The sequence below is a fragment of the Pelophylax lessonae genome, assembly GCF_965119305.1.
Source record: "Pelophylax lessonae genome assembly, chromosome: 2".
NCBI classification, from domain to species: Eukaryota; Metazoa; Chordata; class Amphibia; order Anura; family Ranidae; genus Pelophylax; species Pelophylax lessonae.
The window spans coordinates 556,887,805-557,031,983 of record NC_138769.1 but is presented as its reverse complement, the minus strand read 5'-3'; the positions used below and the strand labels follow the sequence as shown (position 1 = coordinate 557,031,983).

Below are 144,179 nucleotides of genomic sequence, written 5' to 3'. Positions count from 1 at the left end.
TCCGAGGGTGGGTTCCTGCACACACAAACGCCAGGGACACAATTGTCCAGCAGGGGCACAGTTCTGGAGGATGAGGAGGATGAGGAGGAGGAGCTGGAGGAGGAGATGGAACCATGTTCACAGCAGGGTGGCACCCAGGCCAGCTCAGGGCCATCACTGGTGCGTGGCTGGGGGGATACAGAGGACACGGACGATACACCTCCCACAGAGGACAGCCTTTCGTTGCCTCTGGGCAGCCTGGCACACATGAGCGATTACATGCTGCAGTGTTTGTATACCAATGCCAGAAGCCTGGCCAACAAGATGGGAGAGCTGGAGCTGCTGATGTTTGAGGAGGACTTAGATTTTGTGGGGATAACTGAGACTTGGTTTGACAGCTCTCATGACTGGATGGCGACCATTCAGGGGTATTACCTTTATCGCAGAGATAGAGAGGGTAAAAAAGGGGGAGGGGTATGTCTGTATATTAAGAACAGTATACAGGTAAATATGAGGGATGATATTAATAATGGAGCTATGGATGAGGCAGAATCCCTATGGGTAGAGCTTCAAAGGGAAGGCACGGCGGGGAAGGTAATATTGGGCGTATGCTATAGGCCCCCCAACCAGAGGGAGGAGGGTGAGGCGGACCTCCTTTTACAGATAGGATTGGCAGCAAGGATGGGCAATGTCATTATAATGGGGGACTTTAATTATCCAGATATAGACTGGGCAGAAGGAACCGCGCACTCAGCCAAGGCTAGGCAGTTCCTAAATGTTTTGCAGGACAATTTCATGGGTCAGATGGTGAATGCACCGACAAGAAACAATGCGGTACTTGACCTACTGATCACCAACAATACAGACCTGCTCACGGATATAGAAATACGGGACAACTTAGGAAACAGTGACCATAGGTCAATACGTTTCAGTATTAATTACAGTAATAGGAAGCTGAGGGGTAATATAAGGACCCTGAATTTCAAAAGAGCCAATTTCCCTAAACTGCGCTTGCAGCTAGGAAATATCAATTGGGATAGAACCCTGGGAACAAAGAACACGGAGGAAAAATGGGAGTGCTTCAAGAGCATACTAAACAGGGGGATTGGCCAGTGCATTCCAAAGGGAAATAAATTTAAAAGAGCAAAAATAAACCCTGGGTGGCTAAACTCCAACATAAAAATGTATATTAGAGCTAAAGAAAAGGCCTTCAAAAAATACAAGACTGAGGGGTCATTGGCAGCATTTAAGCATTACAAAGAGTGTAATAAGAAATGTAAAGATGAAATCAGGGCGGCTAAAATAGTACACGAGAGACATATAGCGGAGGAGAGTAAAAAGAACCCCAAGAAGTTCTTTAAGTATATAAACAGTAAGAAAGCGAGGCCAGAACACATTGGCCCCATAAAAGATGATAAAGGAAATATGGCCACTGAGGACAGAGAAAAGGCAGAAGTGTTAAATCATTTCTTCTCTTCGGTCTTCACAAAAGAATCGGGGGGCTACACGAACCCAGCTTGTAAGGCCGAACTAAATAATACACCTCAGGAAGTGCCGCCATGGTTAACAGAAGATAGACTTAGAGCTAAACTAGAGAAACTTAACATAAATAAATCCCCGGGACCGGATGGCTTGCACCCGAGGGTTCTTAATGAGCTCAGCCAGGTGATTGCCAGACCATTAGACCATTATTCTTGATCTTTAAGGATAGTTTACAGATGGGTATGGTGCCAGCTGATTGGAAAAAAGCCAACGTGGTACCAATATTTAAGAAGGGGCCGAGATATATCCCGGGTAACTATAGGCCGGTCAGCCTAACATCGGTAGTCTGCAAAATTTTGGAGGGGATGTTAAGGGACCACATACAAGACTTTAGTAATGAAAACGGTATTATAAGTAGTAATCAGCATGGATTCATGAAAAATCGTTCGTGCCAAACCAATCTATTAACCTTATACGATGAAGTGAGCTGCCACCTAGATAAAAGTAAGCCTGTGGATGTGGTGTATCTGGACTTTGCAAAGCCTTTGACACCGTTCCCCACAAACGATTACTGTACAAACTAAGGAAGGTAGGTATGGATCAGAAGGTGAGTACCTGGATAGAGAACTGGCTCCAGGGGAGAGTACAGAGGGTGGTGATTAATGGGGAGTACTCGGATTGGGCGGGTGTGGAAAGTGGGGTCCCCCAGGGTTCTGTCCTGGGACCAATCCTGTTTAATTTGTTCATAAATGATCTAGAGGAGGGGATATCGAGTACAATCTCAGTATTTGCAGATGATACTAAACTAGGCATGCCAATATCTTCTATGCAGGATGTGGAAACCTTGCAAGCAGACCTGAACAAAATAACGGGGTGGGCAACTACATGGCAGATGAGGTTTAATGTTGATAAATGTAAAGTAATGCACTTGGGGGCCAGAAACCAGAAAGCAAGCTACTCACTAGGGGGGGAACCTCTGAGTGAGTCTAGGATGGAAAAGGACTTAGGGGTACTGGTAGACAACAAGCTTGGCAGTGGCATGCAATGCCAAGCCGCCGCAAGCAAAGCCAACAGAATACTGGGATGTATAAAAAAGGGGATTCACTCCAGAAATAAAGAGATTATTCTCCCACTCTACAAGACTCTGGTCCGGCCACATCTGGAGTATGCTGTCCAGTTCTGGGCACCGGTCCTCAGGAAGGATGTGCTGGAACTGGAGAAAGTCCAGAGAAGGGCAACAAAAATAATTAGGGGAATGGAGGACATCAGCTATGAGGAAAGACTACAAGCACTGAACCTTTTCTCTCTGGAGAAAAGACGATTGAGGGGGGATATGATATCAATGTACAAATACTGTACTGGTGACCCGAGCATAAGGAACAAACTATTCAGAGAAAGGAGATACAATAAGACACGTGGCCACTCACTAAAACTAGAGGAAAGGCGGTTTAACCTTAAAGTGCGTAAGGGGTTCTTCACTGTAAGAACGGTAAGGATGTGGAATTCTCTTCCACAAGCAGTCGTATCAGCAGGGAGCATTGATAGTTTAAAAAAACTATTAGATGGACACCTTAAAGACCACAACATACAGGGGTATACAATGTACGGTTAAAAGCAAACACACACACGCATCATGGGTTGAACTGGATGGACTGATGTCTTTTTTCAACCTCACTAACTATGTAACTATGTAACTGCGAGTACAAGCGCACGCTGGTAGACGCGATGCTGCTGGCATTCCCACCTGACAGCGGGGCCACAGTGGAAGCACAAGGCAGAGGAGGAGGAGGAGGAGGAAGAGGTCGCCAACGCAACCAGGGCACCGCCAGCACCTCAGAAGGCAGGGTTAGCATGGCCGAAATGTGGAAAAGCTTTGTCAGCATGCCACAACAAACAGCAGCACCAGCAGCTCATATGGAACGTCTTAGCAGGAGGCAGCATTTCACCAACATGGTGGAGCAGTATGTGTGCACACGCCTAGACCAGGGCCGGACTGGCCTAGCGGGATACCGGGAAATTCCCCGGTGGGCCGCCGGCCCTGGGGCCGCTTTAACATTGTGGCCGCTTTAAGACGCGGCCGCTATTGGATCCACGCCGCGGCCGCACTGTGATGGCCGCTGCAGCCCTGTTGAAGTCTCTCCTACGTCAGCCGATATGAGCGGCATGACGTCAGATCTAGCGGGAGCGGCTGCGCGAGTGCGCGGCGCCCGGCGGCGCCATTTTTAAATATATTTTCAGCCCTCTCCGTGATGGTGCGGGCCGGCCGGCCGAGCAGTCTCCTTCAATCTCCCGGTGTGCACAGATCCGCCCTGTCGGACGGTGCTGACTGCTGGAGATCCTCAGGAGGAAGATCGGACTGTGTGCAGCAGCTGAGGAGCCCGGCTCTGTCTCCTTCAATGCCAACCCTCCGTGACTGTGAGTCCCCCCCTCCCGGCGGTCGTAACAGATCCGCCCTGTTGGTGGTGACTGCTGGGGATCCGCTCGAAGATCGGAATGTGTGTGCAGCAGCTGAGGAGCCCGGCCGGCTCTATATAAAGACACTGCGTGACTCACCAGATCCCCCAAACACTTCTATCTTCATAGCCATGAATTATTGATCCCAGTGATGTCTGACAATTGCACACATCAAAAATATATTCATAGAACAAAAACAGCCTGAGGTAAGTGCACTGGTGGTCTCACGCGGGGGGAGGGGGGACACGCTTACGCTGGTCACTCTCCATTGAAAGGGGGCACGCTGGTCTCTGCATAGAAAGGGGGCACGCTGGTCTCTGCATAGAAAGGGGGCACGCAGGTCTCTGTGCATAGAAAGGGGGCACGCTGGTCTCTGTGCATAGAAAGGGGGCACGCTGGTCTCTGTGCATAAAAAGGGGGCACGCTGGTCTCTGTGCATAAAAAGGGGGCACGCTGGTCTCTGTGCATAGAAAGGGGGCACGCTGGTCTCTGTGCATAGAAAGGGGGCACGCTGGTCTCTGTGCATAGAAAGGGGGCACGCTGGTCACTGTGCATAGAAAGGGGGCACGCTGGTCTCTGTGCATAGAAAGGGGGCACGCAGGTCTCTGTGCATTGAAAGGGGGAACGCTGGTCACTGTGCATAGAAAGGGGGCACGCTGGTCTCTGTGCATAGAAAGGGGGCATGCTGGTCTCTGTGCATAGAAAGGGGGCACGCTGGTCTCTGTGCATAGAAAGGGGGCACGCAGGTCTCTGTGCATTGAAAGGGGGCACACTGGTCTCCGTGCATAGAAAGGGGGCACGCTGGTCTCCGTGCATAGAAAGGGAACACGCTGGTCTCCGTGCATAGAAACCATGCCCGCACAGCGCCTGACATCTGTACCATGCCCGCACAGCGCCTGACATCTGTACCATGCCCACACAGCGCCTGACATCTGTACCATGCCCGCACAGCGCCCGACATCTCCTGTACCATGCCCGCACAGCGCCCGACATCTCCTGTACCATGGCCGCACCTTTACCACTTTTAACCAGAATTTGCTCATATACATATGAAGCATTACATGCTTTCATATCTATCTTATCTATGTATAATACACTTTTCAAATTTGCTTTAAAATGCATGATTTTCCCTATTATGAACAGGAAAATAATGGCGTTATGCTGTTGGGTCGGTATAATAATGCTATGGGGCTGGTATGAAATTATTTCCAGGGCTGAATATTATTCCCAGTCCGGCCCTGGCCTAGACGTACTGAATGAGGGGTCTGCCCCCTTCAACTTCTGGGTCTCCAAGTTGGGCACATGGCCTGAGCTTGCCCTTTACGCCTTGGAGGTGCTGGCGTGCCCTGCAGCCAGTGTATTATCTGAACGGGTATTTAGCACGGCTGGGGGCGTTATCACAGACAAGCGCAGCCGCCTGTCCAGAGACAATGTGGACAAGCTCACGTTCATTAAAATAAACCAGGCATGGATCCCACGGGACTTTTCCATACCTTGTGCAGAATAGCGATGGATACCGACCTTACCCAGCCATTATTCTATTTTTGATCTTTCTCACTCTTTTGGGGTGTACCCTCATTTAAAATTTCTGAAAAGAAGCAGTGTTGGCTACCTCATCCTCCTCAGGGCCAGATTAACGTAGGAGCTATTGGAGCTGCAGCTCCAGGCCCCTACCTTTATATAGGCCCCGGGTTGGCCATATTTACTGTTACCGCTCTTCAGTCACTTGTAAACACAGAAGTCTGGCTTCTATGCTCGTTTCCCCAGGCAGCTCCCTCAGAACCTCCCCACACAGCACGAAGCCCGGACAAGGAGGGACAGTTGCCGATGCATGGATGTGTTTATGGGCTTCAGAGACAGCATCCCATGTTGAATTAGGCATGCATGGCTGCACCCTTCCTCCTCTGGGTGCATGCCAAGGCACGGCCCTTAAGGCCCTTCAAAATCCTCAGCACCAAGCCCATGATGCTCTTAATCCGGCCCTGGTCCTCCTCCACCGCCGCTTCCACCTACACCGCCCATAGGTGTGCGCAGCCTATTGCATTAGGGTGTGCACCCCAAAGTTTAAATACACATGCATGTGTTTGCCTACATGTACATGGCCCCGATACATTACTCTCCCTGCTGGCAAAGAAAATAGAGCAGAGCAGGTCCGAGGGAGATCTTTCCCATCTCCTCACTGGCAAACAGAGCGATAATGCTAATGTGCCCTAGGTGATTAGGGTGTGCCCAGGTACACCCGGCACACCCTGTGCGCACGCCTATGACACCGCCACATCCACCACCACCTCAACCTCCCTCCTACTCCATATGGGCCTCGTCCTTCACAGATGAAGAACATTGTTTTATTCTTCTGTTTTTTTTTGTTGTTGTTTTAAGTTATTTCCTTATCCACATTTGTTTGCAGAGCACTTCCCATGCTCTTAAATACGTTTTGCTGCCATTTGCAGCACTCTAGCCCTTTCCTTTGGTGTTTTAGAGCCATTTTAGTGCCTGAAAGTTCGGGTCCCCATTGACTTCAATGGGGTTCGGTGTCCGGGAAAAGTTCGGCAAAAGTCCGGGACACGGACGCGTTTCGTCACTTCTGGTGACGTCTTCAGAGTTTAGCTATAAACTCTGAAGACGTCACCGGAAGTGATGAAACGCGTCAGTTTGGACCGCATAACGTCATCACGCTACCCTAGTTGGAACGCAAGCCGGAAGTTAGCCGTTATTCCGTGAGGAGGACGTGCGGCCCGCACCGCTGACCACCAGGGATACTGTGCTACACGATTTTACTTGTTTTGAACCCGATGGATGGGTAATAAAACCTTATTGAGTCTTTATCGCGCTATTGGAGACTTTCTTCTTCCCTTTTATTATTCTTGAGTACTACATTCTGGGGTCCAGAGGAGCCATTATTAGCCCGCAGGACCGTGTAAAGGGGAGAGTCACTTAGCCCAGAGGGCAAACAAAGCCTGAAAGGTCTTAGTGTCATATGGCACATAAGACCCACGTTTTCTGGTAAGTGACCCATTTTATTCAATTTTGGAACAAGCAATCGATACTGTGAAAATCAAGACAGAGCACTTGCACTTTTTGTGGATACCACTTATTGAGGGCATTAATTGCCTGAGCATAATCACCTTTTATTGATGGACTTTTTATATATAATCATTTTTCCCTTTACAGATTGTTGATTTTTGATGATATTTATTAGAGTCACAGTCACTCATTTATATGATCCACTGTCACGTTTTATGAATTTTAATACAATTATATCCAATTTCATGCTATTTAAATACGTTTTTAACAATCAAGTGATATTTATGAAGACACATTGGCACTTTACAAGCACAGGTTAGATTTTATTGGTAATTTTAATTCGTAAGATTTTAGTTGTTTAATCAACTAGCAAGCGCTGTATTTTGGCCTTTATAAAGACCATTCCCATTACTTGTTCTTTTACAGGGATTTCTTTGTTTTTTTTTTTTTTGTGAAGCAACACTAGTCACTTTATAGAGGAATTCCAGGTATGGATATTTTATAGACAATTAGATTGTTCCAGCCCGAAGAAATGTGACTAAACACATACCATACTTGGGCAATGTCCATGGAAGCTAGAAATCACTAAAGCAAACATCGCTACTCCAGTAATCTCCATTTGTTTCCGGATCCTGTGTTGAATAACGCAATGTCACTGCTCCGCCTCTCCACCTCGTCCAATCAGAGAACACTTTGCATTCATTTGGAACTTGAAACGTATTTTCTGAATTTCACCTGTGTGGAATAGGTGACCTCCTGGGTTCACAATGCAGCAGGCTGGCCACTCAGCACAGGACGCAGAAACAAATGAACTGGAGTAGCGGTATTTACTTCAGACATTTCCAGCTTTTAGGGACATCGGCCAAGTACGGTATATGAATAATTACATTGGTCCAAGCTAGACCAATGTAACTATAAATAAAATATACATACCTAGAATTCTTCTTTAAGGGGAAAAAGGGTCAAAGCTTTTGCAGGAGGGTCAAACCCATTTTCAGTTGACAGTGGGCCTAAAGTCCGCTGTCGGCTGACGTCACACAGGTGGTCCAGGAGACATCCTGACTTTAAGGCCAGGATCCACCCAGATGCTTGACCCACAGCTGAGTCAGCCTTTTAGCGTGTCACTGAGAGCCTGAGCCAGCTGCTCCTGCTCCCTCCATAGCTCTCTGCTTGCTAAAAACCAAGAACTGAGCAATCAGCATGTAAGGGGTAGGTGGGTGACACTTTCTCCATTTTCCCCTTCTCATTGAGCGCCAAGTGCGGGTCACATAGGAGGCTTACCCAGGGGTGGGATCTTCTGGGCTATGCTAGGCACTTTGGATAAGGTCATTGCCTTACACATGGGGTACCTTTGCTTGAACAGAAAACTGAACTTTATTCAACTCTCTTGATGTTAGTATACACCACCATGGTCACTGTTGAATTTAGAAGGATCATGCAAAGCCAATGCCCTCTCCACCTGTCCAGCATATCTCCACTACCTTTTTCTCAGTAATGGAATGGGGTCCTGCTGTGCACCTAGCGTGGACTCCATGCTTGCACTCTCTTAACTCTTCCTGTTTCGTACCTGTGTACAGGATGAAGGCCTCTGCGGTGCTGGTTTGCTCCCGTTGCTATGGGAGATGGACCTGTTCACGAAGAGAGTGCTAACAACTCCTCCTGCAAGAGGCTATCTCATCTGCCACTTGTACATGCTAACAACAGGCTGCTTGAGAAACCTTCATCACCCTTGGTAATCATTTGTGTCTTCACACTGTATTAACTCTTGCACAGCTGTCTTCATACCCCAATGTGTTTAACTGACCCATGCTGTAGACTATGTGTGTCGGTTACTTGCATTACACCTCTCAGGTAACTTCAGACCAGGCAAGAACAGCGTTTCAAAAACTTTACTGCATTCCAGATAGCAACAGTAACAGTCTTTTCCTAACAACCCTAGTTTCTAACTCAGGCTTGTGGCTGCCCCAACATACCTGCACAGGATAGAGTCCAATATGGCAGAATTCCAGCATTGGTGTCTTCAGGTGTTTTGTAGCTTTCGGTGGTCTCATACTCTGTGGAGGCTCTTTATCCATAGGTGATCCAGTTTCAGCAGAAGACTGTGTGTATGAATTCAAAGGCAACATATCTTACACTATGCGTCCCCAGATCAGACCCCTGTCTTATTTTTATACAGCACAGGACTAGTAGTCAGACCTAAGAAGGCCTGCCAAGAAAGAACCGGGAAAACACGTTAACACCAACCATCCCAGCTAGGTTAGCATAAAACTCAACAAGTGACATTTGATCTCTCAGATCTCAATGAGGAGGTGGCAGGGGACACATGCAGCATCAGATTGATGCTGCACCCACCTAGGTGAGTATTTATGTTTTTTTTTTTTCTTTTTAAATACTCCACACTTTTCTTTTAAAACCTTCAAGCCTCATCAACACTGAGGCACCATTTACATATATCATTAACATATACTGTCTTAGGGCAGCCAATTTAAAATGAATGGATTGCCAATGCACCAAAAATGGCGCATGTACCATTTGTGGCAGCCCGCCACAATGCACATCCATTCACAAGGTGTATTGGTAAATGAATGGCACGACACCACATATGCATTACTGCAACACATTATGGGCTCTGAATGTTATCACTATCCTTTGTATTTCTTTAAAAAGAAAAATGACATGTGACTATGTTTTCTGCTCTTGGTTTTCAGTGAATGAACAGGTAACAATAACATGATTAGCTGTAGCTATTTTCCAGCAATTTCAAATTAAAGCCTTTTTTTAATTGTGCTTTGCTGAAACCTCACTGGCCTCCTTGTAAACAGAGCCTTCTCTTATTCATTTCACACCAGGGGGAATTTTACCCACCTGCAGACACAGAGCGAGTGGGCCTAGCAACCTGAAATGTTTATAGCTAACAACAATACATGGAATGCCGGAAAAGAGGAAACGGACGACTGTTTGAGTTTAATGCAAACAAAGAGAAACGGCATTTGTATCTTGGCGTCATACGTGTAAAGAGATGTCTGGCTGCTTAGCTTCAACTAATGAAGTGTACTGTACAAGCAAAATTAGGTATAATTTGCTTCTATTGAATGACTATCATTATACAGGATTTATACAGCGTCAGTAGTTTGCGCAGCACTTTACAGAATAATGGGAGACAATACAGTTATAATACAATTCAATACAGGAGGATTAGGGAAGCTGCGCAACTCATCTCACATCACGGTCCCTGTATCCCGGGATGACTAACTCCTGCGCACAGGGCCCCTGATAGGGGGGGGACCACCAGTCTTCCTGTAGGGGGCCCGAGCACACAGGGGGGCCCCAACAGCATTGGGAATCGGTGTGGTCGGGCGGAGGGGCAATTACAGAAGGAAGCCCTGTGCAGCTCTCTGCAGCAGCTGAAAGCCAGTTTCTCCCCCTCCTGGCAGCTTTCAGCTGCTGCAGGGAGAGGCACAAACACAGGGCATCATTTCTGTAATTGCTTCTCTGACAACAATCCCCCCTCCCTGTTCTGCCTGCTCCTGATTCCCTTCCCCCTCCCTGTCCTGCCTGCTCCTGATTCCCTCCCCTCTCTCCGTCCTGCCTGCTCCTGATTCCTTCCCACTTCCCTGTCCTGCCTGCTACTGATTCCCTCCCCCCTCCCTGTCCTGCCTGCTCCTGATTCCCTCCCCCCTCCCTGTCCTGCCTGCTCCACATTCCCTCCCCCTCCCTGTCCTGCCTGCTCCTGATTCCCTCCCCTCTCCCTGTCCTGCCCGCTCCTGATTCCCTCCCACTTCCCTGTCCTGCCTGCTACTGATTCCCTCCTCCCCTCGCTGTCCTGCCTGCTTCTGATTCCCTCCCCCCTTTCTGTCCCGGCTGCTCCTGATTCCCTCCCCCCTCCCTTTCCTGCCTGCTCCCGATTCCCTCCCTTCTCCCTGTCCTGCCTGCTCCTGATTCCCTCCCTGTCCTGCCTGCTCCTGATTCCCTCCCCTCTCCCTGTCCTGCCCGCTCCTGATTCCCTCCCACTTCCCTGTACTGCCTGCTACTGATTCCCTCCTCCCCTCCCTGTCCTGCCTGCTTCTGATTCCCTCCCCCCTTCCTGTCCTGCCTGCTCCTGATTCCCTCCCACTTCCCTGTCCTGCCTGCTCCTGATTCCCTCCCACTTCCCTGTCCTGCCTGCTCCTGATTCCCTCCCCCCTCCCTGTCCTGCCTGCTTCTGATTTCCTCCCCCCTTCCTGTCCTGCCTGCTCCTGATTCCCTCCCACTTCCCTGTCCTGCCTGCTCCTGATTCCCTCCCACTTCCCTGTCCTGCCTGCTCCTGATTCCCTCCCCCCTCCCTGTCCTGCCTGCTTCTGATTTCCTCCCCCCTTCCTGTCCTGCCTTCTCCTGATTCCCTTCCACTTCCCTGTCCTGCCTGCTCCTGATTCCCTCCTCCCTCCCTGTCCTGCCTGCTCCTGATTCCCACTTCCCTGTCCTGCCTGCTCCTGATTTCACTATGCGGCCCGACCCCCCCCCCCCCCCCCCCCGCAGCGCTGCAGGCTTCCCTGTCCTGTAAACAAATAAATTGTAAAAAAATTAGTAACAATTAAACATTGTAATAAAAGAATTGTAAAATAAAATAATTGTAGACATTTTTAACTTTTAAAAAATGTAAAAATGTAAAAAACAATTCAAAAGGGCTAATTCACACAGGTTCTCTGTTATATTTGTATTCGCTAATAATGATTTTAGTGAAATATTGTCTTGAAATATTTGGGGGGCCCTGCCAGGTAGGCTGTATGGGGCCCAGTGATTTCTAACAGCAGCCCTGCCTGTGCATGCAGGAGACATAATGGAGATGCCCGAAAACTGGCACCCAGGGAGAAGATGCTGGCATCAGTGAGGGACCTGGACCGTTGTAAAGAAGGTAAGTATAATGCTTTAAGTTCTGCTTTAAGGCCTCTTTCACATGGGTGGGTACCCTTTCTGCTGGAATGACAGGGTGGATAGCTGCAGCTTGGGACTGATGTCTGAGCCTGGACGCATCTCATTCTTGCCGCAGGAATCCAGCAGCTGCAGCAACCTGATCGTGTGAAAGAGGCATAAAGCACAAAGTTGAAGGCCTCATTCACACAGACACGAGTCTTGCATTTAGATGTTCCAAAAGACGGGAGATGCGATTTGAGAGGTACAAAAAAAAATTTTTCTTCACTTTTTTCTGCGTTTAGATGTTCTTGCTTTTAAGCAGGTTCAGCTGCTCTTAGGCGTGTTTGGATGCGTTTACATGAGTCCAAATGCATTTAGCTTCATTTGGATTGTCTGATTGGATCCTGGATGCACAGAATTCAATTTTCTCTAAATGCAGATAAACCGATTGTCCCTAAACGCAGGTAAACACACAGTGTGAGTGACACCTTTTCAAAAATAATTTATGCATTTATATGCATTTATACACATTGGCATATAAACACAGGTTTGACAATGCCAGTGTGAATGATGCCTAAAGATTCTTTACTGTATGTAACCCCTATGATTACTTGTGCATGATTCAATCTACAGGGCTAGATTTCTTATTCCAACCCTATAGGTCAGATGTCCCATTTGTATCACACATCATAGCCACACAAAGCATGCTAAAGCGGAGAGGCTGATAGAGACAATTTTCCTACTCTGCACAAATACACCTTGAAACTCTGATTAGATGAGTAGAGTAATCTTTCTTGTTACTCTGCTGGGTGTTCTGTTCTAAGTGGGTGAGCTCTAAGTGCCGGTTCACACATATGTGATGCGGGAGCCCTGCAAATCCACTGCGGGTTCCTGCATCGCATTCGATTCGCAGGCAGTTCACACTGCCGTATGCAAATCGCTGGGGGTGTCAATACAAAGTTAACGACACCCCCAGATCAGTTCACATATTGCAGTGCGAACTGTCATTAGGGACATGAATAGGATCGCATAGGTGTGAACACCATGCGATCCGATTCTGGTGTGGACCAAAAAAAGGGTCCTGTGCGACTTTGGTCCAAATGCGATGCAAATTCAGCCATACAATCTGTATGGCTGAATTCGCAACGCACAGATATTGCATGTTATTTGCATAGCAGTGCAGTGCGAATCACATGTGATGTCTGACCGCATATGTGTGAACCGGCACTTACTACACAGTACACTATTCTGCCAACAAAATAAGCATAGCTGTTCAGAAAAGGCAACAATGAGGACCCAACCAGATTGTACTAACAAGACTCACATTTTTTTTATAACAGAAATGAGTTACTGACTGTAAAATGAAAATGATATGTAGGTTGCTGTATGCCACCTCTGGAAGCCCTGCCACCCTAGGCCATGGCATTTGTTTACTATGCAGAAATCTGGCCGAGGACACCTAACTGTGTTTTATTGCAGGGAATTCAGTACAGAAATATGGGAGCAGATTTGTTTTTGAAGGTGCATGGTCTAGTACTGTCATCCATATTCTTTTGCTGCGAGTCAGCAGAGCTCTCATATTATGCATCTGCTTTGTTGGCCATATTATGCATCTGCACCTTGTCATCCATATTCATCATTTACTACTTTAACCATTTCAGTTCTGGAAGATTTACCTGCCTTCATGACCAGGCCATTTTTTGTGATACGGCACTGCGTTAGTTTAACTGACAATTGCGTGGTCGTACGACGCTATACCCAAAAATTTATGTCTTTTTTTTCCCACAAATAGAGCTTTCTTTTGCTGGTATTTTATCACCTCTGCGGTTTTTATTTTTTGAGCTATAAACAAAAAACTACTCATCATTTTGAAAAAAAAAAAAAAACTATATTTTTTTACTTTCTGCTATAAAACATATCCAATAAAAAATAAAAAATGTAAAAAATGTAATTTCTTCATCAATTTAGGCAAATATGTATTCTGCTACATATTTATGGTAAAAAAAAACCCCCAATAAGCATATATTGATTGGTTTTGCAAAGGTTATAGCGTGTACAAACTATGGGATAGGTATATGGAATTTTTATTTATTTATTTTTACTAGTAATGGCAGCGATCAGCGATTTTTAGTGGGACTGTGACATTGCAGTGGACAAATCTGACACTGGGTGACACTTGTTGTGGACCAGTGACACATTAATCAGTGCTAAAAAAATTGCACTGTCAGTGTACTAATGATACTGGCAGAGAAGGGGTTAACATCAGGGGCGATCAAAGGGTTAAACGTGTTCCCTAGGAGTGCTTGCTAACTGTGGGGGGGGGGGGCTTTGACTGGGGGAAGAGAGAGATCTGTGTTTCTGCTTAGCAGGAAACACAGGATCTCCATCTTCCCCTCTGACAGAATGGCGATCTGTCTTGCTTACATAGGCAGCAGGGCCAGATTAACATAGGAGCTATTGGAGCTGCAGCTCCAGGCCCCTACCTTAATATAGGCCCCGGGTTGGCCATATTCACTGTTACCGCTCTTCTGTCACTTGTAAACACAGAAGTCTAGCTTCTATGCTCGCTTCCCCAGGCAGCTCCCTCAGAACCTCCCCACACAGCACGAAGGCCGGACAAGGAGGGACAGTTGCCGATGCATGGATGTGTTTATGGGCTTCAGAGACAGCATCCAATGTTGAATTAGGCATGCATGGCTGCACCCTTCCTCCTCTGGGTGCATGCCAAGCCACGGCCCTTAAGGCCCTTCAAAATCCTCAGCACCAAGCCCATGATGCTCTTAATCCGGCCCTGATAGGCAGACTGCCATTCTGCCTCTCTTGGGAATGATCACTGGCTTCCAGCTACTGGCAAACATCGGGTCCGCCAGACCTGCTGATTGGCTCCCGTTGTATCCAATCCCGCTATGTACGGTGGCGCGTATGCGCGCCCCAGACCCGGAAATGGAAATTACTTACAGGTACATGATTTCACGCTGAAGGGCCGCCTTGCCACAGTATATGTACGTGGGGCGGTCTGGAAGCTGTTAAAGAGTCACTAAGCCAGAATAAGCATGCAGCCAGATAAATACTATATGGATCCCTGAATTCCATGCTTGGTTTAGATTTACTAAGTAGTGAAGCAAGATTAAAGTGGAAGTAAACTCTCCTATCATTTCCAAGGAAGCTGCCATCTTGGCCTCTATTTAAATTTCAACTGCCATGGTGCTGCACATGTGAATGGCTATGACACCAGCAGTTAGATGGTTTGACAGTTTGGTTGGGAGCCCAATGTGACAGTTACATTTCCAGAACGTGATGGGAATGTAACTGTTTTTTGAAACTGTTAAAACAATGGGTTTACTTATGCTTTAAGTTTTTTATACAAAATTGAGACATGACCCTGTATATTGTGGTACCACATCCAATTTATACAAATGAAAAGAAAGAAAATAAAACCCTATAGGTATTAGGACTTTAAAGTCAGCCACTGTTAATCCCAAAAGGAAATAATCAGTAAACATACAAAAAATTTTTTTACACCATGATAGAAATGTTAATTAAAACCATAGCATAAATGATATGCATGAAGGTGCTATACAGCATACTCCTATGGCAAGAGAACCCATAAGTTGCCAGATGTGTGCCAGGGTCTGGTGTGTGTGAATCACAGAAACAAACGACCTCCCATGTCCGGGCCAATGTGGATTTTAGTATGTAGGTACCAATGGATCGCTACACGTTTTGCTATGCAGCTTCTTCAGGAGATCCTATTGGAGCTAGGAGACATAGCACAATTATCATAAAGTTTGTGGTAGATAAAATTATTCTTCACAACAACAATATGTTATACTTCATTATTCAATATTTAACAAATGTACCATTGAGAAATATATAAATAATTCCAAGTTTAACTGAGTACTGATATATATCTGCTCCAGGCTCAAAGGGAGGACACAAGGCACCAAAACCAGAACAAGATGGGGGAAAGAGAAAGGGGGGAGGGCACCCGCAGGAACACATCAAGGGGGCAGACACACAAGGTTCAGAAGCCATATTAAAGGAGATGCACCCAGGGGACATATGGATCTAACCATGGCAAATAGTATATATATACAGTGGGTACGGAAAGTATTCAGACCCCCTTAAATTTTTCACTCTTTGTTATATTGCAGCCATTTGCTAAAATCATTTAGGTTCATTCTTCTTCCTCATGAATGTACACATAGCACCCCATACTGACAGAAAAACACAGAATTGTTGACATTGTTGCAGATTTATTAAAAAAGAAAAACTGAAATATCACATGGTCCTAAGTATTCAGACCCTTTGCTGTGACACTCATATATTTAACTCAGGTGCTTTCCATTTCTTCTGATCATCCTTGAGATGGTTCTACACCTTCATTTGAGTCCAGCTGTGTTTGATTATACTGATTGGACTTGATTAGGAAAGCCACACACCTGTCTATATAAGACCTTCCAGATCACAATGCATGTCAGAGCAAATGAGAATCATGAGGTAAAAGGAACTGCCTGAAGAGCTCAGAGACAGAATTGTGGCAAGGCACAGATCTGGCCAAGGTTACAAAAAGATTTCTGCTGCACTTAAGGTTCCTAAGAGCACAGTGGCCTCCATAATCCTCAAATGGAAGACGTTTGGGACGACCAGAACCCTTCCTAGAGCTGGCCTTCCGGCCAAACTGAGCTATCGGGGGAGAAGAGCCTTGGTGAGAGAGGTAAAGAAGAACCCAAAGATCACTGTGGCTGAGCTCCAGAGATGCAGTCAGGAGATGGGAGAAAGTTGTAGAAAGTCAACCATTACTGCAGCCCTCCACCAGTCGGGGCTTTATGGCAGAGTGGCCCGACGGAAGCCTCTCCTCAGTGTAAGACACATGAAAGCCCGCATGGAGTTTGCTAAAAAACACCCGAAGGACTCCAAGATGGTGAGAAATAAGATTCTCTGGTCTGATGAGACCAAAATAGAACTTTTTGGCCTTAATTCTAAGCGGTATGTGTGGAGAAAACCAGGCACTGCTCATCACCTGTCCAATACAGTCCCAACAGTGAAGCATGGTGGTGGCAGCATCATGCTGTGGGGGTGTTTTTCAGCTGCAGGGACAGGACGACTGGTTGCAATCGAGGGAAAGATGAATGCGGCCAAGTACAGGGATATCCTGGACAAAAACCTTCTCCAGAGTGCTCTGGACCTCAGACTGGGCCGAAGGTTTACCTTCCAACAAACAATGACCCTAAGCACACAGCTAAAATAATGAAGGAGTGGCTTCACAACAACTCCGTGACTGTTCTTGAATGGCCCAGCCAGAGCCCTGACTTAAACCCAATTGAGCATCTCTGGAGAGACCTAAAAATGGCTGTCCACCAACGTTTACCATCCAACCTGACAGAACTGGAGAGGATCTGCAAGAAGGAATGATAGAGGATCCCCAAATCCAGGTGTGAAAGACTTGTTGCATCTGGGACTTTGGATGATAACCATGAGGCACCTAATGTCTTCTCAATTTTGGTATATAGGATAATGATGACAACAGGATTGTTCCTGTATTAGAAATGTCCACTTATATGAGGGTTTCCTTAATCACTTGCCGACCGCCGCACGGCTATTTACTGCGGCGGTCAGCCCCTCACAGGCAAAGCGATGTAGTACTACGTCGCTAGCCTGTGAGGGTCTAGGGAGCGAGCGCAGCCGGAGGCGCGCTCGCGCTCCCGCGCGGTCATGGACCCCCCCACGCGGACCCCCCCACGCCGGTCACTCGCGATCGTCGGGTGGAGAGGGAGAAAGGCAGGCGGCTAATGTAAACAAGCCGCCTGTCATTCTCCCCTGTGTAGGAATAGTGATCATACGGTTCTACTATGTAGGACCGTTGATCACTGTTCCTACACCTCAAGCCACAGCCAATCACAGTTAGAATCACGCCCCTAGGGACACAAATAACCCCTCCCTCTCAAAAAAGTTAACCCCTTCACTGCCAGTGTAATTTTACAGTAACAGTGCATATTTATAGCACTGATTACTGTAGTAATGTCACTGGTAACCCCAAAAGTGTCAAAAATGTCAGTCAAGGGTCCGATCTGTCCGCCGCAATGTTGCAGTACCGCAAAAAAAAATCGCAGATCGCCGCCATTACGCGTTAAAAAAAAAACAACAAAAATGACAAAAATCTTTCCCTTTGTTAGTAAACGCAATAACTTTTGCGCAAACCAATCAAAATACGCTTTTTGCGATTTTTTTTTACCAAACATATGTAGCATAAAACAAATTGGCTGAAAATGTTAAAAAATTCAGATTTTTACATTTTTTTGGGGGGGAATTTCATATAAAAAAATTTGAAAAATATTGTTATTTTTGCAAAATTTACGCTTTTTTTGTTTATAGCGCATGATCAAAAAATCGCACAGGTGATCAAATACCACCAAAAGAAAGCTCTGTTTGTGGGAAAAAAAGGACGTCAAATTTGTTTAGGTACAGCGTCGCACGACCGCGCAATTGTCGGTTAAAGTCACACAGTGCTGAATCGTAAAATAGGCCCTGGTCAGGAAGGGGGTAAAATCTTCCGGGGCTTAAGTGGTTAAAAGTCTAGAAGATTAGAAGATCTGCTTTAAGTTGCTTTCACAGTGCCCCTGCTGGGCTTTGGCTGCAGTGCAGGTGCAGTGCAGTGTACCCGCAGTTTTTGTGTGGTTTATCTGTGCTTTTCCAAAGACTTCAATTATATCTTGTGATTTCTGTGCGCTTTCAGAAAACAAACCAAAACCGCAGGAGGTAACAGAAGTCTATGGGAAAGCACAGCTAGCCCGCACAGAGGGGAGGTACACACGCAGCAGGTCAATGTGAAGCCACCCTAAAGATGAGATCTCCAAAGTTTGGGCCTTTACAATCAAGTCAGCAATGGCTTCGCCCATATTTATTATTATCTCCAAACAACAGGAACAGGTCAATAAAATGTTAGAGTTCAGGATGTCAAAATCTAGCAGGGTGACCTCTGCCGATCTGATTGAACTCCTTAGATGTGGATCTCATAACCCTAGTGGGTCAGATTGAATGGTTCATTTTGAAATTGCAGCTCTGCCTGCGCCTTTCTACTAGAAAGCAACAAACAGTCTACATCTCTGCTGCTGAGTCAGTAACTGGAATGAGATAATTGTATGAGCCAGGTCACCAGAGTACTTGGATATACTCCAACCTATTGAGCAAATTGTTGCTTAGCAACACTGGCAAATGTTTCTCCTTCCTCGTCTAATTACACTGCAAGATGCTGAAAGAGGGATGGAGCATGTTTTATTCATGCCATGTACAGATGAAGCTCCTTTCTGCACAATGGCTTCTTTTAAGCCTGCAGTAAACCCTCATCCATACAGTATTCATTCCCATTCCCCTGTATGGAGATCATTTTCGTACAGGTCTAGTAGGTGCAGGGCCTCCATGGTGGGTTCTTGTTGCATCAGCGTCTTTATAAAATTTTCAAAATGTTGTTGTTTTACAATGTTATTAAAGCTGAACTATGGGCACATTTGAAAGAAAAAAACACCAGCTTATGTGGTTGCGTGTACATTTAACAATAATCAAAATCAAAGTAGTTAGTAAGTCCCTGAATTTGAACTGGCGCCAGATTTCTGTATTGCAGCACTCTGACTGGGAAAGGGAGGGCAGCAATTGGAGCCGATCAGGTAGGAACAAGGAGAAAGGCAACAGGTGAAATTTTTCTGCTCCTTCCCTTTCCAGTCATAGGCTCGGAACAGGGAGCTGACCTAACTGGTTTAAAGCTGAACTCCAGAAAAAAAGAAAAAATGTCCCCTTGCAGTGGAACTGCCACCGAACTACAGGGGTAAAATTCTTGTTTAGGTCTAGAGGACTGCAAAAAGCAGTTTTACTTACCTGATCCTCTGCTCTTATAGGCTCCCTTCAGGCTGTAAGACCTGTCCCCACAGCCTCTTTTCACCTATGCTCAGGCGGTCACAAGCCCTCTGACGTCATCAAGACAAATGCAGACCCCATAGCCCTGCATTGGACATGAGGATGCTGAGGAAAAGAGAGCCCACCTATTAAGGACATTGCCATCATAGACTTTTACCTGTAAAGGTACACCTAGGCAGCTAAGAAATACTCAGGGAGTTGAGAGTTGATGGACTGTACTGTTGCCACTTCTAAGTAAAGTTTCATTAAACAGTTTCTAAACCTAGTCTGAAGTCATTCAAAGGGGTGCATGGTGGTACATGGTGTATCTGAAAAACATGACCTGTAAAGCACACATGGGGTATAGGAGGAAGGCCATTCAAAAAAGCTTAACTGAGCAGGAGAGTGGGAGCATGAGCGTAGTTGGCATGGGTAACCATAAACTGATCGGAAGTGCATAGCAGCCAGACAGTGAGGAGTGATACTAGACTCGGGTGACGGGTCCTCCAGTAGCGAGGGGGTCAGTAATCTGGCTCCTTCCATAGCGATCTGCTTCCCCAAAAGTAACTAGGACCAAACCCACAGTACGGAGATCCCATGTACCTAGCTGAGGAGGTAACTAGGGGCATGCATGAGGTCCCGCTATGGCGGGACCCCATTCTGTCACTGGGAGTGAGGTGGCAGAGGTATGCTGAACTGGTGAAGAGGGCACAGGCTCAGCAGTGTCCCTCCTAAATGCAACATTCATCGAGTGAGGGTGTGTAGTGCCATGGGATTGAACACTTCACAGAAGAACTCTGTATGTTACACAACTGCACACAGTGTACAGCTTATCTCTAAGCTGGGGTTCAATAATACTGACTTTTACATGACTGCACCTCAGGGCCGGACTGGCCTACCGGGATACCGGGAAAAATCCCGGTAGGCTGCCTGCCTTGGGTCCGCTGTGGGCGGTTGCAGCAGCGCCCATGACCGATCCTGGGCTGGCTCAAGCATCGTACACAAGGAGAGGGATGAGGTCAGCTCTAGAGCTTCTCATTGCACCCGGTGATTATTATTGCATCGCGTTCCCAGCCAATGAGGAGCGGACGGGCAGAGCTTGGCACGAGGGAGTGTTGGAAACAGTCAGGGATTGGCGGAGAGGCTTTCGGGGAAGGGATAAAGGGACGCGAGGCAGAATAGAGGCGAGCTGTTAGCAGTGTGAGGAGGCTCAGTGTTGTGCATATACATGCCGTCATATACATAGCAGTGTACAGAGCTCAGTGGCTGCTCCTGGCCTGGCAAGGAGAGGAAGAGGGAGAAGAGGACTTTGACGCCCCTTCCCTCTGTCACAGATCACGGCGCACCCGCTGTGCTGTGTACCCGGCCACCACTGTAAGAAAGTCCCGCCTCCTGTGATAGGCGGAACACTGATCCAATGCTGTGAAAATGAATCAGTGTGACGTGTATCATAGGAGTCGGTCTAGGAGGCGGGCTTTGTTACAGTGGCACTGCAGCCCGGGCAATTCAAATCCAAGCTCCCTGACCCTGCAAGAAATTGCTGATGTGTGTGATCCAGGCACTGGTAGGCTGCATTTGGTGGGCACAAATTTGGCTGCATTTGGATTTGGTGGGCACAGATTTGGCTGCATTTGGTGGGCACAGATTAGGCTGCATTTGGTGGGCACAGGTTAGGCTGCATTTGGTGGGCACGGATTAGGCTGCATTTGGTGGGCACAGGTTAGGCTGCATTTGGTGGGCACGGATTTGGCTGCATTTGGTGGGCACGGATTTGGCTGCATTTGGTGGGCACAGATTAGGCTGCATTTGGTGGGCACAGATTAGGCTGCATTTGGTGGGCACAGATTAGGCTGCATTTGGTGAACACGGATTAGGCTGCATTTGGTGAACACGGATTAGGCTGCATTTGGTGGGCACTGATTAGGCTGCATTTGATGGGCACTGGTGAGGCTGCATTGATCTCTTGTATCATGTCTGCAGTCTCTGACCATCTCTTGTATCATGTCTGCTGCCTCTAACCATCTCTTGTATCATGTCTGCAGTCTCTGACCATCTCTTGTATCATGTCTGCTGCCTCTGACCATCTCTTGTATCATGTCTGCAGTCTCTGATCATCTCTTGTATCATGTCTGCAGTCTCTGATCATCTCTTGTATCATGTCTGCTGCCTCTGACCATCTCTTGTATCATGTCCGCTGCCTCTGACCATCTCTTGTATCATGTCTGCTGCCTCTGACCATCTCTTGTATCATGTCTGCTGACTCTGACCATCTCTTGTATCATGTCTGCAGTCTCTGATCATCTCTTGTATCATGTCTCCTGCCGCTGACCATCTCTTGTATCATGTCTGCTGCCTCTGACCATCTCTTGTATCATGTCTGCTGCCTCTGACCATCTCTTGTATCATGTCTGCTGCCTCTGACCATCTCTTGTATCATGTCTGCTGCCTCTGACCATCTCTTGTATCATGTCTGCAGTCTCTGATCATCTCTTGTATCATGTCTGCTGCCTCTGACCATCTCTTGTATCATGTCCGCTGCCTCTGACCATCTCTTCTATCATGTCTGCTGCCTCTGACCATCTCTTGTATCATGTCTGCTGACTCTGACCATCTCTTGTATCATGTCTGCAGTCTCTGATCATCTCTTGTATCATGTCTCCTGCCGCTGACCATCTCTTGTATCATGTCTGCTGCCTCTGACCATCTCTTGTATCATGTCTGCTGCCTCTGACCATCTCTTGTCTTGTATCATGTCTGCAGTCTCTGATCATCTCTTGTATCATGTCTCCTGCCGCTGACCATCTCTTGTATCATGTCTGCTGCCTCTGACCATCTCTTGTATCATGTTCTCAGTCTCTAACCATCTTTTGTATCATGTCTGCAGTCTCTGATCATCTCTTGTATCATGTCTCCTGCCGCTGACCATCTCTTGTATCATGTCTGCTGCCTCTGACCATCTCATGTATCATGTTCTCAGTCTCTAACCATCTTTTGTATCATGTCTGCAGCCTCTGACTATCTCTTGTCTTTTATAATGTCTGCAGTCTCTGATGGGGGGAGTCTGGAGAGGAGTCAAGAGTTGGGAGTACCGCTGGGATGGGGGTCATAGGAGAAGTCAGAGGTATGTGGACTGTGGAGAGGAGACTATAGGATAAAACCAGAGTGGCCCTCTCTTCCTCAGTATCTTCTAAAATAGTGGAAGTCAATTTTAAACTCCTGTCAAGATGGCACTATACCCCAGCAAAGTTACATGCAATGTTTTCTACAAGATCGGCTCTGTGCTGGAGGAATTGTGGTCAAGTGGCTACACATGCGCATATTTGGTGGACGTGCCCGGCCATTCAAACGTACTGGGATAAAATATTGTTAACTATAAATAAGATAACCGGTTTAGATCTGACACGGGATCCCTGGAGAATTCTCTTTCACTGCGCTATGGAACCTCTGAAAGTATATAAAAGCTCTATAATACCACATCTCTTGAACGCAGCAAAAGCAGTTATCCCAGTAAAATGGGGGGAAGTGGAACCACCCACTTTGAGAGAGTGGTGTATTAAGGTCGACTCCATAGCACTCATGGAGGACCTGACGTATATTTATAAAGGGCAGATAAATAAGAGAAATGAGATTTGGGAAGCCTGGAAAAAAATTAAGATAGACAGTAATTGGATTGAAGGTGATGGGTAAATATTATAGCTGGATGAGCATGCAATACGCTAAGGAGTAAAAGATCAAACTGAAAGATGTTTAGTAAAACTTTTCTCTTTTTAATAACGCCCCGCCAGGAGGTCCCCCCTCCCCCCCCCCCATTTTTTATTTTATTTATTATTATAATTTAGGTATGTCGGATGTGTTAAATGTAGGTTATGTATAGTATGTAATGGTTGTGAAAAGTGTGTACTATTTGAAAAACAACAAAAAGATGTTAAACAAAAAAAAGGATAAAACCAGAGCCACCAAGCTGGAGCCGACTGTCTGAGCCCTGCATGGTGCACCTGAGAAGAGGTCAGGGACAGCGCCAACAGGCCAGTCTGAGGAGGGGGCGGTCAGTGATGTAAGGGGGGAGTGAATACAATAATGTAAGAGGGCATTGATATAAAGGCTCCACTTATATCAATACTCCCCCCCCCCCCCCCAACACACACACACACATTTCCCCTTGATTGCTCCACTTTCACCACTTTTAACCGGAATTTTCTCATATATATATATATATATATATATATATATATATATATATATATATATATATAATGAAGCCCAATGTGCTTTCATATCTGTCTTATCTATATATAATACACTCTCCAAATGTGCTTTAAAATGCATGGTTTTCCCTTTTATGAACTAGAAAATAATGACGTTATGCTGTTGGGGTGGTATGATAATTCAATGGGGCTGGTATTAAATTATTTCCAGGACTGAATTTTATTTCCAGTCCGGCCCTGCTGCACCCCGCCTGGTCCTGTGCATTGATAAGCGCATACACAAGAAGAGAGGTACCCCTACATGCAGGGTGAGGAGGCCCCACCAACACGTAGGTGAGTGGAGAACAGCTGCCAAGGGAGCAGAGGCTTTGCAAAGTAAAACTACTTGAGAGAAAAAGGGGGATTAAATGAGGTGTGTGTGTGTGGTAACCAGCCAGCCCTTAGTTTGCTATACTTACCCACCAGTCTACTGACAAACCAAATAAACCTGTCTAACATAATAGGTTAAAAACAGGGGTTTAGTTAACACACATTTGCAAACGCATGTATAAGCTGCAGGCCACTCCAAGGCACCCTGTGTATTCTGCAGTCCTAAACACTACCTAACACTACTCAAACTGAGTGTCTACTGAGTGTCTCCAAACATGGGAGTACATGATTGCTAATGGATGGATGGGAAACAGGTGAGCTGGAGGTGGCCCAATCCTCCCCCAACCTGCTCCCAGCCATGACTGGTATTGAAAAACGAATGGCTATGTGGAAGCCATAGGGTGCAAAAATAAAAAAGAATTTCCATGCTGTCAGGGATGGAAACGCTTGCTTTACAGGCTGGTGTTTCGTCTAAAGTCCCAATTTGCCTTTACCATCTATATTACTGGGATGGGGGTGTGCGTTTTTCCAGCTGGTCATTTTTTAGTTTGCACCCTATGGCTTCCACATAGCCATTCGTTTTTCAATACCAGTCATGGCTGGGAGCAGGTTGGGGGAGGATTGGGCCACCTCCAGCTCACCTGTTTCCCATCCATCCATTAGCAATCATGTACTCCCATGTTTGGAGACACTCAGTAGACACTCAGTTTGAGTAGTGTTAGGTAGTGTTTAGGACTGCAGAATACACAGGGTGCCTTGGAGTGGCCTGCAGCTTACACATGCATTTGCAAATGTGTGTTAACTAAACCCCTGTTTTTAACCTATTATGTTAGACAGGTTTATTTGGTTTGTCAGCAGACTGGTGGGTAAGTATAGCAAACTAAGGGCTGGCTGGTTACCACACACACACACCTCATTTAATCCCCCTTTTTCTCTTCAGTTCTGTTATATACAGGGATGGAGACGCTGTGCAGTGCTCGCCGGTGTCTCTTGTGAAGTCCCAAAACTGCCCAAAAATTTTCCAAGTAAAACTACTTTTCCCTCCTCCCTAGACATAAATGAGCATTTAACCCCATTGCAAGGGAGCGTTTTTGATCCCCCCCGGAGACTGGTTTTAAAGGAGTTGTAAAGTCAGGAAGGTTTTTTATCTTAATGCATTCTATGCATAAGATAAAAAGCCTTCTGTGTGTAGCAGCCCCCCCCCCCCAGCACCCCTAATACTTACCTGTGCCCCCTCTCTATCCAGCAATGTCCCCGAGTCCCTCGGCCATCCTGGGACTCTCCCTCATCATTGGCTGAGATACGGCCGTGGCGCCATCAGGAGAGAGGGGGCGTAGCCAGATGGCAGCTCAGTGTCTGAATGGACAGACAGAGCTGCAGCTCGGCTCAGGTGCCCCCCATAGCAAACTGCTTGCTGTGGGGGCACTCAATAGGAGGAAGGGACCAGGAGCAGCAACAAGGGACCCCAGAAAAGGAGGATCTGGGCTGTTCTTTGCAAAACCAACTAAATAGAGGAGGTAAGTATAACATGTTTGTTATTTTGATTTTTTTTAAAACTAGACTTTACAATTACTTTAAGTGCAATAGAAGAAAGGCAGGTCACCAGGCTGGCTGTATAATCTGACATGGCTGTGTAAAGCTCTGGAGTGGATGTACAGAAATACAAATACTTTGGCAGGTAAAAAAAGCTCCCATATTTGTATTTGAACTGAGCATTTACTTATTTGCTTGGAGTTTAACTTTAGGAATACTTTACTCGATACATTATATATTCATATGTTATTTACTGTTTTACAAGACTGGAGTGGAGCAGCTACCCTTTGCAACCAAAGAAGGTTGAACTTTCAAAGAAACATGGAATGTGGTTACCATAGAAATTGTGTTCCTTATCTTCTTTGGTCCAACTTCTATTAGTTAACCTGAGAATGTGCAGGTGTCTACTAAAATAGTAGAGGTAATCTTATATAGATGTTTATTGGAGGTCAGCTGTAGGAGCAAATTGTTGTTTTCCTAAAGAAGAAGTACAGCCAAAGCTCATTTGGCTGTATTTCTCCTGTGGATCACAGTAGTGCAGTTTGTTTTGCACTCCTGTGAACTGTTTTCAGCAAACATCAGGCTGAAACGCTGTCGGCTGACATCACAGAGCCGGTCCAGGCTCGGAAAAGATTGCGACCATATGGCCTGGATCGCCATCTGAAGAGCAGCTTAGAGCCTGAGCTGGCCGCTCCCGCCCCCTCTAAGGCTAGCGCTCCAGTGAGCGTGGGGGGGCAGAGCAGAGAGCCAGTGACTGACCATAATCAGCGCTCTGCTCAGGGAACTCTAAGAACCAAGCGATCGGCAGTGTTTGATCTTAGAGGCGGCAGGGGACAGATGCAGCATTGGACAGATGCTGCATCCAGCTGGGTAAGTATGATTTAAAAAAAAAAAAACCCATACTTCTCTTTTAAACTGTATAGGCCAAACTGGTCAAGAATCATCCTTTTTTTAGGTGGTAACAACATAGGACTAATGAAAAAATAAGAGAAAAAGGAGGGGGCGATAAAGGGACTTTTTAGAGGGGTACTGTCATGAGACCAATAGACAGACACCCAATATAAAAGAATAACTTTTATTAGATTTAACAACATATATTTAAAAGTATACTGTATTTCTGATAACACAGACAACAGTATTAAAGCGGAGTTCCGGGCACAAAAACAATATTTTTTTTTTTGTGCCCCTCCGCTAGTTCGACAGTACCTGAAAAGGAATTGGATAGTTATTTTTTTTTTTTTTGTTTACTCACCTTGTAATTGAAGATCGTAAATACTCACCTCAGAGTACTTCCTCCCTCAGCGCCGCGGCTCACCCCGTCACTTCCTGTCTCGCGATGATTCCTGGGAGCTGAACGTCATCGCTCCCAGGAATCAATGCGACGGCACCGGCCCCGCTCGTCACTGCCCAGAAGCTGTGGAGGAATGCGGCGCCACACCGGAAGTGACAAGTGGGGCCCGTGCAGGCGCATTCTGGGACAGGAAGACGCGGAAGAAGACACAGAAGAGGACCGCGCCGGCTTCACCTGCCCACAAGAGAGATGGAAACGCTGTGGAAGAAATTTTATAAGTAAGTATTTCTTCTAAAAGGTAAGTGCGAACCGGGACAGATCAGAGGCTAGCCATTGTGGAATGTGCTAGCCCTGACTGTCCCGGGGGTATGTCTATTAAAAAATGACTTCTGTGCCCGGAACTCCGCTTTAACATCCATAAAAATTATAGGAGAAAGAAACAAGGAGTAGCAAAGACACATACAAGGCAAAATCGTTTTCTACATGAAGGGATGCTGGGAGCAACCTCCACACGGCCTATGCTGGCCAGAAAGCGTAAGCAACTGGTAGGTTTACATGTAGTGAACGTGGAGGCCCATGAACTTGCCCAACATGTTTCGCGGAACACCGCTTCTTCAGGGGCAGTTGGAAGGGTAATATGAACCTCACAAATGCTACTAAAAGGTAAAAGAGAAAAAAAGTATATATCAAAATACAAAAATACAATACAATAATCAATAACCATAGATGCATACAGCATACATAATTAATAATTTAAAATGTGAAGGTCACGAGAAAAGGCATGGGCCAAGACCAAAAAGAACCCACTTGTGTATATGTCACTCCCAGATCAAAGGATGGACCAGGGATCATAAGGTAAGGATATTCCCCCGGGGCGAGCACGGGAGCAAATCTCAACATACAGGCCAAATGGATATATATGGATATTCGGAAATAAAAAATCCCGTTGTGTTGGGTCTATATAGATGAAACAATATAATCAACAAACGTATAAAGTATATATGTAAAAATATAAAGGTATAGGTAATACATTGATTTCTCTGTCCATATGAATATTAAAATAAAAATATTTTCAGCGGTTAAGTGTCTTACCCACAAAAATATCCAGTCTGTCCAAAGACAGGGCAGGCGGGTGGCAGATAGTATATCCTTTGCTGAATGGATTATCACAGGAAAAAAACGGATAAAATCAGGTAGTCCTAAGATATGTATATAGATGTAGAAAAATTATGTTTAGAATATTTTAGAGGATATCTATAGGAAAATTTTATGGGGAATGGGACATGTTGAAGGGAGCATATACAAATATATATGCTGGTGTAGTGTGTAACATCATGCCTATCAGTGCATACACATGTCTTTGACGTGATATAACTAAATATATATAGAGTGGTTGTGTGAAGCGTAAGAACATCTTTATAGGGAACAGGGAGGGTAAAAATAAAATAAAAAATTGGGAATAGTATGTGACATAACGATATATGTGAATGTAAATGAAAATAAGGTGCCATATCTGCGGATGCACACATGCAAGCATACCATCATAATAATGGGTGCGGACATGAGGGTTAAGCATCCATAAATATATAGATGGTACCCATACTCTAATTTTTCCACATATTTATCCCCTTTCTTTGAGCCTGTCTCTCATTAAAACATAGGACTAATGTTTAACATTATAGAGAAAATGTAGACCCTGAGCATCAAGATGGCCTATAGACAGACAGATGTAACCTCTGCTAAAAAAAAAAAAAAAAAACATCATTGCTTCCATTTTAAGTGGCACATAACATGAACAGTTATTTACCTTTTCTAATTAAAAAAAAATATTTTATTATTATTATTTAACCATCCCCAAGCTTGGCAAAAATCAAATCATTTGTGAATTTGTGAGAAGAAAAGTTATACCGTACTTCTATTATAAGAACCAAGGAAAGATCAGGGGCCATGAATTTATTGTACATCTGACCACTGTCGAGATTCCACTGAGTGAAGACTTTTGTATAATTGGGCTGGTTGGCTCAGTGGCCTTCCATCGAGCACTCAGGACTCTTATTGGTCTATTGCTTTTCTATGCACACAAGGCTATCATCTTAAAATGGAAGTCAAGGGAGGCTCCTACTCCTACGCTGCAATTCTGGAAAACACTTGGTAATCATTTTGTACCTCCTTTATATTATTAATATTATTATACAGGATTTATATAGCGCCAACAGTTTACGCAGCGCTTTACAATAAAAGGGGGACAGCACAATTTACAATACAGTTCAATACAAAAGGAATAGGCCCTGCTCATGGAGCTTACAATCTAAAGGGAGGGGGAGGTGGTACAAAAGGTAGTGGCTGCGGGGGATGATCTGGTAGAAGGGACTCACGTACAGATCTTAGGTGGAGGTGGTGTAGGCTTCCCTGAATAAGTGTGTTTCCAAGGATCGCCTGAAGGCTGACAGGGTAGGAGCTGACCGGACATACTGGCACAGGGAGTTCCAGAGGTTGGGAGAGGCTCTTGAGAAGTCCTGGAGGCGAGCGTGGGAGGAGGTAACAAGGGAGTTAGAGAGTAGGAGTTCCTGGGAGTAACAGAGAGGACGATTTGGGCGATATCGGCAGATTAGGTTGGTGATGTAGCTGGGGGTGATCTTGTGCATGGCCTTGTATATTGTAGTTAGTGTTCTGAATTTTATACGATGGGATAGGGGAAGCCAGTGAAGAGATTGGCAGAGAGGGTAAGCAGTCATGGATCAGTTAGTAAGGTTTATTAATCTGGCAGCAGCATTCATGAAAAAAGCAACCTATATTTCCTGAGGGTAGTGACAATGTAACAAGGTGTGGCACCTATGGCTTGATTCCCCCTCCACAGCCACGTAATCATTTTTGACTTCCCTAAAATTCCAAGGGCGATTACTCTTTCCTATTGCCCAGATACGTGGTTGTCTGTGATGATACTAGTTACCACCAGGGTGGATGCATAAAACACATCCTTTCTAGTATGGAATCATATTGGAACATGGTTATTAGAGACGGCATTGAAGTTTTTGCTTTTTTGTATTTATTATGGTTCTTTGCTGCTTACGCCTTCATTTAGCGCTGAATGGAGTTTAGTTTAGCAAGTTCTTGTATTGTTCTGTTTCTGTCGAGCCGAGGAATGCCCAGAGGCTCTATTTAAATTATATTGCTTACCTTTCATAAGGAATAAAAAGGATTTTCAAAGAAAAGATCAGGGGCCAGTTTGCAGTTCTGCCTTTAGAATGAAGGTATCAGAAGATTTCCCTTTCTTTTCAATAGGATACAACCTACTGTATTTTCTGGCGTATAAGACTACTTTTGAACCTCAAAAAAATCCCCAAAAATGGGGGGTCGTCTTATACGCCGAGTATAATATCTCCAAGGTAACCTAAGGATAAGTATTACCGGTAGATGTAATCTCTCAAGACGCTGGCTGTGTGGGAATCCTGTACCGGTATACCGTATGTACCGTAGCTTCGGCTACATACAGTATACCGCGCTGAGCCAATCAGGGAGAGCGATGTATTCTATTATTGAATGCAAAGCCTGCTCGGATTGGTGGAGTTACATCAGCCCGCCTCTCTGACTCTGCCAATCCGAGCAGGCTTTGCATTCAATAATAGAATACATCGCTCACTGTGATTGGCTCTGCGCGGTATACTGTATGTAGCCGAAGCTACGGTACATGCGGTATACCGGTACAGGATTCCCACACAGCCAGCGTCTTGAGATTACATCTACTGGTAATACTTATACTTAGGGTACCTTGGAGATATTATGAGAGATTACATGTATTACAGTACTAGGTTACATTGGAGATCTATGAGAAATCTGATGTTTTTCAATGGTGTTGCCTTGCTTCGGAAGGGGGGTAGTCTTATACGGCGAGTATAGCCCAAAACCTATGTTTTAACTTGAAAATTAGGGGGGCGTCTTATACGCCCAGTCGTCTTATACGCCAGAAAATACGGTACCAAAAAAATCAGCATGGGAATTTCAGAGCAGACGATTTTAGTCACAGGTTTATGTAGATAAGTACTACTTAATTTTATTAATTAATTTATTTATTTATTTATTTTAGTGTATGATCCTTAAAGTGGACTTAAGCTGCTGCAGGTCCCTGGAGCACTTATCATAATGTGCAATTAAGCACCACATACATGAGCATTATGGCAGACGTACCTCTTCCATGATGAATGGTCTGCACTACTAGCTGCCACTCTGTCACTGCCTCTTCCCATGTTATCCAACAGTTCTTCTGAACTGGTATCATCTTTATTTAGCCATTGACAAGCTACTAATGATGTAACTGGAGTTACATTGTCCCAGCACTTTGCATGTGTTGCAGGTAGTTTACTATTAAAGGGATTGTAAAGTCTCAAGGTTTTTCACCTTAACGCATTCTAAGCATTAGGGTGAAAAATCTTATCCGTTGCAGCTGCCCCAGAGCCCCCCTTTTTCTTACCTGAGCCCATCCGTTCCAGTGATGTGCACAAGCCCAGGGGCTCCAGCCGCTGTCTCTGTCCTCATTGGATATATTGATAGCAGCAAGAGCCATTGGCTCCCACTTCTGTCAATCAAATCCAGTGACACAGGAGTGGGGGGCAGGGGTGGGGCCAAGTCCCGCTGTCTGTGTCAATGGATGCAACAGTGGGACTTGGGAACACGCCTGCATGGGTGCCCCCATGGAAAGCGGCTCTCCGTGAGGGCACCCGAAAAAAGGGAGGAGGTTTTGGAGCTGCTCTGTGCAAAACGCTTGCACAGAGCAGGTAAGTATAACATGTTTGTTATTTTAATTTTAAAAAAATCTGAACGTTTACAACCTCTTCAAAAAAATGCTAGCATGTGAGTGGGTGCAGCGTGGTGTGGCGGCAATAATACACACTCAGTCCAGATGCAATTGAAAGAACTTTTTATTTATTTATTTATTTATTTCAGGTACTTATATATAGCGCTGTCAATTTACGCAGCGCTTTACATATACATTGTAACAACATTCACATCAGTCCCTGCCCTCAAGGAGCTTACAATCTAAGGTATTGTACTGAAGTAAAAGTAAAACAGTTCACAACAAACTTGGCTGGAAGAAGCCCAACCAGGATGACAGCAGCATGCAGCAGAGTAGGTTTCAGCTGAGCTGACGGTATCTATCTTTAGGAGCAGAATGCAGCCTGGATGGTCCAAGCCCAAGTAGGTAGGTTTCCAAGAAGAGTGATAGATCCCAAGGCTTTCCCTACTCGTCTGGAAAAACATCCCTGCTGCTAATACTGACCTTGATAGATGGGTAATCTGTCCCTATACTATCCACACGCTAAATGCATGCCAAACCCAAGAGCCAGGGTCTTTAATAAAGCCTGCCTGACCCAAGATGGCCACGGGAGTCACATGGGCTGTCAGCATCCAGCCGTATCGCTGCCCCAGTGACCCAGGAAAACATAGAGGAACCATGTTTCTCCTGACTTTCTCTTCCTCTGTACTCCTGATTCAGTTTAGCGCCACCTGCAGTGGAGAAAATAGACTGCAGCTGCCTACAAGCATACAGGGTGAAGTCTAATGGCAGAAGTGATTTACCAAATACTAGCCAACAAAATACTCACCTGTTAGCAATATTTTTGTCGGCATACTATGGATGCTGCCTTTGCTGAGGCAGCAGATTGGAAATTACTTGAAGTGTGACCATTGTTAAACTGTCAGCTTCCTGACCTCAACTCCCATCTTCTGAGAATGCAGTGTGGTCAGACAGCTAAATGCAGCAACTGCCCTGAACACTCCAGCTAAGCCCTCGTTCACATTGAATGCGGCTTTGAAAATCGCACAATTTCAAAGTCGCATGTCAGTGTGGCTTTAGGTGCAACTTGGAAGACATCATGCACAGATATCTATGCAAGTCGCACCTGAAATCGGCAAAAGTAGTGCAGGAACTTCTTTTTCAAATTGATGCAGTACTGCAAAGTCAGCGTTGCACCAGGCTGAACAGTGCCATTGCTGACAATAGGGTGTGACTTGTCATGCAATTTGACCTGTCAAATTGCATGAGAAGTCGCTCCGGTGTGAACGGGGCCTAAAGAGACAGGCTTAGACAAAATGAGTAAAACTTAACCACTTTACAACCGGAGGATTTTGCTGTCTTACGTCCAGACCACTTTTTGTGCTTCGGCACTGTGCGACTTTAACTGACAATTGTGCGGTCATGCAATGTGGTACCCAAACAAAATTTACGTCCTTTTTTTCCCACAAACAGAGCTTTCTTTTGGTGGTATTTGATCACCTCTGCGCTTTTTATTTTTTGCGATATTAATAAAAAAAGAGCGAAAATTTTGCAAAAAAAATGAAATTTTCAACTTTGTCTTTTAAAAAATATCCAATATACTCAATTTATGTCATATTTTTTGGCCAAAATATATTTAGCTACATGTCTTTGACAAAAAAAAATTCAATGAGCGTATTTTTATTGGTTTGCGCAAAAGTTATAGCGTCTACAAACTATGGTGTAAATACTGAAATTTTACGCAGCTTTAATTTCTGACTGCCTATCTCAATTCATGAAGTGCTAAAATGGCAGGGCAGTACAAGACCCCCCCAAATTACCACTTTTTGGAAAGTAGACATCCTAAGGAATGTTCTGAGATGCATGTTGAGCTCATTGAATATTTAATTTTTTTGTCACAGGTGTTTGAAAAATGAATAAAAAAAAAAAATTTTTTTTTTTTAACACAAAGTTGTCACTAAAAGATAAATTTCTCACACATGCCATGGGTATATGTGTAATTACACCCCAAAATATATTCTGCTGCTTCTCCTGAGTACAGGGATACCACATATGTGAGACTTTTTGGGAGCCTAGCTGTGTACGGGACCCCGAAAATCAATCTCCATCTTTAGGTTTTCTAATGGCGTAAATTGCTGATTTTACTCCTCACTACCCATCACAGTTTCGGAGGCCCTGAAATTTCAAGATAGCACAAAACCCCCCAAATGACCCCATTTTGCAAAGTAGACACCCCAAGCTATTTGCTGAGAGGCATGGTGAGTCCATGGAATATTTTATATTTTGCCACAAGTTTTGGGAAAATTACAATTTTTTTTTTTTTTTTTTTTTAACACAAAGTTGTCACTAAAAGATAAATTTCTCACACATGACATGGGTATATGTGGAATGACACCCCAAAATACATTCTGCCGCTTCTCCTCAGTATGGGGATACCCCATGTGTGAGACTTTTTGGGAGCCTAGCTGTGTACGGGACCCCGAAAATGAATCTCCATCTTTAGGTTTTCTAATGGCGTAAATTGTTGATTTCACTCCTGACTACCCATCACAGTTTCGGAGGCCCTGAAATTTCAACATAGCACAAAACCCCCCCAAATGACCCCATTTTGCAAAGTAGACACCCCAAGCTATTTGCTGAGAGGCATGGTGAGTCCATGGAATATTTTATATTTTGCCACAAGTTCCGGGAAATATATTATTATTATTTTTTTTTTTTGTTTTTTTACACAAAGTTGTCACTAAATGATATATTGCTCACACATGCCATGGGTATATGTGAAATGACACCCCAAAATACATTCTGCTGCTTCTCCTGAGTACAGGGATACCACATGTGTGAGACTTTTTTGCAGTCTAGCCGAGTACAGGTCCTCGAAAGCCAACCCCCACTTTCAGGCTTTCCAAGGGCGTAAATTGTTGATTTCACTCCTGACTACCTATCACAGTTTCGGAGGCCATGAAATGCCAAGACAGCACAACCCCCCTCCAAATGACCCCTTTTCGGAAAGTAGACACCCTAAGCTATTTGCAGAGAGGCATGTTGGGTGTTTTGCAGATCTCACTTTTTGTCACAAAGTTTTGGAATTTGAAAAAAGAGGAAAAAAAATGCATTTTCCTGTTTTTTCTTCATTTTCCAAAAAAAATGAGAGATGCAAAATACTCACCATGCCTCTCAGCAAATAGATTAGAGTGTCTACTTTGCAAAATGAGGTCATTTTGGGGGGTTTTGTGCCATCTTGGCGTTTCATGGCCTTCAAAAGTGTGATAGGTAGTAAGGAGTGAGATCAACAATTTACGCCCTTAGAAAGCCTGAAGGTGGGGAGTGGTTTTCCGGGTCCTGTACGCGGCTAGACTGCAAAAAAGTCTCACACATGGGGTATCCTTGTACTCAGGAGAAGCAGCAGAATGTATTTTGGGGTGTCATTTCACATATACCCATGGCATGTGTGAGCATTATATCATTTACTGACAACTTTGTGTAAAAAAAAAAAAAAAAAAATAATAATTTTCCTGAAACTTGTGGCAAAATATAAAATATTCCATGGACTCATCATGCCTCTCATCTAATAGCTTGGAGTGTCTACTTTGCAAAATGGGGTCATTTGGGGGGGTTTTGTGCCATTTTGGCATTTCATGGCCTTCAAAAGTGTGATAGGTAGTAAGGAGTGAGATCAACAATTTACGCCCTTAGAAAGCCTGAAGGTGGGGAGTGGTTTTCCGGGTCCTGTACGCGGCTAGACTGCAAAAAAGTCTCACACATGGGGTATCCTTGTACTCAGGAGAAGCAGCAGAATGTATTTTGGGGTGTCATTTCACATATACCCATGGCTTGTGTGAGCATTATATCATTTACTGACAACTTTGTGTAAAAAAAAAAAAAAAAAAAAAAATAATAATTTTCCTGAAACTTGTGGCAAAATATAACATATTCCATGGACTCATCATGCCTCTCATCTAATAGCTTGGAGTGTCTACTTTGCAAAATGGGGTCATTTGGGGGGGTTTTGTGCCATTTTGGCATTTCATGGCCTTCAAAAGTGTGATAGGTAGTAAGGAGTGAGATCAACAATTTACGCCCTTAGAAAGCCAGAAGGTGCGGATTGGTTTTCCGGGTCCTGTATGCGGCTAGACTGACAAAAAGTCTCACACATGGGGTATCCCTGTACTCCGGAGAAGCAGCAGAATGTATTTTGGGGTGTCATTTCACATATACCCATGGCATGCGTGAGCAATATATTATTTAGTGACAACTTTGTGTAAAAAAAAAAAAAAAAAAAAACAAATTGTCATTTTCCTGAAACTTAGGGCAAAATATAAAATACTCCATGGACTCAATATGCCTCTCAGCAAATAGCTTTGGGTGTCTACTTTCCAAAAAGGGGTAATTTGGGGGGTGTTTGAACAGTCCTGGCATTTTATGCTCAATTTTAGCAACACATCACCCACTCTTCTAACCACTTGAAAACCAAGCCTTTTCTGTGAGTTTTTGTTTACATGAAAAAATATTTTTTTTTCACAAGAAAATTACTTTGAACCCCCAAACATTATATATTTTTTTAAAGCAGAGGCCCTACAGAACAAAATGGTGGATGTTGCAATTTTTTTTGTTACATGGTATTTGCGCACACATTTTCCAAACGCAATTTTTGCGTAAAAAAACACTTTTTTTATTTTTAATGCAGAAATACACTATATAATTCCAAATTGTTTGGTAAAATTTAAAAGATGATCTTATGCCGAGTTCATAGACACCTAACATGACATGCTTTAAAAATTGCGCACGCCCGTGCCGCGGCAACAAACTACGTACGGTTTTAAAAGCCTTTAAAAGTCTTTACAGGTTACCACTTTGGACTTACAGAGGAGGTCTACCACAACAATTACTGCCCTCGACCTGGCGTTCACGGCGATACCTCACATGCATGCTGAAATTGCGGTTTACATATGACACTAGACCAACGCTTGTGCGCGCATTTGCGCGCAAGCACGGGGGGACAGGGGGGCTTGATTTTTTTTTTTGTTTTTTTTTTTTTTTAATTTGCTTTCTTATGTTATTTTGACACCTTTTCTTTCATTTTTTTTTCTTTAATCATTTTTATTGTTATCACGGTGAATTTAAATTTCCTCTATGATAGCAATCTGTAGTGACAGGTACTCTTTTTAAAAAAAATTGGGGTCTTTTATACTCTAGATCTTTCCTCTGACCTTAACGCATCTGACCATACCAAAATTGGTGTGATAAAATACTTTCCCAATTTCCCAATGGCGCTGTTTATTTCTGGCGAAACAGAAGTTATGAAATGCTCGTAGCCTCCGGCATCTTAGGCCATAGAGATGATTGGAGCCATTCTCATCTCCAATCAGCTCTATGGTTAGATAATTGAACCACCGGCTGCACTCTCGGGTTAACCGGTGGGACAGGAGAGCCCGAGAAAAACCGTGGAAGGCAGCGGAAGGCGGCAGGAGGGGGGGGGGGAGTCCCCTCCCACTGCATGTAAAAGCAGTCTAGCGGCCAATTATCCGCTAGGATTGCTTTTACATGTAAGCCGACCGCTTGCTGTAAAAAACGATACCAAGATGATGCCTAAATCTGCAGGCATCATCCTGGTATAACCACTCAAAGTCCAGCAACGTACCAGTACATTGCTGGTCTTTGTTTGGCATATAGGTTTTTTTTTTTTCATGCAGCCTGTGGGCTGAACGAAAAAAAAGAGAACCTATCAGAAATCAGCACAGGAATAATGCGTAGTATTACTCATCATTAACCGCCCAAACAACCACCCACTGAATTTAATGATGGGTATACACGACACTATCCACGTATACCAAAATAGGATTTTAACTGCAGTGCTGAAATCAGAAAATCACCACAGCTGCTATCAGCAAAGGTATCCATATATGCTGAGCGCAAACGCTGTTTGTGTCAGAATATATAAAATCAATGCATGGTAGCCGACGAGTACCTGCAAGAGAAACAGGTCACAAAAGAATGAAAAAACAAACAAAGTACATTAAAAAAAAGTACATTAGGAAGAGTAGGACATATAAAATGACTGACACAACAAAAGTTTTTGGATTCTCATCATTAACCGCCCAAACAACCACCCACTGAATTTAATGATGGGTATACACGGCGCTATCCACGTATACCAAAATAGGATTTTAACTGCAGTGCTGAAATCAGAAAATCACCACAGCTGCTATCAGCAAAGGTATCCATGTATGCTGAGCGCAAACACTGTTTGTGTCAGAATATATGAAATCAATGCGTGGTAGCCGACGAGTACCTGCAAGAGAAACAGGTCACAAAAGAATGAAAAACAAACAAAGTACATTAAAAGTACATAGGAAGTGTAGAAGAACATAAAAAATGACTGAGACGACAACTATTTTTGGCTTTTATGTATTTTTTTTTTTTTCTTCAAACGTCGAGTTCCAGGTTCCAGGTTCGGGTCTCTCAAAATGACGATAGCCATCGAACATCTTTTGAGACCCTGTGTAAATGTGCCCTAAACTGTGCCGTGCTGTACCCTATGCTAATAATCCACTAGTGTGTGGTAGCGACGGAAACAGTCACCGTGGCAAAGACCAGGTCGGTCAGGACAGTCGGGACAATAATTCCGGGTGTCACGCCTAAATCCGCGCTTGCTGCAGACACGGCATCTTTTTTGGGGGTATCGTTTGGTATCGGTACTCGGGAGGTATTGCGGAAAATGCCTCTCATGCAGCCGCCTCACTGCATCTGGTTGGGGAAGTTGGGCAGGAGCACCAGCTGAATACACAAGGGCTCTGATTATCTCTTCTTGGAATTGAAAGAAGGATAATGTTCCAGCAGAAGCTTTGTATAAGACAAAAGCGTTGTAAACAGCCAATTGAAATAGGTATACAGACACTTTTTTGTACCAGCGTCTGGCCTTACGGGCAATTAAGTACGGTCCCATCATCTGGTCGTTGAAGTCCACCCCTCCCATTTTACGGTTATAGTCGTGGACACAGAGGGGTTTCTCAACAACACCGGTGACCGTAGTAATTTGGACTGCCGTGTCTGGGTGAATGGAGGACAGCACGTAAACGTTTCGTTTGTCCCTCCACTTCACTGCAAGCAATTCCTCGCACCTCAAGCAGGCTCTCTCCCCCGAGCTCAGTGGGGCATTCACTAGCCGCTGGGGGAAGCCCCGGCGATTAGATCGCACGGTGCCACAAGCGCCAATTTGCAATTGATAGAGGTGTCTAAAAAGTGGCACGCTTGAATAGAAATTGTCCACGTACAAGTGGTACCCCTTTCCGAATAAGGGTGACACCAAGTCCCAAACTATCTTGCCGCTGCTCCCTATGTAGCCTGGGCAGTCGGGGGGCTCCACAGTGCTATCTTTTCCCTCATAGACACGGAAATTAACTGTATAGCCTGTGGCCCTGTCACAAAGCTTATACAACTTGACCCCGTATCTGGCACGCTTGCTGGGGAGGTACTGTTTGATAGCAAGGCGACCAGTAAACTTAATCAGGGACTCGTCAACGCAGACATCTTGTTGGGGGGTAAACAAGGCTGCGAACCGCTGATTGAAGTGGTCTATGAGGGGCCGAATTTTGTGGAGCCGATCATATTCAGGGTCTCCCCGAGGACGACAGAGTTCATTGTCGTTGAAATGCATGAACCGAAATATTTGTTGGTATCGAGCCCTGGACATAGCAGCAGAGAACACGTACATTTGATGAATTGGGTCAGTGGACCAATATAACCGCAATTCATTCTTTCTTGTAATGCCCGTGTTGAAGGAAAGGCCCAGAAAGGTTTTAAACTCCTGAATCGTAATAGGATTCCAGGCGAATGGTCTGGCAAGGGGTGAATTTGGGTTGGCGGCGATGAATTGTTGAGTGTACAAATTTGATTGGTCCACAATAGATCTGAAAAGATCTTCAGTGAAAAACAGCTCAAAAAAGTTTATGGGATTAAAACCAGCTGTTTCCACTTGGATTCCGGGTTGGGCGGTGAATGGGGGAAGTACTGGCGCTGTGGAATCTGTGGGCTGCCAATTAGGATATGCCAGCGCTTCAGGGAGGACACTATGGGCTCTACGGGCCTGTCTTCGGATACGCGGTGGCTGCGGGCCACTACTCGTGCTAGCCACCGCACCAGCTTCAACTGCACTCAGGTGACTCGCCACGTCACCAGGTGATACTGCAGTGCTGGTTGAAGGTCCAGGGTGTACTAGGCCGCTCGTGCTTGCCAGTTCACGAGAAGTGTGAGCGGCACTAGTACTGGCACTCTGCTGCATACCAGAAACCTCCAGTTCTTGCAAGTCAACAACTCCAGAATGGGGTCGGGTACGCCTGACCCTAGCAGGGACCCCTCTGTCGGAGCTATCTGTCAGGGAGCCGCTGCTGTCATCTGGTTCGTATATTGACCCTGATTCTGACAGTGAGGCTTCCCCATCGCTCTCACTTGACATGGCCATTATACTGTATATAGCATCATCACTGAGCGAACGTTTTGTCATTTTGGTAGCTAAATTTACTCGTACAGTGATGCGACTACTAGGTAATAAAAGCACCTGGTTGTCGAGGACTATTTGGTCGCTACAAAGAAAAACTGCTAGTGCTAACAGAGATCAGGCCTGACTCTGCTAACGCAGCGGTTTTGTGTGATTTGTGTTTTTTGGAAGTGTCAGTAATCTATTGATTACTACACTTGCCTGGGTAAGGTGGGCTGGGCAGGGGGGCTAAACGCAGGTGCTAGCAGGAATCAGTGCTGATTGTGCAAACACTGCGTTTGGGGAACACTAAATTATGAGGACGCTAGTATAGTTCTGATCAGATCAGATATTGATCTGTTCAAACACTATACTAGTAACGGTGGTGTGTGTGTGTTAGTGTACTTGACTCTAACTGACGCTAAGTAACGGTGGTGTAGTGGGACCCTGACGCTAACTAGCTAGCCTAAGTTGTGTCACCCGTGACGCTAATACAGTGATCGGTAATCACTGTATATAGTGAACACTGTGACAGGGAAGTGAAGGGGTTAAACTGGGGGAGATCAAGGGGTTAAACCTTTATAGAGGATAGATGGCGGGTGGCCTAAACCTATTCGGGCCTAGCGCAAGCGCAAATTAGGGTCACCAGTGACACTAAATACAGTGATCAGTAGTTATCTGATATACTGTATATATTAGTGCACTGATTTATATGGAGTGAAGGGGTTAACTGGGGAAGATCAAGCGGTTAAAAGTTTATTAGGGAATAGGTGGCGGGTGCCCTAACCCTATATGGGCTTAGCGCAAGCGCAAATTAGGGTCACTAGTGACACTAAATACAGTGATCAGTATTTACCTATATACTGTATTTAGTGCACAGAGTAATAGGTAGTGAAGGGGTTAACTGGGGCTGATCAAGGGGTAAAAACTTTATTAGGGGATAGGTGGCGGGTACCCTAACCCTATTTGGGCCTAACGCAGGCGCAAACTACGCTCACAAGTGACACTTATACAGTGATCAGTAAAATATCTGTATACCACTGTATATAGTGTTCACTGTGAGGGGTTTTGGGGGTGATCAGGGGGTGATCAGAGGTGATGAAGGGGTTAAATGTACCTATGTGAGGTGTGTCAGTGTGCTGCTTGGTGGAACTCACGTTTTTGGTGTGTCTCTGTCTCTCTCCTGGAACCGAAAGGACTCCAGGAAGGACAGTGACATCACTTCCCCTGTCTGTGTTTACATTACACAGACAGGGGACAGATTGCCATTGGTGGGGACCGATCTACAGACACTGACCAAAAATCATTGGTCAGTATCTGATGACTGATCGGTTCCCTACCGAATGACATCGGGATCGGGACCCGCGGCGCGCGGGAGCGCGCTCTGGAGCCGTGATCGCGCATCACGTTAATACTACGTGGCTGAGCGGTATCGTGCCGCTCTGCCGCAGTAGTATTACCGTGAGCGGTATTAAAGTGGTTAATAAGGTACACAGTACTTAGATTACTGAAAATTCAATCACTTTTCTCTCGCTTCCTCTTTTATCCGTTTTAAAAGGACAATCTTTTGTTAAAGGCTAAGTTCACCTTTTCCAGAAAATAGCCCATTCTGGCAATAATCGCATGCTAAAAATCTGACATGCTGGTTGTACCCAAATCAATGGATGGATGGACTTTGGTGCAATCAGCCTGCCCATAGATGGTTCGAAGTTTGGCCTGGTCCCTGCTGAACCAGCTGAGATTAAAATTTAAAATGGCTCCCTTTAGCTGTGCTCTCTCCGGTTCCAGTTTACTGTCAATGGAGGGCTGCCAAGCATTAACTGCACAGTCACAGCTCCTGTCAATTGAGAAAAGGAACGTTTGGGGGGTTTGACTAATTTGCAAACAGTGACAAGATTCTCTTGTGTATGGCAAGCTGAAAATAATCTGCACCTGGTGCCCACCGCTCTGCTTGCCAGTTCCATGCCAACTCTTACTAACTGAAACAATAAGGGGAATGAGGAATGTCTCAGTTGAGGTTTTTATTCGATTTTACTCCACGTACATTACAGTTTAAACTGTCAATTTTGTATGCAGTTACTAAAGGTCATTCCGTGCCATCTGTCCCGGTAACACTATCTTGGGAGCATTCCTCTTGCAATAATACTCCAAGTTGCTTTAGACATCATCAAGAGACATGATGCAAGAAATTCGGAAGATTATTTCACATAACGCAGCCAACAATATGGAATTTACTGGAATTTATAGAAGATTGTACTGGAGGCTATACCTCCATGGTAACTAATGTAATATTTAGTGTCTGAAAATAAACTGGAATACTTGAAAGTAGAGCTGCACCATTAATAGTTAAAAAATCGCAATCTCGATTCACCTCCCCTCACGATCTTAAAACAGCATGTCCTTCATTCTTACAGAGCTGTTCTCTGATCACTCACAGCTGTCAAAAAATAAATAAAATAAAAGAGCCTCCCACATGTTTATCAACATTGTTAAAGCTGCTAGATAACTACAAACACAATGTTTTACAATGTATCATTTCGTTCTTTTAGATCAAAGGAATGAACTTCTGTCTGTAAGAGCCGGTCCACACTGCCACGACTTGTCAGGCGACTTGTCTCTCACATATAACCATATGCACTGTATTACGGTTATTAGCAGGTCTAGCTGTATATACATGTGAGTCCTATTAGCAACCTAGGACAGGTTTTAGCTGGCAAGCTACAAAATGTGAGCCTAAATTGTGCTTACTAAAGCCCCGTACACACGTACCGATCGTCGGCCGAACGATCGGCCGTCTTTTGTCCAGGGCTGTCGTGTCTGTTGAAAACTGCAAAAGACTGCACACGAATTTTGTCGGCCAACAACAGCCGACTGCAGAAGTGATGTCATGTGATGGTTAACTTTCCTTGTCTTTTTTCTTTTCTGAGCATGCCCAGTCTTGCAAATCTGCTGTCTTTCGGCCGAAATCTGTACTGACTGGCGAACAATCGGCCGTTCTGGTGTTGGCCTACAAAAATTTTAATGCCTGCACGACAGATTCTGTTCGGCCGAAAATGCGCTGTCGGCTGTCGGAAGCTTCATACTAACAAGCCTACAATCGGCCGATCGGTCGGCGGCCGAATATTTGCAGCCGACAATCGCTACGTGTGTACGGGGCTAAACTGTGGTGGGGGAAGGCTCTGTGACGTGCACACAGAGATTGGGGTTTCAGCTTAGCTGAGACACACAATCTCAGTGTGCCTGTCTGAAAGGAGAGCCGTCTGCTTTGTTTACATAGGCAGGCGGATCCCCTGTAAGTTTCTCTGAAGATCGCGGGAGGCCGGCGGCGATTGCTGTGTCTAATCACAGCATGAGCGTGGCTCCGGCGGCACGCGCGTGCACCGTGGAGACCACATGCACATGATTATGTAGATCTACGTGATTATGCGCAGCCGAATCGCCCTGCCGCAGTAAATCTGCATGTCAGCAACTGGTTAAAAACGAAGCCTTTTTCTGACACTTGTCACTTACAAGAAAAAATCCGTATTTTTTGCAAGATAATGACTTAGAACCCCCAAGCATTTTATATATATATTTTTTTTTTTTTTAGCAGAGACCGTAGAGAATAAATTGGCGACCGTTGCAATCTTTTATGTCACACTGTATTTGCGCAGAAGTCATTCAAACACAGTTTTTTGGGAAAAAATACACTTTAAATAATTAAAAAAAACTAAACAGTAAAGTTAGCCCAATTTTTTTGTATAATGTAAAAGATGATGTTAAGCACAGAATCGTGATCTTTCTACTAAGCAAAAAAAATCATGATTTTAATTTTATCCAGAATTGTGCAGCTCTACTTGAAAGAGATAGAGTTGAGCTGAAGGGCTGCATCGTGGCAGGGACTGATTCTCACTACAAAGTCTACATCCAGCGGCACACAAAGAGTATGCACAGGGTGTGTCATCCTACTGCTACTCAAGAGGCAATATATAAAAAAAAATTGGATCTAATAATGGCAATCTGGTCCCTAATTATATGAATAGAACTTCCATAAAACACCCTCTCACCCAATTACACTACCTTGTTTGTGACATACAGTATATAAAACAGAATTATCATCCTAAACAGCAGTACCAACGTTTATCTTTCCCTTGATATTACCAGCCATACACATGCCAGTCCAACTGTCAGTGCTAAATACTAGGGTGACTGTAATCTGACCACACTCAGGAGTAGGGATCGTAGGGATCATAGCCCAGATCATATACGACCATATAAGACCTGGATTACAGTCTAGTTAACTGGCCAAACATGAGCATTTGTGATTGCTCATTTCAGAATAATCACACTACCATTACATGTAAATCATTCATAATAAAGTGTTCCCCACACACTGGCAGACTGCTGTAGGGATTAAACTTCAGATGAAACTCATATACTGTATACAGGAGCTACTTTACATGGTATTTTCTGTTCATCCAGTCCTGAGATTTGCACAGCACTGCCACACAGCCACTGCTGTATTTAGGCCTAGGCCGACAAGGCCTAGGGCGGCCACCCCCCTGCATGAAAACCCCACCGACCTGCTGCTAAAACCTGAAAGAAAAAAAAATGGCAGCGGCCGGCCCGACATGCGCACAGCGCATGTCCCGCCACCGCTCAGGAAAGCTCGTACATGTTCGGCTATTCCCGGGCAGGCGGCGTATGCGCAGTGACGTAATGGCACCGGGCGGCGCCGTTTTTAAATGTAAGGCGCCTCAAGGTAAGTGAGACTCCTCCGCAGCAGATGCAGATGCTGCGGGCAAGGTACAGGAGAATCTCTATGCCCGCAGCACTGCATCTCCTAAACTATGCTGCCCACAGCCCTGCATCTCCTGTATTATGCTGCCCAGTGCCCACAGCCCTGCATCTCCTGTACCATGCTGCCCATAGCCCAGCATCTCCTGTACCATGCCCGCAGCACTGCATCTCCTGTACCATGCTGCCCACAGCCCTGCATCTCCTGTACCATGCCTGTACCATGCCCGCAGCCCCGCATCTCCATGTCTGCAGCCCCTGCACTATGCCCGCAACCCCTGCATCTCCTGTACCATGTCCGCAGCCCCTGCACCATGCCTGCATCTCCTGTACCATGTCTGCAGCCCCTACACCAGGGATCCTCAAACTACGGCCCTCCAGCTGTTGCAAAACTACACATCCCATGAGGCATTGTAAAACTCTGACATTCATAGACATGACTAGGCATGATGGGAATTGTAGTTCCTGAACAACTGGAGGGCCATAGTTTGAAGAACCCTGCCCTACACTATGCCCGCAACCCCTGCCTCTCCTGTACCATGTCCGCAGCCCCTGCACTATGCCTGCATCTCCTGTACCATGCTCCTGCACCATGTCCACAGCCCCTGCACCATTTCCGCAACCCCTGCACTATGCCTGCATCTCCTGTACCATGCTCCTGCACCATGTCCACAGCCCCTGCACCATGTCCGCAACCCCTGCATCTCCTATACCATGTCTGCAGCCCCTGCACTATGCCCGCTACCCCTGCATCTCCTGTACCATGCCCGCAGCCCCTGCACCATGCCCGCAGCCCTGGAAGATTTTCCCCCTTAATGACCAGGCCATTTTTTGCGATTCAGGACTGCATTACTTTAAAGGACAATTGCACGGTCGTGCGAGACTGTACACTAAAAAAATGAATGTCCTTTCTTTCCCACAAATTGAACTTTCCTTTTTTGTGGTATTTGATCACCTGTGCGATTTTTATTTATTGTATTAATAATTTAAATTTAAATTTAATACATTTTTTTATTTTAAAAACAAAAAAAGAGCAACAATTCGGAAAAAAAAAAAAATATATTGTTTTTCACATTCTGCTATATAACATTCCCCCATAAAAATTTAAAAATCTAATTTTGTCATCCTTTTAGACCAATTTGTATTCTGCTACATATTTTTGGTAAAAAAAATCCCAATAAGTGTATATTGATTGGTTTGCGCAAACGTTATTGTGTCTACAAACTATGGGAAAGATTTATGTCGATTTTTAGTGGGACTGCGACATTGCGGCAGACAGATCGGACACCTAACTGACATTTTTGACACTTTTGGGGGGACCAGTGACTTTACTACAGTAATCGGTGCTACAAATATGCCCTGTTACTGTAATAATGACACTGGGAGGGAAGGGGTTAACCCGGGGGTGATCAATGGGTTAAGTGTGAGCCTAGGGGGTGTTTTCTAACTGTATGGGGGAGGGGCTTGTTAAATGACCATAGAGACCTGTGTTCCTATATAGAAGGATCACAGGCGCTCTGTGTTAATTTCAGAGAGAACAACGGTCAGCTGTGTTTACAACAGCAGGCCGTCGTTCTCTCTCAGCGGGGAGCGATCGCGGGTGCCCGGTGGCAATTGCGGCTGCTGGCCCCGTGGATTGGCATCCCCGCTGCCAGAGATGTATAGTAACTAAGTAGAACTACTTCACTACTGTACTTAAGTACCGAAAGGCGGTGTCTGTACTTTCCTGGAGTAGAATTTTTTTCTCCTACTTCCACTTTTACTTCAGTACATTTTTTCGATGATTTCAATACTTCTACTCCAATATTTTTTTTTTGTGCTGCATAGTTACTCGTTACAATTATAAAAATTACCACTGCCAGAACAGTAGATGGCAGGTTTCATGAAGCTCAAAACATCTGTATTATCAGCGTATACAAAAATAAAATCTACTGTATGTATAAATAAAAGCTGCATTTGAAATAATAAAAACAATATGATGTTCAAACTTTTGACTTCTTTCTTTAATAACTACATAACACAGTACTTGTACTTTTATTTTTAATACTTGAGTCGCAATTTTTTTTTCAAAACTACTGGTACTTTTACTTTCAGTACTTGAGTAGCAAAATTTTTAAAAAAACTACTTGCAATACTTAAGTACATAAAATGTTGAATACTTTAGTACTTCTACTCAAGTCACTTTTTGATCGAGCACTTCCACTTCTACTCAAGTCACTTTTTGATCGAGCACTTGTACTTTTACTCAAGTATGGGTTTTGAGTACTTTATACAACTCTGCTGCCTAGTAGGGGCCCCCAGGAGCGCTCCCACGAGCCAACGTACCCATACAAAACAACAAAATATACAAGTAGGCACTTTTTTCCCACTTTTAATGTACAGAGAGGAAGAGGTGGAGCCTAAAGAGGAAGGGGTGTGGTTTACAGATGGCAGGGTGGGTCTGAAACAGGAAGGGGTGTGGCCTTGACAGGAAGGGGTGGGTCGTAGGTAAACTAGGGAGTGCACGAGTTTAGTCCGGCCTAGTCAGCACAAAACCAAAATACACCACTGCACATAGCCTTGTCTGTCGGGTCAGGAGACTGATTATTCTCTTTTGCAATTAAGTAACACTTAGGCCGGGTTCACACTGATGCGGCCGTGGGTTCGTGCCTGGGATCCGGTGCGTCCCTGTTCAGCGTTTTAGGTGCGAATCCGGTCCAAATTTTTGCCTGTATTTGCACCTGAAACTCTGTATTTGCATCTGCCAAAGACGCACAGGTCGCTTTTCCAGTGTGCTCTGCGGTCGCCCCGGAGGTGTTTGAACCGGCTCCATTAATAGGAATTGAATGCGAGGGAACCCTCATAAGTGTGAACCTGGACTCCCAGGTCTATTCCCTTCCCCATCCTGTGACTGGATAGTGAAAAGAGAAGCAGCAGACTAATATCCCATCTTTTTGTCACTCTGTTGGCACATTTGGACTGCCCAAAAACTGGTAGCAAACAAGTAAATTTGCACTGTATACATGGAATTGGGTCAGTGATTGCAGCGCTGCTAATAAATACTAGAATAAATATACAGTGCTCTTTAAAACTAATCTGTGTTGCTCGAATAAATTGATAAATAAATAAAGTGCTAATAAGGTCTGAACCCTGTGCAAATAAGCAATAAAGGCTGTGCAAATAAGCAATATAACTGTGCCGATATTACAATGTAAAACTCATAAGTAAAACTCATAAGTAAATTATACTTATAATTTTACTTATGAGTTTTACTTATGAGTTTTACATTGTAATATCTGCACAGTTATATTGCTTATTTGCACAGCCTTTATTGCTTATTTGCACAGGGTTCAGACCTTATTAGCACTTTATTTATTTATCAATTTATTCGCGCAACACAGATTAGTTTTAAAGAGCACTGTATATTTATTCTAGTATTTATTAGCAGCGCTGCAATCACTGACCCACATCCACAAAAGCACTTGCACTTTTTTCTTGCAGCAGGCAGCTAATTGCACAATATATATATTTTTTTGACTTACACACTCCTACAGCGCGAGGTCCACAGTCTTATCATTATACATGGAATTGTTATCACAAACATTTCCATACGTACGGCATTAAATACACTGCATATGCAGGACTATGGATGCAGATTTTTTCCTAATTTGAATATTTTCCTATTTTTTTCCTAATTTGAATGCAGTTCCAGATTACAGAGCTGTGCACAGCCGTCTGAATGGGCCTATAGCATATCATAAAGCTTTGTTCAGATCATTAAATAAGTATTCATTACAGATCTGAATGCAGCACATGCTGTAACGTGATCCTTAGACCCTCCTCACATGAAGGGTCCGATCAGGTCTTCCTGTCAATTTTTCAGGCGAACCTGATCGGGCGGTCCATTCACCCCTATGGACTGGCAAATGTAAACAGACGTGTGTCCATTTACACCCGCCTACCTCCAGTCTGATCCAGTCCACTAAAAAAAAAAAAAAAACAGGCGAGTAAGAGTAACAAAACTTTCGGTCAAGAACTCGCCAATACTAAGTACCTATACTCTGGCATTCATACAAAAAAATTTCAAAGAGTAGCATGCGATTTGAACAGGAATGCGGTACAATTCCCGTCAGAATCGCATGCGATTTCCCCCACTTCTCCTTTGTGTGTGTGTGTATAGAAAGGGAAAAGCGCCATCTAGTGGGCAGATAAAAACATTTTTAGAACAGTACTTATCTGGCCACAGCTTGGGGGCGGACCTCCTCTACATCTCCTCCAGCCATGTGAACACCTCCAGTGACCGTGTACCAGGGCTGCTGTTAGAAATCACGGGGCCCCATACAGCCTGACAGGAAATGCCCTCCCCCGGGCTGAAAGTGACGGAGGACATACAGTTATCAGTCCTTTTCTCTACAGCTGCATAAATGAATGAATGAATAGGAAGCGCTCTGAGGCTTCCTGCTCATTCACAAACTGAAGCATAGTAAACACAGTTTACTATGCTTCAGGGATGAATGGGCTCAAGAGTGATTGGTACCGATCGCTCCCTGTGTGCCCAGAGCAGCTGCCGACGGGAGAAGAGGGAAGCTGCCAGCACTGCAGGGGAAAGGGGCACACAGGGGGGCCTGGACAGCAGATGTAAGGGGCACATGTGCTAGAAACAATCCGCTTGCAGTGCAGCTGTAGTGAGGGAGAGGAGGAGAAGCTGGCAGCACTGCAGTGGGAGACAGAAGGCATAGGCGGCTCTCTAATTAGGCAAATTAGGCGGTCGCCTAAGGCCTCGCATCTACAGGGGCCTCGCGGCCAGTGGTGGAGCGACAACATTTAGAAGGGCGCAGTCAGGGAAATCTCCCAAGTAAAAGATTTTTTTTTATATCCTCGGATATAAAAGTTGCAGCAGTGTGCTGCAATCCCTTCACTGCGGCTGCCAGGTGTCTGTTGTCCACTGACACTTACCCCACCTTCTCTGCCTGGGGATTGGCCGTCTGATCATGTAATCCTAAGATGTGGAGGAATCGGTGGACGTGTACCTGCATCAGTAGGAAGTGACTGCCCGGTCAGCTCACTCTGCTATCATGGGTTGATGTTCTGTGAGGAGAGCTCTGCCCTGGCCCGGGAACATACAGGTAATCTGGCCCCGACTTGTCACTCTGCATGCTGGTCATAGATTTGTGGTGTCTACTACGCAAAGGGGGTGAGTAGCCCCAGGGAAGTTAGAAGAGTCTTAGAATGGTTGGTGGAGGAGGAGGAGAAGAAGGCCCTGGGTAGCTGGGGGGAGGAGAGGGTGGCGGGGGGAGTAGGAGAAGGTCCATTGGTGGCTAGGGGAAAAGGAGAGGGTCCCTGGGTGGCTAGGGGAAAAGAAGAGGGCCCCTGGGTGGCTAGAGGAAAAGAAGAGGACCCCTGGGTGGCTAGGGGAGGAGAGGGCCCCATGGTGGCTAGGGGAAAAGGAGAGGGTCCATTGGTGGCTAGGGGAAAAGGAGAGGGCCACTGGGTGGTTGAGGGAGAAAGAGAGGGCCCCTGGGTGGCTGGGGGAGAAGGAGAGGCCCCCTTGGTGGCTAGGGAAAAATGAGAGGGCCCCTAGGTGGCTGTGGAAGAAGGAGAGGGCCCCTGGGTGGCTGGGGGAGAAGGAGAGGGCTCCTGAGTGGCTGGGGGAGAAGGAGAGGGCCCCTTGGTGGCTAGGGGAAAAGAAGAGGGCCCCTGGGTGGCTGAGGGAGAAGGAGAGGGCCCCTGGGTGGCTGAGGGAAAAGGAGAGGACCCCTGAGTGGCTGAGGGAGAAGTAGAGGGCCCCTGGGTGGCTGGGGGAGAAGGAGAGGGCCCCTGGGTGGCTGGGGTAGAAGAAGAGGGCCCCTGGGTGGCTGGAGGAAAAGAAGTAAAGGGCCCCTGGGTGGCTGGAAGAGAAGGAGGGAGCCCCTGGGTGGCTGGGAGAGAAGGAGAGTGCCCCTGGGTGGCTGGGGGAGAAGGATAGGGCCCCTGTGTGGCTGGGGGAGAAGGAGAAGGACCCCTGAGTGGCTGAGGGATAAGTAGAGGGCCCCTGGGTGGCTGGGGGAGAAGGAGAGGGCCCCTGGGTGGCTGGGGTAGAAGGAGAGGAACCCTGGGTGGCTGGAGGAGGAGAAGGAGAGGGACCCTGGGTGGCTGGAGGAGGAGAAGGAGAGGGCCCCTTGGTGGCTGGAGGAGAAGGAGAGGGCCCCTGAGTGGCTGGAGGAAAAGGAGAGGGCCCCTGAGTGGCTGGAGGAGAAGGAGAGGGCCCCTGAGTGGCTGGAGGAGAAGGAGAGGGCCCCTGCGTGGCTGGAGGAAAAGGAGAGGGGGCCCTGGGTGGCTGGGGAAGAAGGAGAGGGCCCCTGGGTGGCTGGGGGAGAAGGAGAGGGCCCCTGGGTGACTGGGGGAGGAGGAGAGGCCCCCTGTGACACCAGAGTCAGTTGCCAGGGAAGAAAGTAGAGCTGAGCCAGTCCTGTATATCTGACATCAAAGCCAAACATGGTGGAGCTGGAGCCCTTTGCCCTACACAATGACAGCACCCCGAGATGGAAGGGGAGGGGTAGCGGGCTGTGACATTATATAGCATATGGACTCTGTACATTATTGGTAGTTTTGGTTGGAGTTGTACTTTAGATGTTTAACTCTGTTGTTTTTCTCCCCAGCTGTGAGGGACTGAGGAATGACAGCCCACTATGCTGGGACTTCTTATAGTGCCCTAGAATGTGGAGGACTGAGGAATCCTCAGTCCCTCGCAGAGGGCACTACAAGTTCCAAAATAGCAGGCTGCCATGCCTTAGTCCCCACAGAGGGCACCACAAGTCTTAGCATAGCAGGCAGTAGTTCCTCAGTCCCCTACAAAGAGCAGTACAAGTCCAAGCAGGCTTCCATTCCTCAGGGAGGAATGGCAGTGCACTATACTGGAATTTACAGTGCCCTCTGTGGGGACACAGGTATGGCAGCCTTCTGCAGTGGGACTTGTCGTGTCCTAGACTGTGGTGGACTGAGGAAGGGAAGTGTAAGGGGGTCTCTGGAAACTCTGATGCAAGGGGGAGCTTTGATGACCACAGAGTTCCCTTTTACACCAGAGTCCCCAGCTTTCCCCCTCAAATCAGGGTTCCCAGAACTCTCCTTACATCAGAGTCTCCAGCATTCCCCCTTAAATTGGAGTTCCCAGAACTCCCCTTACTTCAGAATCCCCAACATTCCTCCTAAATCAGGGTTCCCAGAACTCCTCTCACATCAGAGTCTTCAGAGTTCCCTCTTATAGTGTAAGGGGGGAACTCTGGAGACTCTGATGTAAAGGGGGCTCTGTGAAATTTGACTTAAGAGGGGGACTCTAATGTAAAGAGGAATTCTGTGGACTCTGATGTAAGGAGGAGATGCTGGGGGTAATCTGATTTAAAGAAGAAATCTTATGTAAGGGGGGACACTGAACTCTGATGTAAGGAGGGACTCAGGGAATCATGACCTATAGGGAAATGCTAGGGACTGTGATGTAAGAGCAGACATATATATATACATACATACATACCCAATGTTAAGTGACCTTTGATTAAAGAAGAATTGGTTAGAGAAAATTCTAGAAACTGTGAATTCATAGTACAAAGGTTAAGGCTCTTGATATATGCAATTTATACAGTTAATTTTTATTGCTTGAATTATTTTTCCCATTATGGGCGTGAGTGGGGCCTCATGTCCAAATTTTGCCTTAGGCCTCACAAAGCCTAGAGCCGCCTCTGACAGAAGGGGATTGGTGTCTGCAACCAGCCATACAGTACAGCCGTCCCTCCTACTCAACAGGTGCCTGGGCCCCCCTTTTGAACTGATGGGGCCCGGGCCCAGTATAGGAGGGCTGGCTGTACTGCCCTATCAGCAGCCCTTCCGTGTACTGTGAATGCTAACATTTTTTAAACTGCCCACTAGATGGCGCTTTAATCCTTTTTTATACACGCACAGGAGATGTGGGGGAAATCACATGCGGTTCGAACAGGAATCGCATCACATTCCTGATTAAATCGCATGCGATTCTTTGCAGTGCGATTTGTGTCCATTCATTTTGTATTGCCGCAAATCGCACTACAAAGTATCGGTTTTGATATTGGGAGCATTTGGGCAAAAACAGATACTCTCACAAATGCTTGGCATCGGCATTGATACCGGTATCGGTACATCCCCAGTCTAGGCGGATCAGTTCGGAGGGTAGTCAGGTGTAAACAGACAGGCAGAGTCCATTTACTCCCAGCTGCCCATCCACTATGCAGGAACTGAGTGGACACGAATGTGTCATCTGCCCGCTCTGCTCAGCGGACAGATCCCCTCCTGGTCTCAATGGATTCCACACCGTGTGAAAGGGACTTTAGTCAGTAATGGGAAAGATCAGCTGCAGGGTGGCCACAGGCAATACTGTTGACTTGTTCTTTGCTCTGCCTCTCCCCCCCCCCTTTTTTTTTTTTTTTTTGAGCAAAGCTTCAAGTGTTCATTTCCTCTTTAAAATAAAAAGAACTAACATTATTTTGAACTCAGCAAATCCGTTAATTGCTATTATACTTATGTGTGAACAGTTTCCTGATTTGAAAATTAAAAAGAAAACAAAATATAGCTGACATGGAATAGAATGGAATGACCAAAGCATTATTTTCCAATCATGTTAATAAACATTTTTATTCTAATATGAGATATGCAAACTGTTATTGTGTCACACATTTAATAACATACAATTGAATGTCCCGCGCTCGGACCGCGCAGCCGCAGACGTGGCGGCCAGGGAGCGGAGCAGTGCGCCCCGACTGGCCCATTCTGTGACAATAGCGGATGAGAATTCGCTATTGTCACACGGATCCTCCTCCTGGCCAATCAGGGAGCGGGTCCTCCTGCTTCCTGATTGGCCGAAAGGCAAACACCGTGCCATTAGACGAGGAGGAGGCGCCGCGGGAGGACTGAAGACTCGGAGACGCGGGGAGCCGGGGACTGAAGAGAAGCTGCGAGAGAGGTAAGTGCGGGGGGATCGCTGGCACTCTGCAATCATTGAGGGCAATGTGTGGCTGGCACTCTGCAATCATTGGGCATTGGGGGGCAATGCTGTGGCTGGCACTCTGCAATCATTAGGGGCGATGCTGTGGCTGGCACTCTGCAATCATTGGGGGCAATGTTGTTGCTGGCACTCTGCAATCATTGGGCATTGGGGGCAATGCTGTGGCTGGCATTCTGCAATCATTAGGGGCAATGCTGTGGCTGGCACTCTGCAATCATTGGGGGCAATGCTGTGGCTGGCACTCTGCAATCATTGGGGGCAATGTGTGGCTGGCACTCTGCAATCATTGGGCATTGGGGGCAATGTTGTGGCTGGCACTCTGCAACCATTAGGGGCAATGCTGTGGCTGGCACTCTGCAATCATTAGGGGCAATGCTGTGGCTGGCACTCTGCAATCATTAGGGGCAATGCTGTGGCTGGCACTCTGCAATCATTGGGGGCAATGCTGTGGCTGGCACTCTGCAATCATTAGGGGCAATGCTGTGGCTGGCACTCTGCAATCATTGGGGGCAATGCTGTGGCTGGCACTCTGCAATCATTGGGGGCAATGCTGTGGCTGGCACTCTGCAATCATTGGGGGCAATGCTGTGGCTGGCACTCTGCAATCATTAGGGGCAATGCTGTGGCTGGCACTCTGCAATCATTGGGGGCAATGCTGTGGCTGGCACTCTGCAATCATTGGGGGCAATGCTGTGGCTGGCACTCTGCAATCATTGGGGGCAATGCTGTGGCTGGCACTCTGCAATCATTGGGGGCAATGCTGTGGCTGGCACTCTGCAATCATAAGGGGCAATGCTGTGGCTGGCACTCTGCAATCATTAGGGGCAATGCTGTGGCTGGCACTCTGCAATCATTGAGGGTAATGTGTGGCTGGCACTCTGCAATCATTGGGCATTGGGGGCAATGCTGTGGCTGGCACTCTGCAATCATTGGGGGCAATGCTGTGGCTGGCACTCTGCAATCATTGGGGGCAATGCTGTGGCTGGCACTCTGCAATCATTGGGCATTGGGGGCAATGCTGTGGCTGGCACTCTGCAATCATTGGGGGCAATGCTGTGGCTGGCACTCTGCAATCATTAGGGGCAATGCTGTGGCTGGCACTCTGCAATCATTGGGGGCAATGCTGTGGCTGGCACTCTGCAATCATTGGGGGCAATGCTGTGGCTGGCACTCTGCAATCATTGGGGGCAATGCTGTGGCTGGCACTCTGCAATCATTGGGGGCAATGCTGTGGCTGGCACTCTGCAATCATTAGGGGCAATGCTGTGGCTGGCACTCTGCAATCATTAGGGGCAATGCTGTGGCTGGCATCTGCAATCATTGGGGGCAATGCTGTGGCTGGCACTCTGCAATAATTGGGCATTGGGGGCATTGGGGGCAATGTTGGGGCTGGCACTCTGCAATCATTAGGGGCAATGCTGTGGCTGGCACTCTGCAATCATTAGGGGCAATGCTATGGCACTCTGCAATGATTGGGGGCAATGCTGTGGCACTCTGCAATGATTGGGGGCAATGCTGTGGCTGGCACCCTGCAATGATTGGGGGCAATGCTGTGGGACTCTGCAATGATTGGGGGCAATGCTGTGGCACCCTGCAATGATTGGGGGCAATGCTGTGGTCACTGTGCATTGAAAGGGGGCACGCTGGTCTCTCTGCATTGAAAGGGGGCACGCTGGTCACTGTGCATTTAAAGGGGGCACGCTGGTCATTCTGCTGGGAAAGTCGGAACTGGTTACTAAAATTTTTGAATCCCACCACTGGAAGTAAGGGAAGTATATTTTCTTCTAAACAAGGTTAGTAAAAAAGAAAAAAAATTGTGATTATCCATTTGTTTTTCAGGTGACCCGGAGCAAGAAGATAGAGGTAAGTGTAATTTTAGGGTGGACCTCCGCTTTAACCACTTCAATACTGGGCACTTTTTCCCTTTTCCTGCCCAGGCCAATTTTCAACTTTGAATGACAATTGCGCAGTCATGCAACACTGTACCCATATGAAATTTCATCATTTTTTTTTTTTTTTTTACACAAATAGAGGTGGTATTTACTGCTGGGTTTTTATTTTTTGTTAAATAAACCAAAAAAGACTGAAATTTTTGGGGGAAAAAAACAAAACATAACATTTTGCAAATAAATAATTGTTCTTCATAAATTTAGGCCAAACTGTATTCTGCTACATTTCTTTGGAGAAAATAACCCAAACTACTGTTAATTATTTAGTCTGTAGGAAAGGTATAGAGTCCACAAACTATGATATATATATACAGTATCTCACAAAAGTGAGCACACCCCTCACATTTTTGTAAATATTTTATTCTATCTTTTTATGTGACAACACTGAAGAAATGACACTTTGCTACAATGTAAAGTAGTGAGTGTACAGCTTGTATAACAGTGTCAATTTGTTGTTATAATAATAAAAATAACTCAACACACAGCCATTAATGTCTAAACTGCTGGCACAAAAAGTGAGTACACCCCTAAATGAACATGTCCAAATTGGGCCCAATTAGACATTTTCCCTCCCTGGTGTGACTCATATTACAAGGTCTCACGTATGATTGGGGCGAAGGTGTGTTCAATTTGGTGTTATCGCTCTCATACTGGTAACTGGAAGTTCAAGATGGCACCTCATGGCAAACAACTCTCTGAGGATCTGAAAAAAAGAATTGTTGCTTTACATAAAGATGGCCTAGGCTATAAGAAGTTTGCCAAAACCCTGAAACTGGGCTGCAGCACAGTGGCCAAGAACATACAGCAGTATAACAGGATAGGTCCCACTCAGAACAGGCCTCGCCATGGTCGACCAAAGAAGTTGATTGAAGGCGCTCAGCGTCATATTCAGAAGTTGTCTTTGGGAAATTGACATATGAGTGCTATCCAGAAAATGCTGCAGAGGTTGAAGAGGTGGGGGGGTCAGCCTGTCAGTGCTCAGACCATACGCCACACACTGCATCAAATTGGTCTGCATGGCTGTCATCCCAGAAGGAAGCCTCTTCTAAAGATGATGCACAAGAAAGCCCGCAAACAGTTTGCTGAAGACAAGCAGACTAAGGACATGGATTACTGGAACCATGTCCTGTGGTCTGATGAGACCAAGATAAACTTATTTGGTTCACATGGTGTCAAACGTGTGTGGTGGCAACCAGGTGAGGAGTACAAAGACAAGTGTGTCTTGCCTACAGTCAAGCATAGTGGTGAGAGTATCATGGTCTTGAGCAGCATGAGTGCTGCCAGTTCATTGAGGGAACCATGAATGCTAACATGTCCTGTGACATCCTGAAGCAGAGCATGATCCCTTCCCTTCGGAGACTAGGCCGCAGGGCAGTGTTTCAACATGATAACGACCCCAAACACACCTCCAAGACAACCACTGCCTTGCTAAAGAAGCTGAGGGTAAAGGTGATGGACTGGCCAAGCATGTCTCCAGACCTAAACCCTATTGAGCATCTGTGGGGCATCCTCAAACGGAAGGTGGAGGAGCGCAAGGTCTCTAACATCCACCAGCTCTGTGATGTCATCATGGAGGAGTGGAAGAGGACTCCAGTGGCAACCTTGGAAGCTCTGGTGAACTCCATGCCCAAGAGGGTTAAGGCAGTGCTGGAAAATAATGGTGGCCACACAAAATATTGACATTTTGGGCCCACTTTGGACATTTCCACTTAGGGGTGTACTCACTTGTTGCCAGCGGTTTAGACACTAATGGCTGTGTGTTGAGTTATTTTGAGGGGACAGCACATTTACACTGTTATACAAGCTGTACACTCACTACTTTACATTGTAGCAAAGTGTCATTTCTTCAGTGTTGCCACATGAAAAGATATAACAAAATATTTACAAAAATGTGAGGGGTGTACTCACTTTTGTGAGATACTGTATCCAGGGCTGTCTTTAACACAGGGCAAAAGGGGCAGCTGCCCCGGGTCTAGTCATTGTTGTGGGGCCCAAAGCAGCTGCCCCTTGAGCCCCCAAATAGTTGATAAGTGGATTCAAGAGGGCCCAAGAAAATTTTTGCCCAGGGTCCAATCAAGAATAAAGACAGCCCTGACTGTATCTGAAAATCGATCAATCCTGATGCATTGACACCCTATCTCATTTCTTGAGGTCCGAAAACACCAAGACAGTACAAATACCCCCCAAATGCTGTGACTGGCCCAAGCTGTACACTCACTACTTTACATTGTAGCAAAGTGTCATTTCTTCAGTGTTGCCACATGAAAAGATATAACAAAATATTTACAAAAATGTGAGGGGTGTACTCACTTTTGTGAGATACTGTATCCAGGGCTGTCTTTAACACAGGGCAAAAGGGGCAGCTGCCCCGGGTCTAGTCATTGTTGTGGGGCCCAAAGCAGCTGCCCCTTGAGCCCCCAAATAGTTGATAAGTGGATTCAAGAGGGCCCAAGAAAATTTTTGCCCAGGGTCCAATCAAGAATAAAGACAGCCCTGACTGTATCTGAAAATCGATCAATCCTGATGCATTGACACCCTATCTCATTTCTTGAGGTCCGAAAACACCAAGACAGTACAAATACCCCCCAAATGTTCCCTTTTTAGAAGGTAGACAGTTCAAGGTATTGAGTAAGAGTGTATGTACAGTATAGTGAGTTTTTTGAAGTTGTAATTTCTTGTCCCGATTTTTTTTTAAATACTGTCACCAGTTCAGTACAGCATCATCATATAACTGGTGTGGCGGTGATCAGGGACACCGAGTGGTGACAGTATGTAAAAAAGATGCTTTTACATTTTTTACAGTTTTTTTACTTTTTTATTACATTTTTTTCTTTCTTTTTATGATTTTTTTAACACACTGTGACCCATGCAATACAGTGTTACCATAGAACATTGTACTACTATTGGGTAAGTGATCAGGATTTATTTTATTTTTTTTACACATTATGATTGCTTATACCAGTGATTTTCACTGTTTTCACTGTTATAAGCAACAATTTTTACTAAATGATATTGATTCATTCACTATTGCAGTTAGCTGTGAATGGCACAACTAATCACATGGTAAAGATGGGCTGTGACTGGCCCTTTCTGTACCATGAGATCACTGTGACCAATCACAGAGATCAACACAATAGTACACAATGGATTAGCATGAATGAAAACCATCTATTGTGTACAATTGTCAATTATCATGTAATCTGCTGTGACCTGGTCACAGCGATCACATGGTATCAACAGCGGCTGGTACACTGATTGGTCACAGCGGGTAACAGATCATGCTGGGAGCGCGCGGGAGGCGTGTTCCAGGAGGACATCTTATGACGTCCACCCGGAACGGTAAATGTCTCACCTGGCCGTCATTTGTCTATAGGCCTGGCAGGAACTAGTTATCTCCTTTACAGTTAAGGAAGCTGCCATCCTCTGTTTGATCTGCAGTTGCCATAGGGCTTCACTTGTGATCAGGTATGACATCAGCCATTTTAAGGCTTGACCCAAGCAAATGTGACAGCTAGCATTCACAACATGCCTTGACTGTAAGGACTCGTTCACACCATATGTGCATGAAAACTGATGGGAAAACTGCGCAGATTTTACATGCAGAGACATGACTTTACATCGGTTTCACATCAGTTTACATACATTTTCATGCACATTTCTGAACATTTTTATACATGATGACATCAGTTTACATGCACATTTCAGTGAGTTTTAGGTAGCTCCATTGCCCCAGGGGTCACTATTATGGCAAGTGCGCAGATGCACCAACAGGTTTTTCCCAACCTTTGGGTCCTGGCAGAATCCATTAGCATATTTGCACATGCACAGTGGAATTTCCCCACACACGTGTAGCACGACCCCTGTAGGGGCTGCTGAGTATAGATCTATCCTGGGTCTCCCTCTGATTATCCTGTTGCCAGATACCTGGTATTTTCACATGCTGCCAGGTGCACACACATACACACTTTTGCTTGGTGTCTTCAATGACCAGTCTGGGGGATTTGTTTTTTTGGTGTTATATTTGGAGAACTTGGATAGGAGAAGAGATTAGTGGTATACTCCTAATTCAACTATGTACAGGTGAGGAAATGAATAAAAGATCTTCTGCTGAACCATACAGCACTTGCATGGGAAGAAAAAGTCCTTGGGTTAGCAGCAGAATCCATAAACTCTGTGTCTTCAGGACACTATTAAGTATCCCCTTTAGCTTACACCCAGCTCACTGACTTTGTAGCACCAAGAGGGGGATTTTAACAGCAACAGGATCCCTGTGGTAAGTCTGTACTTACAAGGCCCTTACTCGGCCGCCGGAGCTTGCGTGACCGACGCCGAACATCTCTCTAGTGACACACGCTATCATTGCCATAACAGCAGGCACGGCGAAGTGCCCTGTCCATGTGAGTAAACTTTCATTTACCTCAATAAAGCCTGTTTGTTGAAACAGAGAGCACTATATTTTTCCTTTATATATTTTGCATCGCATGTCCCGTGTCCTGAGACCTCCGGAGGTGAGAGGCTGGAGTGTCAGCCCAGGAGTCAGATATCCTCAGTATAAGCCTTTGCTGGTCCGTTTGGGTCCTATTTGGAGGTGAGAGGCCAATCTATCAGGTGGAGGGATTTCACAGATTGGTGTTTACTTTTCACAAGATTGCATCTCTGATTTGGACACTTGGACACTAATGAAGGCCTCTTGATCCCTTTAGGGAAAGAGAGCCTTGATTGCTGGGGGCATGGCCAGGGGGCTTGGATTAAGCAAACTGGTTTGGACAATGGATTGGATGGAGTCTGAGTATGGGGTTGGGCCTGAGCTCAGATAAATATATTCCCCAAAGGAATTCTGGGTCTTTTAGAAGAACGTGGCTGAAGAGCTGCCCACCCCCCGCCCCAATTTTCAGGTGGTATGTCACAGCTGTATTGGCGGTTTTGACCTTGCCAGCAGTTACAGTTATGGCAATGGGTTATGCCCTGGTTTGTAATTTGGGGGGTACGCTGTCTGTCCCTGCACTGATGGTAACGACAGACCCCTTCCTCCCCCCCCCTTTTTCACCCCGTTTTGTATTTAAGTTGTTGATGACTAAGAGTGCTCGCAGTACAACTGTGACTGGCACTGGTCTAAAAGTTTACTTGTTTGGAATTGGAAAATAAATAAAGCTGTGGCCTTGCCCTTTCCAACTCAATCGTTGTATGAGTGGTTTTTGAAAAAAAGAGGTTTAAGGATTGTAAGTCAGCCAGCCCCCAGTCTGATGTACTCACCCTCCAGTCTGTCACCAACCAAATAAAACCTGTCTCTTGGTACAAAGAACAGGGGTTTAGTTGACACACATTTGCAAACGCATGTGAAAGCTGCAGAGTCACTTCACGGCACCCTGTTATATCTGCAGTCCTACACTCTTAATTTAGTGTCCTCACACTGGAGGCACATGGCCGCTAATGGGTGGATGGGGAACAGGTGAGAGGGAGACAGCCCAACCTCCCCCAACCCATCCCCATACACGACTGGCTGTTGTCTCAAAGACTCAAATAATTAGGTTATAACCATGGTGCAAACTGGAAAAGACCAGCTGAAAAGCATTACACCTCCATCCCCTTGGTGGATGCAGTATATAGATAGGAAGGGATTTTCCAGTTTGCACCATGGTTATAACCTAATTATTTGAGTCTTTGAGACAACAGCCAGTCGTGTATGGGGATGGGTTGGGGGAGGTTGGGCTGTCTCCCTCTCACCTGTCCCCCATCCACCCATTAGCGGCCATGTGCCTCCAGTGTGAGGACACTAAATTAAGAGTGTAGGACTGCAGATATAACAGGGTGCCGTGAAGTGGCTCTGCAGCTTTCACATGCGTTTGCAAATGTGTGTCAACTAAACCCCTGTTCTTTGTACCAAGAGACAGGTTTTATTTGGTTGGTGACAGACTGGAGGGTGAGTACATCAGACTGGGGGCTGGCTGACTTTCATGCACCTCTTACAATCCTTAAACCTCTTTTTTTCTTGATATAGGGATGGAGACGCCGGGCAACACCAGCTTGGGTCTCATCTAAAGTCCCACCTAGTCCAATATGTATGAGTGTTTTTTATGGGGAGGGGGCAAGCGGAATTGGTTTTCAAGCTAACATGGTTACTGACCTATGCACCTCAGTAATCATGCACAATTTATTGGATTTTGAGCACAATCACAGTATTGATGGACTTTAGTTATTGATTATATTATCATCATTTGAGTTTATTTGTGCACGTCTGGCGCAGCACGTTTTTGTATTTATATTTATCGATATTGCCAATATTTCAGGGAAAGTGTTTGTACCAGAGTGATGCCTGCAGCTAGAGCATCACGCCGGTACCGTCGTCCATAGCTGACGGTTGGCTGTCTTGTAATGACAACCGATGTGGCTGAGAAGCCGCTCGGCTGTCATTCCAAGAAGCGGCAGGATGTCTCCCCCCTCCCGCCGCAGCTCGCCCGGGTCTCCCATCCCACCGAGAGACCCGGGAATCCTACCTTCACCGCCACCGTCTGACCCGGGTCTCCATTTCTTTTAATGCAGCGCTGCCGCGTACCCAGAAGTGATGTCATCACTTCTGAATGACATCACTTCCGGGTACTGGCGGCGCTGAATTAAAAAAACATACAGCATTCAAAACAGCCAAACTTGGCATTTTGAATGCTTAAGTGCAGAGGAGAGGTTTGGGGTCTTTTATACCCCCAGATCCCTCCACCACAGTACCTGTAGACATTAAAAAAAAAAAAAAAAAACAACATTTTTTTTAATGTTCGAAAATATCGGTAGAAATCGGCCGATACCGATACCCGTTGACCAAAATATCGGTATCGGCGGTAAAAAAACAATATCGGTCGATCACTACTACAGACACCCCTTACCTGCATAGGCAATTATTTGGTAAAGGTGAATTAACCCTTTAACCCTATGAACCAAAAGTGGTGTGAATAGGCCCACAGCATATAATACTGCAGTGATCAGATCTCTATAAATGACAGATCTGAACACAACTTACAGTGCCTTGCGAAAGTATTCGGCCCCCTTGAACTTTGCGACCTTTTGCCACATTTCAGGCTTCAAACATAAAGATATAAAACTGTGATTTTTTGTGAAGAATCAACAACAAGTGGGACACAATCATGAAGTGGATCTAAATTTATTGGATATTTCAAACTTTGTTAACAAATAAAAAACGGAAAAATTGGGCGTGCAAAATTATTCAGCCCCTTTACTTTCAGTGCAGCAAACTCTCTCCAGAAGTTCAGTGAGGATCTCTGAATGATCCAATCATAGGTGTGCGCAGCCTATTGCATTAGGGTGTGCACCCCAAAGCTCAAACATATGTGTGTGTGTTTGTGTATATACAGTATATATATATATATATATATATATACAAACCGACACACACTGTTATGAATAAATGTGAACAAACATTTAATAATTTATAAAAACATGGACGGTGACAGTAGGGCAGTGGTCCCTGGACAATAGGGAGAATCTGCGCTGCACTGGGTGATTAGGGTGTGCCCAGGCCCACCTGGCACACCCCCTGCGCACGCCTATGTGGACTTGTATCGTTTTACATCTGCCTACCTCCAGGTCTGATCCAGTCCTCTAAGGCCCTTTTCAGGACACTTGACCTATCCAGTCCAACTGTCCGTTTTTCAGGCAGACCCGATCAGGTCACCTATTGTCCTCTATGGGGCGGCGGATGTCAAACATATGCCGATGCGCTCAGACACATTGCAATGCGTTCAGACACATGGCGATACGTTCACCATCCTTCCTGCGGGTCAGATCGGATGTCCGTTTCCATCCGACCGACCCATAGAAGAGAGCAGGCTCTGTCCTTGTGCACTCTGCATAGTGGAGCAAAGCAAACACAGACCTGTCATCCACCTGCCACAGCAGGGATCAGCCAAGAGATTGCCCACTGAGCAGGCGGATTCCACTCGGACGGATCCGCTCCATGTCAAAGGGGCCTTATCGACATATGTCTGTTATCAGCAGATTTTGTTGGATCGGAAGCCCGGCGGGTGTCAGTGAACACATGCCCGCTGACATCCGCCGCCCCATAGAGGACAATAGGTGGCCTAATCGGATCCGCCTGAAAAACAGGAAGGCGGATCCGATCGGTACCGCTGGTGTGAAAGGAGCCTAAAAAAAGTAAAAACAGAAGGAGATCTGTCCTCCTCCATCAAGGTGGATCCGATTGGGGGGTAGTCAGGTGTAAACAGACAGCGGAGTCCATTTACACCCGGTGACCTATAGAGTAGAGCAGGCTCTGTCCTTGTCCACTCTGCAGAAACTGAGCTGACATGGATATGTTATGTGTCCGGTCTGCTCTGATCAGCAGGGGATCTGAGAGCTGATCCCTTGTTGGAGGGAATAGAATCACTCCCATGTGAAAGGGGCCTAACAGAAATTTGGAAGTAATGGCCCTTACATTGGTTTGACAGGGTTCCTGGAAATAAAAAACTGGTATTGGTCACCTTATTTCAGAGGATTTCAGACAATGCATCCCTAAAAATGACATCTAGATTAGACGGCAAGGGGTCCTTAACACATGCGGCCAGGGGAAAGTAAAACAAGGGGGTTGAGCTGTGGTTTTTCCACCCCTCCACCGCATGTCTGAACAATAAAGATGCCACCACTCACAGTCATACACAAGCACAGCAGCTGCAGCAAAACTTAAACAGCATGCTGCTTTCGGCAGGCATTGCCACTGCTGAACATGACTAATGCAGTTCAATAGAGCCGCCCTGCAACTGCAGTCACACAGTAGTGCAGCATTTAAAGGGCTTGTTCACATAGGCAGTAGTTACTAACGTTCCTTTGAACAGTAATCTACACTCAGATGACTTTTCAGAGGTGTTTGACAGGTGGTGAGGAGGCAATATGTAATTTCTTCACTGCCTGATATAATCCAATAATTTCCATACTACTGATCAACTTATTGTACTCCTGTGTGCAGTTAGTAGCCATAGCATAATTGCCCATATACACTGCACAGTGTGGTTGCAGGTTAAGGGGCAGTTGCAGGGTGACCCCTCAGAACTGCATTAGTTGTGTTCAGCAGCGGCGCTGCCCTCCAGAAGCAATATGTTGTTTAACCACCTCCTGCCCAAAGACGTCATATGAGGTCCTGGACTTTGAGTGGGGATATCTGAATAATCTTTTGCAGCCAGTGATTCCCTTCACCAAAAGAACAATCATAGCGGCAATTCAGCCGCTTAATTGTTTTTACAGGCGGCTGGAGAGGACATTTCCCCCCTCCCGCCGTCCTCCAGTGCTCCTACTGGCTCGCCTGTGCGTTTGGCGAGCCAGAGAAGGAATCCACCAGCGGCGGAAGTTCACCATATAAAATACCGAAGACCAGATGGCAGACAGCAGTCTCTATGACTCTCGGAGGCCCAGGGGCGACGTTATGACATCATGCCCAGCCTGGCAGTTGTAAATACTGCCATGACCTGGACTGGAAATGCTGAGATCGTTTTATTTTTTTATCTCAGTCTTTCCAGCCTAGAGGAGAGATGTGGGGACTCATAGACCCCACATCTCTCCATAAAGAGGACCTGTCATGCCCTATTCTTATTACAAGGGATGTTTACATTCCTTGTAATAAGAAAAGTGATAAAAATGTAAAAGGAAAGTGTAAAAATGAAAAATAAAAATAAAAGAAGTGAACACATACGTTTGTCATGCCCACATATGTAAACATTGTTCAAACCACACATGTGAGGTATCGTCACGAACGATAGAGAGGTAACCTTTAAAAATTTTTAAAGCGTCGCCTATGGAGATTTTTAAGTACGTTTGGGTCCATTCCGCGAGTGTGCCCAATTTTAAAGCGTGACATGTTAGGTATCTATTTACTCGGCGTAACATCATTTTTCACATTATACAAAAAAAATTGGGCTAACTTTAGTGTTTTGTTTTTTTTTTTATTCATGAAACCATTTTTTCCCCACAAAAAAAACGCATTAGAAAAATTGCTGCGCAAATACTGTGTTACATAAAAATCTGCAACAACCGCCATTTTATTCCCAAGGATCTCTGCTAAAAAAGATATATAATGTTAGGGGTTTCTAAGTAATTTTCTAGCAAACAAATTATGATTTCTAAATGTAGGAGAGGAGTGCCAAAATAGGGCCGGTATGGAAGTGGAAATCTCTAAATGACACAATCATAGGAGTGTGCAGCCTATAGCATTAGGGTATGAACCCCAAAGTTCAAATACACGTGTATGCAGTACACACACACACATACAGTATATTCACATATGCATGTATTTATACATGTACATACACATACAGTATATAAATATATATATATACTGTATGTATATATATATATATATATATATATACAGTATATACACACACCAGCACTTTTCATGGAAAAGCCAGTCTTATTTACCACATTGCTGCTGCCTCCCATCTCCTGGCATGTTGGGACTTGTAGTGCCCCAGCAGCTCACAGACACATGAGGTGGTCATACAGAAGAGGAGGAGGCTAGGAGGTAATGACAAGTAGTGAGGTTTATCAGAGATCAGTGCCCATCAGTGCAGCCTCATTAGTTTCCATCAGTGGCCATCAATGCAAAATATCAGTGCCCATCAGGATAGCATATCAGTGCGGCCTCGTGCCCATCAGTGCAGCATATCAGTTGCCCATCAGTGCCGCCTCGTGCCAATCAGTGCAGCACATCAGTGGCCCATCAGTGCAGCACATTGGTTGCCCATCAGTGCAACATATCAGTGCCCATCAGTGCAGCTTATCAGTGCTGCCTTATCAGTGCAGCTTATCAGTGCCACCTCATCAGTGCAGCCTTATCGGTGCCCATTAGTACAGCCTTATGTCACTGGATTAGTAAGGATTACTCCTTTCTTTTGGGATATTTGGATTTGTGTTTGCTGCCACTGATTGTAATCATAGGATTATTTCACTTATTTGTATAATGAATAGGACGTCCAGAGTCATTATACAAATAAGTGAAACAATCAGTGGCAGCAAACACAAGTCCAAATATCTTATAAGATAGGAGTAATCTTACTAATCCAGTGACCTAGTGCGATAGTACATATGAGGTGAGCAGGTCCAAAATATTATTGCTATCATATACAATTAAATGTCTTAATTGTATATGATGCAATTCAGTATGCTCACTCAAGGACAAGGATGTTTAAAGAAATGAAATTATATTATTGACATGATGCCTGCCATACCTGGGGCGGAGGAGGGTAGGCGGAGCATTAGGCTGCAGTGCCAAACTTTTTAGCATTGGCGGCTGTTGGGCCAGTTGTAATAAGTGTGGTCGACGGCCTGCAGTCTGTCCAAATGTCCTTACACGCCAGTATTATCATACCGGCAGGAAGCAGGGTGACAGACTGATTTGCCTCCTGGACCCTGCCTCTGGCCCAATTTGCCCCATAAGACTGGCACTATACTAAAAGTGTAGTGCAAGCCGGCGGGGACCCTTTTCGTGTGGGAGCTGGGAGGAGGCTATTTTTTTTTTCGTGCGGGTTGTAGCTTTTTTGCTGCCCCCTGCAAAGTGCTGCCCTAGGCCTGGGCCTTGTTGGCCTAGGCCAAGATACAGCACTGCATAACGTTTTGCATTGTTGCCAAAAAGTTTGATTTTGGTTTCATCTGACCAGAGCACCTTCTTCCACATGTTTGGTGTGTCTCCCAGGTGGCTTGTGGCAAACTTTAAACAACACTTTTTATGGATATCTTTAAGAAATGGCTTTCTTCTTGCCACTCTTCCATAAAGGCCAGATTTGTGCAGTATACGACTGATTATTGTGCTATGGACAGAGTCTCCCACCTCAGCTGTAGATCTCTGCAGTTCAACCAGAGTGATCATGGGCCTCTTGGCTGCATCTCTGATCAGTCTTCTCCCTGTATGAGCTGAAAGTTTAGAGGGACGGCCAGGTCTTCGTAGATTTGCAGTGGTCTGATACTCCTCCCATTTCAATATTATCGCTTGCACAGTGCTCCTTGGGATGTTTAACCACTTAAGCCCCGGAAGATTTTACCCCCTTCCTGACCAGGGCCTATTTTGCGATTCGGCACTGCGTGACTTTAACGGACAATTGCACGGTCGTGCGAATTTGACGTCCTTTTTTCCCCACAAACAGAGCTTTCTTTTGGTGGTATTTGATCACCTGTGTGATTTTTTGATCATGTGCTATAAACAAAAAAAGAGCGTAAATTTTGCAAAAATAACAATATTTTTCAAATTTTTTTTATATGAAATTTGTTTTATGCTACCTATGTTGGGTAAAAAAAATCTCAAAAAGCGTATTTTGATTGTTTTGCGCAAAAGTTATTGCGTTTACTAACTAAGGGAAAGATTTTTGTAATTTTTGTTGTTTTTTTTATGTTATGGCGGCGATCTGCGATTTTTTTTGCAGGACTGGGACATTGCGGCGGACAGATCGGACCCTTGACTGACATTTTTGACACTTTTGGGGGTACCAGTGACATTACTACAGTAATCAGTGCTATACATATGCACTGTTACTGTAAAAATGACACTGGCAGGGAAGGGGTTAACTTTATTTGAGAGGGAGGGGTTAAGTGTGTCCCTAGGGGCGTGCTTCTAACTATGATTGGATGTGGCTACTGGTGTAAGAACAGAGATCAACGGTCCTACATAGCAGAACGTGTGATCTCCATTCTTACACAGAGGAGAATGACAGGCGGCTGTGTCTACATTAGCCGCCTGCCTTTCTCCCGCTCTAACGGACGATCGTGAGTGCCCGTTGGACATCGGGTCCGCCGGGCACACGCGCGGGGGGGTCCGTGAGCGAGCGGGAGCGTGCCTCCAGCAGCGCGCGCTCGCTCCCTAGAGCCTCACAGGCTAGCGACGTAGACCTATGTCGCTAGCCTGTGAGGGGCTGACTGCCGATGTAATCGGCGTTAGGCAGTCGGCAAGTGGTTAAAAGCTTGGGAAATCTTTTTGTATCCAAATCCGGCTATAAACTTCTCCACAACAGTATCTCGGACCTGCCTGGTGTGTTCCTTGTTCTTCATGATGCTCTCTGCGCTTTAAACGGACCTCTGAGACTATCACAGTGCAGGTGCATTTATACGGAGACTTGCTTACACACAGGTGGATTCTATTTATCATCATTAGTCATTTAGGTCAACATTGGATCCATAGGTGTGTGCAGGGGGTGTGCCAGGTGTGCCTGGGCACACCCTAATCACCCAGTGCGGCGCAGATTCTCCCTATTGTCCAGGGCCCACTGCCCTACTGTCACCGTCCATGTTTTTATAAATTATTAAATGTTTGTTCACATTTATTCATAACAGTGTGTGTGTGTCGGTTTGTATATATATATATATATACTGTATATACACAAACACACACACATATGTTTGAGCTTTGGGGTGCACACCCTAATGCAATAGGCTGCGCACACCTATGCAAGTCCATATACATCCACCTGTTCATAGGGGTGATTGGACCTTCTGATCAGGACCTTACACAGTAGGCTCATCTGTCAGAACAGGGAGCATTCTTTTCTGAAAAGTGACAGTTATTTTCAGCTGAGACCAATGATGCTTAATAATGACAGTCACCTATCTATGTGTAAGCTAGTGATGGACTCATGGCAGGAAATGTACCTGTGATGTCTGATCTATACATACATGTATATTATATGGTGGATGGATTAACCCTTTCACTAGGTTCCTGTATGTACACACACATGTCCCATGCCCTGTCTGCCTGTCTCTTTGTTTGCCCGTCTCCTATGGTGATGCCAGGGACACCATTTTCCGGGATGGGATGATGGATGGCCAGGAAAATGGTCCAGCCCCTCTTTGTCCCACTAATAGCATGCATACTCCTAATGATGGGCGGGGATCATTACCTCATCCTATCAACGTCCGGCCAATCGCAGCCCCGATCTCCCGGCGCCTGGAGGCCGTCAGAAATATCTGCTCCAATGAGAAATGCGCCAGCCTGGTTTCCATAGCGACGGGATTGTATATAACGAGCAGTGTAGGACCATGTGTTGCAGGTTCTCTTACACCGACCTCCTTGAAGTCGCACTGTAAGAAGGCATCCATCCTTCTCCTCTCCTCCTTCCTCTCACCCTCTTCTCAGCAACACAGCAAGCATGGTAAGGAGGAGCACTCCTTAGGGGATGGGGGGGGGGGGGATGGGGAACAAAGAAGATGCTTTGTACTTCACACCTTCTCTGATCAGCATAGCGGCTTGTAGATGCAGAGGGATGCTTTCTAACAATACAGGGCTGTGGCTGCATGCATCAGCTGACCAGCAGATTGGGGGGGGAGTCACAGCATACACTGGCCTTTGTCTCTTCTGTCATTAGATGCTAGGAATTCATCATGGGGTGTGATCTATTATTGGATCTGTGATCTCTTATATGAATTGTGATCTAGTATTGGATCTGTGATCTGGTATTGGTTCTGTGATTAATTATATGACTTGTGATCTAGTATTGGATCTGTGATCTGGTATTGGTTCTGTGATCAATTATATGACTTAAGATATGGTATTGGATCTGTGATCAGTTATATGACTTGTGATCTGCTATTGGATCTGTGATCAGTTATATGACCTATGATCTGCTATTGGATCTGTGAATAGTAGTTATATGACTTGTGATCTGCTATTGGTTCTGTGATCAGTTATATGACTTGTGATCTGGTATTGGATCTCTGATCAGTTATATGACCTATGATCTGCTATTGGATCTGTAAACAGTTATATGACTTGTGATCTGCTATTGGATCTGTGATCTGCTATTGGATCTGTGATCAGTTATATGACTTGTGATCTGCTATTGGATCTGTGATCAGTTATATGACTTGTGATCTGCTATTGGATCTGTGATCAGTTATATGACCTATGATCTGCTATTGGATCTGTGAATAGTAGTTATATGACTTGTGATCTGCTATTGGATCTGTGATCAGTTATATGACCTATGATCTGGTATTGGATCTGTGAATAGTAGTTATATGACTTGTGATCTGCTATTGGATCTGTGATCAGTTATATGACGTGTGATCTGGTATTGGATCTGTGATCAGTTATATGACCTATGATCTGCTATTGGATCTGTGAACAGTTATATGACTTGTGATCTGCTATTGGATCTGTGATCTGCTATTAGGTCTATGATCTGGTATTGGATCTGTGATCAGTTATATGGCTTGTGATCTGGTATTGGATCTGTGATCTGGTATTGGGTTTATAATGCCTTCCTATGAATTGTACTGCTATCTGTCCCATGCACCTTCTAGCACATATTCCAGAAGCGGTGACATTGCTCAGACTGTTTTATGTCATTTTTGTCTATGTAAGTGCATGTTTGGAGCTCTGAATACCACGCCCTGTCCTCTGAGACCACATCCAGCCCTGAGCTCCATTCCAACACAGCAGCACTCACATTTTCCTGGCTCCAGCCCTCTCCCATTAACCCTCCTATGGCCATGGGGATGTGCAGGCGGCTAATGACAGCTTGTCTTTGTGCAGTTATAATGACAGTGTCAGATCTCACACCTGTAAGAGTTTATCACTGTACCAGCATTGACTGGAGGATCAGCCATAGAATCCTCCTCATCTGGGTAATAGCTGTGTGATGGGTATGTGAGACAGAGCATGGCTTGTGAATGGAGGTTTTGTCTGCTTGCCTTACCCTCCCATCTGCCAGTATGAGGTCAGAGGACATGGTGAAAAGAGCAGGAGGAGATCAGTCTATGAAAGATGATAAGACATTGAGTATCAAAACTATAAAATAAATTCATTTCTGGTAAGGATTTGTCATTTCTTATATGGGTAATATATAATAAGCTGGCTTGTTTGGGGCTGGTAGTAAGGTGAATGGGGAAGGGAATGCCAGGGGATACACACACACCCACCTACAGCCATTCACAAAGCTCTTAATGCTGCAGTGGGTGTGGCATCAGCACCAGCCGTCTCCATTTCCCATTGTTTTCCCTAAGCCCATAAAAGGACTATTTCCTTGTGACATGAGCAGGTATTCTGCTGGATTGATGGATATTCTATAAATGTTTGTTATATGTATATATAGCTATATTATATGCTTTTATACACTAATATAATATGTATATATATATATATATATATATATATATATATATATATATATATATATATATATAATGTAAAATCTTATATACAATAACAAACCATAATGCAATGCACAAGTACCTTTTTATATCTATTCTCTAGATATTGTTATATAAAAAAGGGAGGGCAGAGAAAAGGAAATCAGTTAATTTATGATTAATTTCCTTTTCCTGGCATTTGCTTAAAGGTTCCCATTGTAAAATTGAAGTGGCATATAAACAGATGATGTATTTATTACCATATAAAGTGCTATTAAACAGAACACTTGACACTGAAACTAAGCAGTGACAACCTTTTCTCTGTTTCCTCTACAGCGTGAGTGCATCTCTATACACGTTGGTCAGGCTGGTGTGCAGATTGGTAATGCCTGCTGGGAGTTGTACTGCCTGGAACATGGCATCCAGCCTGATGGGCAGATGCCCAGTGACAAGACCATTGGAGGAGGGGACGATTCATTCAACACCTTCTTCAGTGAGACCGGAGCTGGCAAGCATGTCCCTAGGGCTGTCTTTGTGGATCTGGAGCCAACAGTCATTGGTAAGAGCCTTCTTGCTTGGCTTGTGTAGAAAAAGACAAAAGGCACGATCATATTGTTACAGTGATATAAATATAAAAATATAAACTTTGTTCAGCAAGGCTCATGTTGCATTACATTATTAAATATACTTTATTAGTAGCATTTTGAATATGTATTTGTAATATTGAGACTTGGAGCGTTGTGGAACACTGGAGGATTTTTAAATACTCATCATTACATTATCACATCAGTGCTTAGTAATAGCATGACAAATGTGAAAAATACATTCAGCCTGCTCTGCAAAACTGTGATATTGCCTTATGTGTGAGAATGTGAGAAATGAAATGTATATAGAAATAATATTCTGTCTTACATAAAGGAAAGAAACCGCTGACAATAGCAATTAAATATGAACAAACATTAATTTTTTCATAAAAAAAGAAGAGTATGACTTTTTTACTATGGGCACAACCTGCACTTTGATTGTTGTATTCATATCAGCCCTATTATTATGTAGGTGTTGTCCCAGTATGTGTATCTCTAAACACAGTGCACACTGCAATAAACAGTTCTCCTTATTTGAGTAAATCTGTTATGAGATTACAGTGTATTGAAAACTGAAACAATCTAGAAATTGCTTCGTAAACTCATGAATTAGTTGCTGTCAGCAGTTTTATGCCTACTTTTTTTTATCTCCAGCTTTGTGGCAGGAATCCACACAACCGTCTGGGCCTTCTGGGCACTGCTGTCTGCCTTGATACAACAAATACATTTTTAAAAATGTCCACAACCAGAGTAATTTAATAATAAAACTGTAACATTAAAGGGGCAGTGAGAGTGATATTTTATTTACAGGGGGGTCCTTGTGGATTAAATCAGCCCCTGACTTCTCATATGTATTTGATGCTCCAACACAGATATGTCTGCCATAATCCCCAACAAGTGAAAATGATCTAATATTGTCTCCAGTAAGTGTTCTTCTGCATTTTTACTTAAAGCTTTTCTTTTCTTTCAGACGAGGTACGCACAGGCACATACCGACAGCTATTCCATCCAGAACAGCTAATCACTGGTAAAGAGGATGCTGCTAACAACTATGCCCGTGGTCACTACACAATCGGCAAGGAAATCATTGATCTGGTGCTGGACAGGATCCGCAAATTGGTAAGCTTAGAACTTTACCATGCACTTATATTCAAAAAAAAGGTTTCTTGGTGAAGTACATCTGATTCCATCAGTTTACACTTTGCTGGGGGCTTAGGGAAGATATGAACTGTAACCTGTAAGTTATGCTGACCCCCCCACCAGCTGAAGCAATCAATAACCTCATTTATCTATCTGTAGATGTTTCTGAAAGTCTCTCTTTCCGTCTTTTCTTTAGTCTTCTTAATGGTAACATTAATTTTTGACTAGAAGGTTCTTTATGCTCCTAGGAAAATTATACATTCTACATTACATGTATTAATATACCCTTTTTATTCATCCACAGGCTGACCAGTGCACAGGTCTTCAAGGTTTCCTGGTCTTCCACAGCTTTGGTGGCGGTACTGGATCTGGCTTCACCTCTCTGCTGATGGAACGTCTCTCTGTTGATTATGGGAAGAAGTCTAAGCTGGAATTCTCCATCTATCCAGCTCCTCAGGTTTCAACAGCAGTTGTTGAGCCCTACAACTCCATCCTTACTACTCACACCACCCTGGAGCACTCTGACTGTGCTTTCATGGTTGACAATGAGGCCATCTATGACATCTGCCGTAGAAATCTAGATATTGAGCGCCCCACCTACACTAACCTTAACAGGCTTATTGGTCAGATTGTGTCCTCTATTACAGCTTCTCTCCGATTTGATGGAGCCTTGAATGTAGATCTCACAGAGTTCCAGACCAACTTGGTGCCCTACCCTCGTATCCACTTCCCTCTTGCCACATATGCCCCAGTTATCTCAGCTGAGAAAGCCTACCATGAACAGCTGTCTGTAGCTGAGATCACTAATGCTTGCTTTGAGCCAGCTAACCAGATGGTGAAATGTGACCCACGCCATGGTAAATACATGGCTTGCTGCCTGTTATACCGTGGTGATGTAGTCCCCAAAGATGTTAACGCAGCTATTGCCACCATCAAAACCAAGCGTACCATTCAGTTTGTAGACTGGTGCCCTACTGGTTTCAAGGTTGGTATCAACTATCAACCACCAACAGTGGTACCAGGTGGTGATCTGGCCAAGGTACAGCGTGCTGTGTGTATGCTGAGCAATACCACTGCTATTGCAGAGGCCTGGGCTCGATTGGATCATAAGTTTGATCTTATGTATGCCAAGCGTGCCTTTGTGCATTGGTATGTGGGTGAGGGTATGGAGGAGGGAGAGTTCTCTGAAGCCCGTGAAGATATGGCTGCTCTGGAGAAAGATTATGAGGAAGTTGGTGTAGATTCCGTGGAAGGAGAGGGTGAAGAGGAAGGAGAAGAATATTAAATGTCAAAACGGTGCTGCTTTTCACAGGGAACAATAAAACATCTGAGAAACACACATTTCTTTACTCAGCCAGTTGGTTTCTATGTAGCAACTTTATTTTCCAATGTATTTTTGCTGCATTTAACTGTTCTGGTCCAAAACACTTGAAACCCAATGATAGATCCAGTCAGTGCATTTCTGTTTTGGATTTGTCAATAAAACATTCCCTGTCTTATGTATTTATATGTGTTTTATGTGCATTCTTTTTAATTACATTTTATTATATTGCCATACAAAAAAGTAACAAAGGAAACAAATATGTAGTGGCGAGAACAGAAATAGAAGTATGATTTACCGTATATTTTTTATCTTGGGCTGCACAAAAATTGAACTTTATGATTCTTTCTAAACATATAAAAACTATAAGAATCTGGACTGACTAACAAACCACCTGTCCAAAGAAAATTGGAAAATTAATATGCTTAGAGTGAACATGCTGCTTTACCAAACTGGAATAACTGCTCCCTGCAAGAAGCAGTTCTTCAGAAGAAAAGACAATAACTAATTATGGCAGGTGGAGACTCTCAATTAAATTGGTGAGGGAAGTATGCATTGTCTTCTCTTGCGGGGAGAAGTTCTGGTTTTTTTTTTTTTTGGTAAAGGCACAGGGTGACATTAAAGGAGAAGTGTGGGAATCAAAAATCCAAACTACATACCTCCATAGTACTGCACTAATGGCTGATTCTGGGTCACAGGAGTGCAAAATAATTGTTAAGAGAACAGATCTCAAAGGGAACATTGCTCAGTTTTAAACTTAAACCTTTTATAAAGTCAAATGTTATTCTTTCAAAATAACAAACATGTTATACGTACCTGGTCTGTGCAATGGAATTGAAAAAAGCAGCTCAGATGCTCCTCTTCTGGATTCCTCTGTGGGTGTTCCTGGCTCCTCCTCTTCTCGTTGTGCCACCATAGTAAGCCGCTTCATATAGTTGAACACCTGCAGGCCCCATACCCAGCCGCTATGCCTGTGTCTATAGAAACAGACAGTGAGGCTCGGCCCCGCCCCTGCTCCCTTGTCACAGGATTTGACTGACAGCCGCTGGAGCCAATGGCTCCCCCTAATCTCAGTAAAGCCTGTGAGAACTGGGGAAAAGAGGAGAGACTTGCTACAGACAGGCCCAGCGCTGAATTGAGATCAGGCTCAGGTAAGTGTGTGGGGGCGATACACATACTTAAACATTGTTTACCTTAAAGTGGAAGTAAACCCTCCTCTGCAACCTTTACCTATAGGTAAGCCTATGATAAGGCTTACCTATAGGTACTGTAAATATCTCCTAAACCTGTACCGTTTAGGAGATATTTACCTTACATTCAGCCAGGGACATCACTGGCGCATGCGCTCTGAAGGAACGGCCGCTGGTGCCGTTCCTTCAGAGCCCCGTGCCGTGACCGTCAGTTCCCGCGTGCGTGCGCGGGAGTGACGTCACCGTGGCTCCGGCAAATCAGATGCCCAGATGCCGCGATCCCAGAAGACGGGCGACTGGACATGTCGCCCGTCATACAGGTAAGCGGGCGGCACGGCGGGGGTTCGTTCTAAGGTAAGTATTTCATAATGAGCTAGTATGCGATGCATACTAGCTCATTATGTGTTTCTCTTTCAGGTTGAAAAAAAATAATTTTTGAATGGGTTTACAACCTCTTTAATACAGGGAATTCATTAAGGTTGAAAAAAATGATTAGGCTTTACAACCACCTTAAAAGTGTTTGTTCTCCCTAACATGCCCCTTGTTGCAATTATTAATCAAGTGAAATTGCCTCTTCTGTGACTTCTTTTTATTTAATTTAACTTTATTCCTGGAACCTGACTTTACAGGCCACTGAGTCTCATTAAACAGTGAAATCGCAGATGGTAGTGCTTTGTAATAAAATCACAGAAAGCAAGGCCCAGAGTCACAAAGTGAACCTAAATCAGAGAAAAGGCTCTCTGGGGTGTTAAGGTAACCATCGGCTTGTTTACATATAGTGGCAGATAAGTCAACTGCACCTGCCTACATACATTTACCCAGGCCATGATTGCTACTACTGCCTACCTGTACCATGAGAAAAGGTGCAACTTTGTGCACACATCTTGTTTTTAAAAAAGGCTTCCATGTAGTAGCATGCACTACACTGGAACTCACTTCTAGGGGCCTGTTAACACTAGAGTAATGACTGGCATTCTTTCTGTTTCTTTAGTCACAGCACATAGAAAACAATTGTTTTTCATGTGCCCCGTTCTCACTACAATGCAGCCCGCAAGGCAGCTGCAGCCATTATTCTGGCTGAAATCAAATTTTTTATCAAAAAGTAGAAAATCCTGTTAGTGATGCAAGTACAATACTATGAAATAAGAGTTGATGAGGAGCAGATGTCTGTCATTACCTTTATTACCTAGGCATCATCTAGACCAGGGGTCTTCAAACTATAGCCCTCCAGTTGTTCAGAAACTACAATTCCCATCATGCCTAGTCATGGCTGTGAATATCAGAGTCTTACAATGCCTCATGGGATGTGTAGGTTTGCAACAGCTGGAGGGCCGTAGTTTGAGGATCCCTGCTCTAGACCAGAGGTCTCCAATATGTGGCCCTTTGCTTGCCTTTATCTGGCGCTTGGGGCACTGTTCCTCCCACTGATATGAGGCACTATTCCTCCCACTGAGACCTATAATCAGGCATCTTTCCTTCCACTGAAACCGACAGTGGGGCATAATTCTTCCCAATGACACCAACGTTAGGGCAATATTCCTTTATTGACACCAACAATATGGCACTATTTTTTACACTGACACCAATGATTTGGCCCTATTTTCCACTGACACTAATGATGGAGCATAATTCCTCCCACTGATGTAAACAATTGGTCGCTATTCCTCCCATGGACACCATCAACGGGGGACGATTCCTCCCACTAATATCAATGACGGGGCACTATTCCACCACCTACTGACCACAGACACTATGTAATTTATTTCTACTCCCACTGACCAACCAAGCCTGAGATATGTCTACTCCCACTAATGCTGGACTCCTATTTTATTTAGTCACTTTGTTACTAGGACATGATTTCCCCTGATTAACTGAATTTGTCCTAATATCAGCCCCCTAGCATTATCCTGTACAGAAAAAGTAAAACTAGAAGAATAAGGGTCAGCACTCAGACCCAGTAATGCTCTGCTGCAGTGCACAAGTGCAAACAGTAAACATGTTGACTGGAGGAGAGAGCAGAAGGACAGCCTTATTAGCTGTGTTGCTGCTTCGTCAATGCCCAGCCAACAGGGTGTCATTGACCAAGATATTCTGGATGGTAAGAGTGTCTTGATCCTAAATCTGACTACACAGGATATACAAATGTGTTCATAGGCCCAGTCTAGACCAGTTCTTTCAAAAGAAATTCAATTATGACTGGGCCTATGCAAGAAAGATTACAAAGGATTAAGCATAACTAAATCTAAGAACATTTCAGCAAGCACAGAGAATACCAATTGATCTTGCGAGAAATGCTGTGTCCTTGTTACCTCCTGTGAAATGCACTGACAAAAGATGTTATTTTTCTGTACACTAAAAATCCCATCAGCGACCATGTACTGGGTAGGAACAAAGGCAGATATAGTAGTAGTCCAGCCCAAGTTGCAACCATGGCTGCCTCCATAGATGCAGAGGACAGTTGAACATAGCCACCCAGAGACAGAAAGTGTGTAATTCCTTGGATTACCAAGTGAAAATGAAGAAAATTAATAGAACTACCTCATCTAAGGAATGCTAACCTGCAATATATTGCATTTTTTGTTTTGGGTTTAGATATGCTTTAAACTTGGCAGCTTTTTTTGCTTAAGTTATCCAGGGCGGCCTTAGTACCTGACAAAATTCAGGTCTAATGTCAGGTAAAGGTTGACAGGTACTATTCTACTATTCCACCTGCTGGACCTCATGCTGTATTGAAAGGATGCGTTACAATACCACATAAAACAGCTACAACAAGCAATGCTTTAAAGAGTGATGTGGCACCCCAATACAGACCTCAATGTAACATTTGTTTATGCCTGGGATGCAGGGCCAGTGTTAGAATATTTTGCGCCCTAGGCAAGATAAGCTACTTGCAGCCCACCCCCCGGCAGTATGAGGCTCAGGCGAGGCAGTATGAGGAGTAGTGGAGGCAGTCCGAAGGGTGGGTGAGGAAGTATGAGGGATAGGTGAGGCAGTATGAGGGATTGGTGAGGTAGTATGGTGGGGTGAGGCAGTATGAGGGGTGGGTGAGGCAGTGAGAGGGATAGGTGAGGCAGTATGGGGAGGGGGGTGGGTGAAGCAGTATGAGGGGTGGGTGAGGCAGTACGAAGGGTGGGTGAGGCAGTATGAGGGATACGTGAGGCAGTATGAGGGATCGGTGAGGCAGTATGGTGGGGTGAGGCAGTATGAGGGGTGGGTGAGGCAGTGAGAGGGATAGGTGAGGCAGTATGGGGAGGGGGGTGGGTGAAGCAGTATGAGGGGTGGGTGAGGCAGTACGAAGGGTGGGTGAGGCAGTATGAGGGATAGGTGAGGCAGTATGGTGGGGTGAGGCAGTATGAGGGGTGGGTGAGGCAGTGAGCCCACCATGTGTCCCAATTTCCTCCCTGCAATGATGTTACTCCCTGGCCACATAGATCTGATGGAAGAAGTTCCGTCCTTGGGTCCTGAAGGCGAAGAATTGGTTGCTAGGACCGCTGATGTCCTAGCAACCAATCACGTGCTTGCCCCACCCCCAGGCCTAGACTTCCAGTGAAAGAGGAGGGCAAGAATGGAGGAAAGGGAAGTCTGTGGACCACACCGCCACTGCCGCTCAGCCTATATTCTCTGACAGATCTGATTGCTGAGGGGCACTGCTCCATGCGGCACCAGGCAGGGACTAACTGGACATTTGGGCAGGGTGCTCTGGGGGGTTCAGACCCCCCTAACCCTCCTTCTCTACATCCCTGTGTCAGAGAGTAGGGAAAACAGTGGCTGCCTAGTTCGCTTAGTGGTAGTACCGGTCCTGCTGGGATGCATGTATGCAGTTCTGCTCTCTGCCTGGTAAGTTCCTTGTAAATGAAACATCCTTCATGCATATGTCCACTCACTCTGTAGCAAGCCCACTAGGACTGCTACAATCTTTCTGGTAAGTACGAAAAAAAAATAGGTGCAATATAACTGATTGTGCCTCCTTTTACAACCCTGTCCGTGAGAAATCTCATCCGAAAAATCCTAAAAGGACATTGAAGAATCACCAACAGGCCTACTCCTCCCATTTAATAGAGGGGGTTGTTTTGATCCTTTATAGAGCTAAATAGTATTAGGTATTATTTATTTATTTATTTTTTTTAAATCAATAATATCTCCACAGAATTGGTGATACCCTAAAATCCTTGAGAAAGGCTACCCTGTAGCCGAAACGCGTCGGATAAATACGCTTTGGACCAACAGCTTGATCTCTGGGATTTTTTCCAAGCAACCAGCCTGGAAAAACAGAGAACAAATGTCCAAAAGATAAAAGTCACCTTTTTCACTTATGTCACGGATATATTCCAAAACCTTTTTCTTCTTCTAAATACACCATGGGTCTATAACCCAAACACCTGTGCACTGATTATATGTACCAAATTGTACCCCAAATGGGAATTGTTATATATTTATTTTTTATTTTTTCCTTAAAATAAATTTGATTACCTTTTACAAATTGTGTTCAAACCTACTTGCCCGTAAAGGTCCCACCCTCTTCTTTGGCCTGAGGCACCAAAAAATTTCCCCACTCCTCCCACTTAAAGCAGACCTTCAATCCCCTGCACTCATTACCCCCTTCTGCAATATATAACAGCATTTTTATTTTTTACTGGCCCTGTCCCAGCTGCCATTCTTGCTTAGTCAAGATTGATGTGCCACTGCTCTGTATATTCCTAGGATCACATTATCCAGATGGCTGTAGAGGTAGGGCCACAAATCAGCCATGGGCAGAGATATTGTGTCTCATCATGGACCAGCTGCTTGAACCTGGAAGAGGCAGCCAGACAAGGAATAGGATCCAGCTGTGACACCTGAGCAGTGGAACACAGAACACCAATGCTGGATCTGCTGGGCAGATGTGTATGTAAAAAGAGGACAACTCTGCATAAAGGGTAAGAAGGGGGCTAAAATACAAAAAATGTAGGATGAGTGAAGTTCCTCTAAGATCCCACAGTTTGTGTATACGCCATTCTTCACATAGAAGGGAAGATTGCTCTCTCTCACCTACATGTAAAACCAGGAGAAAATTGCTGAAGGGTGTGGGAAAGAGAATCTTGCCTGACAAGCTTTTCCGTGAGTCTTGCTTGGCGAAGGCCACACATAATAAGGAAGGGAGGAAGCGAGAAAAATTCTCCTTCATGAAGCAAATAATACAAGAATCAATGAAGGCATTTTGTGGGCAATAAGGTTCTACCTGGCTTTCAAATATTTCCATTTCAGCCTTCAATGTCAGTACAACCAGTTTCACAGAAGGAAATGGACACTCAGAAAATGCAGAGGGAGAAGAACCAGAAGAATTCTTTTCTTTATCAGGCTGTAACTTTGTTCTAGTCAGACTTGTTAGAAGAATGGAAAAAGACAGACAAGAGCCCTCATTTTCCAAGCCATTCATCCAAACTTTACCTATTGCATGATTCTAATACTCAGGTTTCACTGTCTGTGGATGGTCAAGAAACTTTATGCTCCCTATGGAGGGCTCGTCTCTTTCAGAAATGTGCTAGGCTGAACGATCTACACCCACTTCTTCTCTTTACTGAGCTATTCAGTTGTCTCCGTGGAGCCCAGATTTTCACAAAACTTGATCTGCAAGGCGCCTATAACCTGATTCTCATAAAGGGCGACAAATGGAAAGCTGAATTCAACACCCAAGCTAGCCTTTATGAACATCTAGTAAAGCCATTTTGTCATTGTAATGCCCCTGAACCTGATATTTGTACAGTGGGTACGGAAAGTATTCAGACCCCCTTAAATTTTTCACTCTTTGTTATATTGCAGCCATTTGCTAAAATCATTAAGGTTCATTCTTCTTCCTCATGAATGTACACATAGCACCCCATACTGACAGAAAGACACAGAATTGTTGACATTGTTGCAGATTTATTGAAAAAGAAAAACTGAAATATCACATGGTCCTAAGTATTCAGACCCTTTGCTGTGACACTCATATATTTAACTCAGGTGCTTTTCATTTCTTCTGATCATCCTTGAGATTGTTCTACACCTTCATTTGAGTCCAGCTGTATTTGATTATACTGATTGGACTTGATTAGGAAAGCCACACACCTGTCTATATAAGATCTTCCAGATCACAATGCATGTCAGAGCAAATGAGAATCATGAGGTCAAAGAAACTGCCTGAAGAGCTCAGAGACAGAATTGTGGCAAGGCACAGATCTGGCCAAGGTTACAAAAAGATTTCTGCTGCACTTAAGGTTCCTAAGAGCACAGTGGCCTCCATAATCCTCAAATGGAAGACGTTTGGGATGACCAGAACCCTTCCTAGAGCTGGCCGTCCGGCCAAACTGAGATATCGGGGGAGAAGAGCCTTGGTGAGAGAGGTAAAGAAGAACCCAAAGATCACTGTGGCTGAGCTCCAGAGATGCAGTCAGAAGATGGGAGAAAGTTGTAGAAAGTCAACCATCACTGCAGCCCTCCACCAGTCGGAGCTTTATGGCAGAGTGACCCGACGGAAGCCTCTCCTCAGTGTAAGACACATGAAAGCCCGCATGGAGTTTGCTAAAAAAAACACCTGAAGGACTTCAAGATGGTGAGAAAAAAGATTCTCTGGTCTGGTGAGACCAAAATAGAACTTTTTGGCCTTAATTCTAAGCGGTATGTGTGGAGAAAACCAGGCACTGCTCATCACCTGTCCAATACAGTCCCAACAGTGAAGCATGGTGGTGGCAGCATCATGCTGTGGGGGTGTTTTTCAGCTGCAGGGACAGGACAACTGGTTGCAATCGAGGGAAAGATGAATGCGGCCAAGTACAGGGATATCCTGGACAAAAACCTTCTCCAGAGTGCTCTGGACCTCAGACTGGGCTGAAGGTTTACCTTCCAACAAGACAATGACCCTAAGCACACAGATAAAATAACGAAGGAGTGGCTTCACAACAACTCCGTGACTGTTCTTGAATGGCCCAGCCAGAGCCCTGACTTAAACCCAATTGAGCATCTCTGGAGAGACCTAAAAATGGCTGTCCACAAACGTTTACCATCCAACCTGACAGAACTGGAGAGGATCTGCAAGGAGGAATGGCAGAGGATCCCCAAATCCAGGTGTGAAAGACTTGTTGCATCTTTTCCAAAAAGACTCCTGGCTGTATTAGATCAAAAGGGGGCTTCTACTAAATACTGAGCAAAGGGTCTGAATACTTAGGACCATGTGATATTTCAGTTTCTCTTTTTTAATAAATCTGCAACAATGTCAACAATTCTGTGTTTTTCTGTCAGTATGGGGTGCTATGTGTACATTCATGAGGAAGAAGAATGAACTTAAATGATTTTAGCAAATGGCTGCAATATAACAAAGAGTGAAAAATTTAAGGGGGTCTGAACATGGGCGTAGGAACCGGGGGGGATGGGGGGGACACATCCCCCCCAGGAAATAATGCGGGGGGGACAGGTATGGTGAAATCCCCCCCAGTTTAGTACATCGCCGGTCAGTGGCGTCGGCAGGGGGGGGGGCTGACCGGGGCTATAGCCCCGAGTGTGCCCGCAAAAAGTCCCGAGTCTCGTGTGGATGATTTATTGTAATTACCCCCGAGTGTCCGTCCACTGTCTAACATGCTTTTCCCCTCTCCTGCCTGGCCTGCCACACTGGCTGCTAGTATCGCCTGGCGACGCGTCTAGCAACCAGTGATGTCACTCGTCACGTGACCAGCAGGAGAGGCTCTCATTGCACAGATCGGCGGAGGATTTTAAATGCCTCCTCGGCGCGTAGAATCGGCTCCGCCTCCCTCTTCTTCCGGCTGTAGATCAGAGGTGGTGTTCTGTCAGAACAGCGGCAACGGCAATGGCAGCAGGTGAGTGCCAAAGCAAGGCTCCCTATGTGACTCTATAGGAGGGGGAAGGGGCAGCTGCGTATGGAGGAATTGATCTTTACATATTCCTTCTGCAGCTGCTGGATGCTTGATTCTCCTCTCCCTTCTGCAGGCATTCAGCAGCTGCAGAAGGAATATGGAAAAATCAAATCCTCTATATGCAGCTGCCCCATCCCCCTCCTATACAACTTCTTTTGCTGGCTGGGCCCCCCAGTGCTGTCTAACACCCCCCCCCCACTTTCCAACACCCCCACCAAGTGCTCTTCAGCCCCCCTCTCTCCTGCCCCCCCCCCCCCCCTATGTGCTCTTCAGCTCACCACAGTGGTTTTCAGCTCTCCCCCCCCACCTCAGTGATCTACAGTTTCCCCCATTGCTCTCCAGCCCCCCCCCCTTCTCTCTGTCCCCCTGGGTTTTCCTGCCCCCCACCCCAGTGCTCTACAACCCTGGCGCTTTCCAACCCCCCTGCAATGCTTTCCAAACCCCCCCTTAATTCTTTCCAGTCCCCCCCCCAATGCTCTCCTGTATCAATCTGCAAGCAGGGGCGCCGGACGCATGGAGTTCAATGGGGGATTTTTTTTTCATCACCTGATTAGAGCCAGGCGATGGACAGGGTGGTCTCGGGGCGCAGAGCAGTGCGTCCTGAGCCCACCCATTGTGTGACAATAGCGAATGCAAATTCGCTATTGTCACACCGATCCTCCTCCTGGCCAATCAGGAAGCGCGTCCGATACACGCTTCCTGATTGGCCGCAAGGCAAACCCCATGCCATTGGCCCAGGAGGAGGCGGGACCGGAAGTACTGGAAGAGACGCGCCAGGCCCGAGCAGAAGAAGCCGTTCGGGGGACTGAGGAGGAGCCGATCGCTGCCGCTGCTGCTCCAGGTAAGTAAGGGGGCACGCACGCTGATCTCTGCATTGGGGACATGTATACTGGTCACTGCATTGGGGGCATGTACTCTGGTCACTACATTGAAGGGGGCATGTACACTGGTCACTGCATTGAAAGTCGGCACGCTGGTCACTCTGCATTGAAAGGGGGCACGCTTGTCTCTCTGCATTGAAAGGGGGGCACGCTGGTCACTCTGCATTGAAAGGGGGGCACGCTGGCCTCTCTGCATTGAAAGGGGGCACGCTGGTCTCTCTGCATTGAAAGGGGGCACGCTGGTCTCTCTGCATTGAAAGGGGGCACGCTGGTCTCTCTGCATTGAAAGGGGGCACGCTGGTCTCTCTTCATTGAAAGGGGGCACGCTGGTCTCTCTTCATTGAAAGGGGGCATGCTGGTCTCTCTTCATTGAAAGGGGGCACGCTGGTCTCGCTGCATTGAAAGGGGGGCACGCTGTGGTCTCTCTGCATTGAAAGGGGGCACACTATGCCTTAATTACTGAAGGCCCCTTTCACACTTCTGGGACCTCAAAATCACGCAATTTTTTTACAGTGTTTTTTGCCGCAAAGCAATGTCTATTACATTTTTCTGTTTGCGCCCCCCCCCCAAAAAAATTTGAGTACCAGCCGCCACTGCTCTGACCATCTCTTGTATCATGTCCGCAGTCTCTGACCATCTCTTGTATCATGTCCGCAGTCTCTGACAATCTCCTGTATGATGTCCTCAGTCTCTAACCATCTTTTTTGTCACGTCTGCAGTCTCCAACCATCTCTTTTGTCACGTCTGCAGTCTCTAACCATCTATTTTTTCATGTCCACAGTCTCTGACCATCTCTTGTATCACGTCCACAGTCTCTGACCATCTCTTGTATCACGTCCAGTGTCTCTGACCATCTCTTGTATCAAGTTCACAGTCTCTGACCATCTCTTGTATCACGTCCACAGTCTCTGACCACCTCTTGTATCATGTCCAGTGTCTCTGACCACCTCTTGTATCACGTCCAGTGTCTCTGACCATCTCTTGTATCACGTCCAGTGTCTCTGACCATCTCTTGTATCACGTCCAGTGTCTCTGACCATCTCTTGTATCACGTCCAGTGTCTCTGACCCTCTCTTGTATCACGTCCACAGTCTCTGACCATCTCTTGTATCACGTCCAGTGTCTCTGACCACCTCTTGTATCACGTCCAGTGTCTCTGACCACCTCTTGTATCACGTCCAGTGTCTCTGACCATCTCTTGTATCACGTCCAGTGTCTCTGACCCTCTCTTGTATCACGTCCACAGTCTCTGACCATCTCTTGTATCACGTCCACAGTCTCTGACCATCTCTTGTATCACGTCCACAGTCTCTGACCATCTCTTGTATCACGTCCACAGTCTCTGACCATCTCTTGTATCATGTCCACAGTCTCTGACCATCTCTTGTATCACATCCACAGTCTCTGACCATCTCCTGTATGATGTCTGCAGCCTTTCAACCTAATTTACTGAAACTGTACAAAGGCACCCTAAACCCTGTGACAACCAATTAGAATTCACCTTTTGCTAGTGTGATGTCAGATAAGTAACATTTTGTTTTGTGCATTGTTTCTTGAACAAGCTCTTGATGTTCAACTTTCCCAGGAAGTCATAGAGGGACTGACTCACCATTTTCTGGTTACAGCTAATTTGGAAAGATTTGGTGTTGGTGCTTCATCTAGGCTATTGGGAAATGAATTTCTCTTGTGTGTTGTGGATGTTCTGGGACCTCTGCTATTTCGAAAATGACTCAAGCAGTTCCATAGGAGCCTCCAGAAAGGCTTCTGCATAGGACACCCTGATTGCCATAATTGGTGCTCTCAATTGCTTTTAAGGGAAGAGTTACAAGTAAAAGTGGAGATTGGAAAGTTGAGAGATTAACATGCTTGTGGTCACATTTTATAAAATTTTATGATGGGGCATTGGGTGGAGCTTGGGCGGGACTTACTTTAAAATGTGGGCGGGGTCATCAAATTTAGGTTTGGCTGAAGCCCCTGGTCTTTTTCTCACCTAGCAACGCCCCTGTCGCCGGTGTTCCAGCCTATGTGGTGGCTAAAGAGGGGGTGGGGTTTACGACCCAGAAAGGCGCCGATTTGCTGCCTTCTGGGGGCGTAACCTGGGCGCAGGAAAGAGCGCTTGGCCACCCCCACCTTCGTGATGTCCTGGCTGTGATTGGTCCAGTCTCCAGCCTGGACCAATCATCATCCAGGACATCCAATCCATGACGTTGCAATGGGGGCGGTGCCGGTGCGTACGTCAGTCACTCACCGTCACCGCCGCTCACCTTCCCGCCGGTTCCTGCTGCAGAGAAGAGGAGAGGCCGCCCGCCGGTTCCCACCGCAGAAGAGGACGAGGGAGAAGCCGCTAACCTTCCCGCCGCCGCCGATAGGCGAGCCGCCGCCAGGTAAGTGCATTGGGTTGAAGGGAGCACGCACGCTGGTCTCTGCATTGATTGGGGGACAATGCTGTGGGCACTCTGCAATCATTGGGGTACAATGCTGTGGCACTCTGCAATCATTGGGGTACAATGCTGTGGGCACTCTGCAATCATTGGGGTACAATGCTGTGGCACTCTGCAGTGATTGAGGACAATGCTGTGGTGCTCTGCAGTGATTGGGGACAATGCTGTGGGCACTCTGCAGTGATTGGGGACAATGCTGTGGTGCTCTGCAGTGATTGGGGACAATGCTGTGGCGCTCTGCATTGAAAGGGGCTTGCGCGCATATACCTGGCGAGTAAAAATGCTGTCCCCCCCAGATTTGTGTGGGTTCCTACACCCTTGGGTCTGAATACTTTCCGTACCCACTGTATGTATAATCATTTACCTGAATGATAGGTTAATCTTTTTCCTGATTTGCTAACTCACATTTATTATCTGTGCTCAGTATAATGTCTTTGAGACTAGTGTTGGGCGAATGGTACGGCCCCAGCATGAGTTGGGGCAGAACGTTGCCTGTTCGGTGAACACCTGAATTGTCAGGGCGTTTGACCGTTTGTTCAGCCCGCCGAGCTCCCCACAATGCACTGCACAGTACATTGGAAGCCCTAATTGGCTGAATGAATGAAGCCCTAATTGGCTGAATGAATGATTTGCCCAATCTTTTTCCAGTCAGAGCCATGACTGGAAAAAGTAATGATGACTGTGTCCAATCATGGCTCATTGCTCATAGACCCACCTCACACTATAAAAGTTTCTATCCCAGAGCAGCTATTTGCAGTGCGATATTGAAGTGGAGATACAGTATCTCACAAAGCGAGTACACCCCTCACATTTTTGTAAATATTTTATTATATCTTGTCATGTGACAACACTGAAGAAATTACACTTTGCTTCTTGTAAAGTAGTGAGTGTACATCTTGTATAACAGTGTAAATTTGCTGTCCCCTCAAAATAACTCAACACACAGCCATTAATGTCTAAACCCCTGGCAACAAAAGTGAGTACACCTCTAAGTGACAATGTCCAAATTGGGCACAATTAGCCATTTTCCCTCCCCGGTGTCATGTGACTCATTAGTGTTACAAGGTCTCAGGTGTGAGCGGGAAGCAGGTGTGTTAAATTTGGTGTTATTGCTCTCACTCTCTCATACTGGTCACTGGAATTTCAACATGGCAAAAACTCTCTGAGGATCTAAAAAAAAAAAAAAAAATGTTGCTCTACATAAAGATGGCCTAGGCTATAAGAAGATTGCCAAGACACTAAAACTGAACTGCAGCATGGTGGCCAAGACAATACAGCGGTTTACCAGGACCGGTTCCACTCAGAACAGGCCTCGCCAGGATGGACCAAAGAAGTTGAGTGCACATGCTCAGCATCATATCCAGAGGTTGTCTTTGGGAAATAGACATATGAGTGCTGCCAGCATTGCTGCAGAGGTTAAAGGGGTGGGGAGTCAGCCTGTCAGTGCTCAGACCATACGCCGCACAATGCATCAAATTAGTCTGCATGGCTGTCCTCCCAGAAGGAAGCCTCTTCCAAAGATGATGCACAAGAAAGCCTGCAAACAGTTTACTAAAGACAAGCAGACTAAGGATGTGGATCACTGGAACCATGTCCTGTGGTCTGATGAGACCAAGATAAACTTATTTGGTTCAGATGGTGTCAAGCGTGTGTGGTGGTAACCAGGTAAGGAGTACAAAGACAAGTGTGTCTTGCCTACAGTCAAGCATGGTGGTGGGAATGTCATGGTCTGGGGCTCCATGAGTGCTGCCGACACTGGGGTGCTACAGTTCATTGAGGGAACCATGAATGCCAAGATGTACTGGGACATACTGAAGCAGAGCATGATCCCCTCCCTTCAGGGACTGGGCCACAGGGCAGTATTCCAACATGATAACAAACCCAAACACACCTCCAAGACAACCACTGCCTTGCTAAAGAAGCTGAAGGTAAAGGTGATGGACTGGCCAAGCATGTCTCCATCCTCAAACGGAAGGTGGAGGAGTGCAAGGTCTCTAACATTCACCAGCTCCATGATGTCATCATGGAGGAGTGGAAGGGGACTTGTCAACGAGTCTGTGGTAGTGAGCCCTTATAGATCCCCAGCTCAGCATTCCCCAGGGCACAGAGTCTAAGCCCCAGCCTGCTTCTTCACCAGGGCCCCTGATGGTGGGGATGGACTTGCAGCAGACTGGAACCAGGTCGCGGCCCCCAGGTAGGCCCAGCTGAGGATGTGGAGACTGCTGGCGTGTGCAGAGTAAACAGGAGACTATAAGGATATCCAAGAGACAAGCCGAGGTCAGGACAGGCAGCAGACGAACATAGACGGAGAAACGAAGCCGGGTCGGTACACAGGAAATCAGATACAATAGCCAAGGGATACACGGATGGGAGCTCAGAGAACAGTGATGTTGCTCAAGCAAGGAACAGAGCACTGAGCATGTGTATATATATAGGGAAGCACACAGGGAGGTGACCCAGGAAGTAATAGACAGGAAAAGGATATAACCCACAGTGGAGCAGGGGACACCCATAGGAGAACAGAGCAGCCAAACACCACATGTGAAGATAGCAGCAAGGAGGTAAGAGATACAAACAAACTACAGGCTAACTTGTGACAGGACTCCAGTGGCAACCTGTAAAGCTCTGGGGAACTCCATGCACAAGAGGGTTAAGGCAGTGTTGGAAAAAAAAATGGTGGCCACACAAAATATTGACACTTTGTGCCCAATTTGGACATTGTCACTTAGGGGTGTACTCACTTTTGTTGTCGGCGGTTTAGACATCATTGGCTGTGTGTTGAGTTATTTTGAGGGGATAGCAAATTTTCACTGTTATACAAGCTGTACACTCACTACTTTACATTGTAGCAAAGTGTCATTTCTTCAGTGTTGTCACATGAAAAGGTATAATAAAATATTTACATGAATGTGAGGTGCATACTCACTTTTGTGAGATACTGTACTGTATGTGTGTGTGTATGTGCCATATTCCTTTGACAAAGTCTACGGACAAATTGCACCAGCAAGTGACATCAGATACCAGAAGCACCCAGGCGGCCATTCTGAGTGTTGGATGTATGTATACCTTCTTACATATTGGTGGTGAATAAAGCTCTTTTTGTGAGATTTTCTGAACTATGAGCCCTTTTTGCTTTCTCCATGTCTTTTAACTATTGATCTATGGGGAGGTAAAATACTGAGAAGACCAGGTGAGAAGCTTAGATTACCATACCCTGTGCCTTAAAGGATCCATTTTGATAAGGTGTTTAGCACATATAAAGGGGGCAGGCATGTGGGAAATACAGATTTGCAATTTATGGTTGCTATTAATGTTGAGCACTGAGAAGATTAAAAGAGATCTAACATTACCAGATTTTGAGTCATAAAGGACCTACCTCTCTTAAGGGTTTAGCACACGTTAGGCTGGCATATGGTGTGTCAATTATAGGTCTGAACTTTATTATTGATTTAAATATAAGCATGATTTATTTATTCATATGGTTTACAGTGTTAACCTTTACAGCATTACACTATTTTGAATAAACTATTACACTATTTTGAGTAATCTTCTTTTTAGTTATACTGAGAGGAGGAACTTCAAGGGATGTTGATCTGCTGACCTACCTGGAATGGAATGATATGCTGTTTTAATTTGATTATTTGGTAAGGGGCTACACAAGTGGTAAGTGGAGTACTTTATCACAGGTGGTGCACTGATGTTAATAAATTCACATGTGAGCACAATATAGATACAGTATGTTTGTTTCCATTCATTTTAAAAATACTGCACTATACGAGTTTCATTTGGGTTTCACATGTGATGAGTTGAAGGTATTTGGAAAGCAAAGGTGAATAAAGGAGAAGACACACAGTTGGTGATTTTGACAGTTTATTGTACCCCATTCATTGGAAATCTGGGAAGAGGCTTGGAAAGTAATCTGCAGGACAATACCTTTTATAATTGTTCCTGAAGCGCTGGACATTCTCTTGAATTTTTGTGTGTATAAGTGTGCGATTTGTATTATTTAACAATTACTATAGCCCTGCATATTTTGCCTCCTGTGGAAGACATGTAAAAAATGTTTGAAGTGCTCGAAACTCTCTAGTACTACTTCCAGGGAGAGGGAGTTCCACATTTTACTGCTCTAACAGTAAAGAACACTTTCCTCACTCTAAAGTTAAACCTCCTTTCTTCCAACTTCAAATCCTGGCCACGTGTCCTCTTCAGAGACCTTAGAGTAAACAGTTTATCACAGTTACTGAAGTCACCTTTAATAAATGTGTACATCCTAATCACATCCCCTCTGATGTGCCTCTTCTCCAGAATGAATAACTGTGATCTATGTAACTGATCCTCATAGCTGAGGCCCTCCATCCTCTGTATTATTTGTGTTGCCCTTCACTGAATTAAGGATTGGTAGTCAAAACTGAACTGCTTATTGAAGATGAGGCTGAACCAGTGCTTTGTAAAGGGGTAGAATTTTGGATTTACCTTTTGAATGTACAGTAAACCCCCGCTCCATCGTGGTACAGTTTTTGCGGTCCCGGTATATTGCGTTTTTTTTTTGTAATGTTATTTTACTATATAAATCATTAAAAATTAAATATTTTTGTGTTTTCCATAGCTCTTGCTATGTCTCTCAGTATATTTTAAGTGTTTAAATGAGTTTCTATTGTTTTAAAAGTGTGTTTAAAGACCTTAAAATGCTTTTACACGTACAGTGACAGTAAAAAAAACATGCCTACGATGCATTTTAATAGGGTTTTTCTATTTCGCGGATTTTCACTTTTCGCGGCTGGGTCCGGAACGTAACCACCGCAATGGAGCAATGGAGGGGGGTTTACTGTATGCCCTTTTTAATGCACGACAGTGTTTTGCTAGATTTTTTACCCGTAGATTAGCATTGCATGAGATCGCTAAGTCTGTGATCTAGAAAAACCGCCAGATACTTTTTCATCACTGATTCTCCCAGGGGAGCCCCTTCTAATGTGTAGATTGCATGTGTATTTTTGGCACCCAAGTGCATAACGTTTCTTACCATTTCATCATCATCTGCTACATCATCATCATCTGCCAGGTAGCTTTTTGAACATCATCTGTCAGGTAGCTTCCAAACCCACTTTTTTATTAGGGTCTTGCTGTATGAATGCTACATCCTGTGCCAAAGTTATTTTCTGGCATAATTTGGTATTACCCACAAACATTGAATTCAAGCTTTTGATTTCAACCTCTATACCATTGATAAACAACCTGAATAGCATTGGGCTCAATACAAAACCCAGGGGGCACATCACAACGTTAGACTTTTCAGAAAATGAATCTTTTACCATTAATCTCATGACCCATTCATGTAACAAGTTTCTTATCCACGTACAATTTCATTTACTGCAACAAACCTCATTTTGTAGATTAAATGGTTCTGAGGTACAGTATCAAATGCTTTAGCAAAATCTAAATAAGCTACAGTACATCCAGTGAACTTCCTCCATCCAATTTTCCATGTATGTTCATAGACAGATTTCTGTATAAAGTCTCTTACCATTCCCTCAAATACATTACGTACTATTGACTATGGTTTGGTTTCCTGGTATGCTTCTCAATCCTTTTTTGTAAATGGTACCACATTTACTCAATGCTGACCAGTTGGTACCATAGCAGTCCGTATGGTGTCTTTAAAAATTAGAAAGAGCAAATTGGCTATAACTAAGGAAAGTTCCTAAGTTTCTCCAGTCTCTTTTGTACCTTGTTTTTAGTCAACCATAGAGGTACCTTCGGGTAAAACATCATTAATATTACTGTTAAGCCTAACAAACCTATCTTTTAAGGAAAATGATAACACCTGCCTTTTCCCTTTTGTGATCAGCTTCCCATATTTATCTACAAAGACAATAAATGGGGAAGGCACACACACCTAGGGCATTACCCAAAAAATATTTTATTAAAAGACAATAAACTCACAAAAGTGCATTGTTTACCGTGTAAGCCAGAAGATGCCATGCAGTGCAAGCTGCAAAAGCTCCAACAATCTCCCATTTACTAGCAAGCTGACGTGTTTCGGGGGTGCACCCCCTTCCTCAGAGCTGTAGCATAGCTCTAAATGGAAAGGGGTGCACCCCCGAAACACGTCAGCTTGCTAGTACACGCAAGATTGTTGGAACATTTGCACCTTGCACCACATGGCATCTTCCGGCTTACATTTTAACACTGCCCTATTGTAAGTATGCATTTCATTGGTTTAACATCTAGATTCTAGTGCATTACCCCAAAAAATATTTTATTAAAAGACAATAAACCAATGAAATGCATACTTAAAATAGGGCAGTGTTAAAATGTAAGCCGGAAGATGCCATGCGGTGCAAGTGGGTGCGCTGGGAGTAATTGCTTTACTTTTCTTACGTTGTTTCATAATCTTTTTACTGTTGATAGCTTTTAAAAATGTATAGGATTTGTTTTACTTCCTGTAGTAATGTTTTTTATATTCTATTCAAGCAAACCTGATTGCTTCCTTGCATTTCTTAGGGCTTCCACCACCAGCCCCTTGGCAACATCCCTTACGACTAAAAGCTTCAGTCGGAGCGTAGCGGTGACATCATAACACCCACTCTGCCAAGCGAAGCTAATCTACATGCTGTCACTTTATGATTATGAGTACTTTTTTTTTTTTTTAAATAAATGTGGGCATTTTAAATACTACACTATGGAGCGTCTTTGTTCTTCTTCTGCATTAGGTGTTGTTTAACCTGACTGAAACACCTAGATAGCATTGATTGATCCATGTGGAAATATCCTGATCCATATATGCTTTATTAGACCTTATGATTTCAGGGGTCTAATTGTCTGGTAAGGAGTTCAAGTATGCATTGGTGGTGAAGCACTGAATGGATTGCACTGGAGATAAGCACTGTGATCTCATTGGCTGATTGCCAGACATTTACTTTGGTCACTTTTGGTTATGTGTAACGCTGGCTGGTTTTCATATATTACATTGTATATACTAATTTGGTGGTGATTTTCTAAATAAAAGAAAATTGCAGCGCCTAAAATAAGAAATATACCTTATCTTGTAAAATAGTCCAGACCAAGAAAAAGTCTTTCAAGTGCAATAGCAGCTTGATCCAGTGAAAACCATATAGGTTAAATAATCCTTCAACGGTTCCTCAGGAGTGGAACATGTAAATAAACATAGAAATCCAACATAGTGTGACTCCGTAAAAACTGAAACTGAAGCACTCAGAATTGGGTGCAGCTGTGCATGTTAGCCAATAAGCTTCTAACTTCAGCTTGTTCAACTTAGCTTTGAAAATAAAATCCTGGAAGCTGGTTGGTTTCTATGCAGAGATAATGTGACGTGTTTAAATGGGAGAACCACTTATATTCTGTGTTCAGACATGAGTCTTTGAAGTATCTATTATTCCTTGCATCCATGTCACCCCCATGCCTCCCTGAGCCACATCTGGTGCTATGTGTCTCCACAGTCTTCTGCCACTTCCTGGCTCTAGCCTCCAGTGTCTCTCGGTGATACTCAGGGAACCAATTCCTTTTTCGGTCTCCTCTGAGGCCTGCGCCTTACAGCCTACGTTACAACCATCATTACTGGTTTGGCCTACTCCTAGTGGAAACTGACTCCCGTCCTTAATATACCAAGAATGTTTATAAAGGTCCTACCAGCATTCTTGACTCCCTTCAGAGAGTGGGGGTTATGAATACTATAGCATTATCTCGATGGTATCCTGCTGCTTGCTCATGCACAAGATCTCCTGCTGACCTACATCAAGATCCTCAATTAGACCCCACAGCTATGGGGTTGGGTGGTAAAAAGGAAGAAGAGCCAAATCACACCATCCCAAGAGATCATTTATCTTGGCGCTCTCTTCAACACAGTGAACCGAACAGTCACTCTTCATCCAAACAAGAATTAATTGAAAGTAGCTCAATGTATAGAACCTCCTGGGCACATTGTCAGCCTGCATTCTGTTGGGCCCAGTGGCACTGGAGACCCTTTCAACATGTGTTTTTAGATTGGTTTTTCTATCATGGCTAAAAAGCAAAACCAGTGATGCAAAACAGCTTGTGGTGGTGGACCAGCAGAGAACATCTTTGTTGCAACAGTTATTTTTGACCCACCTTATATTACTTTCGGTGCAAGAAAACTAGGGAAGGAGGCACACTGCCAAGGTACGAAAGTACAGGGGAGATGGCAATTTCCATAAAAGGGAATGATTTGGAATGTATTAGAATTCCAAGCATGATACGTGGGATTAGGGAATCTGGCAGAACATCTGTGAAGCAGGCAGGTACTGGTGCAGATGGGCTACAGATTGGCAGTGGCCTCTATTCAACACCAACAGGGAACTTCTCATAGAGGTTTTTCCCATAATCTCATTAACAGTAAATAATCTTCTTGACATCAGAACCTCCTATATCACTCTGGGGGCACTGTGACCAGTCCCGCACCTCACTAACAGGTATTCCACACCAACCAACAGGGAGGGAGGGCACATGAAACAGTGCCATGCCAACAGCAGCGTGTTGCACACGGCAACCCAGGGTCGCCAACTTCAGGGAGGCCAGACTGCAGACCAGGGAGACCCGCATGTCCCTGGGGTATGGGGGGGAGCATGCAGCCACCAAGGTCTGGGGGGGAGGGGACCCGGCAGGGTCAACCACCACAGAAGTGGGGGGGGGGGGGCTGTCTGTCTGGTAAACACTGATTATTTGCATCTGGGCGTATGTGTCCCTGGGAGACATTTAATTTGCTGGTCTCCTCGGTCCAGGGTGGAACATGTCGAGGCCAGCCCAGCACTTAGCTCAAGGTCTGCGTGTGTTCGCTGGCCAGACTGAGGTGACCACTGGATCTAGATTATCCAGCCTGTTGCCGAGCCCGGCTGTTGATTGAAGATTTTTACAGGAAAAAGTCCTGGGAAAAAAGAGAAAAGAAAAAAACAGGAAAAAGGCTATGGATCCAAAGGTCCCAGAAAGGAACTTAGTCCTTACTCCTGAACAATAGGCAGAAGAACTGGTGGCCTATGCAGCAAGAGAGGTTTTTATGCAGAGAGGACTGACCATAGGAGTGTCCTACATGTGGTAGGCGGCGGCGCTATAAAACCTTTAGTCATGATGATTATAAGAAGAGAGCTGTGTCTGTCAATGAACAAAAGACAAATGAAGATTAGTGCCGGTGTAACGTTAGAAAACCATATCCCGTGAGAAATCCATACCCACGTCACTTCCTGTCAGGAAAAGCTGAGCAGCGTAGCAGTGCGCATGCTCACAGCCCAGGATACGTCATTGAACAGCTGAGGAGCTGACAAGTGCGCATGCACGGAGGGTATGGATTTTTCACGGTAGTGTGTGTAACGTTACACTTGCGGCGGTTACATTAAAACAGCTGGGCTGCAGCATGAGTCATCTCCGCTTCTATCCCTGTCACTTCCCTGATCTCGGCTAATAAATGTAAAAGTGGCGGCGGGTGTATGAAATCTAAATGACGGAGATCTCGGCTCCGTGATCCGCTTTTATATTTATTAGCCGAGATCAGGGAAGTGACAGGGATAGGAGCGGAGATGACTCATGTTGCAGACGAGCTGTTTTAATGTAACCGCCGCAAGTGTAACGTTACACACACTACCGTGATAAATCCATACCCTCCGAGCATGTGCACTTGTCAGCCCCTCAGCTGTTCAATGACGTAGGTGCTGACGTAGTTACACCGGAAGTGACGAGGGTATGGATTTTTTACGGGTATGGTTTTTTCACGGAACACCGGAAGAAAGATTTGAGGGGATGAAGACTTGCACTGGGATGAGAGATTTCTGGGGTTGGTGAAGACCACAGGGGAGGAGATTTGGGAGGGGATTGTGTTGAGAGGGTGGATTTTGGAGGACAAAGATTTTAGCATAGTAAAGGGGTTTTCAACAGAAGGAAGATTTTTGCTTGCACTCTCTTGACCTCTGCACTTTGTCTGTTATACACCCCTAACCCCCTCACGTTTATACTGCCCTACTAAATCAGCTAAAATTCAAGCCATGGGTGGCCCCGTCAGCACCACCTGGCTTGAAAAACTGTGATCTTAAAATCAAAGGTGTTGGGTGGAAAATGCTCAGCTGAATAGTGACTGTAACCAATCCGGGCAGAATGACAGCCGCAGAAACAGCAACGATCAGAATACAATAGCTAGGCAGGGGAGATACCTACCATCTATGCTGTTTAGTGTGGATGGGGAAATCCACTAAGTGCTTCTAAAGGTAGAAGGTTCTCTGCATTAGGGTAAAAAACTCTTCTAAATCCAGCTCCACCCCCCCCCCCCCCTTATACTTACCTGGGCCTGATCTCAATCCACAAGAGCAGTGGTACTCTCCCTCTTCATAAGCTCAGACTAAGCAGCAAAGGGTTGCTTTGTTGGGCACTTGGCAGGGGGAGAACCCAAAAGCGCTGGCAGGGGACTGGAGAAAAGGAGGATCGTGGCTGATCTGTAGAAAACCAATGCACAGAACAGGTAAGTATGGGATGTTTATTTAAAAAAAAAGAGGAACCTTTACAATCACTTTAATTTTCCTGGTTAATCCCATGTGACTAAATGGAGGAAAGAACTCAAATATGTATGGCCAGCCTAACCCTTCCACATTCACATTTTCTGTTTGAATAATTTTTAATGAAATTATTTTTTCTGCACAGTACAATATTGAGCGGCAAACAATCCTTGCCATGCTCGAATCGTTAAACAATTTCTGTCATAAGGATCAAAAGGGAGAGGGGAGTAAAGCTGGGGGGTGGGGGAGGGGAGAAGCATAATCGCGACATAACACATTCGCATTTTCAGGAAGATTTTAGCACACATTTCTCAGGTTTTCGAAGCAAGATTGGTTGCTCTAGCTATTCATCCTGCTCAAAATATCTAAAGGACAAAGATATTTTTTCCTCACTAAAATGAGCACAGATGAATTAATCTCTGCTTGTATTACAGCCAGTTACCATAGATACATTCCTGTGCTAGCATGGCTAATGTGGATACACATTGCTGGAATGACACACCATTCTGCTGTATTGGAAGCATCCAGCATCTGTTTTGCTGTAAAATGCAGGATGTGATGAACCAAGCTCTGTATATAGGAAAATCCCCCGGGCAGACATATAATCATTAATAACATATTGTCCTAATGTACAGATTTGTATTCTGCCTGTGAGATGTGTGGGGGTACAGGTTATTTTCCATGGATTCCCGAGTCTTCTGACCCTGAAAGAACCAATCCACCTCCCCATGTATACTGTCTATAGAATCTGTCATCTGTGATCGCCGGTGGTACACATAGGAGAACTCCGATCACACTATGGCGGTGTATACCCCTCCCTGTTAAGGGTCTTATCAGGGGCGGCTAATGGCCGCTTTTTCCGCTTCCGAGCATGGAAGCTGGCGGGGTGGATGACTCGGATGTGGAGACTGCAGGGCGGATCCTGCGTCTGTCTGTACCCTGGGCCCGTGCCAAGAAGGAGGATGCCGCAGTGTGTGTCACCCTGAGCCGAGCCGCTCCATCCAGCGGGCAATGACGGGTTAACCAGCCGCTGACATCATCACCACCCCGGGCTGAGCGATCTTCCTCCACACATCAGCCATGGGGGATCGATCGTCTGTCCGCACTGCACACCTTCCCAACTAGGACACCCACTTATGTGTATAGCACACAGCCAGGATTCTTCATTATTATATGTATATCCTACACTGTGTATACACAGCCAGCACCCCCTTATAGATCACATCAACAATGTATACATCACACAATGCCCCGATCTCCTATATCTATATATGACATTTATACATCACACAATGCCCGGATCTCCTATATATATCTATAGATGACATATATACATCACACAATGCCTGGATCTCCTATATATATATATCTATAGATGACATATATACATCACACAATGCCTGGATCTCCTATATCTATCTATAGACTACATATATACATCACACAATGCCCGGATTTCCTATATCTATCTATAGATGACATCCATAGATCAAAAAATGCCCGGATTTCCTACATTTATCTATAGATGACATCACACAATGCCCAGATCTCCTATATCTATCTACAGATGACATATATACATCACACAATACCCGGATCATGACATATATACATCACACAATGCCCGGATCTCCTATATCTATCTATAAATGACATCTATACAACACACAATGCTTGGATCTTCTATATCTATCTATAGCTGACATCTATACATCACACAATGCCTGGATCTCCTATATCTATCTATAGATGACATATATACATCACACAATGCCTGGATCTCCTATATCTATCTATAGATGACATATATACATCACACAATGCCTGGATCTCTATATCTATCTATAGATGACATATATACATCACACAATGCCTGGATCTCCTATATCTATCTATAGATGACATCTATACATAACACACTGCCTGTCCTGTGCTCAGATCTCACTACACACCGAGATCACATCATGTAGACGTATGCAGCACATTGATGAAGGAATATTACACTTTTATTTTAGGTGTCTGCTCTCATATTGTAATATATAAATCCTGTATAATAATATAACATTCAGGAGAGGTATAGATGTCATGGATATTAGATGTTCTATGACATGTATAGATAACATACTGTCTGTATAATGACATATGAGTTGCATAAAGGACATGAGAAATATAGATGACATAAGATATGTCTAGAGGACACAGGAAGTACAGATAACAGGATATGAGAAGCATCCATGACCATGACATTAATAATATAAAAGGAGATTTATAGAAGATAGGGGGCATATAGATGATATATGATATGTATAAAGGATACAAGCTGTGACATACACGTATAGACGTGGAAATTAGAGATGACATATGATGTATAGATGACATATGTTATGAGATGCGTATCTGACACATATGTATTTATATGGGAATCATAGAGGACATATAATATGAGATGTGTAGAGTAAAGGGGAAGTATATGTGACATACGATGTGAGCTGTATAGAGGATATGTATGTGACACACTCACCGGCCACTTTATTAGGTACACCTTTCTAGTACAGGGTTTGACCCCCCCCCCCCTCCTTTTGCCTTCAAAACATGTGGCATAGATTCAACAAGGTGTTGGAAATATTCCTCAGAGATTTTGGTCCATATTGACATGATAGCATCATGCAGTTGCTGCAGATTTTTCGGCTGCACATCCATGATGTGAATCTCCTGTTCCACCACATCCCAAATGTGCTCTATTGGATTGAGATGTGGTGACTGTGGAGTACAGTGACCTCATTGTCATGTTCAAGAAACCAGTGGTGAGATGATTTGAGCTTTGTGACATGGTGCATTATCCTGCTGGAAGGAGCCATCAGAAGATGGGTACACTGTAGTCATAAAGGGATGGACATGGTCAGCAACAATACTCAGGCAGGCCATGGTGTTTAAACGATAGTCAATTGGTACTAACGGGCCCAAAGTGTGCCAAGAACATATCCCCCATACCATTACACCACCACCAGCCTGAATGGTTGATACAAGGCAGGATGGATCCATGCTTTCACGTTATTTACGCCAAATTCTGACCCTACCATCTGAAATCAAGACTCATCAGACCAGGCAACGTTTTTCCAATCTTCTTTCAATTGTAGCCTCAGTTTCCGGTTCTTAGCTGACAGAAGTGGAGCCCGGTATGTTCTTCTGCTGCTGTAGTCCATCTGCTTCAAGGTTCAATCTGTTGTGCATTCAGAGATGGTATTCTGCAGACCGTGGTTGTAACAAGTGGTTATTGGAGTCACTGTTGCCTTTCTATCATCTCAATCCAGTCTGCCCATTCTCCTCTGACATCAACAAGGCATTTTCCACCACACAACTGCCGCTCACTGGATATGTTCTCTTTTTTGGACCATTTTCTATGAATTCTAGAGATTGATGTGCGTGAAAATCATAGTAGATCAGCAGTTTTCAAAATACTTAGACCAGCCTGTCTGGCACCAACAACTGTGCCACATTCAAAGTCACTTAAATCCTCTTTCTTCCCCATTCTGATGCTCAGCGTGAACTTCAGCAAGTCATCTTCACCATCTCCAGATTCCTAAATGCATTGAGTTGCTGCCATGTGATTGGCTGATTCGCAATTTGTGTTACCAAGCAATTGAACAGGTGTACCTAATAAAGCAGCCGGCGAGTGTGTGATGTATATAGCGAAATGGGATGTAAAGATGACATATGATATGTATAGAGCTGCCTTTTTCAACTAGGGTTCCCTGGCATGATGGGGTGCCTTGAAGTTTTTTTTCAGGGGTGCCTTGGCAAAATGCCTAGAAATTGGTCAAAAATGTTATACAAGCCAGTGGTTGGATCAAGCCTGCCTTTTCGTTTCATAAAACCAAGGGTTTTCATTATGCACCATTACGACTTTCTAGACACTGGCATTCTAACAACCATAGACATCATTAGTTAATAAGGAGGATGTCTGTTGCCTCCACAGCATCCTTGTTTGACCCTCCTGTGCCCCTCTTCCTCAGCACTGGGGTGACATTACCTGACTGATGAAGAGAAAATGAGCGAGAAGAGAAACATTGGAATACTTGTCAGTACCAGTGTGCAAAACTGGATTTGCTTTTGGAAGACTAAATCACCTCCAACGTTGGGTTGTCCTCCATGTGGATGTTGCTGAATTATGTAAAGCTAGTTTTTTACATTTTAGAATCGAGACTGTGCATATTTTTAAAGGGTGCCTTGAGATTGTCTATATTTTTGAATGATGCTTCGACTAAAAAAAGGATGAGAAACACTGGTATAGAGGATAGGAGATGTATGGCCTATTATATGATCTGTACAGAGAATATGGGATGTATAGATGACATGCAGAGAATATAGAATGTATAAATGACAGATGTATAGAGAATACAAAATGTATAGATTACATATGTATATAGAATTCAGAATGTATAGATGACATGTGTAAAGAGAATACAGAATGTATAGATGACATCCATAGAGGATATGATATGTATAGAGAATATAGAATGTATAGATGGCATGTATAGAGGATAGGATATGTATAGAGAATATAGAATGTATAAATGACAGATGTATATAGAATGTATAGATGACATATGTATAGAGGATTGTAAATGTATATATGACATACATATAGAGGATAGATGTATAAATGACATATATGTATAGAAGATATTGTATGTATAGATGACTTATGATATGTATACAGGATAGGGAATGTATAGAAAATAGGAGATGTATAGATGGCATATGATTAGAGGATATTGTATGTATATATGACCTATGATATCTATATATAGATATATATCTAGATATAGATATCTGACATATGATATGTATAGAGAATATAGAATGTAAAAGTGACATATATGTACAGATGATATATATATATATAGAATATAGAATGTACAGAGCACATATGATATGTATAGATAGAGGATGTATAGATGATATGTATAGAGAATATAGAATGTATAGGTGACATATGTATAGATAGGAGATGTATAGATTACATATGCATATAGGATAGAAGATGTATAGATGACATATGTATAGATAGGAGATGTATAGATAACATTTGCATAGAGGATAGAAGATGTATAGATGACATATGTATAGAGGATAGAAGATGTATAGATGACATATGTATAGAGGATAGAAGATGTATAGATGACATATGTATAGAGGATAGAAGATGTATAGATGACATATGTATAGATAGGAGATGTATAGATTACATATGCATAGAGGATAGAAGATGTATAGTATGTCATCTATACATCTTCTATCCTCTATGCATATGTAATCTATACATCTCCTATCTATACATATGTCATCTATACATCTTCTATTCTATATGCATATGTAATAGAGGATATGGGATGTATAGATGACATATGTATAGAGAATATAGAATGTATAGATGGCCTATGATATGTATAGAAGATATATAGATGACATATGTATAGAGAATTTAGAGGATGTATCGATGACCTATGATATGTATAGAGGATAGATGTATAGATGACAGATGTATAGAGAATATAGAGGATGTATAGAGGATAGGAGATGTAGAGAGGATATGGGATGTATAGAGAATATAGAATGTATAGATGACCTATGATATGTATAGAGAATAGGAGATGAATAGAGAATATGGGGTGTAGAGATGACATATGTATAGAAAATATAGAATGTATAGATGGCCTATGATATGCATAGAGGATATATAGATGACATATGTATAGAGAATATAGAATGTATAGATGACCTATGATATGTACAGGGGATAGTTGATGAATAGAGTATATGGGGTGTGTAGAGAATATAGAGAATGTATAGATGACCTATGATATGTATAGAGGATAGGAGATGAATAGAGGATATGGGGTGTATAGATGACATATGTATAGAGAATATAGATGGCCTATGATATGTATAGAGGATATGAGATGAATAGAGGATATGAGGTGTATAGATGACATATGTATAGAGAATATATAGATGACCTATGATATGTATAGAGGATAGGAGATGAATAAAGGATATGGGGTGTATAGATGGTATATGTATAGAGAATATATAGATGACCTATGATATGTATAGAGGATATGAGATGAATAGAGGATATGGGGTGTATAGATGACATATGTATAGGGGATATAGATGACCTATGATATGTATAGAGGATAGGAGATGAATAAAGGATATGGGGTGTATAGATGGCATATGTATAGAGAATATAGATGACCTATGATATGTATAGAGGATATGAGATGAATAGAGGATATGAGGTGTATAGATGACATATGTATAGAGAATATATAGATGACCTATGATATGTATAGAGGATATGAGATGAATAGAGGATATGGGGTGTATAGATGACATATGTATAGGGGATATAGATGACCTATGATATGTATAGAGGATAGGAGATGAATAAAGGATATGGGGTGTATAGATGGCATATGTATAGAGAATATAGATGACCTATGATATGTATAGAGGATATGAGATGAATAGAGGATATGAGGTGTATAGATGACATATGTATAGAGAATATATAGATGACCTATGATATGTATAGAGGATATGAGATGAATAGAGGATATGGGGTGTATAGATGACATATGTATAGGGGATATAGATGACCTATGATATGTATAGAGGATAGGAGATGAATAAAGGATATGGGGTGTATAGATGGCATATGTATAGAGAATATAGATGACCTATGATATGTATAGAGGATATGAGATGAATAGAGGATATGAGGTGTATAGATGACATATGTATAGAGAATATATAGATGACCTATGATATGTATAGAGGATATGAGATGAATAGAGGATATGGGGTGTATAGATGACATATGTACAGGGGATATAGATGACCTATGATATGTATAGAGGATAGGAGATGAATAAAGGATATGGGGTGTATAGATGGCATATGTATAGAGAATATAGATGACCTATGATATGTATAGAGGATATGAGATGAATAGAGGATATGAGGTGTATAGATGACATATGTATAGAGAATATAGAGGATGTATAGATGACCTATGATATGTATAGAGGATATGAGATGAATAGAGGATTTGGGGTGTATGGAGAATGTATTGAGGATAGGGGCTGTGTATTCCGCTTTCTCCTGACGCCTGCTATGAGGAGAGAATAGTGATAAGTAGGCCAAAGTGCGCATTTGCAGGCCTAACCCCCGGACGCCATGTTGCGGTAAGTCCCCGGTAGGTATATTTCCCTCTATTCTATATCTTGTGAGGTAAATGTGACATCGTATTAGTCCCTATGCAGCTCCGTGTCACTCTATTCCCCCACTCTGAGCCAGGTACAGGTGTCTGCCCTCTCCACAACACCCGATAGGAACAATAACCCGCGGCTGAGTGTGCGCTCCGGGTGTCGGTCTGTATGAGGCGCAGCCGCCGCTCTCCATCCAGTATAGAAGACGCCGCCATATTGTCGCATGAGGCGGTAGTGAGAGCAGACATGAGCTCCCGCCTCCCATTCATACACATCACTCCAAGCTTCCGTCCAATCAACGCCCCGCTGCACAACATTAACATAATATATGTCTACGTCACCGCCAAGCCTATAAAAGGGGACCTCCGCATCTCCTCTCCTCATTCTGTTACTTACATCCACTCGTAGCTGCTGGATAAAGTAACGCCATTTTTTTTATTTTTTAATCCTTACTCTTCGCGGACTCCTCATCCTCAATCATGGTGAGTGTGGTGAGAGGATGCTGTGTGTGTGCGGTGCCGCCCTATTGATGCGGCAACCCCCCCCCCCCCAGTGTGTGTGGCTTCTTCATCATAGCCGTGATTGAGGGCAGCGCTAATCAGCGGCCGCGCGCACAGTACCAACGGGTCTTCCCGCGCTGGGGATGGGTGGGCGCGTGCTCGGCTGATACAGGGAGGGGGTCCTTCTTCCGGGACTCTGCATTGATGGAAGGTCCTCTAGGATAAGATGAAGGGTGGTCACACCATCCTCAGGGGGGCGCTGTAGGACCAGCCAGGGTTGGGCTGGTATAATGGGATAGCTTGGAGTGGTTAGGATGAGTGTACTGGTCCCCTCCCTCTTTTCACTGGGATTTAATATATTTCTAGCTTAGCATGGCTATCACTCTACTGGGCTGTGATGTTACATTGTGATCACACCTTCATTGATCAGCAGATCATCTATGACCGCATTTCTCTACCTATTTACCACAGAGGAACCCTTGGAATCATTCTGAAGGTTCTTCTATTGGTGACTAGGGGTTCCTTGAGGTGTGGCCAACTGACCTCTGATCGGATTGTGCCTGTATAGTTCCAGATCTAAAGCCATCGGAATGACTGCAAGGACGCACCCCAGAAGAGGTAAGATTAGTCCATTAGGGGTTGTTGGGAAAATGCCCCTATATTTGTGGTGGTAAGTGGACAGAATGCCCTCCTTACAGGGGTGGCCAGAATGACGTCCTTGCAGTCATTCCGATGGCTTTAGATCTGGAACTATACAGGCACGATCCGATCAGAGGTCAGTTGGCCACACCTCAAGGAACCCCTAGTCACCTGTAGAGGAACCCTATGGCCACACCTCAAGGAACCCCTAGTCACCTGTAGAGGAACCCTATGGCCACACCTCAAGGAACCCCTAGTCACCTATAGAGGAACCCTATGTCCACACCTCAAGGTGCCCCTAGTCACCTATAGAGGAACCCTATGGCCACACCTCAAGGTGCCCCTAGTCACCTATAGAGGAACCCTGGGTATAGAATGGCCGATCTATGATGATGTTACTGGAGATGATCCTGTGTGTAGAGGATGTGGTACTTTAGCCAAAGGGGAACTTCCAACACCCCACCCCCACTTTGTTTTTCTTTAGTTTCCTTGGTTATCTTCAGAAACAATTGAGTAATGTACGCTATACCTTCTTTATTTGCACTAACGTACATTGTTTCAGGACAAGCTTTCGGTATGTGCCCCCTTCTTCAAGGTCCAAGCAGTACTTTATCTTCTGAGCTAAATTAGTACTGGTTGGACCTTGAAGAGGGGCGATACACCTCAAAAGCTTGTCCTAAAAAATTGTATGTTGGTGCAAAATAAAAGAAGAATCACGGACAGTACACAATTGTTTTTGTCGCAAGGGCACTAATACGGCTACAAGCACCACAAGCTGGGTTAACTTCAGAACCCAACGTTGTCCTGCCCTAATCAACCACACGTTGGGTTGTCCACCCCATTGTTGAGAGCCGGCTTTCTTGTTCAGGGTTCTTGTAGCCAGTCCTTTGATGATGCATGCAAAGCCTCCTAGGACGCATGACTCGGGTATTCCAGGAGGCTCTGGGGACATCAGGTGGTAAGCATAGACTGGGCTTTACAAAAAAAAAATGGGATTAGCAATATCAAAATGAGAAGCAGTAGTCCTCAATGTTTGAATGTCTGCCTAAATTCTGCCTTCTACCATTGTGTCTTTTGCCCCTAACAGCATGTGATGCATATACCAATGTGTTCTATATAGCCCCTGAAGCCTTCTAGTATGTGTGATACCAGTAACCCAGGAGGCTTTGGGCAGCTGGGGATGGCAGGCAGAAGCTCAGACTGAGCTCTTAAACAAGGTACAAATAATTAGGCTTCATTCACATGTCAGCGTTGTGATCGCGGGCAGAATCACCACGATCCGGAAATCATTGCAAATCGCGAGACGCCTGCGCATTGCCCGTGATTTGCAATAGCACCCCAAAGGCTGTGTGATGTTGCCGCAATTTGTGTCTGCCGAATCGCGGTAACATCGCGCAAAAAAATTGCGGGACGCATGAAGCCCCAAAGAAGCTCTTGTACCTTTTTTGGGCGTCATGCGTCCCGCAATTTTTTTGCGCTATGTTACCGCGATTCGGCAGACGCAAATTGCGGCAACATCACACAGCCTTTGGGGTGCTATTGCAAATCACGGGCAATGCACAGGCGTCTCGCGATTTGCAATGATTTCCGGATCGCGGGCAGAAACGCGGTGATTCTGCCCGCGATCGCAATGCTGACATGTGAATGAAGCCTTAGATGTGCAGTTTCATCAAAGGAAGGAGAAGGTATCTTCAATGTCGTCTACTTATGGTTTTTCTACTGTTGTGTCTTCTGCCCCTAACAGCAGGTAATGCATGCAGAATGTGTTCTACGTAGCCCCGAAGCCTCCTAGGATGTCTGACATAGGAAACCCAGGAGGCTTTGGGCAGCTAGGGGTGCCAGACAAAGAAGCTCAGTCTTGGCTGTTCAATAAAAAAAATCTGCAAAGGAAGGGAGGAGTAGTAGTCTTCAAAGGGGTAAAGGTTTGCTTTAATTAGTCTTTCTACAGTTGTGTCTTCTGCCCCTAACAGCATGTGTTGAGACTGCAGCTAGATCACATAGTGGATGCGAAGAGGCACTGGTTTAGGATTTAGAATGATGCTGAGACAGACAACAGCTGCTGGGTGGAGCAAACCAGTTCAGTAAACTGAGTACTTGTGAAGAAACTGATCCATCACAAAGGATAATCCTGATTCATTTGAAAGCCTCTTGCAGATGTTCCTCTTTCGTGACCAGGCGGATAATAAAGTGTGGGGGTGGAAGCTGCTTGTGGGCTCCTTTATGGAAACGTGGAAGTAACGTCAGCTGACTGCAGTGGGTGTGATTAGCCGTCATACTGCTTTTGAACATTCAGACCTGCTGAAGCAGCTAGCATTACACTGTGTCAGTGATGTGTCTCAACTAAGATATTTTTAGGAAATAAAATTTAAATTGCTCAGCAGCATTCCCTACACACATTTCATAGTAAGATTTCTAGACGCAGGTTTTAAAAGTAATGTGAAGCACTTTACAGCCTATGGCCACTAACTATTTTTATTTTATTTTTTTTTCTCTTCATGTTTGCAGCGTGAGTGCATCTCTATACACGTTGGTCAGGCTGGTGTACAGATTGGTAATGCCTGCTGGGAATTGTACTGCCTGGAACATGGCATCCAGCCTGATGGGCAGATGCCCAGTGACAAGACCATTGGAGGAGGGGACGATTCCTTCAACACCTTCTTCAGCGAGACCGGAGCTGGCAAACATGTCCCTAGGGCTGTCTTTGTGGACTTGGAGCCAACAGTCATTGGTAAGTTCTGATTGAGGATAATTTTCTTTCTTCAAATATCTGGTCAAAACATTGCCTAATAGCCGTACCAAAATTTTATTACAGATGAAGTACGAACTGGAACATATCGTCAGTTATTCCATCCAGAACAGCTAATTACAGGCAAGGAAGATGCAGCCAATAACTATGCTCGTGGTCATTATACAATTGGCAAGGAGATAATTGACTTGGTACTGGACAGGATCCGAAAACTGGTAAGTCCAGGTCTATAGATCCGTCCATTTTAATGTCCTTCATGTGCTTGTGACTGATACAAGGATTTATATTTTTGCATATGTAATAGTAACCGTTTAAAGCCACACATTATTATGGCCCAAACATTAGTTACTGTGCATCCAGCTACATGTAGTTTGAAGATCTGTGCAACCTGCTACGGGGTCAAGTTATTCAAACAACTTTTCTCATTACTAGTATAGAGTAAATGCAACATTGTTTGGGACTCTCGTGTCTGTCACATTCTTTGTAATTCTGAGAATGAATGAATCCCTGAGATGTTATTTGTGTCTGAGCAAATGCGCCTAAAACAGATGGTCATGTAGGGAGCCAGTCTGAGATTCCTGGCTTGTTGAGCACCAACAGCCAAATATGTCCAAAGATTCCTATACAGGCAGTCCCTGGGTTACAAACAAGATAGGCTATGTAGGTTTGTTCTTAAGTTGAATTTGTATATAAGTTGGAACAGACATTTTTTACGTGTAACTCCAGCCACAAAAAATGTACTTTTTTTTTGGATAGCATAGGAAAGGGTTAACACACCTGTAAAATTTGTTTTGCTGTCTGTGCACCTCTTTATAAGATTTTACTTCACTTTTTGTCCCTGTGACAATTGGATTTTGAAAATTGTTGGTTGTGGAAACAAGGATCGGTAATAAAGCTTTAGTGGAGATGCCTATTTCTTATGGTAACTCTTACAGGAGTGAATTTCCTTTCCTAGGGGTAGATTTCCCCACTTTCTGTTGTCTCCCTCTGTAGGTATGAGTCGTATTTAAAGCGGTTGTAAACCCAAAAAAAAAAAAACCTGCAAGACAAAGGCATAATGAGCTATTATGCATTGCATACTAGCTCATTATGTATTACTTACCCTAGAACGAAGCCCTGACACGGACCCCCGGACATCGCTGCAGGCGCTGCCATGATCCCTCAGCGTCTCTTCCGGGTTCGGCGGCTCCGGCGCTCTGATCGGCCAAGGCCGCAATGACGTCAGTCCTGCGCATGGCCACTAATATCCCCCCGGACCTTCAGAGCGCATGCGCCGCTCGCGTGAGCAGCTGCATGCACTGCAAATATCTCCTAAACCGTGCCGGTTTAGGAGATATTAATTGTACCTACAGGTAAGCCTTATTATAGGCTTACCTGTAGGTAAAAGTGTCAAAAAGCAGGATACTACCGCTTTAACTCAGTGATTGCCAATAGTCCTTTAAAAAAAAAATCAGGGGAGTGCAAAGAGGCATCACTTGAATACCAGGTATCCTCATTCTATACTCTGTATTTTTATGTCAAGAGAAAGTTGTATAAAACGTTACCAGTCATGTTAGATGTTCTTCTAGTTTGGTTTCCATTAAATACGATAGGGCAGTTTGAGCAGGCTTTCTTACTGTATCATAATTGCAACGGATGCTTTCAGGGCATGTTTCAGTTAATTTAATTGTTCTTTATTACATGCAGGTGCTCGTTATTACCTGTCCTAATCTGTGAAATGTTTTCTACAGGCTGACCAGTGCACAGGTCTTCAAGGTTTCCTGGTCTTCCACAGCTTTGGTGGCGGTACTGGATCTGGCTTCACCTCTCTGCTGATGGAACGGCTCTCTGTTGATTATGGGAAGAAGTCTAAGCTGGAATTCTCCATCTATCCAGCCCCTCAGGTTTCAACAGCAGTTGTTGAGCCCTACAACTCCATCCTTACTACTCACACAACCCTGGAGCACTCTGACTGTGCTTTCATGGTGGACAATGAGGCCATCTATGATATCTGCCGTAGAAATCTAGATATTGAGCGCCCCACCTACACTAACTTGAATCGCCTTATTAGTCAGATTGTGTCATCTATTACAGCTTCTCTCCGATTTGATGGAGCCTTGAATGTAGATCTGACAGAATTCCAGACCAACTTGGTGCCCTACCCTCGTATCCACTTCCCTCTTGCCACATATGCCCCAGTTATCTCAGCTGAGAAAGCCTACCATGAACAGCTCTCTGTAGCTGAGATCACTAATGCTTGCTTTGAGCCAGCTAACCAGATGGTAAAATGTGACCCACGCCATGGTAAATACATGGCTTGCTGCTTGTTATACCGTGGTGATGTGGTTCCCAAAGATGTTAATGCTGCTATTGCCACAATCAAAACTAAGCGTAGTATCCAGTTTGTGGACTGGTGTCCTACTGGTTTTAAGGTTGGTATTAACTATCAACCACCAACTGTGGTACCAGGTGGTGATCTGGCCAAGGTACAGCGTGCTGTGTGCATGCTGAGCAACACCACTGCTATTGCAGAGGCCTGGGCTCGACTGGATCATAAGTTTGATCTTATGTATGCCAAGCGTGCCTTTGTGCATTGGTATGTGGGTGAGGGTATGGAGGAGGGTGAGTTCTCTGAAGCCCGTGAAGATATGGCTGCTCTGGAGAAGGATTATGAGGAAGTTGGTGTAGATTCAGTGGAAGGTGAGGGTGAGGAGGAAGGTGAAGAGTATTAAACCAGATCTTGTTACGTTATAAGCATGTGTTTTACCCATTCTCAGCTGTACACCGAAGCATTTTAAGCAGAAGGCCAAATCTTCAAGTTGGTATGAAAAACGACAATCTGCTTTAGTTAACTGTTACAATATGCAGTCATGTTATTCCGTATTTGTAATTGTATGAGATCTGGAATAAAATGTTTTAAAAAAAAAAAAAAAAAAAAAAAAAAATTTTGGTTTCTTCTCTAATATGATGAGATGCAATTTTCAGGTTTAACCATACATTGATTACCTGCTTGGTCTGCTTACTTTGTCGGGTATAATGGTATATGATACTGCAGGTTTGTACTATAATTGACTAGCAAGGGCACTATTTAGATGGTGTGATGGCAGCATTCAGTTTCTTTTTTAGGCTTGCTTTGTTCTATTTTCATCTAGTGATCCAGCCAGCAAGTCTGTATTTCAAAAGAACAAGCTCTCCAACAGAATGTATCCCTAACCGAGATGTGGTAATCCATTTTAACAATAGCAAGGATGCCTAAAATTATCAGCTTCCTTTATTTATGTAAAACCTTTATCCCAAAAGGAGAAAAAAACAGCTGTAACTGCTTATAAAGTATTAGCAGGAGTTTGGATTCAATTGAATAGTGTATTTACATCTGCTAGCACACTTAACACTCCATAGACTGACAATACTGCTGTCCACAGGTGCCCCCTGTGCTTTTCCATCCAAAGGGTAGGCACTCTAATACACAAGATGTGTTACTGGCCAGATCACCTGGTAAAAAAGGAAACCAATACAGCAACCACATCTAATGATTGGTAAGCTGCAATATATTACACTTTTGGCTTGAAGTTTAATATCACTTTAAATGTTTTATAAACCTTCCTACCTGCATTAAGATATGCATCGATCGATTTGTTTCATGGTATCATTTGCTGGCCTGTGTGTACAGTCAATGGCAGAGTAAATCTTCACATTCCTTTGTCATCAATTTCTGTTTGTGTTCAACCATAATGCACAGGTAATGCATGGCCTCTGTCTTTAGTCTAAGATCTGACAATCCTGTGAAAACAAATTTATTATTCCACAATCTCTGGGTCCCTAGTCTAGCACTGGTGCAGTAATTAGATCTGATAGAGGCAGAGTAATAAAGGGAAGAGACAAGTGTTAAAACTGCCACATTGTGATGCAACACAGAAACAGCAAGGCATTGACTGGATGCTACATGACTCAGACCAAGAAGTTTCCTGTCCCTCTGGGGAATAGAGACAAGCCACCTAGACATAACTAAATAAATCAGCCCTTCCACCTAACAGCTGCAACCACAACATGTGAGCCCATCATTACAAGGTAAGGCAAACAAACAGGGAATATACAATATGTATAGAAAAAAATCCACCCCCCCTGCCCAGTAAAATCACATTTTGTTGCCTTGAAGCCTGAAATGAAGAATAGTTTTTGTTTTATCCAGATGTACACTGCTAGAAATAATTAAAGGAACACTTTTTAATCAGAGTATAGCATCAAGTCAAGAAAACTCCTGGGATATTAATCTGGTCAATTAAGGGCTCTTTCACACGGGCGTTCAGTTTTTTTTTGCCCGATCAGGTCCTTTTTTTTTTTTTTGAAACGGTCTGTCTGTCCGTTTTTCATCCCATCTGTTTGCGGATGAAAAACAAACATAATGTATCTCTATGTAAATGCGGATGACACCACTGACATCCGTTTTTGCGTCCGTTCCGTTTTTTGAACGGAAGAAAAAATAGGTTTCTCTTCCGTTCCAAAAAAACTGAACTGAACGAAAAGGACGAAAAACGGATGTCAGCGGATGATCATCGGCTGACATCCGTATTTACATAGAGATACATTATGTCCGTTTTTCATCCGCAAACGGATGGGATGAAAAACGGACATACGGAACGCCCGTGTGAACGAGCCCTAAGTAGCAGATAGAGTTGTTAATCAGTTTCAGCTGCTTTGGTGTTAATGAAATTAACCACTTTAATACAGTGTACTTTCACCCCCTTCCTGCCCAGGCCAGCTTTCAGCGCTGTCACACTTTGAATGACAATTGCACGGTCATGCAACACTGTACCTATATGAAATTTGTATCATTTTTTTTTCGCACAAATAGAGCTTTCTCTTGGTGGTATTTAATCACCGCTGGGTTTTTTATTTCTTACAAAGAAAAAAGACTCTTATTTTCTGTTAGTATATTTTGAAAAGAAATCATTTTTCTCCTTCACTGATGTGCGCTGATAGGCTACGCTGATGAGGCGGCACTGATAGGCTGCACTGATGAGGAGGTACTAATATGCCGCACTGATGAGCACTGAGAGGTGGCACTGACTGGCAACACTATGGGCACTGATTGGCATTTTATTTTAATTTACTGTAATCAGGGCACTGATGATCAGTGCCCTGATTACCTGTCTTTGTCTCCCCTGTGAGGAGGAGCCGCTGATTGGCTCTCCTTGCCTCACACACTGACTGGGAGGCGAGGAGAGCCGAATAACGGCACTTCCTTTTACATGTGACCGGCTGTGATTGGACACAGCCGATCATCACATGGGTAAAGAGTCATGTCACTGACTCTTTACCAAGATCAGGGTTGCGCCGTGTCCTAGCAATGAGGCGCGGCCACGATCGCCACTCCGCGCGTCCGAGAGGCAGTTCTGGTGCGCCATCATATGATGGCGTCCCAGAACAATGGATGCACCGCTCCGCCATCATTTGACGGCAGGCGGGTAAGCAGTGGTTAATAGGTGCACTAAATGTTCGACAATGAGACGACCTCCAAAACAGGAATGGAGGCCACTGAATTTTTTTTTCCCTACTCATCCTTTCTGACTGTTTTTCACCAGTTTTGCATTCGGCTAGGGTCAGTGTCACTACTGGCAGTATGAGGCGATACCTGGACCCTATAAAGGTTGCACAGGCAGTACAACTTTTCCAGGATGGCACATCAATACGTACCATTACCAGAGGTTTGCTGGGTCTCTCAACACAGTCTCAAGAGTATGGAGGAGGTTCTAGGAGAGCTGGACAGAGCCATAGAAGGTCCTTAACCCATCAGCAGTTCTGGCATTTGCTCCTTTGTGTAAGGGGGAACAGGATGAGGACTGCTAGAGCCCTAAAATTACCTCCAGCAGGCCACTGGTGTGACTGTCTGACCCAACAATCAGAAACAGACTTCATGAGGGTGGCCTGAGGGCCCGACGTCCTCTAGTGGGCCCTGTGGTCACTGCCCCTTGGCATTTGCCATTGAACACCAGAATTGGCAGGTCCTCCACTGGCACCCTGTGCTTCTCACAGATGAGAGCAGGTTCACCCTGAGCACATGACAGATGTGAAAGGGTCTGGAGAAGCTGTGGAGAATGTTATGCTGCCTGTAACATTATTCAGCATGACTGGTTTGGTGGTGGGTCAGCGATGGTCTGGGGAGGCATATCCATGGAAGGATGCACAGGTACCTCTACAGGCTAGACAATGGCATCCTGACTGCTATTAGGTATTGGGATGAAATCCTTGGACCCGTTATCAGACCCTACGCTGGTGCAGTGGGTCCTGGTGAACGACAATGCCCTGCCTCGTGGCAAGAGTATGCAGCCAGTTCCTGGAGGATGAAGAAATTGATACCATTAAATGGTCCCAACACTTACCTGACCTAAATCCAATAGAACACCTCTGGGACATTATGTTTCGGTCCATCCGACGCTGCCAGGTTGCACGGTGTATTTACTAATTTTAACTTATAACATCCAAGTAATAGATATAACACCATTTCCGGGGGGGGGGGGGGATAGGGCAATAAGTTGGAAAAAGGATCACCCCCTAAAAATGACTTGTAAACTCAATCAGGTATAGCTGATGTTGGTGGTGTTATATCTTTCACTTGGATGTTTATAAGTTGCACTGTGTAAATATAGCTGGATAAATGTCTTCATTTCAGGCTGCAAAGCAACAAATGGTGATTCTTTTCTATACCCACTGTATAAATCAACCCAGACATGCTGGTGTCAAATTGGTTCTTTATTCAGGGAGTCTCCAATTTAACTCCTCTCTGTTTAGCTTAGAGTAGATCAACATCTGGCTATACCATCTGAAATTAGCTGGAAATACCCTTCAATGCTTTTTCTTACAAATGGCTCTCCTTGTGGCAATATCAGTAGAAGAATTCTGGAACTGGCTGCCTTGTAGCGACCCCTGTTTGTTCCTCTGAAACAATGTTTGTTTTGAGGCCTATCTTTTGGCTTCAGGTAGTTTCTGCCTTTTATTTGAATACAGAAAATAATTTGCCTTCCTTGTGGCTAGCAATGGTTCACCCCAAGGAGATTTTTGTATACTGTTTGGAAGTGGTTGGAGCTGATAGGGTTATAGCGATAGAGTTATAGCTATAGGGGTTATATACTGTATCAGCCTCATTCATGAAGTTTGAAGCTTCTTCCTTATCTAGAGGGCCCTTGAAAGTTCTTTGTTCTCTTTTCTATGGTTTACTCCACCAGGGCAGTGGTTGCCTCTTGGGCTTTATGTCATTGGGTCTCTGTTTCTCAGGTCTGTAAGGCTGAGGCCTAGACTTCTCATACTTTTGCCAAGCTTTCAATGTGATTCAAATCAGGACTTTGACTAGGCCAATCTAAAACTTTTTATTGATTCATTTCTTTCGTTTTCGTGTTCAAAGATACGTTTCCTGTTTAAACTTAGAAATTTTCAGGCGAGGACTTTATGTTCAAGCACATCAAGCACATTTTAATATGATGATTGTCTAGGTTTACCATTGCTTTCCTCCCAAGAAGCAAGCGTCTCTTAATTTCATGGTTACAGTCATCATCTGCCGTGCTCTTGGAGCCTAGAAAGATGAAATCGGTCACTGTTTCCATTTCTTCTCTTTCTATTTGCCAAGGAGTAATAAGACCGGTTGCCATGATCTTAGTTTTCTTAATGTTCAATTTCAGCTTTTGTGTTCTGCTCTTTCACCTTCAATAAAGAGACTCTTAAGTTCTTGTTTCCCTTTCTGCCATTAGTGTGGTATCGTCTGCATATCTCAGGTTGTTGATTTTTCTCCCTGCGATCTTAATTCCCGGCTTATGATTTGTCAATCCTGGCATTTTGAATGATGTACTCTGCATATAAGTTAAATAAGTAGGGTGACAATATACATCCTTGCCACACTCCTTTCTCAATTTTGAACCAGCCAATTGTTCCATGTCCTGTTCTAACTGTTGCTTCTTGACTTGCATGCAGGCTTTCCAAAAGACAAGTGACATGGTGGTCCAGTATTCCCATTTCATTCAGTATTTGCCACATCTTCTTGTCATCCACGCAATCCAAGGCTTTACTGTAGTCAATAAAGCAAAAGTAGACGTTCTTCTGGAACTCCCTTGCTTTCTCCATGATCCAGCGAATATTGGCAATTTGATCTCTAGTTCCTCTGCCTCTTTGAAATCCCGCTTGTACTTGTGGTAGCTCCCGGTTCAAATGCTGCTGAAGCCTAGCTTGTAGAATTTTCATTAAAGAAAAAGAAAGAACAAGGGCACTAAGTGATAAAGGTGAATGAACAGATGAGAATTTTAATGTAGCAACTTACATGTAAAAACAGGCATTCCGAAGGATAGCATGTGTGGTTGGGATGAACAGTCCCCACAGTGGGTCCGTTTGGAAATGGTCACATCAGATTCCTGAGTGGCGGTCCTGTGTTAAATGTGGAAAGCAGTTCCAGGTGCCAGCAGAGCCGGGCGGTGCTGCCGATAGCGTAGGCTCCCTGGATGGGCAGCCTCACCAGAGTCCGCCGTGCAGCCAGACGATGTTGACCCGGAAGTGACGTGAACGACCTGTCGGTTCCTCCATGGAATCCGAGAAATGTGAATAGGTCCAATGTTCATTTGGAGGGAATCCCAACCTCTTGAGGAGCTGCCTGTCCAACTCTCACCCCAGCACCCCGATTCAAATTTTATGATTCGTCCACAGCAGGACTGGTCTTCCTCATGATCATCATAGGATTGAAAAGGACTTCTGCAAAGTTGAGGTTCATGTATTTGTCTGCCTTGCATCAATTTATTGTGCCTTTTATTGTTTTCACTTTTTTTCATTCATCATTTATATATAATTTTTCATCCAATATTTTTATGTTTAAACTTCTCCATTGGATTCACATCTTGTGATTTACATTTGTGGTGCCACCGGTGCTGTGGTTCCTTTCATTTTGGTACAGTGAGCGCTGACTCACTGACTTAGGTCAGCATTTTGTAGAATTTTCATCCTAACCTTGCTAGCTTGTGAGATGAATGCAATCGTACTGTAGTTTGAACATTCTTTGGCACTGCCCTTCTTTGGTATCGGAATGTAAATGGACCTCTTCCAGTCCTGTGGCCATTGTTGAGTTTTCCAAATTTGTTGGCATATTGAGTTCAGCACTTTAACAGCATCAACTTTCAGGATTCTAAAGAACTCAGCTGGGATACCATCACTTCCACTAGCTTTGTTATTAAGCAATGCTTTCTAAGGCCCACTTGACTTCACTCTCCAGGATATCTGATTCAAGGTCAGTGATTGCATCATCATGGACATATGGGACTAAGCTACTTACTGTACATCTAACCTATATACACTATGTACACCAGGGGGTGCTACATACAGTGTTTACATATACCTGGCAATGTTAGCCATTTTTGCTGGGCCAAAGCCACAAAATAGTACCTGTTACAATACACCAAGCAAGCACAAAGAGAAATATCAGATCTTCAACATCAAGACCCCTGCCAAACTGCCTGAAACCTCTATGGGAATTTGCACAGTCGAAAGCACTCACTCCTGCATACACATGCCAGCTTCCAGATTACCAAACTCTGCCCCAGGCTGATCTTGCAAATGGGTAAGTTTGACCCATTTTGCAAGTGACCTGGGTCCTTTCCTGGAAGAACTGTTGTCATGTGATCACTGGGTTGGATTTTATACCCAATTCAAATATTAGCTGTCTTCCTCAGCAGTTGTTTAGGTGCTCAGGACTTCTTCCTTGCTATTCATTTCCTTAGCAGCGAATCATTGTGCAAAGATCCAGGAATGAACACTCATGTTCATAAATTACCTTAGTATTATTGTTTATGAACTTTCCACATTTAATAAGATACTTGCACATGAGGGCATGTTATCACCCCTACATCTGCCTTTGGCTAAGTTCACACTGGCATTAAAAGCAGGCGTTTGAGAGGCATTAAAAACACCCCTTAAACTCCTATGCAAATTATACAATGGACAGCACACAGTGCTGTTAACACTATCCAAACGTGAAGCGTTATCGTCGCATCACTTTACAATTGAAGCCTCATGTTGATTCAGGTGGTGTTTGAAGCCTTTCAACGCCTCCTATTCAAATCTATTGTAATGCTTCACAAACGCTCTGGCAGGCAGTTGCGGGGCGTTAAGGATTGTTTTTATTTCCTGTAATGGAATGAGCTTTTGTGGAACGTTTTTAACGTGCCTTAGCGCTCATTAAATGCTTCAAAACTGTCCATAGGGCATTTGGGCAGCATTTTTAAGTCGGCTTGTAAAACACCAGTCTAACGCCCATACTTAAGCTCATAATAACGCTATAGGAGCGTTTGTTAAGCATTAAAAATTTAGTCAAGTGTGAACAAGCCCTTAGAGTGACTGGTTCTGTTTCCTCTGTGAACCTGGATAAAACATGCACAGGCCTGGTAGCACTGTCAATCAAGGCTGCCTGATAAGTGAATTCTCCTCTTTCCATATCTGTACTAAGTAGAGGGGAACTAGTGGGTCAAAATGTGAACATTTCCTCAATTCTCCCCTCTATCTCACATGATCCAGTCCCGCTTGCTTGGTGGCAGAATTCCTGTTAGTTTTGGTTCATGTTGCCTGTATCATTTGTTATGGATGGGCCACCTGGGTCTCTGCTTGGACCTGGGACCCTCAGCTTGCATTGTATGCCCGGTGCTGTGGGACACTAGTGTGGGCCTGCTCTATTTCATGTCATATACAGTACATGTTTTGTTCTTTTGGATTCCTAATAACCTCAAGGCCTGACATGTGGCTGGGTGTTGTTGAAGAACCCAGGCTCGGACCATTATTAGAGGTTAGCCTGGGTCTGCTTCGATCACTGTTATCCTGCCCATGGTCACACTCATTCTTGTCTTCTTGTTTATGCTTGGAAGTTGCCTCTGGAGGGGCCAGATGTATTTCCCAGTGTGGGAAGCCCCCCTAATTTGCTCCTTTCCCAGGTCACCTCAGACCCCATGTTGTAAGCTTGCCTGTTATTTAGCCCTATAGTATTAAGAAGATGCTTATGTTTTTTCATGACCTTTGCTGGGGTTCCCTGTAGACCTAAATCTACCCTGGATAGTTTCAATTCTGCTAATACCCCTCCCCCCTCCCCCCCCCTAGACTGGCAAATGTGAATGTTTATTGTCTTTGTTATTGATCTAACCTTCTGTTTGTCCTTTCCATGGAGAGCTTTTATGCTCTAGGGTTGTATGTTTATCATCCTTTGCATCTACTGACATATTCTTTCTGCACCCTTTCTCTCCACCCATGCCCTTTCCCCTCCCCCCATCCCTCTCATTTATTTATTTTGTATCTTTTTTTTCCGTTTCCTCTCCTTTTTTCTATTAGATCTTGCAAAATACTTTACGAATCATGACTAGTGGAGACCCTTCCTTGACTATGTCCAGCATCACCTGGAAGATTACTGCTCTTGATACTAATGCTGTTGTGTTTTTAGTTACCCTGTTTGCCCTTTACCCTTATTTGTTCTCCTCCTCCCTCCTCCCATGGACTGTGGATTGCACCTGCTTTTGAATGCTCATGCCCGGAATGGCTCCTTTATGCCTTCTAGCTATTCTTTCAACTTAAACCACTATGGCCATGCAGATCCTAGTGATTTGTTCTCAAAATATCCCAGGATAAATTCCCCAGCACAGAAAACAAAAGCCTTTTATTACTTAAAAATCATAAAAAGTAGATATTGTTTGCCTACAGACCAGATTTTCTGCCTCTTTTGTCTGAGATTCCATTGCACGCACTATCGTTCTATGCAGCCTCTGCATGGGAAAGGGTCAGGGGGGTCCTTAACAGAGATGTATAGTAACGAAGTAGAACTACTTAAGTACTGTACTTAAGTACCAAAATGCGGTATCTGTACTTTCCTAGAGTAGAATTTTTTTCTCCTACTTCTACTTTTACTTCACTACATTTTTTCGATGATTTCAATACTTCTACTCCGATATTTTTTTTTTGTGCTGCATAGTTACTCGTTACTTTTAAAAAAAAATACCACTGCCAGAACAGTAGATGGCAGGTTGCATAAAGCTCAAAAAAATGTGTATAATGTCATTTGTAAATCAGCGCATACGAAAATAAAGGCTGTGTATAATAAAAGCTGCTATACCAAATCTTTCCAATAAAAAAGAAAATATGACACAAACAAATAAATGGTGCTACAGCGCTTAAAGTGCATCAAGAAACTACTAACAAACACAGGTTAATCATTTGAATAAATCATTTGAAATAATAAAAAACAATATGATGTTCAAACTTTTGACTTCTTTCTTTAATAACTACATAACACAGTACTTGTACTTCTACTTTCAGCACTTGAGTAGAATTTTTTTTTCAAAACTACTGGTACTTTTTACTTTTAGTACTTAAGTAGCAAATTTTTTGGAAAAACTACTTGCAATACTTAAGTAAAAAAAATGTTGAATACTTTAGTACTTCTACTTAAGTAACTTTTTCTGCGAGCACTTCCACTTCTACTCAAGTCACTTTTTGATGGAGCACTTGTACTTTTACTCAAGTAGAAATTTTGAGTACTTTATACAAGTCTGGTCCTTATAGCTTTCCAAAGCAATCTTCCTATCTCTTGCTCACTGGAGATAGGAGACCACACAGGGAGAAACGTAATCTTACAGGGCAAGCAGCATGGCCATGAAGAGGTTACTAAATAATTCCAGACTAAGGCCTCATGCACACAGATCAATAAAAGGGGGACATTTTTTCCAAATGCCCCTTTATGTTAGCCTATATGTCTATGCAAACATAGGCGTTTTGAAGAAAAAAAAACCCACAGCGTTTTGGCAGAAAAAAAAAGCTTAACCACTTGCCGACTGCCTAACGACGATTTACGTCGGCAGTCAGCCCCTCACAGGCAAAGTGACGTAGATCTACGTCGCTAGCCTGTGAGGGTCTAGGGAGCGAGCGTGCGCCGCCGGAGGCGCGCTCCCGCGTGGTCACGGACATCATCCCCCCCCCCCCCCCCGCGCGTGTAACCGGCGGACCCGATGTCCGCCGGTCACTCTGCGATCGTCGCTGCAGAGGGAGAAAGTCAGGCGGCTAGTGTAAACAAGCCGCCTGTCATTCTCCCCTGTGTAGAAACTGTGATCACACGGTTGTACTATGTAGGACCGTTGATCACTGTTTCTACAGCTCAAGCCACAGCCAATCACAGTTAGAATCACGCCCCTAGGGACACACACAGCCCCTCCCTCTCAAATAAAGTTAACCCCTTCACTACCAGTGTCATTTTGCAGTAACAGTGCATATGAATAGCACTGATAACTGCAGTAATGTCACTGGTAACCCCAAAAGTGTCAAAAATGTCAGTCAAGGGTCCGATCTATCCGCCGCAATGTTGCAGTACTGCAAAAAAAAATCGCAGATCGCTGCCATTACGCGTTAGAAAAAAAAAACAACGAAAATGACAAAAATCTTTCCCTTTGTTAGTAAACGCAATAACTTTTGCGCAAACCAAACATAGGTAGCATAAAACAAATTGGCCGAAAATGTTAAAAAATTTTGATTTTTACATTTTTTTTGGGGAATTTCATATAAAAAAATGTGAAAAATATTGCTATTTTTGCAAAATTGACGCTCTTTTTTTGTTTATAGCGCATGATCAAAAAATCGCACAGGTGATGAAATACCACCAAAAGAAAGCTCTGTTTGTGGGGAAAAAAAAGGATGTCAAATTTGTTTAGGTACAGCGTCGCACGACCGCGCAATTGTCCGTTAAAGTCACGCAGTACCCCCTGGTCAGGAAGGGGGTAAAATCTTCCGGGGCTTAAGTGGTTAACATGCAGCACGTCAATTTATTTCAATGCCCAGAATAAATTATTTTTCTAGCCAATGAATGAACACCTAAGCACTTGACATGCCTAAACTCATTTACTTTCGTCATGTGTATTTTTTCTGCCAAAAGGCTGGAGGAAAGGTGTTTAGGAGAGCTGGGCAAAAACCCAGTGTGCTGTGACAGTCCCGCTATCTGTGTCAATGGAAAGCAGCTTTCCCTGGGGGCACCTGATGAAGAGGAGGGGCCTGGAGCGCCGGTGGGGCACCACAGAAGAGGATCAGGCAAAACCATTGCACAGAGCAGGTAAGTATATGCGTGTTTTTATTTTATTTTTTTAAAACGAACGCTTACAACCACTTTAAGGTCAATGTAGGCAGAAGATCGATCGATCTGCGACTGTTTTCTTCTCAAGGAATCACTTGCATCCTCTGAAGGAACCCTTTCTATAAACACTTTGTTTATAAAAACAAGTTAGACTTCAGAAGAAGGAGGGGGAACACCCCGAAAGCTATTCCTGAAAATTTTTAAAGTTAGGTCAAATAAAAAAAAAAAAATAAGTATAATGGAAAGTACTGAATTGTTTTTGATGTAACCAAGATGGCTACAATTACCTCGAACGTAAGGTGTGTTAGTTAGTCTACCACTAGATGTCAGGAGTGTCACACAATTTTAGGTGCTATCCTTGTCATCAGGCTCTTCAAGCTTTTGCCATTGGAGTTTCCTACTAAGCAGATGTGATAAATCCTCCTGCTGAATGAAAATTAACCACTTTAACACTGGAGGATTTTGCTATCTTACGTCTGGGCCACTTTTTGCGATTCGGCACTGTGCGATTTTAACTGACAATTGCGCAGTCATGCAACGCCGTACCCAAACGAAATTTATGACATTTTTTTCCCACAAACAGAGCTTTATTTTGGTGGTATTTGATCACCTGTGCGATTTTTACTTTTTGCGCTATAAACAAAAAAAGAGCGACAACTTTGAAAAAATAACAATATTTTTCACATTTTTTTATATGAAATTCCCCCCCAATAAAATGTAAAAATCAAAATTTTTTTATCATTTTAGGCCAATTTGTTTTCTGCTACATATTTTTGGTAAAAAAAAAATCACAATAAGCATATTTTGATTGGTTTGCGCAAAAGTTATTGCGTTTACTAACTAAGGGAAAGATTTCTGTCGTTTTTGGTGTTTTGTTTTTAACGAGTAATGGCGGCGATATGCGATTTTTTGCGGGACTGCGACATTGTGGCGGACAGATCGGACCCCTGACTGACATTTTTGACACTTTTGGGGGTACCAGTGACATTACTACAGTAATCAGTGCTATAAATATGCACTGTTACTGTAAAAATTACACTGGCAGGGCAGGGGTTAATTTTTATTGGTGATCAAGGGGTTAATGTATGCCTGGTGCTTACTGACGTGTGTGGGGGGGAGGTGACTGAGTGACACAAGGACAGATCGTAGGTCCAGCTATCAGGGCAGCCATCAGAAATTGTTGGGCCCCTTACACAGCTTTAGGCCTGGGCCCCCCCCCCCCCTCCCCTCCCGAGCCGTCTCACCAAATCCACCAACTAGCAATCCCACTGAGCCCTTCAATACACACACATTTTTATTTTAACAATCTTGCAACATATTATATGAGAATGAAAAGTGTATACCAAGTCATCAGTGCTTTCAAGATTTAGCAGTAAGGAATTATATTTTGCCCAAAAAGACATCCCAATCCAGCAGCTGTACGCACTCAGGCCCCCCCTCACACCTGTACGGACTCAGCCCCCCCTCACACCTGTAAGCACTCAGCCTCCCCTCACACCAGTATGCACTCAGTCCCTCCCTCAAACCTGTACGCACTCAGCCCCCCTCACACCTGTACGCACTCAGCCCCCCTCACACCTGTACGCACTCAGCCCCTCCCTCACACCTGTATGCACTCAGCCCCTCCTCACACCTGTATGCACTCAGCCCCCTCCTCACACCTGTATGCACTCCGCCCCTCCCTCACACCTGTATGCAGACCCCCACGTATGTATCTATATATAGATATATATATATATATACACAGTATGTGTGTGTATATATATATATATATATATATATATGTATGTATATAACACAAACACATGTACATACACAGACCTGTTACTGTACACACCCTCTTCACTAGTATAATAGCCCTTACTTGTAAGGTGGTCTCTTTAGTCCCAGCTCCTCTTTCCACATGTGGGTGAGACTCAGAGAGGGGCTGCAGTCCAGCATACAGAACTTGTACTGTGTACAGTGCACACACGAGGAGTGCACATGCAGGAAGTAGCCAGAGGTGGCAGCAAAGAGTCCGATGTGAGCTCAGTGACACAGAACAGCAAATGCTGCCGACTCAGAAAGCCAGCGCAACCACGGAGCACCTCTGCACCCGCCCTGCCTTCTCTCATTCCGGCCACGATGCCGGGCCCGTCCAGATGCTCAGGGCCCCTTACAAGTGTATGGGCTGTACCCCCCTGATGGCGGCCCTGCCAGCTATGCTGAACCCTGCAATCTGACCCTGCCTGTCACTTAGGAGATCTGCCCGCTTGTGTTTACACAAGCAGGCGGATCTCCACACTCGATTCCCCGACGATCGGGGAAGAGCAGCGGCGATCGCCGCCGCTCCTCCCCTGGCCCGACTCTCGCTGTGACTGAATGCAGCGGGAGGGAGCCTCCGGCGGCGCGCGCGCGCCGCCGAGAGAGGGGAATGTCTGGCGATGTAGGTCTACGTCGCCAGACGTTATCGAGCCACTTTGTCGCAGTAGAGCTCTAGTGAGCAGCGGCAAAGTGGTTAAAGGTCTCATGAGGGGAGAGAGAACCCCTTTGATGCCAAGACGAAGAAGCAGATGTTTCTGGCACTTCTGAGAAATAAATGAGGCTGATGTTTTAATTAGCATATACCAAAAGTAAAATGATCAATTTAGGGTGGACATGCCCTTTAATGTTTTAAATAATGTCAAACACATTTTGAATACATTCTTTGGAGGCATTTCCTGCTGTCTTGGCCAGGCAACCATGAATAATTCAACACAAAACTATTTTTATTTAATCCAAGTTTATTTAGTGTGATAAATATACAGTAACATGCAAAACAAAACTATTTAACCACTTCATGACTAACATTTGTTTTATGCTATATGGGTCAATCAAGCATTATGCAACCAGCACCTTCTTCAAAACACATGTAGGCCTTCCAGACAGACAATGGTTGCATCATTCCAGAACCCAGATTGTGGTACAGTTGTAAAATTAAATTGTTCGATCTGTAACTATCAACCAACCATTTTTTCTGGCATTTAAACTGACAGATTTCACTTCATGGCACTATTTGCATTGAGATGCTGTGTTGAATCGTACTATTAATACCTTGACTGATCAGTGAAAGTGGAACTTGCTATGCCTCTTCTGCTTTATAGTTTCTCAACTTCCTGGCAGCACCGTATGCCTAGCTGTGCAATATAATTTCTGCATCTGACAAGATGAATGAACTCTTGTGCATGGTTCACAGGGCAGATTTTGTTGGATCAAAAATACCAAAGGTAGGTCAAACAGTATCACTGGAGTCTGGCGAGGCAGGGTAAAATTAGAAATTTCCTGAAGTCTTCATCAAGGCATGAGAGGTTAGGGGTCTTTGGAACAGAATGGCCAAGGCTGAGATCTGACCCTTCAGAGTACTTAAGGACAATTTTTGATCCAGTCCTGACTGTAGGAAGGCAAACAATATTGTAGTCTGGGTATGATGATATAGCTAATGAGAATTAGCCTTTCTTGCCTTAAAAAGCATAGGTATCACTGATTCTGAAATGCCTCTTTCCCTTAAGACTTAGCCTTCAACAGCCATGTGGTCAAATCCAGAGGCCACGAAGAAGGGTGATAAATGGAGCCTTGCAACAGAAGGTCTGGGCTATTAGGAAGAGGCCAAGGTGGTTCCACTAAAATGTGAAGAATGTCTGAGAACCAAGCCCCTCATAACCAATTTGAGGCCACCACAAGCACTATCTCTTTCCACTTTGATCCTGCCAAGCAGACACAATAGCAACTTAACTGGGGAGTGAACATAAATCCGCTGGAAATTATCCCACAGAGTCACCAGAGCATCTACCACCAGAGCTAAAGGATCCCTTGTTCTGGACACAAAGTTGTCCAGTTTCCTGCTGAATCTGGATGTCATGAGGTCTGCGCTCAGAGTTCCCCAGTGGGGAAAGATCTCACTGAACACCTCCAGGTGTAGTGACCTTTTCCCAAGTGTCAGTTCCTGTTGACTTAGAAAGTCTGTCGACCAACTTTCCACTCCCAGAACCTGCATGGTGGATATGGCCCGGAACATTTATGTTCGCCCATTCTAAAATGAGATCTGTCTCCTGCTGAGCTTAATGACTTCTTGCCTCCTTGTCAGACTGTATCTTGACTGGGAGGTCCTTGAGAAGGTCTGTTCACCATTAAGGATGTAACGATATCGAAGATATCGCGATATCGTATCGTCGTGGTCGTCTCAATATCGTCGTGGTCGTGTCTCGATATCGTCGTGGTTGGGTTACAATATTAAAAGGACAGGTGTCCATCAAAAAGCAAGAGGAATAAACACAGTCCCGCAGAACAAATCATTGTTAACTACATAGACCAGAGTTTAAGGATTTTTTTTACTGTTTTTTTTTTTTCTTGCAATGTAGATATTTTGATCTTTCTGATGAAAAACGTGAACATAAGCTAAATGATAGGTCAGTGTTTTTTTTAAAGGCTTTTTGACTGACTATTTTATTTAAGTTTAAGTTATGTTCCTAAATACCAGTTTTAAAAGGCTGCCTTTATTTGCCTTGCACATTTAAACCTGACTTAACTTGATCTTTGTTTGCACTTAAAGAGAATTGCCTATTGTTTGTTTACAATTGTTCTAGCTGCTTCTTAACTTGAACATTGCACAGAAGAATCAGTTATGCAACCAAATATTACTATACAGAATATTGATGTTCCTGACTACAACTTGCACTTTAAAAGCACTATGTGATCAGTTTTATCATAATAATTATTTTTATCACTATGTTGTCATGGATCCATAAATACAACAATAAATTGCCTGTTGACTGGCAAAAGCAGAATAAATGTCGGTATTTTTTCGCTATTATCATCACAAACACTATCATGAGCTATTTAACAATACCATGAGCTTTTCCACAATATCGCAATAAATATCGTACCGTGAGGTCAATATCGAAATTGTATCGTACCGTGAGATTTTGATATCGTTACATCCCTATTCACCATAGAAAGGAGAGGCAAATCGCCTGCAGCTCCAGGATATTGATTCGAAATCGAGACTCCACTGGAAGTCCATGGCCTGCTCTAAGAGGGGAATCTATGGGGACCCTGCTACAAAGGGGGATCTATGGGGTACCCGGGCCTGGCCTACTCTAAAGGAGAATCAATGGGGACCCTGCTCTAAAGGAGATCTATGGGGGACCCTGGCCTGCTCTAAAGGGGGATCTATGGGGACCCTGGCCTGCTCTAAAGGGGGTCATATTGGCTAAATATATATATATATATATATAAAAATTCTTTGCAGGGAGAGCCTGGAGTACCTGGTGGTGCAGGAAAACCTGGTAGCACGGGGAATAAGGTGAAAAGGTAAGACTAAAGAGGGATCTATGGGGACCCTGGCCTGCTCTAAAGGGGGATCTTATGGGGGACCCTGGGCTGGCCTGCTCTAAAAGGGGATCTTTGGGGGCAAAAAGGGGCAGAGCATGAGTGACCTTAAAATGATGCCCCCCCCCCCCCTGAAAAAAGTTCTGCGGACACCCATGCCTGAGACCTTGTAACACTAATGAGTCACATGTGACCAGGTAGGGAAAATGGCTAATTGTGCCCAATTTGGACATTTTCATTTAGGGGTGTACTCACTTTTGTTGCCAGCAGTTTAGACATTAATGGCTGTGTGTTGAGTTATTTTGAGGGGGCAGCAAATTTACATTGTTAAATTGTGTTAAATTTGGAGTTATCGCTCTCTTAATGGTCACTAGAAGTTCAACATGGCACTTTATGGCAAAGAACTCTCTGAGGATGTGAAAAAAAAGAATAGTTGCTCACATAAAGATGGCATGGCTATAAGAAGATTGCCAAAACCCTGAAACTGAGCTGCAGCATGGTGTCCATGGCCATGCAGCGGTTTAATAGGACAGGTATCACATAGAACAGGCCTCACCATGGTCGACCAAAGAAGTTGCGTGCACGTGCTCAGCGTCATATCCAGAGGTTTTCTTTGGGAAATAGATGTATGAGTGTTGCCAGCATTGCTGCAGAGGTTGAAAGGGTTGGGGGTCAGCCTGTCAATGTTCAGACTATACGCCGCACACTGCATCAAAATGGTGTGCATGCCTGTCGTCCCAGAAAGAAGCCTCTTCTAAGGATGATGCACAAGAAAGCCCTTAAACAGTTTGCTGAAGACAAGCAGACTGTGGTTTGATGAGACCTAGATAAACTCATTGTCATGGACTTGCAATACTTTGGCAAGCTTACCTGTCCCATCATGTCTGTATTAGAGGTCAGACTGCACTTCTGGTTCCTTTTTTATCACCTCTCCTTCCTGTTCCTGCCCCACCCAGGTCATCACAGGAAGTCTATATTAACCAGTGCACTGCAGGTCTGCTTTGCTGTTCAACAGTGTTCGTTCCTGTTTCCTGTTTGCCGTGTGCTTGATCTACTTTTCTGTGTACCGACTTTGGCTTGTCTCTGACTATTCCTGTTTGCCTGTTACCCTGACCTTTGGCCTGTCCCTTGGTTACCCTTGTCTGCCTGTTACCCCGACCTCAGCTTACCCTTCACCATTACGTGTGTCCTGAGTGGCTGCTTCCCTTATCTCCCTACGGAGCGTGACCTGGGGGACCCCAGGGGCCGCGACCTGGGCCCAGCTGCAGCCAAGTCCATCCTCACCACTAGAGGCTCTGGTGAACACCTGCTGGGTCTTAGACTCCGCGCCTTGGGGAATCTTGGGTTCACGTTCCGGTCCATCCGCATCGGTCTGCTATCGGGTTCACTACCTTGCTCTGCGCTGCACTGCGCCCCTGCCTCCAACAGGGTGCAGTTGTCACCTGGCCACAGGTGACCTGACACTCATTTGGTTCAGATAGTGTCAAACGTGTGTTTCGGCAACCAGGTGAGGAGTACAAAGACAAGTGTGTCTTGCCTACAGTCAAGCATGGTGTGGGAGTGTCATGGTCTGTGGCTGCATGAGTGCTGCCGGCACTGGGGAGCTACAGTTCATTGAGAGAACCATGAATGCCAACATGTACATTTAGAAGGTGGAATATTGAACCCAGAAGCATCGCCTTCCCGTTTTCTTCTTCCAGTGTCCCTTCATGTAAGCACTTCTCCCCAATCAACCCTTGCATATCTGGATTCCGGGGCTGCCGGCAACTTAATGGACTGGAGAACTGCTTCTTCTATGAAGCTCGCCCTTTCACCCCTTTCTACGCCGTTAGTAGTTTCGGCAATTGATGGCACTGTTCTTCCAGGGGGCCCTATTCGCTTCCAGACACTACCTATTAGGATGTCGGTGGGGATTCTCCACCAGGAGTGGATATCCTTTCTCATCCTACCCAAAGCCTCTACTCCCATTGTATTGGGCCTTCCTTGGCTAAAACTCCACTCTCCCCATGTGGACTGGGTCTCTGGGCAGATCCTGGCTTGGGGCCCCTCATGTCTCTCGTCATGCCTTTCCAAGATGACGCCAAAGGAGAGACTTCCGGTTGCTACCACATCGGTATCGTCTGACCTTCCCGCTGCATACAGCGATTACCGGGATGCGTTTTGTAAGAAATCAGGTGAGGTGATTCTTCCACACAGGTCCTTTGACACTTTGGACAAGGAGTCCACTCCTGAACTTGAGCTGATCGTCCCAACTTCATTCATTGTTGCCCATTCTACCACCCTGGACTCAAAAATTCCTCCTGGTAAGACCTTTGTCACCATTGAGCTAAGAGCTAGGATTCTCCGTTGGGGACATGATTCCAAGGTGGCGGGCTACGCGGGTTTTATCCGGTCCTTCTTGCTCATCAGCCGTCACTACCGGTGGCCTAATCTCCGCTCGGAGGTCAAAGACTATGTCAAGGCTTGTCATGTCTGTGCTCAGTCTAAATCCTCCACACAAGCTCCTGCTGGTCTCCCCATGCCTTTGCCCATTCCTAAGGAATACAAGGTCAGTCAAGTTCTGGATTCCCGACTCTGTAGAGGCGTTCTTCAGTACCTTGTTCATTGGAAAGGCTTTGGTCCTGAGGAGAGGTCTTGGGTTCCAGCATCGGAGGTCTTTGCACCTCATCTGTTAAAAAGGTTTCATCTTAAGTTTCCCTCTAAACCCGGGCCCAGGCAGGGTAGGGGGAGGCCTCGTAAGAGGGGGTGTACTGTCATGGACTTGCAATAGTTTGGCAAGCTTACCTGTCCCATCATGTCTGTATTAGAGGTCAGACTGCACTTCTGGTTCCCTTTTTTATCACCTCTCCTTCCTGTTCCTGCCCCACCCAGGTCATCACAGGAAGTCTATATTAACCAGTGCACTGCAGGTCTGCTTTGCTGTTCAACAGTGTTTGTTCCTGTTTCCTGTGTGCCGTGTGCTTGATCTACTTTTCTGTGTACCGACTAGAGCTGCACGATTCTGGCCAAAATGAGAATCACTATTTTTTTGCTTGGAATAAAGATCACGATTCTCTCACGATTCTCTGTGTAACATCTTTTACATTATAAAAAAAATTGGGATAACTTTACGGTTTTGATTTATTTTTTTATTCATTAAAGTGTATTAATTGCGTTTGAAAGACTGCTGCGCAAATACAGTGTGATATAAAAATTTACAACAATCACCATTTTATTCTGCAGGGTCTCTGCTAAAAAAAAAATATATAAATGTTTGGGGGTTCTAACTACTTTTCTAGGAAAAATAAACTGATTTAACTTGCAAGCAACAAGTGTAGGAAAAAGGTTTAGTCTTTAAGAGGTTAAACTTCCTTCCTCCGGCAGAGGGAAAGAAAAGATACAATGTAATCATTTGTGTTTACAGTTCAGTGGGAGACTAATGCTGATAGGCTTTTGCGGGAGGCCATTTTTTTTTGACAGCTGCTCCCTCACAGCTATGTAAAGAATCGAGCAAGTGTCATGTTAAGATCGTCAGGGGGAGTGAATCGCGATCTCGATTCTGTTACGATTAATCGTGCAGCTCTAGTACCGACTTTGGCTTGTCTCTGACTATTCCTGTTTGCCTGTTACCCTGACCTTTGGCCTGTCCCTTGGTTACCCTTGTCTGCCTGTTACCCCGACCTCAGCTTACCCTTCACCATTCCGTGTGTCCTGAGTGGCAGCTTCCCTTATCTCCCTACGGAGCGTGACCTGGGGGACCCCAGGGGCCGCGACCTGGGCCCAGCTGCAGCCAAGTCCATCTTCACCACTAGAGGCTCTGGTGAACACCTGCTGGGTCTTAGACTCCGCGCCTTGGGGAATCTTGGGTTCACATTCCGGTCCATCCGCAGCAGTCTGCTATCGGGTTCACTACCTTGCTCTGCGCTGCGCCCCTGCCTCCAACAGGGTGCAGTTGTCACCTGGCCACAGGTGACCTGACACTCATTTGGTTCAGATAGTGTCAAACGTGTGTGGCGGCAACCAGGTGAGGAGTACAAAGACAAGTGTGTCTTGCCTACAGTTAAGCATGGTGTGGGAGTGTCATGGTCTGTGGCTGCATGAGTGCTGCCGGCACTGGGGAGCTACAGTTCATTGAGAGAACCATGAATGCCAACATGTACTGTGACATACTGAAGCAGAGCATGATCCCCTCCCTTCGGAAACTGGGCCGCAGGGCAGTATTCCAACATAATGACCCCAAACACACCTCCAAGAAGACCACTGCCTTGCTAATGAAGCTGAGGGTAAAGGTGATGGACTGGCAAAGCATGTCTCCAGACCCAAACCCTATTGAGCATCTTTGGGGCATCCTCAAACAGATGGTGGAAGAGCGCTAAGTCACTAACATCCACCAGCTCTGTGATGTCATGGAGGAGTGGAAGAGGACTCCAGTGGCAACCTGTGAAGCTCTGGTGAACTCCATGCCAAAGAGGGTTAAGGCAGTGCTGGAAAATAATGATGGCCACACAAAATATTGAAACGTTTGGCCCAATTTCAACATTTTTACTTAGGGGTGTACTCACTTTTGTTGCCAGCCGTTTAGACAATATTGGCTGTGTGTTTAGGTATTTTGAGGGGACAGCAAATTTACACTGTTATACAAGCTGCACACTCACTACTTTACATTGTACACAAAATAAACCCTTGTCACGTTGGGCCTCTAACTGCAAACACAGGAACTTAACTACTTGTCCTGGAACAGCCACTGCTGCCCAGACAGTTGATTTTCACACAGAATAAATCAGATTCCATAGACAAACAGACATTAATCTCACCATACAAGCAAATGGCTGCTCCCCAGTCTGTTCTGGACAGAAATCTGGTTCCAGGGTGGAGCATCCTCCCTAATGGCCCGTACATACAATCTGAAAATCGGACAAAAAATACCACTTTCGAAGCGATTGTACGATAATCGGGTTGTTAATACAGATCTTTCGAGAGCCGATCACGACAGTTCATCCGATATTATCAGATCGTACAAGCATGAAAATTTCTTGTACGGTACCAGATCGTACGATTTTAATTTAATTAATACAGTTGTCATCTGAAAAAACAATACAAATACCCTACAACACATTACATCACTTACAATTTTCGTAACTTTGGTAACCTCTCCATTTTCGATATGCGACCAGCAATGCAAAAAAAAAAAACAGACGATCTATCGTCAGATTTTCGGATTGTGTGTATGGGCCATAAGCCTAGAAGTTTTATAGAGTCCAGAGTATTAAACCTGCTGCAGCTGAGCTCGTTAACCCCTCAGTGAACCAAACAGGCTAGTGTGAAAGAAGACATCTGCACTGAAAATTAGGGCACTGATCATCGGTGTCCTCATAATCAGTGCAGCCCCAACAGTGTCAATCAGTGCCGCCTATCAATGCAGCCTCATCAGTGCTGCCTATTATTGCCCATCAGTGCAGCCTCATCAATGGCGGAGAAAAATTACCTGTTTGCAAAATTTTATAACAGAAAAAGAAACTGGACAGGAAGAACAGTACATTTCCAATTCCTTAGTGATCCCAGGCCAACAGGAACCTCCTCTGTGTGGATCTTTCTCGGGTCTGTTCAGCTCCTAAATGCCCCACAAGAATGTGCCTATGGGCCAGTTCTAAGACTTGCGGTAAGGTTTGGGCACCACCAGTTGCTCAATGGCTTTCTCTGCCCTCTGTGATACCCGGTATAATACGTCCCTTTCCATGATTAAGTATGGGAGGGCAATTCCCTAGTCGGGGTTAACTACTTCCCCATCTATTTTCACTACATTCTCCTGTGCCCTTGTAATGTGAGGCCCTTGTTCATTGGCAAAAGTTTCTCTGCATACCTCTAGATCAGGGGTCTCAAACTGGTGGCCCTCCAGCTGTTGCAGAAGTACAATTCCCATGAGGCATTGCAATGCTAACAGTTACAATTATGACTCTCATAGGCAGAGGCATGATGGGACTTTTAGTTCTGCAACAGCTGGAGGGCTGCCGGTTTGAGACCCCTGCTCTAGATCATTAAATACTAGCGGTAGCTGTTCCTCTTCTGAGGTTGCAGGTTCCTCTCTAGGCCCTCTGGTTTCCTCAGCTAATACTTACAAAGAAAACTCACACCCAGAGGATTCCCTAGGACAGGGATATGCAAACTATGGCTCTCCAGCTGTTGCAAAACTAAAAGTCCCATCATGCCTCTGCCTCTGGATGTCATGCTTGTGGCTCACAGAGTCTTGCTATGCCTCATGGAACTCAAAGTTCTGCAACAGCTGGAGGGCCACAGTTTGCATATCCCTGCCCTAGGAGAACCTTCAGGCTCTGAATAAACACTTAATGGGGAATCTGGGCCATCCCAGAGCTACAGGTGGCTTACCCGAAAAGATGGTATGTTACCGGAATCACTCACCGCCTCTGCTGAAACTGTTTTAAGAACATTGCTATTAGAGCATTGAGATACTATACCAGTCGTGGATGGAGGTGGGTTGGGGGAAGTTTGGGCTGCTCCCTCCCACCTGCTTCTTATCCACCCATTAGCAGCCATGTGCTCCCAGAGTGGAGACACTCAAATTTAAAAGTGTTAGGGACTGCAGATAAAACAGGGTGCCGTGTCGTGGCTCTGCAGCTTACACATGCGTTTGCAAATGCGTGTCAACTAAACCCATGTTCTTTATTTATATCGAGACAGGTCTACTTGGTTGGTGGCAGACTGGAGGGTGAGTACATCAGACTGGGGGCTGGCTGGCTTCCATGCACCTCTTTTAATCCTTTTCAGTTTGTTTTTTCCGATACAGGGATGGAGACGCTGGGCATACCTGCCGGTGTCTCACTTAAAGTCCCACATAGCCCACATTGTTTATGTAACCAGGGATGGAGGCACCTCGCCTACAGGCTGGTACTTCATTTAAAGTCCCACCGTGCGATTTTCGTGCGTTTTTGGTGGATGCAGTCTAATTTGACCCCAGTTTTTTCATATACAGGGATGGAGACCATAACATGACCTGCTTGTCTCATGTAAAGTCCCAAATATTTTATGAAATTAGGGATGGAGGCACTGAGCTATACAGGCAAACTGCCTCATATAAAGTCCCAATCTGTGTTTTACACTGCATCCGCCAAGGGATTGGAGGTGTAAGCTTCTCAGCTGGTCGTTTTCAGTTTGTACCATCTTAAGAACATTGCTATTAGAGCATTGAGATACTATACCAGTCGTGGATGGAGGTGGGTTGGGGGAAGTTTGGGCTGCTCCCTCCCACCTGCCTCCTATCCACCCATTAGCAGCCATGTGCTCCCAGAGTGGAGACACTCAAATTTAAAAGTGTTAGGGACTGCAGATAAAACAGGGTGCCGTGTCGTGGCTCTGCAGCTTACACATGCGTTTGCAAATGCATGTCAACTAAACCCCTGTTCTTTATTTATATCGAGACAGGTCTACTTGGTTGGTGGCTGACTGGAGGATGAGTACATCAGACTGGGGGCTGGCTGGCTTTCATGCACCTCTTTTAATCCTTTTCAATTTGCTTTTTCCGATACAGGGATGGAGACGCTGGGCATACCTGCCGGTGTCTCAAAGTCCCACATAGCCCACATTGTCACTGTTTTATGATGACCTCAATTTGTTGTTGGTTTTTCTGTTCCAGCAATTCCGTATGGCGGGCCTCCACCTGTTCTAGGGCTTGTGAGGAATTAGCTCAGAAGCGGGTTGTGCATGACTCTCTGGATGAGTTGCAGCATGGTGAAAAAGGCACAGCAAAACAGTAGAATCTTGGTGAAACACAAGTGTGGTGTATTTACGAGGTCTGTGTTCATAAAGTGCAGGTATCAAAAAAACAAAATAAACCCTTGCGATGTTGGGCATCTAACTACAAACACAGGAACCTAACTACTTGTCCTGGAACAGCCTACCGCTGTTGTGTTTATTTTGTGTTTTTATTTTATTTTGCTGTTTTGACACATTTTAAAACACAGCCTGTTGCTGTAAACTCACCCCGGTTCTTCGTATCACAAAGTCAGAGCCCCACAAAGTAGCTGCCATGATTTACTGCATGTTGTGCAGAAGAGACCTCCCACCAAAGCAGCCTGCCGGGAGGAGGGAACAGCAGTGTGACAGACTGCCAGTGCTCCGATATCAGAAGTGTCAGGAACTGTAGTACATACTGGTGGCCGTCTTTACTGGAGCTTGTTCCTGTACATTGCAAATAGCGGACGGGAGCAAAGCGCCCTGTTTTTTTACAGTCACCACCAATAACAGACAGTCAACTGCTCTGGGGGGGGGGGGGGGGTTCAGACCTCCCAAACCCCCCCCCCCCCATTATCTACGTGCCTGGTTACAACCAAGGTATGCAGAATAGCATCTCTGAACGCAGAACACATCGAGCCTTGAAGCAAGTAGGCTACAGCAGCAAAAGACCACAACAGGTGACACTCCTGTCAGCTAGGAACAGGAAACTAAGGCTACAAGTCACACAGGCTCACCAAAAATAGACAACTAAAGATTGAAAAAATAGTGCCTGGTCTGATGATTCTTGATTTGAGTTACAATATTCAGATGGTAGGGTCAGAATTTGGCGTAAACAACATGAAAGCATGGATCCATCCTGCCTTGTATTAATAGTTCAGGTTGGTGGTGGGGGTGTAGTGGTGTGGGGGATATTTTCTTGGCACACTTTGGGCCCCTTAGTACTAATTGAGCATCGTTTGAACGCCACGGCCTACCCGAGTATTGTTGCGGACCATGTCTATCCTTTTATGACTACAGTGTACCCATCTAATGATTGCTCCTTCCAGCAGGATAATGCACCATGTCACAAAGCTCTAATCATCTCAAACTGGTTTCTTGAAAATGACAATGAGTTAACTGTACTTCAATGGCCTCCACAGTCACCAGATCTCAATCCAATAGAGCACCTTTGGAATGTGGTGGAACAGGAGATTCGAATCATGAATGTGCAGAAATCTGCAGCAACTGTGTAATGCTATCATGTCAATATGGACCAAAATCAAAGAAGTAAGGCAGTTCTGAAGGCAAAAGGGGGTCCAACCTGGTACTAGCAAGGTGTACCTTATAAAGTGGCCGGTGAGTGTGTGTGTATATATATGGGGTGCAATGCAGTAGGCTAATGCACTAGGCTGCACACACCTATGTTTATTAGCAAACTGATGCGATCTTCTATGTCAAAAAACAAGTCAGGATACCACAGTGGTACATGTTAATAGTTAAAGAGCTCAGGAATGTGGATGCCCTATGTGGTTGCCATTGACTGAAATAGGACACACTTGACAAAACAGCCTATTGCAGTCAATGTACAGCAGATGTAGAAGATTCTAAATTCAAAGAAAAATTTAGCATGCTCATACTCTAAATCTTTTAAACCCAGCCCTGGGTGAAGTCATAAAATTCTTTTTATCCTTTAATAAACCATATTGATTCTTTATCCTGAAAACCCAGTAGGACTGCCTCTGACTCAAAAGATCTCTAACAATGAACAGCCTATTTAAGACTCATGATTTATGTCATCAGCGAACTCTACAAAAGGTATACATTTCATTGTGCCCTGCTTTGAAAGCTTGTAGGTGGATTTCATTTCCCCCCACGACTGTGATTCTAGATAGAACTGGCAGTTCAGTATAAATGTTACTTATCAGTCGATTTATGTAGAAATTGTAGTCTTCACAAATAATGAACAATGTGAATAATTGCTAAAATAGGACATGAGTCATTTAGCAAATGTAATACATGAATCAATTAATATGAGTAATCTTCATTAATTACGGAGTCTCTCAATTTATTTTGCTCCTGCAATCAGAAAATAATACCTTAGGAAAATTCATGGCATTTGGTTTTTCTGTAGAGTACAAATGTTTGTCCCTATGTATCCTGTATTAAATATTGGAACGTTGTATACTTGCCTTTCTGTAATTTTTCTTCCCTGGTGCCTATACATGGCAGTAAACATATAGTTGGTGTTCTGCCCATATCTAACCCACAGAACCAATTAACTCAGATACAGAGCCTATTCTTATAACTATGGCACCATACATGGTTAAAGCGGAGTTAAAGCGGAGTTCCAGTCTTTTTGTAACCTTACAATGTTAACAATGTATGGGAGGTGATGTGTGCAATAGTGTCTGCGGTCAGTGTGTTGATGGGAAAGGTTATACTTGCGGTCAGGATTCCACACATGCACCCTCTCTCTCTCGGATGTCCATTCGTGAGGGTCCTATAAGACAGGCGATGCGCTCTCCCACGCTCCGGCGTCTGGGAGTGAATGATACGCTGCTTTCTCAGGCTGTCCATCTGGTCTTCACTCTCTTCCTCTTCAGCCATACTGTGACAGCATCCACAGTGTAGCTATCACAGCATGCTCTCCTCTGAGGACAAGCTCCGCACGCGGGTTAGGCCTTCATGCACTAGGCCTCAGCTACCACCGGTCCTGTATGCAGACAACAGGCTGATCCACACTCACTGGGTCCCGGAAGCAAGAGAGCGTTTACACTGTGGAGCAGATAGCTTTATAGTCTCTCCCATGGTCCTTCCCTTCCCTGTTGCTCCCTGGGAGAACAGTTCCCTCAGCAATCCAGATAACAGTCTGCTCTTGATTCAGAACTAAATCTCCCACAATCCAGTTCTTCCGCTTCCTGTGAGAGGCTGATCTCCGCTGAAAGCAGTTTTAAAGGGGCACACAGACAACTCCAACAGTAGCAATAAACATATAAATGTATATAGATTTTAGTAGTCTGATCCCGGCTACATGGGCATCTGAAGCCCAATTGTATCTTTTTCCGGGATTTGGTGCAGCTGGCCCCCAGCTTGCACCTCCCAGTCTTATGCCTGTGCAGTAATGACATCGCACAGCACAGTTGATTGCCGGGTTTCATGTCGTCTTCAAACACTGCGAGACTTCATTAGGCTTCCCAAAGACTCCTGGGATGGATGACGCCGATATCCCAGGAGTCAATGGGAATCTCCTAATGATGTCTTTACGGCTGGGACAGGAAGTGCCACCCGAAGATATATAAAAAAAAAAAAAAAAAAAGAGAAACACAAAAATGTTTTATTTAGAACTGCACACGTGGGGGGGGGGGGGGGGGGGGTTCGGTGCATTGGAAACATTGTAAGGTTAAAAAGACTGGAACTCCGCTTTAACCATGTAGGATCACAGGACTCTGTGATCTGTGATCATTTCACAAGCCCCGCCCCCATACAGTCAGAAACACGCCCCTAGGTACACATTTAACCCCTTGATCACTTACTGTGTTAACCCTTTCCCTGCCAGTGTCATTATTACAGTAACAGTGCATATTTTTAGCACTGATTACTGTAGTAATGTCACTGGTCCCCCCCAAAAGTGTCAAAAATGTCAGTTAGGGGTCCGATCTGTCCGCCACAATGTCGCAGTCCTGCAAAAAAATGCAGATCGACGCCATTACTAGTAAAAAACAAAAACAAAAAACAATAAAAATTACATAAATCTTTCCCGTAGTTAGTAGAGGCAATAACTTTTGCGCAAACCAATCAAAATACGCTTATTGCAATTTTCTTTACCAAAAATATGTAGCAGAAAACAAATTGGCCTAAAATGTTAAAAAAATTTTGATTTTTACATTTTTTTTGGGGAATGTTATATAGCAGAAAGTGAAAAATATATATTTTTTTTCAGAATTGTCGCTCTTTTTTTGTTTATAGCGCAAAAATGTAAAATCGCACAGGTGATCAAATACCACCAAAAGAAAGCTCTATTTGTGAGAAAAAAGGGACATCAATTTTCTTTTTGGGTACAGCTTCGCCCAACTGCCCGTTAAAGTAACGCAGTGCCAAATCGCAAAAAAAATGTCCTGGTCATTAAGGGGGCAAATCCTTCAGGTCCAGAAGTGGTTAAAGTATACATATAATGTTGGAACCTAGAGTGTCAGGTGGGTTGGACGGTTCACAGGAGTGCTGAGGAACACTCATCAACCAGAAGCCCTCAGGGGGGCAGCGCTACACCCACATCATAAATTTGCTGTCCCTTCAAAATAATTCAACACAGTCATTAATGTCTAATCCGCTGGCAACAAAAGTGATTATAACCCTAAGTGAAAATGTCCAAATTGGGCCCAATTAGCCATTTTCCTTCCCCGATGTCATGTGACTCATTAGTGTTACAAGGTCTCAGGTGTGAATGGGGAGCAGGTGTGTTAAATTTAGTGTTAGCGCTCTCACTCTCTCATACTGAGTCACTGGAAGTTCAACATGGCACCCCATGGCAACCAACTCTCGGAGGATCTGAAAAAAAGAATTGTTGCTCTACATAAAGATGGCCTAGGATATAAGAAGATTGCCAAAACCCTGAAACTGAGCTGCAGCACGGTGGTCAAGACCATACAGCGGTTTAACAGGACATGTTCCACTCAGAACAGGCCTCGCCATGGTGGACAGAAAAAATGGAGTGCACGTGCTCAGCGTCATAACCAGAGATTGTCTTTTGGAAATAGACATATGAGTGCTGCCAGCATTGCTACAGAGGTTGAAGGGGTAGGGGGTCAGCCTGTGAGTGCTCAGACCATACGCCGCACTGTATCAAATTGGTCTGCATGGCTGTCGTCCCAGAAGGAAGCTTCTTCTAAAGATGATGCACAAGAAAGCCGCAAACTGTTTGCTAAAGACAAGAAGACTAAAGACATGGATTACTGGAACCATAACCAGATAAACTTATTTGGTTTGGATGGTGTCAAGTGTGTGTGACGGCAACCAGGTGAGGAGTACAAAGACAAGTGTGTCCTGCCTACAGTCAAGCATGGTGGTGGGAATGTCATGGTCTGGGGCTCCATGAGTGCTGCCGGCATTGGGGAGCTACAGTTCATTTAGGGAACCATGAATGCCAACATGTACTGTGACATACTGAAGCAGAGCATGATCCCCTCCCTTTGGAAACTGGGCCGCAGTGCAGTTTTCCAACATGGTAACGACCCCAAACTCACCTCCAAGACTACCACTGCATTGCTAAAGAAGCTGAGGGCAAAGGTAGTGGACTGGCCAAGCATGTTTCCAGACCTAAACCCTTTTGAGCATCTGTGGGGCATCCTCAAATGGAAGGTGGAGGAGCACAAGGTCTTTAATATCCACTAGAGCTGCACGATTAATTGTCTGAAAATCGCTATCTCGATTCACCCCCCTGACGATCTAAACCTGACATATGCTCGATTATTTGCATAGGAAGCAGAGAGAACAGCTGTGGAAAAAAAAAAAAAAAAAGCCTCCCGGCAAACGCCTATCAGCATTAAGTCTCCCAGTAACTATAAACAAAATGATTACATTGTATCTTTTCCTTCCCTCTGCCAGGGAGAAAGGAAGTTTAACCTCTTAAAGACTAGACCTTTTTCTGACACTTGTTGCTTGCAAGTTAAAATCATTTTTTTTTGCTAGAAAAGTACTTAGAACCCCCAAACATTTTATACATTTTTTTAGCAGAGACCCTACAGAATAAAATGGCGATTGTTGTAATATTTTAAGTCACACTGTATTTGCGCAGCAGTCTTTCAAACGCAATTAATAGACTTTAATGAATAAAAAAAAAAAAAAAATGTAACAGTAAAGTTATCCCAATTTTTTTTTGTTACACAGAGAATCGTGAGAGAATCGTGAGAGAATCGTGATCTTTATTCCAAGCTAAAAAATCGTGATTCTCATTTTGGCCAGAATCATGCAGCTCTAATATCCACCAGCCCCGTAATGTCGTCATGGTGGAGTTGAAGAGGACTCCAGTGGCAACCTGCAAAGCTCTTGTGAATTCCATGCCCAGGAGGGTTAAGGCAGTCCTGGAAAATAATGGTGGCCACACAAAATATTGACACTTTGGGCACAATTTGGACATTTCCACTTAGGGGTGTATTCACTTTTGTTGCCAGTGGTTTAGACATTAATCAGACATCCCAAGTCTCCCGCAAGTCGCGGGAGACTCCCGCTTTCCACCCTGAGCTCACGGACACCCGCGAGCTCAGGGCAATATCCCGGCTCTGTGTGTGAGTCAGATGACTCATCGATGCAGGCAGAAGAGTGTGTCAGCAAGCCTGCACGGAGCCGAAGTAGATCCGGCTCACAGGCGGAGTGATATGAGTCATGCACTCCGCCTGTGGGAGGAGCTGTAGAGAGCAAGCAGAGGCTTTGCTCTCTACTACAGCCACATCTTCTACTCCAGGAGGCATTTTGGCGCGCGGGGGGACCAATCATCGTGACACCCCACTCTGTGACAGACACAGTGACCTAACCTGAGAGCAGCACCAGGGAGCCAGCACCTGAGACCAGTACCAGCAAATGACCAGCGCCAGTACCAGCACCAGTGACCAGCACCAGTGACCAGGCCAGTACCAGCACCAGTGACCAGTACCAGCACCAGTGACCAGGCCAGCACCAGTGACCAGGCCAGTACCAGCACCAGTGACCAGGCCAGCACCAGTGACCAGCACCAGTGACCAGGCCAGCACCAGTGACCAGCACCAGTGACCAGCACCAGTGACCAGGCCAGTACCAGCACCAGTGACCAGACCAGTACCAGCACCAGTGACCAGGCAAGTACCAGTACCAGTGACCAGACCAGCACCAGTGACCAGGCCAGTACCAGTGACCAGACCAGCACCAGTGACCAGACCAGCACCAGTGACCAGGCCAGTACCAGCACCAGTGACCAGGCCAGTACCAGCACTAGTGACCAGCACCAGTGACCAGGCCAGTACCAGCACCAGTGACCAGTACCAGCACCAGTGACCAGGCCAGTACCAGCACCAGTGACCAGGCCAGCACCAGTACCAGTGACCAGTACCAGCACCAGTGACCAGGCCAATACCAGTGACCAGGCCAGTACCAGCACCAGTGACCAGGCCAGTACCAGCACCAGTGACCAGTACCAGCACCAGTGACCAGGCCAGTACCAGCACCAGTGACCAGGCCAACACCAGTGACCAGGCCAGTACCAGTGACCAGGCCAGTACCAGCACCAGTCACCAGCACTAGCACCAGTGACCAGCACCAGTGACCGGGGCCAGCACCAGTGACCAGTACCAGTGACCAGACCAGCACCAGTACCAGCACCAGTGACCAGGCAAGTACCAGCACCAGTGACCAGGCCAGCACCAGTGACCAGGCCAGTACCAGCACCAGTGACCAGCACCAGTGACCAGACCAGCACCAGTGACCAGGCCAGTACCAGCACCAGTGACCAGGCCAGTACCAGCACCAGTGACCAGTACCAGCACCAGTGACCAGGCCAGTACCAGCACCAGTGACCAGACCAGCACCAGTGACCAGGCCAGTACCAGCACCAGTGACCAGCACCAGTGACCAGGCCAGCACCAGTGACCAGCACCAGTGACCAGGCCAGTACCAGCACCAGTACTAGCACCAGTGACCAGGCCAGTACCAGCACCAGTGACCAGACCAGTACCAGCACCAGTGACCAGACCAGTACCAGCACC

General features: G+C 44.8%; 2 protein-coding genes across 2 annotated transcripts; both read left to right on the top strand.

The window, feature by feature from the left end:
* Window positions 1–70,044: 70,044 nt before the first annotated feature.
* TUBA1A (tubulin alpha 1a) lies at window positions 70,045–75,410 on the top strand. The gene is made up of 4 exons (XM_082246156.1): window positions 70,045–70,201; window positions 72,516–72,738; window positions 73,734–73,882; window positions 74,208–75,410. The coding sequence occupies exons 1-4, from the start codon at window positions 70,199–70,201 to the stop codon at window positions 75,186–75,188; spliced, it is 1,356 nt and encodes a 451-aa protein (XP_082102282.1). The 5' UTR covers window positions 70,045–70,198; the 3' UTR covers window positions 75,189–75,410.
* Window positions 75,411–105,732: 30,322 nt separating this feature from the next.
* Window positions 105,733–112,195, top strand: TUBA1B (tubulin alpha 1b). The gene is made up of 4 exons (XM_082246155.1): window positions 105,733–105,892; window positions 109,055–109,277; window positions 109,362–109,510; window positions 111,026–112,195. The coding sequence occupies exons 1-4, from the start codon at window positions 105,890–105,892 to the stop codon at window positions 112,004–112,006; spliced, it is 1,356 nt and encodes a 451-aa protein (XP_082102281.1). The 5' UTR covers window positions 105,733–105,889; the 3' UTR covers window positions 112,007–112,195.
* The last annotated feature ends 31,984 nt before the right edge of the window (window positions 112,196–144,179 follow it).

Bases quoted from the DNA above. Each gene is read 5' to 3' on its own strand.
- TUBA1B (XM_082246155.1), top strand. The intron at 109,278-109,361 runs GTAAGTTCTGAT...ATTTTATTACAG, and splicing joins CTTGGAGCCAACAGTCATTG to ATGAAGTACGAACTGGAACA. The intron at 109,511-111,025 runs GTAAGTCCAGGT...TGTTTTCTACAG, and splicing joins TGGACAGGATCCGAAAACTG to GCTGACCAGTGCACAGGTCT.
- TUBA1A (XM_082246156.1), top strand. The intron at 72,739-73,733 runs GTAAGAGCCTTC...CTTTTCTTTCAG, and splicing joins TCTGGAGCCAACAGTCATTG to ACGAGGTACGCACAGGCACA. The intron at 73,883-74,207 runs GTAAGCTTAGAA...ATTCATCCACAG, and splicing joins TGGACAGGATCCGCAAATTG to GCTGACCAGTGCACAGGTCT.